General features: G+C 51.1%; 2 protein-coding genes across 2 annotated transcripts; one reads left to right on the top strand and one right to left on the bottom strand.

Moving 5' to 3' along the window:
- The first annotated feature begins 31,753 nt into the window (after nucleotides 1-31,753).
- Nucleotides 31,754-84,509, top strand: VPS54 (VPS54 subunit of GARP complex). The gene is made up of 23 exons (XM_054383876.1): nucleotides 31,754-31,792; nucleotides 43,237-43,398; nucleotides 44,882-45,123; nucleotides 47,041-47,119; nucleotides 50,599-50,633; nucleotides 51,877-52,008; nucleotides 54,509-54,894; nucleotides 57,990-58,116; nucleotides 59,832-59,939; nucleotides 61,848-61,903; nucleotides 63,401-63,497; nucleotides 63,943-64,274; nucleotides 66,382-66,511; nucleotides 66,883-67,064; nucleotides 68,239-68,351; nucleotides 69,602-69,665; nucleotides 70,981-71,086; nucleotides 75,070-75,157; nucleotides 76,570-76,691; nucleotides 76,802-76,882; nucleotides 80,049-80,156; nucleotides 80,960-81,054; nucleotides 83,983-84,509. The coding sequence occupies exons 2-23, from the start codon at nucleotides 43,263-43,265 to the stop codon at nucleotides 84,086-84,088; spliced, it is 2,925 nt and encodes a 974-aa protein (XP_054239851.1). The 5' UTR covers nucleotides 31,754-31,792; nucleotides 43,237-43,262; the 3' UTR covers nucleotides 84,089-84,509.
- Nucleotides 84,510-84,580: 71 nt separating this feature from the next.
- Nucleotides 84,581-104,717, bottom strand: UGP2 (UDP-glucose pyrophosphorylase 2). Its single transcript, XM_054383438.1, has 10 exons — nucleotides 104,604-104,717; nucleotides 98,451-98,578; nucleotides 97,823-97,930; nucleotides 91,349-91,534; nucleotides 89,833-89,966; nucleotides 88,936-89,233; nucleotides 87,526-87,723; nucleotides 87,094-87,336; nucleotides 86,543-86,647; nucleotides 84,581-86,142 (listed from the first exon to the last, which is right to left on the bottom strand). Exons 1-10 carry the CDS (start codon nucleotides 104,620-104,622, stop codon nucleotides 86,035-86,037), a joined length of 1,527 nt encoding a protein of 508 aa, XP_054239413.1. The 5' UTR covers nucleotides 104,623-104,717; the 3' UTR covers nucleotides 84,581-86,034.
- Between the last annotated feature and the right edge of the window lie 35,918 nt (nucleotides 104,718-140,635).

Here is a 140,635-nt window from a genome sequence, read left to right as displayed (position 1 = left end):
CCTTTGCAGCAGAGGGAGATGGAGTCATTTCCTCCCTGACAGTGATTGCTTGTGTGCAGTTCCCTCTGGCATCTCCCATTCCTCGTGGTATGCACCCAGAAATGCAGCTTCCTGCCTCCTGGGAGGCAAGATTCCCACAGCAGGAGCTGCCAGGGCTCTGACGAGCATTGCACCTCGAGCACAAACAGCTCAGTGGCACAAAGAGCTCAGTGGCTGTCCACCTCGTGCTTACAGTGTCTGGGCTCTTTCCTTCTTGGCTGCATAAGCCAGCACGATCCATGGAGTCATGGAATGGAGGGGGTTGGAGGGCACCTCCAGAAATCCAGCCCAGGGCAGGTCACACAGGAACACATCCAGGTGGGTTTGGAAAGTATCCAGAGAAGGAGACTCCACAGCCTGTCTGGGCAGCCTGCTCCAGGGCTCCAGCAACCTCACACCAAAGTTTTTACTCATGTTGAGGTGGAACTTCCCCACTGAAAAGAGCCTGGTCCCTTCTTCTTGACCCCAACCCCCCAGATATTGATAGACATTGATCAGATCCCCTCTCAGCCTTCTCTTCTCCAGGCTAACCAGCCCCAGGGCTTTCAGCCTTTCTTCCATCACACAAATGTGTCAGGCCCTTCAGCATCCTCACAGCCTCTGTTGGACACTTTCCAGTATATTCCTGCTCCTCTTGAACTGGGGAGCCAAAACTGGACACAGTATTCCAGGTGTGGTCTCAGCAGGGCAGATCAGAGGGACAGGAGTACCTCCCCAGCCCTGCTGGCCACACTCATCTTGATGCACCCCAGGATGCATTTGCCCTCTTGGCCACAAAGGCACATTGCTGTCCCGTGCAGAACTTGCTGTCTACCAGGGCTACAAGGTGCTGCTTTCCAGCAGGGCAGCCTCCAGCTGTACTAATCAAGTGAAGATGCAGCACATCTGTGACTTCCTTGGCCAGCTGCCTCTTCAAAGAGAGCCTGGACTTTGTTGGGCAGGGCTTGGTTTTGGAAGGCCTTAGCAGTTGCTTTAGGATCACAAGCCTTTAATTAATGCTGCATTTGGATGTTCTTCTAGGTACTGAGAGCAGTCCTCTGCTCCTGTGGGACCTCTCCTGTCCCCAGAGTTTATGCAGTTCACTGACAACCATTTGATTAGTTTCTTGAAGGCTCCAGAGTAAATTTTACTTAGCCTTGCTGGCTGATGATGTCTTATCTCTCTTCACTGTTGTTTAAGCTCTTCTCCTCCTCTGGCCTGCATTTCCTGTTGCTGGCTGTTAGCATGAGACCTGTTCATAAGCCTTTGGATGCCACTGATGTGTTTTGTGAGAAAAGAAGCAGGGTAAAAAGTAGAAACTGAAGGCAGAACCTGGCTAGAAGTCAGTCTGTATTCCTTGGTGTTTGCATCACCTCTCAGGAGAAGACATCTTGGAGCGTTCCTTGTGCTGGTGAAGCAGATCACTAGGAGTGGTGAACACCAGGCAGGAAGGTATGAGAGCACAGCATGGACAGGGGGTCTGCCGTGTAGCAAGAAGAAATGCTGCCACAGGATCCAGAGGGCACTCAGCTGAGTTTGGTGTGCTGTGGTGGGCTCCAAAAGCCCTATCCTAGTAAGCATTCCTGTCTGGCTCCAGCAGCAGGGAGTTAAAAGGCACAGGACAGCAGAGCCCTGATCACTTGTCTCTTTGCTTCTCTGAGCTGGGTGAATGCACAGAGCCTGTCTTGAGGCTCTTTGAAACAGTCACCAGCAGCTGAAGTCATCTGAGGCCTCACCCAGCCACAGTTTATTCAGCCAGCTGCTGCAGGTCCTTCAGGAGAGGTGCTCTTGGCAGGGCACAGGCATCTCCTGAGGCCAAGCACTGGAGAACGCTGCTTTGGTCTTGACATCGTGGTCCCAGAGCAAAGGGGGGCTTCTGCTGCCTGCTGTTGTCAGGGGGCAGGAGTGAATTAGCATGGACTGCTAATTATTTTAATCTTGAACTCTGTTATAAATGGGAGGGGAAATGTGAGCCTGGATGAGTAAGGAAGGGGTGCAGCAGCTGATCAGCCCCCTGGTGAGGTGCCAAGGCCTGCACATGCAAGGAGGTGATTTCAGTTCTCTTTCTGTTCCTAGCTTCTTTGGTCCAGTTGCTAGCAGCAAGCAGACAACAGCAGACGTGAACGGCAGGAACTGACTCCTCATGCCTGGAGGCTGGGGAGAGGCTGCCACCTGCAGTAACAGAGCAGTGTGGTGAGGAACCTGACCTACAGCAGAGCACAGCAGCCATGATGAAGCTGAGAAGAGCTTAGAGTAGAAGCAAGTGAAGGCAGGTGAAGGTGGACTCTTCACATCAAGGCTTTTGATTCTTTCCACACAAATCACTCTCAACAAGGCCAAGGGCTGTGTCCTGCTCTTGGGGCACAACCACCCCAGGAAGGCTCCAGGCTTGAGGCAGAGTGGCTGGAAAGTGCCCAGCACAGCAAGGCCTGGGGGTGTTGGTGGGCAGCTGGCTGGAGATGAGCCAGGGGGTGCCCAGGTGGGCAAGGAGGCCACCAGCAGCCTGGCCTGGCTCAGCAATGGTGTGGGCAGCAGGAGCAGGGCAGGGATTGTCCTCCTGCACTCAGCACTGGGGAGGCCACACCTGGAGTGCTGGGGGCAGCTTTGGGAGTCTGACTGCAAGAAGGACATTGAGGGGCTGGAGAGGGTCCAGAGAAGGGCAAGGAAGGTGGGGAAGGGTCTGGAGAAGAGGGCTGGGGAGGAGCAGCTGAGGGAGCTGGGGGTATTCAGTCTGGAGTAGAACAGGCTGAGCTCCCTGAAAGGGGGCTGGAGCCAGGACAAGAGCTCCTCACCCCCTTCTGGTTTTGTGAGAAGTTGCCTGCATGGCTGTCAGGTGGCAGCCCTGCAAATGCCCCTGCCCTGCCCTGCCCTCAGCCACGCTCAGATGGAAAGGCTGCACTTAGGATCCTGTTTTCAGCAAGTGTGGGTTGGTGCTGTCTGCCTGTTTGTGTCCATCCCTGTACACCAAAACCCAGTGAAGGCGAGATAGAAACAGATAGAAACAGCGCTACTGCGGAGGGTGGAAGAGGCCTCTGAGATCAACAAGTCCAACCATTTGCCCAGAGCTCACAACCTCACCACTGCTGCTCAGCCACTGCCACTGCACCACCTCCCTCAGCACCACGTCCATGGATCTTTTAAACCCCTCCAGGGATGGGGACTCCAACGCCTCCCTGGGCAGCCTGGGCCAGTGCCAGTTCCCTTGCTGGGAACAGATTGTTCCTAACATCCTGGCACAACCTGAGGCTGTTTCCTCTTGCCCTGTCACTTGTTGCATGTGAGAAGAGACCAATCCTTACCTGTTTCCAACTTTCTTCCAAGCAGTTGCAGAGGTTGATGAGGTCTCCCCTCAGCCTCTTCTTCTGAAGACCAAACAACCCCAGTGCCCCCAGCCCTTCCTCATAGAACCTGTGTTCAAGGCCCTTCACCAGCTTAGTTGTTCTTCTCTGGACATGCTGCAGCAACTTCAATGTCCTCTGTGTCTGGGATACCAGGATGGATGCGAACAGTGAGGTCTGGGAAAGAAAACTGATTTTTAGCTGTGTTATGTTGCAATGCTCAGGAGGTCTAACAACAAATGTCTCTGAAGCAATGGTCAGCTCAAGATGGTATCTACTGAAGGTTGAATGGTAGAAGCAGACAGAGAGAGGTCAATATGAGAAGCAGATATTTGTCACCAGTACAAAGGTGTAAGTCATAATGGATAAAACATCCAGGATGTGACAGGCAGAAAAAAAGAAGTGAGAGAGAGAGGAACTTCTTCAGCAGTATCTCAAAGAGCAGCAGGATTAGAATCACTGAACCCTAGAATGGCTCAGGTTGGAAGGGACCTCAGAGCTCATCTACTCTACCCCCTGCCATGCCCAGGGACACCTCTCAGCTAGACTCAGCTGCTCAAGGCCTCATCCAGCCTGGCCTTGAACACCCCCAGGGAGGAGGCAGCCACAGCCTCCCTGGGCAGCCTGTGCCAGAGTCTCACCACCCTTCCAATGAAGAACTTCTCCCTCAGCTCCACTCTAACCCTGCTCTGCCTCAGCTTCAAACCATTCCCCCTTGGCCTGTCTCTGGACACCCTCAGGAAAAGTTCCTCTGCAGCCTTCCTATAGGATCCCTTCAGCTATTGCAAGGCAGCTCTGAGGTCCCCCTGGAGCCTTCTCCTCTCCAGGCTGCACACTCCCAGCTCCCTCAGCCTGGCCTCACAGCAGAGCTGCTCCAGCCCTTGGAGCATCTCTGTGGCCTCCTCTGGCCTCACTCCAGCAGCTCTGTGTCCTTCTGCTGGGGACACCAGAACTGGAGGCAAGATTGGAGGTGAGGTCTGAGCAGAGTAAGTTGTAGTACAAGCTGAGCAAAGGTTTTCTCTGGAGGGTTCTTCAAGCTGGCACCACCAGGACCCTGCAGACAATGTTCTGGCATTCAACAAGTCCAAGTGCCGGGTGCTGCACTTTGGCCACAACAACCCCATGCAGAGCTACAGGCTGGGGTCAGAGTGGCTGGAGAGCAGCCAGGTGGAAAGGGACCTGGGGGTACTGGTTGACAGCCGCCTGAACATGAGCCAGCAGTGTGCCCAGGTGGCCAAGAGAGCCAATGGCATCCTGGCCTGCATCAGGCATAGTGTGGCCAGCAGGAGCAGGGAGGTCATTGTACCCCTGTACACAGCACTGGTTAGGCCACACCTTGAGTGCTGTGTCCAGTTCTGGGCCCCTCAGTTTAGGAAAGGTGTTGAATTGCTGGAGCATGTGCAGAGAAGGGCAACGAGGCTGGTGAGAGGCCTTGAGCACAAACCCTATGAGGAGAGGCTGAGGGAGCTGGGGGTGTTTAGCCTGGAGAAGAGGAGGCTCAGGGGTGACCTCATTGCTGTCTACAACTACCTGAAGGGAGGTTGTAGCCAGGAGGGGGTTGGTCTCTTCTCCCAGGCAACCAGCACCAGAACAAGAGGACACAGTCTCAAGCTGCGCCAGGGGAGGTTTGGGCTGGAGGTGAGGAGAAAGTTCTTCACAGAGAGAGTGGTTGGCCATTGGAATGTGCTGCCCAGGGAGGTGGTGGAGTCACCATCCCTGGAGGTGTTCAAGAGGGGATTGGACGTGGCACTTGGTGCCATGAAACGTTTAGATAGTCATGAGGTTTAGGGTGACAGGTTGGACTCGATGATCTTTGAGGTCTCTTCCAGCCTTCTTGATTCTATTCTAAGCCATTCTATCACCCCCAAGAGAGGAAAGCAGATTTGACTGGAGTTAACCCAGCTTTGACACCAGCTGGCTGCTGGTTCGCCCCTGAGCCCCTATTTCCTTGCTTTTTATTGTCCTTTACACTCCTATCTGGGCAAACATCAAGCAGCTGTTTGTTTCCTACATCACAAACCTCACTGCTTTCTGTTACTTTTCCAGGAAGGCTCCACAGAAGCCTCCTGAAGCACAGTGAGTGCAGGGAAAAACCTGTCCTGTTTCTGTTCTTTTTCAAGAATGCAAATTGAACTCCAGGAATGCTAGAAAGCAGCAGGAGAAAAGGTTTCCTGGCTGAAACACCAGGGGGGTGTTTACCTCAGAGACTCCTTGCAGGAGTCTGTCCCACAGGGACAGGAATGAGGTGGTTTGTGGGTTTGGATGCCAGGGGCAGTGTGGCACAGGCTGGCAGCGTGGACTCATGCTGGCCTGCCAAGACAAAGTGGCCCTGGGCGAGGGGGTGGAAGGAGAAGCTACAGCCAGAAGAGTTCCTGTGAAAGCCTACCACCAGGTGGGCAGGAGGTGTATTCAGAGCAGGAGAGATAACACAGCAAGGCAACTGCAGGTGGCTGAGTCACCATTGCCTCAGCTGACCCTGCTGATAAAGCTGTGGCTGTTCTGATCTGCAGCACTGCTCAGGCTGCCCATAGGCACTGCTGCATGCCCTGGGAAAGCTTGTCCTGGTCTGAACCAGCCTTTCTGCTCACAGGCACTAGAAATCGCCCCCCAGGATCCTACAATGCCTGGTAGGAGGAGATCTCTGGGGCTGAGTGGTGGTGTTCCTGCTGCCCTGAGGTTTAGCCAGATGATGACAATCAGAAAAGCAGGCAGCAGGAGGTAACTGCATGTCAGAGTGGCTTGGGTAGGAAGGGACCTTCAAGATCATCCAGTTCCCAGCCCCTGCCATGGGCAGGGACACCTGCCACCAGCCCAGGTTCCTCCAACCTGGCTGTGAACACCCCCAGGGAAGGGGCATCCACAGCCTCCCTGGGCAACCTGTTCCAGTGTCTCCCCACCCTCACTGGAAAGAATTTCTTCTTCATCTCCAGTCTAAATCTGTCCTCTTCCAGCTCAAAGTCACTGCCCCTCTCCTGTCACTACAGGCTCTAGTAGTGTGTGATGGTTTGAAACTGTCTTTTTAATTTTTCCTTGCAAAGTTCAGAACAGAGAAAGTGAAAGAATGTAAATAAGTCACTATTGGGTGTAAGAAAGCAAAATAACGATTGTTCTAAACACTTCCATTGGATAGATAGAAATGTTTAAGAACTATTACCCAAAACAAAGTAGGCACTCTGCACATTCTGCGTTCGGCAGTGGGGGCAGTTGCTGGGCTGTATGTCTGCTGTTTTCTTCTTCTCTTCTGGCTGAAGATAACACGTACTGACCTTGGCAGCTAAGTTAACAACTTTCTGCTTAACTAACTCTGCTTCTCTGTCCAGGGGGGTCTGGGGGGGAAGCTCCTGGGAGAGGGAGGTCCCTTTGGGAGGGTCCCCTGGGGGGAAGCAAAGGGAGATCGGTTGTGCTTTTCTGTTGATTGTATATATTTGTGAATGTTGTGAATTGTGTATATTTGTACATATTCATTGCATTTCATTGTAGATTTTAGACTCTGCTTGTAAATACAGCTTTTCATTTGCTTCCAGACTGGGCTAGCCTGGTTATTGTTGGTGGGGAGGGAATTTCAGCTCACACCAACACACTTTTTATTTTTGGCGCTCCAACTCGGGGCTCGATTGCTTGTGATTTATTTCTGCTCAGATTAGGAAGCAAAATGAAGCTGTTTTGGGTTCTGAGTCATTCTATTTTGTCTATTATCAGTGTGATTGTCTACAGATGCGCTGTTTCCTGCATGATAGACAAGATTGTGAGATATGTGGCATATAAGTCGTTTCTTTGGGTTAAGAACAAGTTACTGAATGCTGTTGAATTCTGTTGTGGTCTTATTGGGCTTACAAGATATGGTAACTCAACTATGAATCTGCTAGCAGACACATTTGAGTTTGTTACTCCTCTTGCAACTACAGAGGGTCTTTGGAACCAGTGGTACCCTAGATATCATGTGCTAGCCTTAATTTTGTTGTTTCTTGGAATAATCATATGGCTGCTGATAGCACTGTGTCAAGAAAGACATAAGGCTACTTGCTCTTCCGACCTGCGTAGATGTAAGAGGAAACATAGAAAAGCTCAGAGAGGTTCGGAATTGGTTTCTGATTCTGATTACGGTGACCAGGAAATCACAGTTCAGGTTTGTGAGAAAGCTGCTGATAGTTTTGACTCAGAGCCAGCAGCAGTAGCTGCGGGACCTTTGCCAGAATCTGAGATAACAGACTCGGGTACACAGGCAGACATAGTGACACAGACAGACTCGGCGACACAGACAGACTCGATTACACAGGCAGAGAGAGGTACACGGGTAGACAGGGGTACACAAACAGACACAGTTGCACAGAGAGAAATGGTTGTGCAGACAGACATAGTTACACAGAGAGAAATGGCTGCGCAGACAGACATAGCTGTGCAGGCAGACGCCATTAACGAGGCACAGTCTCCTCCTCCTCCCTCTGCTGCCCAGAGAGACGCAGCAGTGGCTGCAGGATCTCAAAGCATACCTCCTGCCAACCCTGCACAGACTCCCTCTGCTCCTGCTAACCCTGCAAAAAATTCCTCTACTCCCTCCAACTCTGCTGTGAATCTGAAAGCCAATCCAGTAAATTTGGTGGCCACTGTAAGCAGAAAGCGTAAAGGAGCTACAGGAGGAGATGCAGATGCTGCAGGAGATGGTGCAGATGGAGATGAGGGTCCTTCTACTCAGGGTCCCTCTGTTAAGAAAGATCCTTCTGGTGAGGAAGAGAAGGTTAGCCTTAAAACTCTGGCAGACCTTTTGAGACCCCACATGGATGATGGAGATATAGACCCTGCTAAATTAGCAACTGCTGGCAGTGCCTCTGAACTCAAGGAAATTCAACGGAGGATTAAAATAGGATTATGGGGACAGCGACCTCAGGATGATGATGATGATGATGATGAGGATGACATACAGTCAGCTAATGCACACAGACAGGAAATTAGACATGTGAGGAAAGATTACATCAGAGGAGATAATGAGCCAGTCCTGTCTTGGCTAGCCAGGTGTTTTGATATGGGAGCCCCAGCATTGGTGGTAGGCGACAAGTCGGCCTCTCAGTTGGGGATGCTCTCAAAGGATACAGGCATAGACAGGCATCTAGGCAAGTGCATTGGTAAAGTTTCTCTGTGGGCACGCCTCTTATTGGCAGTCTCGCTGAGGTACCCCAGCAGAGATGATTTACCATGGAACCCTAAGCCTTGGACCACAATAGCTGAGGGAATCAAGCGTCTGAGAGAATTTGCTGTGAGAGAAATAATATACGGAGATCATAAGACTCTGAATCCTGATGAAATTCCTGTTGGAACAGGCCTTGCCAAAAAGCTCATTAAGCTTGCTCCTCCTAATTATGCTACTATTCTGGCAAGCAGGATTGTGGCAAGAAATTATGGTGGAGTGCCTCCCACTGTTGGCCATTTCACTGACCAAATGAGGCAATTGGAGGATAGTCTTGCACGTACTTCTTTGGTTTCAGCCATTGAAACTTTGTCTGGAGAAATAAAGAATTGCATGAAAGAGCTGAAGGAGGAACTTAAAACCTCCATATCCAACTTGATGAAGGGGGATGATTCTGATTCCTCTTCCTCCAGATGGATACAAGTTTCAGCTGTTAGGAACAGACGTGCTCCAAGGAGGCCATTCCAGAATAGGTCAAACCAAAACAGACAGCAGAAGCAATCACGTGGCAGTATCTGGATAACTCTGCGTGATCAGTTTGGTGAGAACATGAACAGATGGGATGGTCAACCAACTTCTGATCTTTTCAAGAGGTTACGGGAGCTGCAGAGGGGCAGATCCCGAGGTAGCAATACCAGGAGGGTAGCTGTCGCTTCCTCAGTTTCCCAGAACAACTCTGATAGCTCCAACAGTGATCCTAATTCTGGTGCTGGACGTTGTGCCAGCTGTACATGTGGAGGTAATCCCCACCATTAGGGGTGCCCTGCCTTCCGCCAGGGGGAGGTAAGGGATAATGGAGATAACAGAATCTATTGGGATGTGTACATCCAGTGGCCTGGCACTTCAAAATTTCAGAAGTACAGGGCCTTGGTTGACACAGGAGCTCAGTGCACCATAATACCATCAAATTATCAAGGGGGAGAATCTATAACTATTCAGGGAGTCACTGGTGGATCTCAAGAGTTGTTTAAGATAGAGGTTGACATAAGTTTAACTGGGAAGCAGTGGAAGAAACATACTATTGTAACAGGACCTAATGCACCTTGTATTTTGGGAATTGATTTTCTGAGAGAAGGGCGTTTTAAAGACCCTAAGGGTTACAAATGGGCTTTTGGAATAGCAACTGTAGAAATTGATGGAGGAAAATTGAAGTTGTCCATTAGACCTGAGCTTTCAGATGAATCTGCAGTTGTGGGACAACATGAGATAGAGGATGTAAAGCTGCCGGTTGCTTCTCAAACTGTGCATCACAGACAATACAGAACCAACCGTGACTCTTTGGTGCCCATTCAAAACTTGATTCGTCAGTGGGAGAGTCAGAAGGTCATCAGCAAAACTCATTCACCTTTCAACAGTCCAGTCTGGCCTGTGAGAAAGCAGAATGGAGAGTGGCGTCTGACAGTTGATTTCCGTGCCTTGAATGAAGTAACTCCACCCATGAGTGCAGCTGTACCAGACATGATGGAACTCCAATATGAGCTGGAATCCAAGCAGGCCAAATGGTATGCTACCATAGACATTGCTAATGCTTTCTTCTCTATTCCCATAGCAGAGGAATGCAGGCCTCAGTTTGCTTTCACCTGGAGAGGCATTCAGTACACATTCAATCGTTTGCCCCAGGGGTGGATTCACAGTTCAACCATCTGCCATGCAGTGATCCATGATGCTTTGGAGAAAGGTGGAGCTCCAGAACACATTCAGTTCATCGATGACATCATCGTCTGGGGTGAGACTGCTGAAGAAGTCTTCGAGAAAGGTAACAAAATCATTGACATTCTCTTGCAAGCTGGTTTTGCTATCAAGCGAGACAAGGTGAAAGGACCTGCCAGAGAAATCCAGTTTCTGGGAGTGTGGTGGCAAGATGGTCGTCGTCACATCCCAGTGGATGTGATAAACAGAGTCTCCACCATGGCAAATCCCACGAACAAGAAAGAAACTCTGCGTTTCTTAGGCATAGTGGGATTTTGGAGACTGCACATTCCTGGATACAGTCAGATTGTGAAACCTCTATATGATGTGACTCGAAAGAGAAACAGTTTCCAATGGGGTCCTGAGCAACAAGCAGCCTTTGACCAGATCAAGCGAGAGGTAGTCCAAGCGATGGGTCTGGGACCTGTCCGAACTGGTCCAGACATTAAGAACATTCTGTACACGGCCGCGAGTGACAATGGTCCAACCTGGTGCTTATGGCAAAGAGCTCCAGGGGAGACATGAGGACGTCCTCTTGGTTTCTGGGGTCGTGGCTACAGAGGCTCAGAGGCAAACTACACTCCAACAGAGAAAGAGATTTTAGCTGCTTATGAAGGAGTGAAAGCTGCTTCTGAAGTGATCGGAACTGAGTCACAACTTCTTCTAGCTCCTAGATTGCCAGTTCTGAATTGGATGTTCAAAGGCAAAGGTTCTTCACCACATCATGCAACAGATGCTACCTGGTCTAAGTGGATGGCTCTGATAACACAGAGAGCTCGAATGGGAAATCTCGAAAGGCCTGGTTTGGTGGAGGTGATCACAAACTGGCCAGAAGGCACAAGCTGTGCAAAACCTCCAGAGGAGAGAGTAACTCGTGCTGGGAAGCTCCTCCTTACAGTGATCTGTCTGATGATGAAAAGAGATATGCTTTGTTCACAGATGGTTCCTGTCGTCTTGTTGGGAACAAGCGGAGATGGAAATCTGCAGTGTGGAGTCCAACGCGCAGAGTTGCAGAAGCGAGAGATGGAGAAGGAGAATCCAGTCAATTTGCAGAGGTAAAAGCTGTCCAGCTAGCTCTTAACATAGCTGAACGTGAGAGATGGCCAAAGCTTTATCTCTACACCGACTCATGGATGGTAGCCAATGCCTTGTGGGGTTGGCTGAAAGACTGGAAGAAGAATGGCTGGCAGAGGAAAGGAAAGCCAATCTGGGCTGCAGATCTGTGGCAAGACATTGCTGCTCGCATTGAGAGAATCCCAGTGAAAGTGAGACACATCGATGCTCACATTCCTAAGAGCAAAGCTACTGAGGAACAACAACACAACCATCAGGCAGATCTAGCTGCAAGAGTTTCCCAGGTGGACACAAACTCTGATCCTGATCCTGATCTTGACTGGAAACACCGAGGTGAGCTGTTCTTAGCTCGGTGGGCCCATGACTCGTCAGGACATCAAGGCAGAGATGCAACCTACCGATGGGCTCGTGACAGATCCATTGACATTTCCATGGATGCTATCACACAAGTCATCCATGACTGTGACATTTGTGCTGCTATTAAGCAGGCAAAGCGGATCAAGCCCTTGTGGTACGGTGACCGATGGTCCAAGTACAAGTATGGTGAAGCCTGGCAGATTGACTACATCACTCTACCTCGTTCTCCATCTGGTAAGCAGTATGTGCTGACTATGGTAGAGGCAAGCACTGGATGGCTGGAAACTTATCCAGTTCCTCATGCAACTGCACGTAACACCATTCTTGGTCTGGAAAGACAAATCCTGTGGAGACAAGGAACTCCAGAGAGGATTGAGTCGGACAATGGAACTCACTTCAAGAACAATCTTGTGAAAAACTGGGCCAAAGAGCACGGCATCGAGTGGATATTCCACATTCCCTACTATGCACCAGCTGCAGGGAAGATCGAACGCTACAATGGTTTGCTGAAAACCACTCTCAAAGCCATGGGGGTGGATCTTTGAAAAACTGGGAGAAACATTTAGCACAAGCAACCTGGTTGGTGAATAGTAGAGGTTCAGTGAATCGAGCTGGACCTGCCCAATCAGATTTGTTGCGAAAGGAAGAAGGTGATAGAGTTCCTGTTATCAGAGAAAAGAATCTGTTAGGCAAAACTGTTTGGGTATTTTCTCCTTCAGGAGAGGCCAAACCTGTCCGAGGGGTGGTTTCTGCTGAAGGTCCTGGTCACACCTATTGAGTGATGCAAGAAAATGGTGAAATTCAGTGTATTCCACAAAGAAATCTAACTTTGGCTGAGAGAGGTTAAATTCAGAGTGTTGCGCAGATACAGCATCGCGCCCAAGAGGAGAGTCCATGAGATCTACGGTGCACGAACCCTGAGAGCCCTGAGTCACCTGAGAGTCCCTGTTCCTTCCTTCGCTCCATCTGCGAGGAAACAAGCTGTTTGCTGTTTTTCCTGTGATTTGACTCTTTTGAATCATCTACATCTGAGATAGCCGGAATGGACTATGGTCTTTATTCACCTATTGTTGTAGATATTATTTTAGATTAGATAAATGATAGTAGCAGCCAATGGAATTGTTTAGAAGGGGTGGACTGTGATGGTTTGAAACTGTCTTTTTAATTTTTCCTTGCAAAGTTCAGAACAGAGAAAGTGAAAGAATGTAAATAAGTCACTATTGGGTGTAAGAAAGCAAAATAACTGATTGTTCTAAACACTTCCATTGGATAGATAGAAATGTTTAAGAACTATTACCCAAAACAAAGTAGGCATTCTGCACATTCTGCGTTCGGCAGTGGGGGCAGTTGCTGGGCTGTCTGGCTGCTGTTTTCTTCTTCTCTTCTGGCTGAAGATAACACGTACTGACCTTGGCAGCTAAGTTAACAACTTTCTGCTTAACTAACTCTGCTTCTCTGTCCAGGGGGGTCTGGGGGGGAAGCTCCTGGGAGAGGGAGGTCCCTTTGGGAGGGTCCCCTTGGGGGAAGCAAAGGGAGATCGGTTGTGCTTTTCTGTTGATTGTATATATTTGTAAATGTTGTGAATTTTGTATATTTGTACATATTCATTGCATTTCATTGTAGATTTTAGACTCTGCTTGTAAATACAGCTTTTCATTTGCTTCCAGACTGGGCTAGCCTGGTTATTGTTGGTGGGGAGGGAATTTCAGCTCACACCGACACATAGTGTCACCTTTTCTTCTGGTCCACAAATATTCCACAAGGTTGGTTTGTTCTTGCCAAGGGGACCAGAGGGCTTTTGTTGGTCGTGCAGAATGCAGCACTAAGAGAGAACCTCAGGGAAGTGCAAAGTGGATGACCAAGTAACTGAGGTAGACAATCAAAAAGGTGTTCCCTTTCCCCATGGGAGCAGAGAACAAGACTCTCTTCATGGCACCTGAAAACTATTCAAGGTCATGGCTAAAAGGTCGCTTTGAAGGAATGGCTTCCCCCTGTGTCTCTGGCACAATTAATGGCCCTGATCTGAATGTGCCTCCCTGGGGAAAGAGAAACCTGTGGGTTTCAGCCAGATCTGCTCCTCCTGGGCAAATGCCAACCAAGGGCTCATTTCATAGTAAGCAAGCAATGGAAAATTTCTTTTTAAAGCTGTTCAGAGCAATTGGCTGACATTAACCTGGCAGGTGGACTCCCAGACCCAGGTGAAGATGCTTCAAGACTGGAGATCTGCACCTCAGCAGCTAGGCACTCCCTCAGCCTGTCCTTGTGTCCCACCTGTCTGTGTTGGGGGGATTGCTTGCAGGCTGTTTTACACCAGGATAATGCCAGGGTTTGCTTGCAGACTGTTGTGGTGGTTTGGCTCTGGCCTGGAGGCCAGCTGCCCACCAAAGCCGCTCTATCACTCCCCCTCTTAAATGGACAGGGGGAGAGGGGAGGAAGAAGAAAAAGAAATTGACCAAAGCTAATAATAAGATAGAAGCGAATTTAATAACAATAATAGGCAAAAGCAATAGACCGCGCGGAAGCAAGAGAGAGGTGTTGGTCTCTACTTCCCATCAGCAGGACGATGGTCGGTCTCGGGAAGCAGGGCTCTCTAAGCTTGGTAGTTGCTTGGGAGGATAGATGCCATGGACCAATCCCCCCACTTCCTTCTTTTTACTTCATTCTTATATCTGAGCTGACGTCATATGGCTTGGAATACCTCTTTGGCCAGTCCAGGTAAGCCAGCTCAGCCATGTCCCCTCCCAAGATCCTGCCCATCCCTCAATGTACTCTTGGGGCAGGGAAGCATTAAGACATAGCCTGGGTACTTATTCAACAGTAGCCAAAACACTGCTATGTTATCAACTGCTGCTGCAAAACACAGCACTGGAGAATTAACTCCAGCTTGGCCAAACCCAATACAATCTCCACCCCTTATTCCATACCATTTGCGTCACGCTCAGGTTCTACACAATTCAGTACCTTTCATCATCTCATTTGATTCTCATGCTTAAATCCTTTCTTACTCGCACTCGTGATTCAATCTACATACTTAAACCATCTCAATATTCCACACAAAGAGACCCATATAAATATATTAAAAAAAAGTTCCTCCAGATGTTACTTAGGAGTGTTCAGAATAGGAGAAGCAGGATATTCAACTCTTGGACACCAGCACCAGCTTGCTCTCAGCCATTGGGTCGCTCATGTTCTTCGCAGGCCTTCATCAGTTTGAATCCTTCCTACTTTGTGACTTTCTGCAACGTACAACTCGCATCTCAAATTACCTTTGCCCCAATGTCATATCTCCTTGAGGCACACACTGGGTTTCCCCATCCTTTCTCATTACCCACCAAGTACATCCAGGCCCCTGAGCAAAAACAATCCCACGAATGGGTTTGCCTTTTCCCATAGGAGGAGCAACCCACACTGCCTTTCCCAGCCACTTTCCCATGTGCACTACAGGGACTTTATCTCCCCCCACAGTGTGCAAGGGTTCTGTTTGGGCAGAGCCAGGACGGTTAGCAGATCCTCGGGAATTAACCAGCCAAGTAGCTTCTGCTAAATTTGCCTCCCAGTGCCTCCATTCCCCATTACCCAATGCCTTCAACATAGTCTTTAACAGTCCGGTATATCTTTCAATCTTCCCAGAGGCTTGTGGGTGGTAGGGAATGTGATACACCCATTCAATGCCATGTTTTTTGGCCCAGGAACTGATGGCTTTGTTCCTGAAATGAGTCCCATTGTCAGATTCGATTCGCTCAGGTGTACCATGTCGCCACAGGATTTGCCTTTCAAGGCCTAAGATGGTGTTCCGGGCAGTGGCATGGTTTACAGGATATGTTTCCAGCCAGCCTGTAGTTGCTTCTACCATGGTGAGGATGTAACGCTTGCCCTGGCATGTTCGTGGCAGTGGTCCGATACAGTCAATCTGCCAGGCCTCACCATAGCGAAAACCCAGCCACCGCCCTCTGTTCCAGGGAGACTTAGCTCTGGTGGCTCTCTTGATGGCAGCACAGGTTTCACAGTCATGTGTAACCTGCGTGATGGCTTCCATGGTCAAGTCCACCCCTCAGTGAGAGCCCATCTGTATGTAGTATCTCTTCCTGGATGTCCCGATATTTCATGGGCCCATCGAGCTACAAACAGTTCACCTTTATGTTCCCAGTCCAGATCTACTTGGGCTACATCAATTCTGGCAGCCTTGTCTACATGCTCATTGTTTTGATGCTCTTCATTAGCACGGCTCCTAGGTACATGAGCATCAACATGGCGTACCTTCAGAGTCATATTCTCTATTCAAGTAGCAATATCCTGCCACAATGAAGCAGCCCAAATAGGCTTGCCCCTGCGTTGCCAGTTGGTCTTCTTCCACTGTTGTTACCATGCCTACAAGGCATTAGCCACCATCCAAGAATCTGTGTAAAGATAAAGTACTGGCCATTTCTCTCGGCAATCTCTAGAGCCAGTTGGATGGCTTTCACTTCTGCATACTGACTCGATTCACCTTCTCCTTCAGCAGCTTCAATAACTTGTCGTGTAGGACTCCATACAGCAGCCTTCCACTTTCGATGGTCTCCTACCACACGACAGGATCCATCAGTAAACAGAGCGTAAGGCCTTTCATCTTCGGGTAACTCGTTGTATGGTGGTGCCTCCTGGGCACGAGCCACCTCCTCAGGTGATGCTCCGAAGTCTCTGCCTTCTGGCCAGTCCATAATCTCTTCCAGAATTCCTGGGTGGTTGGGTTTCCCTAGTCGAGCTCGCTGCGTGGTCAATGCTACCCACTTACTCCATGTAGCACTAGTCACATGATGCGTAGAAGGGATGTTCCCTCTGAACATCCAGTGCAGCACAGGTAACCTGGGTGCTAAGAGGAGAGGTGCTTCTGCACCCACTACTTCTGAAGCAGCTCGAACTCCTTCATAGGCTGCTAGAATCTCCTTCTCAGTTGGTGTATAGTGGGCTTCTGATCCTCAATATCCTCTACTCCAAAATCCCAATGGCCAACCTCAGGTTTCACCTGTTGTCTTCTGCCAGAGGCTCCAAGTAAGACCATGTTCCCCAGCTGCGGTGTAAAGGATATTTTGCACCGATGATCCTGTGCGGATGGGCCCAAGTGCCACTGCACAAGCTATCTCTTGCTTGATCTGTTCAAAGGCTTGTTGTTGCTCACTGCCCCATTCAAATTGATTTTTCTTCCGAGTTACTCGATAGAGAGGGCTCACAAGCTGACTATATCCTGGGACATGCATTTTCCAGAACCCCACCAGGCCTAGGAAAGACTGTGTCTCTTTCTTGTTGGATGGTGGAGACATGGTTGCTATCTTGTTGACCACGTCCATAGGTACATGACGGCGTCCATCCTGCCATTTTATTCCCAGGAACTGAATTTCTTGTGCAGGTCCTTTGACCTTGCTTTTCTTTATAGCAAATCCATCCTTCAGAAGTATCTGAATATTTTTTTCTCCCTTTTCAAACACTTCTTTTGCCTTGTCACCCCATACAATGATGTCATCAATATATTGTAGATGTTCAGGGGCATCACCCTTTTCCAGTTCAGTGTGGATCAGTCCGTGACAAATGGTGGAGCTATGTTTCCACCCCTGGGGCAATCGATTCCAGGTGTATTGTACACCCCTCCAGGTGAAGGCAAATTGGGGCCTGCACTCTGCTGCCAATGGAATTGAGAAGAACGCATTGGCGATATCGATTGTAGCATACCATTTGGCTGCCTTTGACTCCAGCTCATACTGGAGCTCTAGCATGTCTGGTACAGCAGCACTCAGTGGTGGCGTCACTTCATTCAGGCCACGATAGTCAACCGTTAATCTCCACCCTCCATCAGACTTCCGCATTGGCCAAATGGGACTGTTGAAAGGTGGATGTGTTTTACTGATCACTCCCTGGATCTCCAGCTGGTGGATCAGTTCATGAATGGGAGCCAGGGAATCTCGGTTTGTGCGATACTGCCTCCGGTGCACCGTTCTGGTAGCAATTGGCACCTGTTGTTCTTCAATCCGCAGCAATCCCACAACAAAAGGATTTTCTGAAATGCCAGGCAGGGTACAGAGCTGTCTGATTTTCTCTGTGTTCACTGTGGCCACACCAAAAGCCCATCGATAGCCCTTTGGGTCCTTGAAGTACCCTCTCTTGAGGTAATCTATACCAAGAATACAAGGGGCCTCTAGGCCAGTCACAATGGGATGTTTCTCCCACTTGCTCCCTGTTAGACTCACATCAGCTTCTAATACAGACAGCTCCTGGCAGCCTCCTGTCACTCCAGAAATCCAAATGGATTCAGCACCTTTGTGCCTAGATGGCATCAGCGTGCATTGTGCCCCCGTGTCTACCAATGCCTTATATTTCTGTGGCTTTGATGTGCCAGGCCATCAAATCCACACAGTCCAATATACTCTGTCATCCCTTTCCTTCTCCTGGCCAAAGGCAGGGACCCTCTACTCTTGGTCTTCATCAGAATATTCAACGTCTGATCCAGGTGGTACGTGGCCAGAGGTCCCCTCATCAGGATCAAGGGGTGTAACCTCAGTTCTTTTCCTCCTGGAAGATCGTTGATTGCTCTCCTGGCTTTCTACAGCAGATACCTTTGCTGCCTTCTTAGATGATCCTTTTTTAACCGCCGTCTTCCCTCTTAGCTCACGAACACGAGTTTCCAATTTATAAGTGGGTTCACCATCCCACTTCCTCATGTCCTCTCCCTGGTCACGCAGGAAGAACCAGGGTACTCCACGTGGCGTGCGCCTGGGTCTCCCCTTCCCTCCAACTGGGGTAGAAGGGGACTGGTTTCTTGGGGTACACCTAGTAGGTGAGGCACTGGTTCGTGGGAATGAGTTGGTGCAGAGGTTATCTTCAAAATTCTGGAGCCAGGCTGACACTACCTCCACAGGCCGTGTGTCCTCATCTAGATAGTACATCAACGCTAGGCTGCTTGAGTACAGTGCTGGAGCACCTTGGATCACTTTCCTCCACATGGCCCACGTGCATGGGACATCCTCTGAGTCTGTGGAGACACTTTGATCATCTAAGTCACCATAGATAACTTCCAGCACCGCTAATTCTCTTAGGTACTGGATGCCTTCATCTGCAGTGTTCCATTTCCCTGGAGAGCTCATAAGGTCCTCCTTGCATGGGTACCTTGCCCTCACACTTAACAAGGGTCGTCTCCAGAGGCTGCATATACCTGTCTCCTTTGCAATTCCTTTTTCAATACCTCTGTTTCTGGCAATGGGACCCAGTTGTTGGGCCTCTTTCCCTTCTAGCAGTTGACTATCAGCCCCATTGTCCCAGCACCGGAGCAGCCAAGCAGCAATCCGCTCTCCTGGCTGGCGGCTGTAATCCTTGCGCACGTCTCTCAGCTCTACCGAGGTTAAGGACCGAGTAATTTCTGCTTCTTGTTTGATCTCGCTCACTGCCTCTGATCTCCCAGTTGATGGACCAGCCTCTTGATCGTAATCTTCCTCATCCCTTATCAATCGATGAGAGGGACCTGTTGACCTCCTTGTCCACTGTTTCTTTTTCACTACTGGGGCAACCTCTTTGGCTGTCATTTGGGTCCCCATCTCAACCATGATATCCTCAGGTAATGTTTGAGTACCTGCCTCAGCCACAGTTTTCTTAGAGCACTGAACTGTGGCTTGATAAGCACAGGCCAGGCCCCAGTAGAGTGCAAGAAGTTGTTGGTTCTCATTGGGATAGGCAAGGCACCCTTGTATCAGATGGCGAGTCAGCTTAGTGGGATTGCTCAGCTCTTCTGGGGTAAAGTCCCAGGCTATGGGAGGTGATAACTGTCCTAGGAATCTGCCCAAATCCTTCCACACTCCCTGCCACCCAGGGACTGACCACCTCAGGGCACGTTTCAATATATCCCCACCCAAGGGCTGTTTCCTGTCATACCATGATGGAACCAAACTCCACAAAACCCGTAACATGCCAGTGACATTGATTAGCAGTACTAGAGAGCTCATGTAAGGATGGATCAAAATCTTGGGGGCCTGCATAATAAAATTCTCTATATTCATTTCAGGTGGGGAGAAAGAAATGATAACCTCTCCAGCATAGCTCCCACAGAACAGTAGCCCTACAGGGAGAAACAAACACATAGCCATTATCTGCCTCAGCATGTTCCCAAACAACCAAAATGTTTCCAAAACAAAGCAAATATTATCAACAAGCCACATGACCAGCACAGAAGCTTGTATCTGCAGCAGGCTTATAGAAAAACTGCAGAGTTTACAGCTATATTATATATATATATGTATTTTCTTTTTCCTTCTTCCCGGGTTTCGGCACCAAAACAGACTGTGGTGGTTTGGCTCTGGCCTGGAGGCCAGATGCCCACCAAAGCCACTCTATCACTCCCCCTCTTAAATGGACAGGGGGAGAGGGGAGGAAGAAGAAAAAGAAATTGACCAAAGCTAATAATAAGATAGAAGCAAATTTAATAACAATAATAGACAAAAGCAATAGACCGCGCGGAAGCAAGAGAGAGGTGTTGGTCTCTACTTCCCATCAGCAGGACGATGGTCGGTCTCGGGAAGCAGGGCTCTCTAAGCTTGGTAGTTGCTTGGGAGGATAGATGCCATGGACCAATCCCCCCACTTCCTTCTTTTTACTTCATTCTTATATCTGAGCTGACGTCATATGGCTTGGAATACCTCTTTGGCCAGTCCAGGTAAGCCAGCTCAGCCATGTCCCCTCCCAAGATCCTGCCCATCCCTCAATGTACTCTTGGGGCAGGGAAGCATTAAGACATAGCCTGGGTACTTATTCAACAGTAGCCAAAACACTGCTATGTTATCAACTGCTGCTGCAAAACACAGCACTGGAGAATTAACTCCAGCTTGGCCAAACCCAATACAATCTCCACCCCTTATTCCATACCAGGATAATGCCAGGGCTTGCTTGCAGACTGTTTTACACCAGGATCATCCCAGGGCTTGCTTGCAGACTGTTTTACACCAGGGTAATGCCAGGGCTTGCTTGCAGACTGTTTTACACCAGGATCATCCCAGGGCTTGCTTGCAGACTCTTTTACACCAGGATCATCCCAGGGCTTGCTTGCAGACTGTTTTACATCAGGATCATCCCAGGGCTTGCTTGCAGATGAAGATGATTTGGATAATCCTAAACTTTTTGTCTCACTTGCAAGCGCTTTCAAGATTGGTGGGACACCCCCAGGCAGCTGGCAGCCATGCCAGGGCAGAGAGGCAGAAATGCCATCCTCCCCCATGGGGCTGAGGACGTTCATCTGAGGCAACAATAAGAACAGAAAGCAGAACCACACAGGGACCAAGGCAGCCTCTGTTCTACCACAGCCTCTCCACCTTCACTGAACAAAGTCTGCAGACTCAGCCTCTCTGCCATCTGGGTCTATGAGCAGCAATCAGCTTCACATTCTGCTCATGATGTCTCACTTTATTGTGTTGTAGGCATTAGAAGACAGAGAGACTCCAACTAATGTGATCCTCAAGGGGGAAACCAAAGAGCAGCCCAGCTGTTCCCATGAGGAGCATGTTGAGTATGTCTGCAGGCTGAGCATCTGAGCACAGCTGAGCCTGCTGGGCACAGATTGCTGCCAGGTAGTGGAAAACATTGTGAGTGGCATTTAGATGTTGCCAGAAGGAAATTCCCCTCAGAGTCCTAACAAGTATTTAACATTTTGTGTTTTATTTCTACTGCTCTTGCTGTGTCAGCTTCCAGCCAAGCCAGTTTTGCTGTGCTGATATTGACTCCAGCACCTCAGAAAGCCAAGGGTGGTGTTCTGAAGCATGTGAAGATGCCTCTTCATCTTCTAAAGCATGTCAAAGGCAGAACTGGTGACCATGACTGTGGACATGAAGCCAGCAGCTGTGAAGCAATAGCAATACCAAACCAGTTCTGCCTGTGGCCGCTGCCACGCTTCCTGCTGCTTAACTCATCCTGTAAACCTCTTGTAACAGCAACACCAGCACCCAGACCCCCAGCTGGGCCTGAGGCCATCACTTCCCAACAAGGCTGGAATCTTTGGCTCCTTGGAAAAGAGCCACACTCCTATTGTAAATAAAGGGGAGTGGAAGATGCTCACTGTGCCCTCAATCCATTGCACAAGGGCTGCAAGATGTGTGAGCTGAGCCTGGGATTGTCTCGAGGAAGGCTCCCACAGGGACCTCCACCATGGTCATACACTTCCACAGGGACTGTGGATGAGTTTGGCTTTGTAGCATCAGGCCAGCCGGGGCCTTGCAGATAGGGAAGTGAGAAGGAATTAATTTCAATATAGGCTTTTATGCTCAGATCCTGGTTTGTGCTTCATCGCATTTCACAGCGTGGAACCCGGGCACCTACAGAACCATGGAACTGGTTGGATTGGAAAAGCCCTCCAAGAATATCCAGCCCAAACATCAACCCAGCACTACCATGGCCACTAAACCATGGCCCCAAGTGCCACATCTATACATTTCTTGAGCACTTCCAGGGATAGTGACTCTGCCACTGGCCCGGGCAGCCTGTGCCAATGGGTGCACGTAGATGCATGGTGGCCTAAGAAAGTGAAAGTAAACAGTGACAACAGGGAAAATGCAGCCACAGCTTTCATTTGGCCTCTCAGGGTAAACACCAACTCCTGTCTGCTTCCCTGGGGTGTTCCTTTTCTGCAGTGACCTGAGGCCTGCTGAGCTAATGTCTGTCTTGATGTGTGTGCTGGGTGGAACAGCACTTCCCACACAGAATTGTGACCTAGCAGGTTCCACATCTGGGTCCAACAGCCATGACTCAGCCAGGTGACCAAGTCTGTGCTAATGTCAGGTGGGAGAGTAGTCTCCCTGGAGATGGCAGCCCAGGTGTGTGATACCAGCAGCAACACTGCTGCCTGTGACTACCTGTGTCAGTCTTGCTGCTGGAGGCAAAGCAGCAGCCAAATCCAGCCCTGAAGTGACACAGAGGCAGGAGATCTGTCCTGTGAGCTCAGCACCCCAGCACTGAAACCACAGCCTCTGGTGTGGGACGTACAAGGGCTTGCTGATGGCTCTGTGCTTTACAAGTACTGGATCTGTTTATCCCTGGGGATCAGCCATGTAATCAATGCTGGTGCTATCTTCAGCCAGAGGCAGCCTTTGGCCATGCTGCAAATGAAGTCTGGCAGAAGGAATGAAATGAGATCCTGCAGCCACAGTGTGCAGCCTCCCCAGAACAGTGAGTGGAACAAGGCACATCAGTGAGGCTGCAGGTGACACCAAGCTGTGTGGTGTGGCTGACATGATGGAGGGAAGGGATACATCCAGATGGAGCTGGAGAGGCTGCAGAGCTGGGCCCAAACCAACCTCATGAGGTTGCACAAGGCCAAGTGCAGGGTCCTGCACCTGAGTCAGGGCAATCCCAGGCACAAATCCAGGCTGGGTGAGGAGTGGCTGGAGAGAAGTCTGCAGGAGAAGGCCTTGGGTGTGTCAGTTGGTGACAGAGTCCCCAGGAGCCAGCAATGGTCCCTGGCAGCCCAGCAGGCAGCTGTGTGCTGAGCTGCATCCAGAGCAGGGAGAGCAGCAGCACAGGGAGGGGATTCTGCCCTTCCGCTCTGCTCAGAGCCCACCTGCAGCACTGCCTCCAGGTCTGGTATCCCCAGCACAAGAAGGACCTGGAGCTGCTGGAGAGGGTCCAGAGGATGCCACAGAGATGACCATAATGCCATAATGCTTTGGGTTGGAAAGGACCTTAAAGTTCCAACCCCTGCCACAGGCAGGGACACCTTACACAAGCCCAGGCTGCTCATGGCCTCAAGCTGCAGCAGGGGAGGTTTGGGCTTAGACTTTAGGAAAAATGCTTCACTACAAAAGTGGCCAGGCATTGGCACGAGCTGCCCAGGCAGGTGGTGGCAATGGTCCCTGGCAGCCCAGCAGGCAGGTGTGTGCTGGGTTGCATCCAAAGCAGGGAGAGCAGCAGCACAGGGATTGGATTCTGTCCCTCTGCTCTGCTCTGCTGAGACTCCAGGTAGAAGAGAGGAGATTGAGACTGGAGATTAGGGAGAAATTCTTGACAGTGAGGGTGGGGAGACACTAGAACAGGTTGCCCAGGGGGGTTTTGGATGCTCCCTCCCTGGAGATGTTCAAGGCCAGGTTAGATGAGGCGTGAGCACCCTGGGCTGGTGGGAGGGTTTGGAACTAGGTGATGTTTAAGGTCCTTTCCAAACCAAACCATTCTCTGATTCTATGTTCTTGGTGCAGGGCTGTGTGGGGAACAGACGTGTGTGTACTGCTCTCTTCTGCAGCTCTTGCAGAAGCCCAGACTCCTGCATTAGTGGCTGCCATGGGGTCACATCTGGTGCCAGCAGCTTTCTGTTGCCATCAGTACATCAGTGATAAGAGAAAAGCTGAAGATAGAAGCCTGCTACCTGACAAAGGAGTGTCCCAAACCAAAGGGTGAACACAGATCATGTCAGACTCAAGGAAGCCATTGAGTCAACCCTGTGACTCCCAGGCACCTGCTCCTGGTGATGACTGCCTGGGACTTATGGTCCAAAGTCTGCCAAACAAATTGTACTTAACAAGCATTGTCAACATAAACAGAGTCACAGAAAACATCTGGCAGGAAGAGACCTCCAAACTCATCCAGTCCAAGCCTCCAGCCAGCACTGCAGGGTCACCACCAAACCATGTCCGTAAGCAGAGCTCCACAGGCTGCTGGAACACCCCCAGGGATGGGGACTGCAGCACTGCCCTGCTGTTGTGGTTTCAGCTTTCCAGGAGTCCAAAAGCCCAAAAGGAACAGATTTAGATTTGCCTCCCCTCTCCCTTTTTCCCAGCAGAGTAGAAGCAAATGAGGCAGGAGAAAAGAGAGGTAAAATCATGAAAGAAACAGTCTGGAATCAGTTTGGAAGTAAAAGGTAAGTTTAACAAAATATATATGGCATTTGGGTAAAAGGGAAAGTTACAAAGGTATAAGGAAAAAAGGGTAAATAGAAATATATACAAACCCAGGCCTGGCTGGCATAGAATTCTCTGGATGTAAATGTGGATTCTCCTTAGAGGCAGTCCTTAGGAGTGTGGAGGCAGCATGAGGCAGGCCACCTGGTAACTTCAGGAGCAGGGGCAGCAGAGAGGTCTGTGGGGCAGGCCAGGTGCAGGAACAAGAGGAAGAGGCAGGAAGATGGCTCCCCTTAAACAGGCTTGCTGGACAGGAAGGGGGAGTGGAATAGACCTTGACCTGGGAGGGGGAACCAAGTCTCTCTGCCCACCTGGGTCAGGTTTCTTTGTCCACCTGGGGGCTAGGTTCTTTTCAGACCCTCCAGGGATGTGTGTAACCTGACACACCTGGGCAGACCATGCCAGTGTTTGAGACCCCTTCCAGTGCAGAAATACTTCCTGAGATCCAGGCTGAACCTCCCCTGGTGCAGCTCGGAACCATTTCCTCTGCTCCTGTCACAACCAAGGAGCAGAGGCTGCCCCCTCCTCGCTCCCACCTCCCTTCAAGGAGCTGTACAGAACTATGAGGAGCAAAACGACATTTGGTGCCTAACTGGTGCAGGGGCAGGCACAGAAATGAATTGGGTTGCTGCAAGCCAGGTTGTGAGTCATTGGATTTCCAGCTCTGTGCTTTGGTGTGGCCCACGGCCACGTGCTCACCTGCCTCTGCTGGTGAACACAGATGGAATTACTGCTACTAATTACCCAGAGCCTCTCTGGGCTTTCCTATCTTTTGTTGACTGCCACATGACTAAAGCTTAGAGTTTGTGTTTAAGACACTGTCAGGCAGGAGGCTGTGATTCCTAATCAGGCCCATATGTGGTCAAGAACTGGCTGGAGGGCTGGGCCCAGAGAGTGGTGGTGAATGGTGCCACTGCCAGCTGGCAGCCACTCACTACTGGTGTCCCCCGGGGATCAGTGTTGGGTCCAGTCCTGTTCAATATCTTTATTGATGACCTGGACGAGGGGATTGAGTCCATCATCAGTAAGTTTGCAGATGACACCAAGCTAGGAGCAGGTGTGGATCTGTTAGAGGGTAGGAGGCTCTGCAGAGGGACCTTGCCAGGCTGGACAGATGGGCAGAGGCCAAGGGCATGAGATTGAACACATCTGAGTGCCAGGTTCTACACACTGGCCACAACAACCCCATGCAGTGCTACAGGCTGGGGACAGAGTGGCAGGAGAGCAGCCAGGCAGAGGGGGACCTGGGGGTACTGGTTGATAGCAGCTGAACAGCTGAGCCATCAGTGTGCCCAGGCAGCCAGGAGAGCCAATGGCATCCTGGCCTGGATCAGGAACAGTGTGGCCAGCAGGAGCAGGGAAGTCATTTTGCCCTGTGCTCAGTTCTGGTTAGGTCACACCTTGAGTGCTGTGTCCAGTTCTGGGCTGGGCTCCTCAATTCAAGAGAGATGTTGAGATGCTGGAAGGTGTCCAGAGAAGGGCAGCAAGGCTGGGGAGGAGTCTGGAGCACAGCCCTGTGAGGAGAGGCAGAGGGAGCTGGGGGTGTTTAGCCTGGGAAGAGGAGGCTCAGGGGAGACCTCATTGCTCTCTACAACTACCTGAAGGGAGGTTGTAGCCAGGTGGGGGTTGGGTTCTTCTTCCAGGCAACCAGCACCAGAACAAGAGGACACAGTCTCAAGCTGTGCAGGGGGAAGTTTAGGCTGATCTTAGAAAGAAGTCCTTCACAAATAGAGAGAGTGCCCCTTGGGATGGGCTGCCCAGGGAGGGGGTGAGATCAGCATCCCTAGAGGTGTTTAAGAAGAGACTGAATGAGGCACTTAGCGCCATGGTCTGGTTGAATAGTTAGGGTTGGGTGATTGGTTTGACTTGGTGATCTTGGAGGTCTCTTCCAACCTGGTTGATTCTGTGTGATTCTGTGTCCCTGTATTTCAGCATTTTGTGCATTTTGTGTGGCTTGGTGAATTACAACCCAAAATGTAGTTCTGAAGAACAAGACAGGGATGTTCTGGGTACAGAGACTGATTAAAGTGCCCTGGTGGGCAAAGAGGCCAAGGGCAGCCTGGGGTGCACTAAGAAGAGTGTGGTCAGCAGGTTGAAGGAATCATAGAATCACAGAATCAGCCAGGTTGGAAGAGACCTCCAAGATCCTCCAGTCCAACCTATCACCCAGCCCTAAGCAATCAACCAGACCATGGCACTTAGTACCTCATCCAGTCTCCTCTTGAACGTCTCCAGTGATGGTGACTCCACCACCTCCCTGGGCAGCACATTCCAATGGGCAATCACCCTTTCTGTGAAGAATTTCCTCCTAACATCCTAGACCTCCCCTGGCACAGCTTGAGACTGTGTCCTCTTGTTCTGGTGCTGGTTGCCTGGGAGAAGAGCCCAACCCCCACCTGGCTACAACCTCCCTTCAGGGAGTTGTAGACAGCAATGAGGTCACCCCTGAGCCTCCTCTTCACCAGGCTAAGTACCCCCAGCTCCCTCAGCCTCTCCTCATAGGGTTTGTGTTCCAGAACCCTCACCAGCTTCATTGCCCTTCTCTGGACACCTTCCAGTACTTCAACATCTCTCTTAAATTAAGGAGCCCAGAACTGGACACAATACTCAAGGTGTGGCCTGACCAGGGCCGAGTACAGGGGAAGAATAACCTCCCTTGACCTGCTGGCTACACTATTCCTGATCCAGGCCAGGATGCCATTGGCCTTCCTGGCCACCTGGGCACACTGCTGGCTCCTGTTCAGCTACTATCAACCAGCACCCCCAGGTCCCTTTCTGCCTGGCTGCTCTCCAGCTGCTCTGTCCCCAGCCTGTAGCGCTGCTTGGGGTTGTTGTGGCCAAAGTGTAGAACCCTGCACTTAGTCTTGTTAAATTTCATCCTATTGGCCTCTGCCCACCCATCCAGCCTGTCCCGGACCCTCTGCAGGGCCCGTCTACCCTCCAACAGATCCACACCTGCTCCTAACTTGGTGTCATCTGCAAACTTACTGATGATGGACTTCATCTACGTCATCAATAAAGATATTGAACAGGATGGGGCCCAGCACTGATCCCTGGGGGACACCACTAGTGACTGGCTGCCAACTGGCAGTGACACCATTCACCACCACTCTCTGGGCCTGGCCCTCCAGACAGTTCCTGACCCATTTCAGAGTGAATCTGTCCAAACCACGAGCTGCCAGCTTTGCCAGGAGCTTCTTGTGGCAGACAGTGTCAAAGGCTTTGCTGAAGTCCAGGCAGACTACATCCACAGCCTGCCCCACATTCACCAGGCAGTCACCTGAGCATAAAAGCAGATCAGGTTGGTCAGGCAGGACCTGCCCCTCCTGAATCCATGCTGGCTGGGCCTGATTCCTTGACCATCTTGCAGGTTCTGTGTGATTGTACTCAGGATGACCTGTTCCATAACCTTGCCTGGCACTGAGGTCAGGCTGACAGGTCTGGAATTTCCTGGTTCCTCCTTCAGGCACTTTTTGTGGATGGGCGTCACATTGGCCAGCCTCCAGTCATCAGGGACCTCACCTGTGAGCCAGGACTGCTGATAAATGATGGAGAGTGGCTTGGCCAGCTCATCTGCCAGCACTCTCAGCACCCTAGGATGGATCCTATCAGGTCCCATGGACTTGTGAGGATCCAAGTGGCTCAGCAGGTCCCTGACTGCTTCCTCCTGGATTACAGGGGGACTATACTGGTCCCCGACTCCATCTGCCAGTTCAGGAGGCCGGTTGTCCTGCAGACAGCCTGTCCCACTATTGAAGACTGAGGCAAAGAAGGTGTTGAGTACCTCTGCCTTTTCCTCATCTTTTGTTACTATATTCCCCTCCACATCCAATAAGGAGTGGAGGTTGTCCTTGCCTCTTCTTTTGCCATTAATATATTTATAGAAATATTTTTTATTCTCTTTTACGGCCATGGCGAGTCTAAGTTCTGAATGGGCTTTTGCCTCTCTAATTTTTTTCCTACAAGACTTAGCAATATCCTAAACTCATCCTGGGATACCTTCCCTTTTTTCCAAAGGTGATACACCCTCTTTTTTTCCCTTAATTGCTTCAGAAGCTCCTTGCCCATCCAGGCTGTCTCCCTCATTGGCTCCTCTTCCGGCACTTGGGCACAGCCTGTTCCTGTGCCTTCAGGAGTTATTTCTTGAAGTCAGTCCAGCCCTCCTGGACCCATTTGTTTTTAAGGGCTGTTTCCCAAGGAACTTTCCGAATTAGTTCCTTGAATAAGCCAAAGTCTGCCCTTTGGAAGTCCATGGTGGAGGTTTTGGTGCTGCCCCTCCTGGTTTCACCATATATTGAAAACTCAATTATTTCGTGGTCACTGGACCCCAGGCAGCCTCCCACCACCACATCTCCCACCAGCCCTTCTCTAGTTGTAGACAGCAAGTTGAGCAGGGCTGAACCCCTGTCAGGCTCATGTAACAGCTGGGATAAGAAGCTATCCTCCATACACTCCAGGAACCTTCTAGACTGCCTCTTCTCTGCAGTGTTTTAATTCCCAGCAGATGTCTGGCAGGTTAAAGTCACCCACAAGAACAAGGGGAAGAGATCTTGAGGCAGCCTCCAGCTGCTTGAAGAAAAATTAAATCAACCTCTTCTTCCTGATTAGGTGGTCTATAACAGACTCCAACCAGGATGTCAAGCTTTTTGGCCTTCCCCCTAAATGGAAGTTCACCTCCCCCTCTACTCTGCCCTGCTGAGGCCTCATCTGGAGCACTGTGTCCAGTTCTGGTTCCCCAGTTCAAGAGGGACAGGGAGCTACTAGGCAGAGTACACGAGAGGACCTAGAAGATGATTAGAGGGCTGCAGCATCACTTCTATGAGGAGAGGCTGAGAGGCCTGGAGAAGAGCAGCCTGAGGGGGGATCTGACCAATGCTGGGCAATAACTAAAGGGTGGAGGTCAAGAGGGTGGGGTTGGGCTCTTTTCAGTGGTGCCCAGAAATAGGATAAGTGGTGTATGAGTTTTGGGTTAAATTAACGAGGTGGGAATTATAAAATACAGTTATTTTTATTTTCCCAAAATCCCACCCCAAAACTCTGTACCAAACTGATACAATTATTTACAGGTTCTATTGGGTCCTGAATTCTTCCAGGATGCTTCATGGCAATTTCTATACAATTTAGAGTTCAGAGACTGGAAAAAGCTATGACACAAATAGCTTCACCCACTGATAAACCAAAGGCCAACCAATAACCCTTAGGAAAATATGATCAGGCCAAGATTTACTCAGGAGGATCAGAGTGGGAATTTGGAGATGGTCCCTGGCTCACTCTCGCTGCTGACAGGCTCCAGAAACTGTCAGTTTGTAATCCAGTTGGAGGCTCAGGCTTTATCCCAGGGCTCTGGAGCAGGCACTGGAAGCAAGGCAGGACACTGGAGACGACAAGGTTTGAAGTGAGGAGAGGCTTCAGCAGATGTGAGCAGGGCTTGAGCACGGCAGATTTGAGCGAGGAGGATCTGAGCAAGGGGATCTGAGCAGGAGCCGATCTGAGCAAGGGGATCTGAGGAAGGGGATCTGAGCAGGAGCCCCCAGGCTCCCTAGCCACTTGCATATATACAAAATGCCAGAGGTCACTTGGTCCAATGGGGCACTAAAGCTAACGTGCAGCCATCCCTGGCTGGTAGTGCTGTAGCTCTGGGGTCTCTCACATCCCTGGCTGGTGGTGCTGTGGCTCTGGGGTCTCTCACAGCCCTGGCTGGTGGTGCTGTGGCTCTGGGGTCCCTCACAGCCCGGGCTGGTGGTGCTGTGGCTCTGGGGTCCCTCACAGCCCGGGCTGGTGGTGCTGTGGCTCTGGGGTCTCTCACAGCCCTGGCTGGTGGTGTTGTGGCTCTGGGGTCTCTCACAGCCCTAGCTGGTGGTGCTGTGGCTCTGGGGTCCCTCACAGCCCTGGCTGGTGGTGCTGTGGCTCTGGGGTCTCTCACAGCCCTGGCTGGCGGTGCTGTAGCTCTGGGGTCTCTCACAGCCCTGGCTCTTGGTGCTGTAGCTCTGGGGTCCCTCACAGCCCTGGCTGGTGGTGCTGTGGCTCTGGGGTCTCTCACAGCCTCGGCTGGTGATGCTGTGGCTCTGGGGTCCCTCACAGCCCTGGCTGGTGGTGCTGTGGCTCTGGGGTCTCTCACAGCCTCGGCTGGTGATGCTGTGGCTCTGGGGTCCCTCACAGCCCTGGCTGGTGGTGCTGTAGCTCTGGGGTCTCTCACAGCCTCGGCTGGTGGTGCTGTAGCTCTGGGGTCTCTCACAGCCCTGGCTGGTGGTGCTGTAGCTCTGGGGTCTCTCACAGCCCTGGCTGGTGGTGCTGTGGCTCGGGGCGCTCAAAGGGCCTCTCAAATGGCAGTTCCTCGCCCGTGGCGCCCTGCGGAACTTCCTGCACTCCAGCCGTTCATCCTGCCCAGCTGGGCCGGAGGCTCCTTAACTGTGCAGTCTCCCCCAGGCCTGATGAGCCGGGGCCGGAACCGCAACTCAACGCGGCCAGACAGGATATCCCCTTCCGCCGGCCGCGGCTCCTCCTCCAGGCTCCTGGAAGAGGCGGTGCCGCCGCACCTCGGCCCCTCCCGCCGCCGGCGCTGCCGCCCGGGCCGCTCCTTACGCCGCGCCGCCCAGCCCTGCCTTGCGCGGGGTCGGGCAGCGACGTGTCGCGGTGGAGGCGCCGCGCTAGGCCGCGCCGCCCGCCCGCCGCCGCAGGTAGGCAGCGGGCAGCTCCCGGCCGCTTAGGCCGCCGGTGCAGCTGTCTCCCGGCCCGTGTCTGCGGCTCTCAAGGGGGGCTCTCAAGGAGAGCGGCCGAGAACGCTGAATTTTCTTGGGTGCCCTTTGAGTTTGCGGCCCGGGCCCTCCGCGGGGCCGGGTGGGTGAGGGCCTGCACTGTGTGGAAGAGAGGAGGGCGTGAGGGAGGGAAGGGGCAGCGGCTTCGAGGCTCAGCGGCTGCCGCCCCCCAGTTTTACCCGTTTTCCCACAAATTTACGGTTTGCATTTCCATGGTAACATCCCTCCCGCCCTCTCTCCGGGTGCCGTCTGAAATCCCTGTGCCTGAAAGCGGCGCCTACGCCTGGCTGGAGGCGTTGAGCTTCTCTGGAAGGGTCAGTGTTAAGCCAGGCTCGCACGGCCATCGCTGCCCTCTCATGTGAGTTTCTCTCCTGCAGGTCACCGTCACGCCGTCCCCAAGGCTCTCAATCCAGGCGGCTTTCCGTACGATGCGACAGGGAGAGATATGACGACGGTCTCCCGGAGATACCTTGGCGTGTTCTGGCTAAGGTAAGGCCGGCTCCTCGCCTGCTCTTCGGGCTCAGCTTTTATGTGCAGGGAAGTAACGTTTGGAAGAAGCGTTTGGGGTTTTTCTCTGTATTGCTGGCACACGATGCACATGTTAGATTGCGATGTGGAATTATTAAGGATTTGTTGGTAGGACTGTGATGGTTCCTGTGTTTGTGGACGATTCCAAAATTGTGTGCATAGACAAAGGTCATTTCTTACCTTTCCTTATCATAATTTTTCAAGCACAGAGTGTCCAGTTGAGAGAAATACCTGTATGTGTTTGTAAAATATCAACCCTCCAGCACCTTCAACAACAACAAGAAAAAACTTGCTTTCTCTCTCTGGCTGCACAGCTCTGACCATAGCATTTTATTGATTCTGTTTTTTCTTCTCAATTTGTCTTAGAGTCTCTAAAATACTCAGGGTTTCCGTTGCAGAACGTGGCCTGATCCCAAATATGTAAAGTAGCTGTTTGAAACCATGACTTTGCCTCTCTTTTTGTGGTTTGGGTGTTTTAAAGCAGAGACTTTACTCTCTTACCTGTGCCCTGAATGAGAAGTCCTATGGACTTTGTGCAGCTGTGGCCCTGTGCAACCACAGCTGCTTTGCAGCCCAGTGACAAAATGCTCCTGCTGACAAACCCATCTGCAGTACATTGGTTAGTGCAGTTGTTGCAGTAGTTGCTACTTGAGCCTGAGAGGCAGTGTGACTCTTGCCCAAACTGTAGGATAGACAAAAGCTGTAGTTCCTGTGAGGGTCTCAGGGCATGAGGTGGTACTTCTGTTGGACTCTTGTGAAGGAGAACAATGCCTGAGATGAATTAGCTGAAAGGAGACCTGCAGCTGTCTAAGCAAAAGCTGCTGTGCTTCCTGTGGGCAGCTTCATCACTGAGGTCCAAAGGCTGCCCACTGAGAAGCAGCTCAGCCTCTCCCATACCATTCACCAGTAACAGAATCTGCCCTGGGTTTCCCTCTGTCTTCAGTTCCTTCCCTCCTTCCTCTGTAAGCGGGAGCCTGGTGCATACCTTCCTGTCGCCAGCACAAAATTCCTGGGAGAGGGAGATGTCCCTTTCCAAGGGTAAGCAGAAATCCTGTTGCTCTGAGAAGTTTTAGGAGCCACCAGAGCGGGTGGAGGAAGTAGACCACAGACTAGGTCTGGCAGTTGGAGTGGGAAGAAGTTGGGAAATGGAATCCAGTGGGTATTGCTTCTGTTTCTGGGGCAGCAGCTCTGTGTAGAAGCTGCTTCTGCTTCCTGCTTCAGACTTCTGAGGAGATGAGGAGCTGCGAGTTTCTCAAGAAGAAGAGGGGAAGGGCCATGAACATCTCAGCACCCTTCCAGTTGTGAGGCTCAGTTTTCTTGTTTTCTGTTTCTTCTTTTTTTCTTTTTTCACTTTATTATGCCTCATCATACTTTATGAATGCAGCCTAAATAGAGAAAGGAGACCCATAAATGGGTGTTCTACATAAGTATTTCTAGTGCCACAGATGGTTAAGTCCAAAGAAATATTTACCAGTATGTCTAGGGTTTGTCTTCCCCATATTTATTGCCTCTTTGCATCCATTTCACCTGAGTGCTAGGTTTTAGGTAGAGATCTGAGTGTTCTTTTCACTAATGTCTTTCACTTTTGGTCAAAAATGGGGGATATGTTCCGTGGTCAGAGGTGGTGCTCACCTTTGGCTAGAGGAAGAGCTGAACTATTTAAACTGTTCATCTGGGGTTTGAAGCAGGAAAGGATCCATGCTGGATGTGGAGGTGTTTTAGAGTTGGGGTAGCATCTCTGGTGCTTCTCATCTGTTTTACCCAGTACTGGAAACAGCAGAGGAAGCCCTTCCTTGGAGTGCTGGCATTCTGAACGTAGCAGCACCACACGATTTTTTTTAGCACTTATGGAAGTATTTATTCTGCTTGTAAATGGAAGCTCTTTGAGGGATGAAAAGAAGGTGATGTCACTGGAGGTGGTCTGTTTGATTTAGGTGATGTCAGTAGAGCTGCTCTGTTTCATTTAATCCTCTGCTGGGCAAGTATTGACACCACAAGAACTATCAACAGACATGGGTGGCACTCTCTGCTGCTCACTGAGGGGCAGTTTGGATGGTCTTATTTGCTGAGTATTTGCCCTACAGAGTGAATTATGGAGTCACAGACCCTCAAAACTCCTAATTGTCCAACCCCCTGCACTCAGCAGGGACACCTCCAGCTAGAGCAGGCTGCACAGGGGCGCAGCAAGGCTGAACTTGAATGTCTTCAGGGACAGGGCCTCAACCACAGCCCTGGGTGGCCTGTGCCAGTGTCTCACCACTCTCCTTGTGCACAACTTCCTGCTGATGTCCAACCTAAATCTGCCCTACTCCAGTTTCAAACCACTGCCCCTCATCCTATCTCCACAGGCCCTTCTGAACAGTCCCTCCCTAGCCTGCCTGTAGCCACAGATACTGAAATGCAGCTCTGCAGTCTCCCTGCAGCCTTCTGCAGGCTGAACAGCCCCAACTCTCCCAGCCTGTCTTCATGGGAGAGGTGCTGCAGCCCCCAGTCATCTTGGTGGCCTCCTCTGGACTCCAGCAGGTCCATGTTCTTGCTGTGTTGAAGACTCCAGAGCTGGACCCAGCACTCACCTTACTGCTTCCTCTGTCAGACCACTCAATAACACTTGCTGTGCTATAGCACTTGCTGTGCTGAGTGCTGTGCCTGCTTTTGGCTAATCCCCAGGCTCAGATTTTGCAAAATGTAAAAACTGTCAAATATTTTCGTTTGGTTCTTTCCTTGCAGTTCTTCAGGGCTTTGGTAAGGCTTTGGAAAGACATGATTCTCCTGAAAAAAAGATCACAGTTTGTAGAAAACTAGTTTCAGAGTAACAAATTGAAGCTACCAAATGGAGAGCCTGCACAGAGAAACTCGCAGTTGGTGCAGACTGCCAGGAGCTTCTTTCACAGAATCACAGCATGGTAGGAGTTGGAAGGGACCTCTGGAGACCATCCAGTCCAACACCCCTGCTAGAGCAGGGGCACCCAGAGTCAGTCACACAGGAACATGTGGGCTTGTAGTGCCTCCAGAGATGGAGACTCCACAGCTTCTTTGGGCAGCCTGTCCCAGTGCTCTGCCACCCTCACAGGGAAGAAGTTTTTCCTTGATGTTCCAGTCTGTGTCCATTGCTCCTTGTCCTGTCCCCAGGCACCACTGAGAGGAACCTGTTTCCATCCTCCTGCCACTCACCCTTTAGCTATTGATCAGCATTGCTGCCATGCCCTCTTGAACTCCTTTCCTAAAGTTAAGCACTTGATGTTGCAGTTTTTGTTGTGGCTGGTGCAGTCCTCCTGCCTTTTCTCAACGTGTCACTGCTGTGTGGTCTCTGCTCCTGACATGCTGCTCACTGGAGTACCTGCTGGGGCTCCTTGATCTTTGTCCAGCTGCATGTCCCTCTGTGGGGCTTTAGGAGATGCTCATATGTCACCGTTTTCCAGGGGCATAGTGCACACTAATGCTGGGGCTTGACAATAAAGAGCACAAAGAGATTTTGCTCTCACCCTCTGTGGTGGTGTGGGCAGCCAACCACAAGGCCTGGTCTTTTATGACATGGGTTTTTACTTCACTGTTAATTGTCTCTGAAAGATCCTGCCAGCCCTGGCGTGGAAGAATTTGACTCATAATGGCCTAAAGGGGTGTAGGAAGGTCTTTTCCTGCAGCAGAGAAGCTGCCTTCTGGTTTCAGATGAGTGTTCAGCATTGGGAAGTTAGGTTTCTGGATGAGAGGAAGTGCAGTTGGTTCATGAGGTGTATCACAGGTGCTCAGCATCTGACTGGAAGTGAAATGCAGCTCTCCAGGGAGACAAGGAGCTCTCCAGTTTTTGCCAAACTGTTTACACTTGTGTTATCCTCAGTAAACTGGCTGTGTGCATGCATTCAGATCACAAGAGAGCTCAGTGGGGCAAAGGGAAATGGTACAGAATGCAATAACAGGAGATCAGATGCTGTGGAGCAGACTGCCCGGAGATGTTGTGGAGTCTCCTTCTCTGGAGACTTTCAAGATGTGTCTGATGCTTTTCTGTGCTTTCTGGTGACCCTGCTCTGACACGGGGGTGGGACTGGATGATCTCTGAGGTCTCTTCCAACTGCCACAATTCTGTATTTCTGTGACTTGGGGCATGGCAATTTCAGCCTGAGGAATTAGCTGGCTGAGAGAACTGCAAAGCTTATGTTAGTCCAGGCTCGTTCCTGCTGTCGGACAGAGGTGCTGCCGAGCCCTTATTCCAGGGTTAAATCCTGCTGATTCAGCAAAAGCAGCTGTATAATAGAGCAGGAAACCTTAACTTTTGAAGACAGAGTAAATACGTGAGACCAATGACAGGCACCTTGTTGGCCAGGTTGAGGTCCTGTAAGGAATCCCTTGTGTGCTCTTCTAGTTAAGTTTCAGATGTATCTTTATAAGTATCTTCAGTATCTTTATTCAAGGTGACACTCAAAAGGGCTCTGGTTGCTTACTGCAGAGGGAGTTGGACTAGATGACCTTTGGAGGTCCCTTCCAACCCAGACTGTTCTGTGATTCAGTATTTATCACTTCTTCTGGAAGTGGCGACATTGAGCATGACTTGTGGGTGGTTTCAGATGGTTTTCTCTTCCAAAGGATGTTGGCCAACCAGAACAATACTTAAAAATGTTTTGGTTTCACTCTGTTGTTGCCAGACAAAGCCATGAAGAGCAGCAGGGACTTTAGCATGCTGTTTCTGTTCGGAGAGAAAGTTGTCCTTGTCTCACCTCTTGAAAAGTACCTTGTGGTGTCCCCCTGTGTCTCATTGTGGATCATGTGGGTTACCGAAAGGAGAACTTGCTCAGTGTTTATGTATAGGCAGTGGAAGGCCTTGGGCTCTGTCCCCTAGGTACTTCTCAGCTGCTGCTGTTTTAGAAGTCAAAATGGAGTTTGGAGAAAAGCTTGTTTGAATTAGCTGGAGCCTGGAGCTGGTGGGCTGTGTCCCCCTTGGTGAGCCTTGTAGTAGCAATGCCATCTGAAGGTAATTGCTGGTAGGTTGTAGATTTGTTTTCATTTGGGAGGGAGAGTGCAGAGAAAAGAGAAATTGGGGCTTTTTGAGTGCATAAATTGAGACTTAGCTCAGGCACCTTGCAGGGGCTGTGCTGACTTCATAAAGTCCAGTTTGTGTTATTGATGAAAGTCTGGGGACCTGGAACTTCCCTGTACACATTATTAACTGATGGAAAGCTGTTACCTGAAGTAGGAAATAGGTCATGACAGTAAGAGAAAACTGCCCCAAACGGAGGAAACAGGTTGGTTCTCACCTTCTGTGACAGCATGTTTGTAGAGAGGCGACACTGGGTGTTTGGGTGGCAAAGACTGGCCATCAGGAAGGCAGAGAGGGAGTAACTCTCAAAGTGTGGCAAAGTCACTCCTGCAGAGCTTTGTGGAAAGCTTTGTAGTTACAAAACCCAGCACGTGCTCAGGGGTGTCCTGTGCCACTGCATCTGAGTCATGCCCTGGGTTGTGGTGTTGCTCTTGGAACTGCTGAACCCTCAAGGCTGAAACTCGAGTCAGAGAGCAGTCACCTCAGAAGTCACTTCTTGAGGTTCATGTGATTGGTACTGTTCACATCTTCTGTCCTGCTGATTGCAGGGTGTCCAAGCACGTGGGTATTGCATTTGTCATCATGGCTGTGTCATTCCCTGCCCTGCCTTCTACAGATGTGCCAGAGCTGCTGAGTCTGCAACTTAACAAAAGTGGGCTTGGCTTGTTTTAAAGAGGCAGTTGATTGTTCCTAGAAGCACAGAACTGTTTGGGCAGGAAAAGCCCTTTAAGACCATTCAGTCCAATTCATTCTCTAGCTCTACCAAGGCTAATGCCTCACAGCAGCACCACATCGAGATGAATATGAAAACTGTTGAATATGAAATATTAACCTCCATGTGTTTTGGGCTGTAAGAACACAGCATGTGCAAATCATCAAACCATCAAACTCCAATCACCAAAGCTGTCTTCATGGCTATCGTAGTTGATTTTTAAAAAAGAAAAACTTTGTGTTTAGCTCCAGTGATAGAATCACAGAGTGGTAGGGGTTGGAAGGAACGTCCAGAAATCATCCAGCCCAGCCTCCCTGCCAGAGCAGGATCAGCCAGGGCAGGTCACACAGGAACACCTCCAGACTGCTCTTGAAGTCTCCAGACAAGGAGACTCCGCAACCTCTCTGGGCAGCCTGCTCCAGGGCTCAAGCAGCCTCACACTAAGGAACTTTCTCCTCATGTTGAGGTGGAACCTCCTGGGTTCCAGTTTGTGTCCACTGCCTCTTGTCCTATCACTGGGCACCTTCTTCTTGCCCCCTGCCCCTCAGATATTGGTAGACATTGATCAGATCCCCTCTCAGCCTTCTCCTCTCTAGACCAAACAGCTGCAGGGCTCTCAGCCTTTCCTCATCAGACAGATGTTCCAGTCCCTTCAGTATCCTTGTAGCCTCTGTTGAACACTCTCCTGTAACTAGGGAACCTAAACTGGCCACAATCTTCAGTCCTTACAGTGAGAGGGTAGTTTCCTGTTCTTTTTGCATACAGTGGGTCTGCAGCAGGTGTGACAGATTGAAGGCACACTGCAAAGCCAGCTGCAATCCTCTCAGTATCTCCATCCTCACTCTGGTACCTAAGCCCTAGAGGGTTTTTCATTATCTGAGTTGAATAGACACTGCTAGGCAAAATGAGAACAACTCATGGTGATTGGTGGAGAAAGCAGAGTCAATCTCCTCCAGTTAAAATTGTCTGTCATTTAAATAGCGATGCCATGAAGTTCCCCAGTTGCATGTTCTCATTGCTGCAGAGGTACTCTTCACAGTAGGGGGCTGAGGGGACTCCCCTTTTCCTCATTCATTCTGCAGAACTCCTGGAGTGTAACTTGAGTGCAAGTGAAATGCAGGTAATTGAAGTTAAAGTTGAGTGACTTAAAGTAACCTGAACTAGTTTGCTTCTGTGTTAATCCCCAGTTTCACTTTTCTGGTGTGTTGAAATCAGCAAGTGTATCTCAGAGTCACAGAAAATTAGGGGTTGGAAGAGATCATCCAGTCCAACCCCCCTGCCAGAGCAGAGTCACCCAGGGCAGGTCACACAGGAACACATCTAGGTGGGTTTGGACAGTCTTCAGAGAAGAAGACTCCACAACCTCTCTGGGCAGCCTGCTCCAGGCCTCCAAAACCCACACTGACAAAGTTTTCCCTCCTGTGGCACCTCCTCTGCTCCAGCTTGCCCCCAGTGCCCCTTGTGCTGTCCTTGGCCATCCCTGAGCAGAGCCTGGCTCCAGCCCTGCACAGCTTTCTCCCCAGCAATGAGGGCAGCCCTCAGGCTCCTCTGCTCCCAGCTCCAAGCCCCAGAGCTCCCTCAGCCTGGCCTCACAGGGAGATGTTCCACTGCCTGCAGCAGCTCTGGGGCTCTGTGCTGGACTCTCTCCAGCAGTTCCCTGAGGTCCTTCTTGAACTGAAGGGCCCAGAACTGGACACAATATTCCAGATGTGGCCTCAGCAGGGCAGAGTAGAGGGGCAGGAGAACCTCTCTTGTCCTACTCGCCACAGCCCTTCTGATCCACCCCAGGGTTCCCTTGGCCTTTTTGGCCACAAGGGCCCCTTGCTGGCTCATGGGCATCCTATCCACCAGGACCCCCAGGCCCTTTTTCCCAGAGCTGCTCTCCAACAGATCAGCCCTGATGTTGCCTATTGCAAAGTGCTGATTGGGAAGGCTGGTTCTAGTTTGGTTTGTGACATGCTTGGCAGGGTGGCACAAGGTGGGGCTGAGCTGGTGGTGAATGAAGCTAACTTTCAGTTCTTTGCAAGGTGTTAGCATACTGCAAGAGTGGTCATTGGAACAGGCTTCTCAGGGAGGTGGTGAAGTCACCACCCCTGGAGGTATTCAAGAAGCATGTGAGAAGCATGTGTCCGTGGCACTTGGGGACGTGGTTTAGTGGCCATGGTGGTGTTGGGTTTGATGCTCAATGATCTTAGAGGGCTTTCCAACCCAACCCATTCTGTGGTTTTGCAATCTGCAGAAGGGCTCAGGTGGAGGGCAAGATTTTTGTCTTCATACAGACTTGTCAGGTGTTCCTTTGTCATGCAACTCTAACTCTGGTGATTGTGTCCCATTTCCTTTGCCTGTTGCTCTGCTTGGTTGATGGAAGGAGAGCAGTGTGAGATACAGGTTGGTTCATTCCTGTGCAAGTGTGGCTGCTTGTTGAGGTTAATTCTTCATCAGGTCCTGATTTGGGGGACTCCAAGAATAACAGATAAGGATGAATAATTGAGCACAGCATCACATTGCCTGCCACTTAAGGAGGGTTCTGCCCTCTGAGTCTTCCTGTCTTGTTGAAACCCACTCCATAGTGTGAGGGCTGCAGCTTGCACTGGTATGTGATTGTACTCTTTTTGTTCTCTTTCAAGCTTTCTTGGTGTACAGAGGCAAGGGGGATATTTGATAGGGATAAGGAATAAAAGCCCCTGTGCCAGAGTAGCTGGAGCTTGTTTATGGAAAGCTGAGGTACTGAGCTGGGCTTTGGTGCTCAACTACCTTTTAAATGAGCTTTATATGCAGCACTGGGGGTGGTGTAGTGTGGGTATCCACAACTTTGGGGTAGTAGTTCCATTATGGGGAAAGAGAGGCCTCATACAGACTTGCTAGGCACAGTTCAAGTTTTCAGTGCTTTTTACAAACTTCCCTAGGTGCTGGTACACCAGGCTGCAGCAGAGTGGGCTCGTATTACAGGGACTGTTTTCAGGAGGAAAACTGCAGATACAGAACTTGGAAGCAGGTCCAAGTGCAGATAAATTCCCCCTACGCCTTAAGGCATAGCACTTAGCACTCGATGTTGCAATGCTGGTGTTTTGTCATTGTCACCAACTACATTTTTCCCCTAAACACCTCAAAACACTATAAAGAGTTTCTTGAGGAAGGCAGGTGTTTGGAACTGCCAAGGGAAGAGCATAAGGATGGGAGCATTCAGCAAAGGGAGAGGAAAAATAAGGTTTTCGGAGGAGAGACTGATGCGTTCTGAGATTTAAGGAAGGGCTGCCAGATGTCTGGGGAGGTTTTATTTCCCTTTCCACTACTTCCAGCTTTTCTGTTGGAGCTCCCATTTTCTCACACAGTAAGTTTTATCTGCCGTAAGAAAGAAGAGAATCCCCTCCCAAGAAAACCTGGGAGAGATATTTTTCAGCCCTTGGGCAGTGGTTTTAAAGTAGTTCTGCTGGTCTGGTTTTGCCCTTTTCAAAACTCACTTTTAAAACTTCATCCTCCTTGTCATCTTGGTTGGAAGAGCCCTTCAAGAGCATCCAATCCAACCATTCTTTTAACTCTACCATTCAGCCACCTCCCTGGGCAGCCTTTGAGAACCTTTCAGTCAACAAGTTTCTTCTAATGTCCAACCTAAACCTGCTCTGGTGAAACTTGAGGCCATTTCCTCTCTTTCTGTCACTTGTCACTAGGGAGAAGAGACCAATCCCCACCTGGCTCCAGCTTCCCTTCAGGGAGCTGTAGAGAGCTATGAGGTCTCCCCTCAGCCTCCTCTTCTCCACACTAAACACCCCCAGCTCCCTCAGCTGCTCCTCCCCAGCCCTCTTCTCCAGACCCTTCCCCAGCTTCCTTGCCCTTCTCTGCACCCTCTCCAGCCCCTCAATGTCCTTCTTGGAGTGAGGGCTCCAAGAAAAGGAGAGAGGCAAGTGAACATCAGGAGTGGTGCCCCTGGACAGATTTTTGGCTAGAATATGTTTGTTACTCCTTGTGGGTCCTGCCCATAGGTTGGATGCTCTTCACAAATGCCCACGTCTGAACTCAGCTCTGGAGCTCTTCTGTAGGGCACTTGCAGCCTCCTTCGGAAAGTTCTTGGCTTTTGCTGTAATCGATGTGCTGCTGTTAGAAGCTGACATGGTGACTGACAGTCATCCCTCAGTGCCTGCTCCAGCCACTGAAGATCAAATGGATCTCTTCTCTCTTTGTGCTCCTTCACGGGGTGGTCATTTAGGTGTTTCTTAGGGGCTCGTAGTTAAATGCTAGGGTCTTGCTAGGGTGTGTTTGTCTCCTTGAAGGCCAGGATGCAGTTCAGTCCCTTTGAAGGGGCATTCTCTGAGCTGCCACCTTATGGACATGTGTTAATGAACTCAAACCTCTCACCACTCTGGAGGTTACTGACCCAACCAGGGCTTTGATGGAGATGCAGCTTTGTATAGAGCTGGATGTTGTACAGCTCTGCTTCACATTATCCAGGCTGTTCATTTGTAAAGATTGCTGAAGATTAGGAGGACGTTCCTCAGTCTGGAGCTTTTTGAACTGTTTTAATTGTTTTCTCTGCAAATAAACTCTGGTTTTCTGGGCAGCCATGGAAAGTTGGGTTGTGGATCTTCCTGACACAAGGGATGAAAGATGAATGTGCTCTGTGCATAGTGTGTGCTCGTCCTGGTCTTCCAGATCCTGATCTGTCTGCAGTCCCCTGGTTTCAATTCCTGTAACCCATGTGTAGCTACTGCTGGGCTGGGCTGCATGGTGGAGGTAGGCTGCAGGCCTCCTTCGGCAAGAAGAGTGCTCCTCACAGCACAGTTGGGTCCTGGTATTTAGGCAGTGCAACAAAGTGAGGACACAGAATGCCCCACCTGACATGTAATGGACTGGGGTCAAGCCTTCCTGGGCATGATCTTACAGGATCTTCTGCCCACCTCTTCAGTAGAGCAGTTGCAGGAAGCTTCTTGGAGGTGGCCATGGGCAGCTTTTTGTGAGCTCCCTCAGCTGTGGTTATGCAACAGTTTCCAGGCTTTCAATCCTGGCCTGAAGCCGTCATGCAGATGGGGTGGGTCTTCTGATGCTTGTCTTACTGCCACTAGCTTGCTGGTCTGCAAAGCAGCTCTTTGAAGACTGAGTTCATGGCTGGACTTGATGATCTCAGAGGTCCTTTCTGGCCTGGGTAATTCTGTCATGCTATGATCATTTGTCTCTGTCTTTGCCCTGCCTGGGTTGTCATAGTTGTTGTGGAGTGCAGCCCCCAGGACAGTAGAAGCTGCAAAAGGGAGTCTGTTTCCAGCCATCATAGAGGATAGTAGGTAGGAGGGCAGAGGGGTGGAAGGCTCCACATCTGTCCACCCCACATTCCTGAGTCTGAGGAAGTTCTGCAGTGAAGGTATGCCCTGTGGCTACAAGAGACATGGCAACAGAAGGGAAGTGGTGCCTGGAAGGCTTTTTAAACATCCAACTGTAGTGGTGCTGTGTGCAAGAAGCTATCCCCTGCACCTGGAGCTGTGGGGGAAAGTGGGCTGTGAGGTTGTGCTCAGCCTCTGCTCTAGGGGTCTTATATGAACTGTGCCCTGCTGAGCTGTGCCAGTGAAGGGGTTGCAGTCGCAAACCTCGCTGCGTGGCTGATGGAATGGCACTGCTGGGGTGGGATCTGTTAGCAGACCCTGATTAAAGCCTTGCTGCTTGTTGTCTCTCATGCAGCTTTTGCCCAGAGGTGTCTTTATGCAATGGCCTCACGCCACGGTTCCTCACCAGTGCCTCAGCCCAGCGCCGGAGATGCTTTCTTCAAGAAGGAGCTGGAGGCCACCAAGTGCTTCCGCCCCACGCAGTCACTGCCCGACGTGTGCCCCAAGGAGCCCACAGGTGAGCCTGCTGTGCAGGGAGCGGGGCAGGGCAGCTGGCTCTAAGCTAGGCACAAGTGCTGGGTCGGGGGCTCTCCGGTGCTGGGGGCACACTGAGCCCCTGCTGTCACTGCTTTATAGCAGGCAGTGTCCCCTGGAAGCAGAGCAAGAACTGCCAATTTGCAGCCTGGTTTTAGATGCCCACGATATAGGTGGGATCTTTCTTGTGTGATTCCACAATGTAGTTGTGAGCCAAACTAGATGCAAGAAGAGGCCATGGTGTGTTCTATCAGAGCCTGTAACAGGCCTGTCCAGCAGGCTTGGACTGCTGTGATACACCTCTTAGAGTAGGTTGCAAGAGACCAAGACCTCTCTCTAGCGCTGTCATGAGTCTCTAGGGCTATCGTAGTGAGTGGAGTTAACTCCAGTTGGTGGCCACTCACCAGTGGTGTTTCCAGGGCTCAGTGCTGGGCCCAATTCTCTCTAATACCTTTACCCATGATCTGTTTGAGGGGCTTCAGGCACCCTCAGTCATTTTGCAGATGGCACTGAGCTGGGAGGGAGTGTGGAGCTGCTGGAGGGCAGGAAGGCTCTGCAGAGGGACCTGCACAGGCTGCGTCCATGGGCTGAGGCCAATGGGAGGAGATCCAACAAGGCCAAGGGCTGGGTCCTGCATTTGGGCCACAACAACGCCATGAGGGCTCCAGGCTTGGGGCAGAGTGGCTGGAAAGTGCCCAGCAGAGCAAGGCCTGGGGGTGTTGGTGGGCAGCTGGCTGGAGATGAGCCAGGGGGTGCCCAGGTGGGCAAGGAGACCACCAGCATCCTAGCCTGGATCAGCAATAGGGTGGCCAGCAGGACGCAGCACTGAGGTGGCCACATCTTGAGTGCTGGGTTCAGTTTTGGGGCCCTCACTCCAAGAAGTATGTTTAGGGGCTGGACCAGGTCCAGAAAAGGGCAAGGAAGCTGGGGAAGGCCCTAGAGAGCAGGGCTGGTGAGGAGCAACTGGGAGTACTGGGGTTGTTCAGCATGGGGTAGAGGAGGCTGAGGGGAGACCTTCTCTGCAGGGTTTGGTCACAGCTGTAGCTGCTGTGGCACACAAAAGCTTAGTTTCTACAAAGGAGTAGGTGGGGTGGGACCTTAAGAATTGTGAAAGCCAGTGCTGATGAATTTCAGCTGCCTTTGTGTTCAGGTTCAGATCAGTACAAATCTGTGGGTGGTTGGGATTTTTCTCTCTGAAGCAGAAGCTAAATGCTGCTGAGCTAAATATCCTCAATGCATGTGAGTCCCCTGCTGTGGTCAACACTGGCCTTGCTTAGTCTGAGAGAAGCAGATATTGCAGAAGGGGAATGTCTTTTCTGCAGAGGCAACCGATCTAATGTCCTGTGTCTTCTGCAGAGGTAACTCTGATCTGCTGTGGAATTGTGAGATCATGGCTTGCTTAAGAGTCATATTTCAGCAAGAATACAACTCTCAGTTTCTCACCTGTTTTGTCTTTTGTGCTGCAGGTGATCCCAGTAACCTATGTGACAGCCCATCTCTAGTTGTGGACCAGCACAGATGGACTATCTATCATTCCAAAGTCAATCTCCCAGCAGCACTAAATGACCCTAGGTTAGCAAAAAGGGAATCTGATTTCTTTACAAAAACATGGGGAGTGGACTTTGTGGACACTGAAGTCACGCCTTCATTCTACCTCCCACAGATCACCAAGGAACATTTTGCATTATACCAACAGGAGATCACTCCGGTAAGAGCCCAGGCTTGGAGCCACACGCTGCTGGAGGCCAGGCAGACATCTGAGCTCCTTCTCACTGCAGACTGGCCCTGCTACAAGCCCATGATAGTTAATTTGCTCTTCAGTGCTTGTTGGCTCTTCACAGGGCTTTCCTGGTTTGTCACCTCGGTGTTTGCAGTGTGCAAAGTGCCAACTAAATCCTCTCCAGGCCATTCTGGTTTGGGGTTTTTTTGTTTGTTTGTTTGTTTTGTTTGTTTGTTTTTGGGTTTTTTTGTGTGGTTTTTTTTTGTTTGTTTTGTTTTTTGGTTTTTTTTAGTTGGTATTTCTGAATATGGAGCTCTGCACCAGTACTTACAGTTCCTGTTGGTTCTGATGATGAAGAGTCCCTTTTCTGTAAGGACTGTGTGATGGTTGGGCTTTACAGTGCAGTGTGGCATGTTCAGACCTTCAGATCCAGCACAGAGCAGGATTACGTGCAGCAAGGACTGGAGATACTTTTGAAGACTCTGTAATTAAAATATTTGTCCATGAAGTTCCTAAACTCCAAACAGGCCTAGTATCTTAATGGATTCTTTTGTAACAGGAGAGTTTAAGCTGCATCTAAGGACACCAGGGCCAGAAGGAGACTCTTAAAATGCAGGTGTCAGGAAGTATCTGGTGTGCTGGGGGGATTCCGATTGAAAGAACACAGAGAAGTCTGCCCCTGTTTTCTGCTTCCTTGCTTTGTCACTTTCTCATTTGTTGTTGCTTGCACAAAAGGGGCTCCAGGAAGTGTTCCTTGTGTACAACACAGAGTGTGTGTAGGGGATTGGTCTGTAACTGAACTGATGCCACCAGTTTAAGTGTTGAGTATTTCAAATGTTTAAGAGCCAATCTGTGAAAATTAGAGTGTAAGCAATGACTGGAAGGGGCTGGTTTGCTGGGGTAGGAACTGGCTGATGGCTGGGCCCAGAGAGTACTGAGGTGGCCAGTTGGTGGCCACTCATGAGTGGTGTTCCCCAGGACTGAGTGCTGGGCCCAGTTCTCTCTAATGTCTTTATCCATGATCTGTTTGAGGGGATCCAGGCACCCTCAGTCAGTTTGCAGATGGCACTGAGCTGGGAGGCAGTGTTGAGCTGCTAGAGGGTAGGAAGGCTCTGCAGAGGGACTGCACAGGCTGCATCCATGGCTGAGGCCAATGGGAGGAGACACAAAAAGGCCAAGCCTGGGTCCTGCACTTGGGCCACAATAACCCCAGGAAGAGTCCAGGCTTGGGGCAGCTGGCTGGAGATTTGTGTTGGATGTTAGGAAAAAGTTCTTCACCATGACAGTGGCTGAGCACTGGAACAGGTTGCCCAGGGAGGTGGTTGAGGCCCCATCCCTGGAGATAGTCAAGGTGAGGCTGGGCAGGGCTCTGGGCAACCTGACTGCAGATGGGATTGGACTAGATGACCTTTGGAGGTCCCTTCCAACCCAGACCATTCTGTGATTCTATGAAACATAATCCATGGTCATGGTTTCAGCAAGGTCCTCACTGGCAGGGTGTGAAAGGGATTCCTGCTGTGATCTGATTGAATTTATCAATGAAAAACTGTTCACTCTGTGCTGATGTGATTCCTGGGTCTGCAGAAAGTAGGGGTTTGCGTTTGTAATTGCAGCTGCTCTGTGGCCATAGCTCAGTGTGCAGAGAAGTTATTACACCTCTGCAATAGATTTGGTTTTCTTTTTCTCTTGGGCTGTAAAGAAAAAGGGGAAAAAAAACCCAGCACAGTGACTGCAGGGTGAACTTTCTATCACCTTTTACCTGGACAAACAACATGTGAGCTTTTAAGTGGAAACAAAAACCTATCATAAACTTACCAGAAAACACTCTGGATATTCTGCTTCAAAAGGAAAAAAAAATCCTTTTTCTTTTAATCCTTTTTCTTTCCTATGTTTTGTCTTTTCTAGAGAGAGAAGGTTTACGAGAAAGGCAAGGATGTTTGTGCTGCTAAAGACCCCTTCGACAGAACTCTGTTGCACACCCACGGTACAGTCATGAAGCAGGGACTTCTTTCTGTGTCAGAGCACTCCACAGTGAGTGCTGACACACACTGATTGCTTCCTTCCCTTGCTGGGGGGCTTCCTGGGCAGCAGGAGCTGCTGCTGATGTCTCTGTAACAACAGCTGAATCCCCAGACCTGGTTGACCAGAAGCATTTGTGACCATGGCAGGTCAGAATGCTTGTGCTGCCTGCTCTTTCCTTGGCAGGTCTGTGTTTGTGGCAGCTCAGTTTGTCCTTGGCATTGTTTTCTTCAGCTTCCTCTCAGCTAAGGAACTGTCACATCAAATGTCTGGCAGCTGTGGACTTTGCAGTGAAGAATGGCAGCACTGAGCCATTCCTGTGTCTGTGCTGTGAAGGTGAAGGAACTCTTGAGGTGGGAGGTGTCACCTTAGGATGGTCTAGTTCCCATTACCTATGCAGGCAGGCTCATCTGTGACAGGACAGTGTTCTATTGAATTGAGAATTTACCCAGGATGGAGATGGCACAACCTCTCTGAGCCAGTTGTGTCAGTGTTTGACCACCCTCACAGTCAGTGTACTTCCTTGTGTGTAGATGGAATTTCTCGTGGATCAGTTTCTGCCCGTTCTCTCGTGTCCTGCCACTGGGCACTGCTGAGAAGAGCCTGCTCTACCTTCTTTACACATCAGAATTAAAAACCACTGTTAAGCTCCCTCCTGAGCTTTTCCAGGCTAAGCAGTTTCAGGTCTCTCAGCCTCTCCTCCTATGAAAGATGCCCTGGTCTTTTAATCATCTTGTGGCCCTACACTGGATATGCTCCAGTGTGTCCGGGTCTGTCTTGTACTGAGCAAGGATTAATTTCAAGTTCTTGTGTAAGCAGTTCAGCTAATGTGAAACTGGACAAAGCAAGGCAAGAGGCAAAATAAAGACAAGGACAAGAAACACCCTTTTAATATTTAACTTCATTTATTTTCTCCAAAATGTTAGCATAAAATATTTCCCAGTGGCTGGTTTCCATGAAGACACATCAGTGTCTGCAGGTAATGAAGCAGTGAGCATTCAATGCTTTGCTCCTCTTGATCAAGTTCTTCCTCCTTTTCCATGCAAGAGGAAGTCCTTCTGCAGGGCTGCTCTGGGATTGGTTTCGTTCTGCAGCAGCTCTTCCTGAGGGAATCTGTGGCACATGCCCAAAATCAAAGCTTTTTCAGCTTTTCAACTGCTTTGAAAGGGTCTTTTAAAGCAAAGAGAAAATGACTGTGTCACCCAAGGAACTGGGAGCTTCTGTGTTAGCTGGACACTTACTAATGTAAGCAGCCTCTGGGAAGCAGGAGCTCTTTAGCTTCTGTCCTCTCTTTTGTTTGTGTCACCTGTCTTGCTCTGACTCTGGCCCTCAAGGCTTGGCCTTTTGTTCTGTAGAAGTCCGAAGGCTGAGGCCAGCAGGGTCAATCCTAGGCTGCTTTTTTTTATTCCACTAAAAATCAATTGAGAAACAAATCAAGTGAGTGACTGGCTCTGGATGACCCTGATCTAGCAGCAGAACTGGACTGATCTTCAGAGGCCCCTTCCAAGCCCTGCTATTCTGGAGTTCTGTGAAGAACCATACTGGTGAGAGAAGCATGGGAGCTAATGCTGCTGGAGCACTTCTACGCTTGCCAGGGATGAGCAGAACATCCCCTGATCTCTGGCTTTGTTGCTTTTCAGTTCCTTCCCTCTTCTGGCCTCCAACCTACCCCCACTCTCTGTAATGTATACTAAGGTAATGAGCAGAGGAGGACAAGGGCTTTGTCTGAACCTCTGAAATCTGAATTTGCCTTTTCTTCAAGTTCTGCTGGAGAACAACCATGTACCTCCTCTCCCAGCTCAGCTCCCTCACCATCTGTGATGGTCAGGTCAGCTTACTTCAGAGGAAAGGCTGCTTTGTCCTGCATGCTCAGTGTGCTTGAGACTCTGAGCATCCGTCCTTTGAGTGCCCTGCACAAGTGATGATCTGGGCAGCTTCAGTCTGCACTAAAGCTGGGGCGATACTAGAGGGATGCTGTACTGACCCTTGTCAGTTGATGGCACAGCACATTGGGGACAGAAGTGCTGAGAGGGTTGCTGGGTATGACATCTGCTCTGGCAAACACCCAAGTGCAAGCATCTTGGAATACTCTTGGGCATGCAACCAAAGGTCTCTTGGAGGCCTATGACTGGTGGTGTTCCCTAGGGATCAGTACTGGGTCCAGTCTGAGTGACACATTCATCAATGACCTGGATGAAGGAACAGTGTCCCTCAGCCACTTTCCTGGTGACACCAAACTGGGAGGGGTGGCTGACACCCCCTCAGACTGTGCTGTCATCCGGTGAGATCTGGACAGGCTAGAGAGCTGGGTAGACTGCAAGAGAGGGCACTTACGAAGTGCAACAAGGCCAAGTGGAGGGTCCTGCACCTGGGGAGGAACAACCCCCTGCACCAGTACAGATGAGGGGCTGACCTCTGAGGAAAAGGATCTGGAAGTGCTGGTGGACAGCAGGCCGTGAGCTAGCAACGTGCCCTCATGGCCTAGAAGGCCAATGGCATCCTGGGGTGCATTCAGAAGTGTGGCCAGCAGCTCGTTTGGGTCTCCCTCTCTACTCTGTCCTGGTGAGGGCTCATCTGGAATACTGCATCCACTTCTGGGCTCCCCAGTTCAAGGAGGACAAGGAACTACTGGAGAGAGTCCAGCAGAGAACCACTGAGGGCACTGAACATCACCTGGTGAGGAGAGGCTGAGAGCTCTGGGGCTGCTTAGCCTGGGGAAGAGCAGCCTGAGGGGGAGCTCAGCAATGCTCAGCAAGAGCTGAAGGGTGAGTGGCAGGAGGCTGGAGCCAGACTCTGCCCAGTGGTGCCCAGGGACAGGACAAGGGGCAATGGTCACAGACTGGAATCCAGGAGGTGCCACATGAGCAGGAGGAACAAATTCTTGCCTGTGAGGATGGCAGAGCACTGGGACAGGCTGCCCAGAGAGGCTGTGGAGTCTTCATCTCTGGAGGCATTCCAGACCCACCTGGATATGTTCCTGTGTGACTGCCCCTGCTGTAGCAGAGGGGTTGGACTGGATGATCTCCAGAAGTCCCTTCCAAGCCCTGCCACTCTGTCATTCTGATGCTAAAGTCCAAAGGATAGCACAGTGTGTCAGAGAATCACATCTCGAGTGAGAAGGGACTTCAGAAAGTCTTTACTGCAACTGCCACCTCAAAACCGATTCAGCTGTAAGGTCAGGCCAAGATGTTCAGGGCTTTGTCCTCTTGGGCCTTGAAAACCTCCAAGAATGGAGGGTACTTCCTAGCCCTTCTGGGCAGCCTCCATCAGTGCTTTGATTGTCTTTGTGAGAGAGGTTTTCCTTGTGTCCAGTGAGAATGGATCCATTGATAGCACTGTTCCCTGCCCACCCCCTATGAGGAACCTGGGGTTTGACAGTGTTCAAAGTGATTGCTACCCCTTGTTTGCTCATCTGTGATTGCTTGTGTTCTGTTTTTGTTGTAGATAAATCCAGGACAGATCTGGAACAAGTACCTAAGGTATGGCTCCTGGACACTGTGAGCTTCTATAAGGGTTTGTCATGTACAGGCTTAAATATTTCAGGCTGCTGTGTCCAATGTGCTGAGGATCTGCAATGCTCACAGCCTAAAAAGACAAATCACAATGTTTTTTATGTTCCATTTGTCAGTTTGTTTTGCTTTGTTATTGTTTGCCATGGTGTTGATTTTTTTTTTTTTTTTTATCTTAAAGTAGAGCACAAATGGCATCATTTTCTTCATCTTGGACAGTTAAAACCTCAGAGGTGCCCACAGTAGCCACTCTGATCTAGGAGGAAGGGAAACGTGAGGAGGTTGATAGAAGCCTGTGTTGCATGCTGTACATTTTAGCACCAGGCTTAACTCCTTGGATCCCTGAGCAAATCCCTCCTCCATGTAGGTTTGCAGCAGCTTTGACGTGGGGTTGTGTTGTGCAGGCTGCAAAATACACCTTTAGATTCCCTCTCAGCCTGAAGAGCTTTTTTTCTGGGTCTATGAGGAAGTCAGAGTGTGAATATGGGTCAGCATGTCTGTGCCAGTCATGCAGCTGTCACTGCAGTGTTTAAAAGTCCAGGAAACAGGAATGTTTGGGTGTGGTCCTGCCATACATATTGAACCTGTTAAAACTGCACTTCATAAGCACATGGCAAGGGCATTGCTGCCTGCCTGGCCTTGGAGCTGAGGGCTGGCACTGGTTTTGCCAAGTGCAAATAAAACCAGGGAGAGCTTTAGGTCCATGGCTCTTGGAGAGGGTGTAGTCACTGATAGGTGTCACTGACTCCCTGTGACCATCACCTTTGTTGCTTTCTGCTAAAGGAGATTAGCTCTGCTCCCTGCCAGACAGCTCTTGCTTGCATCTGGCTGTATCCTCAGTCTGGTCAAAGCTCTGGTCCCAGAGGTGAGCAGGTCAGCAGCTGGACACCCCTGCTGTTGCTCTGGTCCTTTGGAGGCCCCCCCCTGCAGGTCACTGCTCAGGCTGGCTTAGCTCACTGGAGTGCTTGCTAACTTGGCTGTTTGTGCAGCTGTGCCTTCCCCTTTTAGGAAGATCACACAAGCCTTTCAGGTGTGAAGGGAGATGGATGTAAGCTCTGCAATGAATTTGCTTGCCTGGCTAAAGGAGAGCTTGGATTTGCAAATGAGCAAAGGAGGCCCCTGTTGGCTTCACAGGATGGGAGGGGTGCTTAGGTGGGGAGGAAACTGCAGGGCTGAGCGAGGCACACTTATTCCTTTTGTTTTTCTGTTTCAGATTTTTATGAAACCAGATTTTGCCTTGGAAGATTCCTTAACATTTAGTGCCGTTTTACCATGGTCTCATTTTAGTACTGCTGGTGGCAAAGGAAATCGTGATGCAGCTTCCTCCAGGTTACTCCAAGAAAAGGTAGAGCCTCGGTCCCAGCTGCCATTAGCCACTGCAGCTGGCAGCTGCTGCAAACAAACTCCTGCTGCTCTTCCCTGCTTGCTGTTGGCTTTGGTGTCTCTCATGGAACATGAGGCTGAAGATTGGTATTGAGCAGTGCAGGAAGCATCTTACTGCCAGAGAGCTTTTTCTGTTGCCCTGCTAAATGAATTCATGCATCCAATCGGGACAAAAGAGTCTGTGAATGGCATAATGTCAAATGGCTTTTCATGACTGCCAAAGCTTAGTGAAGCAGGGGAGGACTGCAGGGATGTGGAACTGCTTGTTAGGGAAGAAGAGCAATTCATGAGAAGGGAAAGGCAGAGCTTCTGCACTGTTTGTTCAAGACTGTTGCTTTCTGACACCTCAGGGAAACTCCAGATGCAAGGCAACCTGGTTTCTGTGCTAAAAACAATACTAAATCCTAGGGTTCTTGCATGTAAGGAGCTTCTTCTTCCTTTGATTGTCTTCTCATCTGCAGTGATCCCTGTTTGATTATCACAGAGGGTTGGACTGCATTGGAGAGCCAAAAGCAGAGCAAATAGAAGTCTAGGTTTTTGTGTTGCTCATGTAGAAAACCCCATGCTGGAAGATTTGGATGGCCTCACTTCCCACTAAACACTTCTAGAAGATCTGCAGGATTCTGGAGGCTGTTTTCTAACTGTAACTTTCCCTCCTGTTTAACCTACTGAAGCTTCTGGGGGCAGGGGGAGAGTAGTGAGGTATCTAAGGGAAATACTTGACGTGACATTCTCTGGGTAGTGCTTCCAGATTTCCAGGAGTCAGTCCTGCTGCTCTCCCACCAGCTCAGGAGTGAGAGACAGCCTCTGCTGGGAGCTAAGTTGATCTTTCATTGGGTTGTCTTACACACTTGGAGTTTTTTGTGGCTGTCACTCTCTGACAATGAACAAGTGATGTCTGGCAGCTGCTTTAGACTCAACAAGTGTGTCTAGCAGCAGCAGGATGGACACTCAGTATGAACTGGGAGTGAATGAGACCTAGAGCCCTCCCTGATGCAGTGGAGGGAAAGGAAGGCTTTGGCCACAAGCCAAGACTTCTTTGGAGAGGTGGCACAAACACCCAAATGGCACAGAGCAGTTCAGGTCTCTCCGGAGCCACAGGCCTGGTAAATCACCACACTGCTTCTTACTGCTGATTTACTCTTTAAAGGCTCTGAACCAGATGAGGTTTAAACTTAGCACATGTAAATAGTGTGCTTTGGCCACAACTGTCCGAAGCTCCAGACAGCAGTTTCCAACAGGGTTTTGAAGCCCTGTCTTAAGCACACATCCTTAGGCTGTTAGTGCTTTTGGACTGCTGCTGATCAGCTTGAACAATGTCCCCCTGACATTTTTCTCTTCCTTACTTCCTTCCATGTCTTGCCCTGCACTGGGACTGTAAGCTCTTTGAGGCAGGTACTATCATTTTGTTCTCTTTGTTCTACCTCACTTAGTGTAGTGAAGGGACCTGGGGGGGCACCTGGTTGGTGCAGTCACATAAATAAATGATACTCATAACCCTTTCTCTGCTCCCTGTGTCTTTCTCAGCTTTTCCTGTGGGCTGGGTGTGTTTCAGCTGGTTGGTGGAGGATGGTTTTGATGCAAGGTATTAGAGTAAAAGAGGTTTGCACATGGTGTAAATGCCTGGTGTTAAACACACACAGGATGAATGTGACTGCAAGAAGGAAACATTGTCCAGCTGTGTTTCTTTCCATCTCTGGATGGGACTTCTGACATTCTGCATAAGGTTTGAGTGCTTGGCACCTCTTAGAAACCAAGTCATCTGCATTCCAGTGAGCATCCTGATGCCTCAGTCCCTTGAGTTCAGATGTTCAGCAGAAGGCAGAACACAGCTTTTAGAGCTCAAATCATCAGGCCCACCCTGTGATAGAAGGAATCTGGAATTCAGGTTCTGAACACGTGGGCATACTCTGGGAATCCCACAGTGCCAGCACACATGAAGTACACTTAACAGGAACTCCAGCTGGTTGGCAAAACCCAGCAATAGCAGGCACAGCTATCCTGAGGACTTTTCCACAAGGAAGATGCTGCAGCCTTGTTGGTGAATAGAGCCATTGCAAAGCCACCTCGCCTGCATCTTGAGCAGCTTCCCTGGCCTGGAGCACATGCGTGTACTGTGTACTGGTCTTACTTGCAAGCCAACACCCAGAGCTGTCTCCTGGCTGCTGGCTGCATTCTCACAGTGCCAGTGTGCCCTCATGTGATGCAGAAGCTTGGCTCTTATAAAATACCTTGCTTTGCTACCTTGTAATCAGGAGCACCATCAAGGCAGTCTTCCCAAAGTGATTTTGAGCTCCTTTAAACAATGGTCAGAGCACAGTGGGTAGTTGTTTGCTTGCTAAGCTGACAAAGGGGGTTCACTTTTATTGGCCAAATGCCCTTGTGGGACCATAGGCAAATACCCTGCATGGTGATGAACTTAGCAGCACAGCTGACTTTTGCCTCCTCCCTCCTCTCTCTAGCTGAGCCATTACCTGGACATTGTGGAAGTCAACATTGCCCATCAGATCTCCCTGCGCTCTGAAGCGTTCTTCCATGCAATGACCTCTCAGCATGAGCTGCAGGACTACCTCAGGAAAACCTCCCAGGCTGTAAAGTTACTTAGAGAGAAGATCTCCAAAATTGATCAAGTGATGTGCGAGGGTTCCCTGCGAGTATTGAGACTCTCTCTCACCAGGAATAACTGTATCAAAGCCTACAACAAGCTGAAGCTGATGGCTACTGTGCACCAAACACAGCCCATGGTACAGCTGCTGCTCTCAACTTCTGAGTTTGTTGGAGCTTTGGACTTGATAGCAACAACGCAGGAGGTACTCCAGCAGGAGCTGCAAGGCATTCACAGCTTCCGGTAGGTAACCATGGAGGAGGTGAAGGAAGTGCAGGCAGAGCTGCAGTGTGCTGAGCACATGGGGTGGCATAAGGGCTTGGGTTTGCCTTTGGGCATTCATAGGGCATAGCACAAGAGGTACAAAATGCAAGTGTGGCAGAAGCAGTGTGGCTGATGCATGTGCCAGAGAGAGCTGATGTTTGATTAGGGCAGGAAGAACTTTGAACAGATGCTTGGTGCTCCCTTCTTACTCACAGGTGTTTTAGGGGTGCAGAGATGAGAGCCAAGCAGTGGCTTGTAGTCCACAGCTCGGAGATCACAGAATTGTTTGGGCTGGAAAAGACCTCCAAGGTCATCCAGTCCAACCATTAACCCAACACCACCATGGTCTCTAAACCATGTCCCCAAGTGCCATGGCCACAGGTTTCTTGAACGCCTCCAGGGATGGGGACTCCACCACCTCCCTGGGCAGCCTGTTCTGATCCCTGACCACAGAATCAATAAGTTTGGAAAAGACCTCAAGGATCATCAAAGTCCACTCTTGCAGCAAAGAAACCTTCCCTCATATCCAACCTAAACCTCTCCTGGGGCACTTGATGCCATTTCCTCTCCTCCTCTCACTTGATCCTGGGGAGAACAGACCAACCCCCACGTGGCACCAGCCTCCTCTCAGGGAGTTGAAGAGAGCAATGAGGGCTCTCCTCAGCCTTCTCCAGACTAAGTTTTTTGGCTAAGGTCCTTGAGCAATAATTTTAGAAACAAGCAGGTAATCCCTGGTCACCTTGAATTATTTTTAAAAGACAGAGTGATCTCCTTGACTTGGATCCAGCCAGATTTCATTCACTTTAGCTCATTGCTGCCCAGGTGGCCTTCTGCAGGGGGTGGCTACCCTGACCCTGTGCTTCCTCACACCGTGGTGCTGAATTTGCCCTACATGGGCTGTGAGACCAGCTCCTGTGGACTTTGCACTGCATTTCCGAGAGGTCCAAAGACATTTTGACCCCTCTGCACAAGCCAGCAGTCCACCTAGACCAACACTGAACTCAAGGCAGTGAGCTGTGCAGGCTCATCCCCCCCATTGTGGGGAGGGACCTCTCCAGGCTGGAGAAATGGGCCAGTGCCAACTACATCAGGTTCAACAAGTCCAAGTGCCAGGTCCTACACCTGGGTCGGGCCAGCCCAGGCACAAATAATAAACTGAGTACAGAGTGGGCTGAGAGTAGCCCTGAAGAGAAGGACTTGGGGGTGTTGATAGATGAGCAGCTCCCCAGGAGCCAGCAGTGCCCTCCTGCAGCCCTGAAGGCAGCTGTGTGCTGGGCTGCAGCCAGAGGAGTGTGGGCAGCAGGGCAGGAGAGGGGATTCTGCCCCTTGGTTCTGCTTTGCTCAGACCTCACCTCCAATCCTGCCTCCAGGTCTGGTGTCCCCAGCAGAAGAAGGACACAGAGCTGCTGGAGTGAGGCCAGAGGAGGCCACAAAGATGCTCCAAGGGCTGGAGCAGCTCTGCTGTGAGGCTAGGCTGAGGGAGCTGGGGGTGTTCAGCCTGGAGAGGAGAAGGCTTCAGGGGGACCTTAGAGATGCTTTCCTGTCATGGTTTGAGCTGCAAACAGCTCTGGCCTGAGGACCGAATGAATTTTCCCCAGAGGAGTAAATAAATTGGAGGTTACCTCACACAAATTGGAGGTTAAATAGAAATACTCTTTACAGTAGTATTTCTCACTGCCCCCTGGCACTAGCTGGCACACCAGGCCCAGCTGGGCAGCATCAAACAGCTTGGCTGCAAGGCTGCACTGCCCCCCAGACCAGGAGCAGAGAGGAGGGAAAAAGAGACAGAACGGGCTCTGAGGCCTGCTGATATAGGGATGCAGGATTATAGGATGGAATAACAGATTACAATTTCCTGTGTCCACCCTCTGGGATGGACTTTCCAGCCTCTTGGTCTCTTTATCTTCTGGAGGACTTTTATCTCTATGCAGGACTTTTGACAAGAGTGACTACCGATAGGACAAGGGAAAATGGGTTTAAATTGAAGGAGAATGGATTTAGATTGCATCTGAGAAAGAAATTCTTCACTATGAGGTTGGCAAGACTCTCGAATGGATTGTCCAGAGAGGCTGTGGATGCCTCCTTCCTGGAGATATTCAAGGCCAGGTTGGATGAGGCCTTGAGCAGCTGAGTCAAGTTGAGAGGTGTCCCTGCCCATGGCAGGGAGGTTGGATTAGGTTGGATCCCTGAGATCTCTTCCAGCCTGAACCACTCTATGAATCTATGATTGTGTGTCTGACAACTCCTGTCAGCCCCCACTGGCACAGTGTCTGTTTCTGAACAACCAAGCCTGATTTTTACAGATATTTGCTGCTCCCAGCTGCCAGTGGAAGTTGGAAAGCCTGGAGTGTTTGACATCTCTGAAATTCCCACTTTTCATTTTCTTCTGCTGAAAGTTTCTCTAGCTGCACAACTTTTCAGGACTGGTTGACATTTGTGATGTGAGAAATTCCCTGGTTGCTTGTGTGTGGTGAGAGCCTGCAAAATACCCTTCAAAATCTGCAATCCATGGGGAATAAATCTTCTTAGTTTAGGGTGGTGTAAGATTGGAGGATTTGAAACCTCCTCTGTGTTCTCTGAAAGTCGTCCTGCTATGAGAAGCTGTTAACTTGTGTCTCAGTCATGTGAATTAAATCTGTGACCACATTAAAAGCTTCAGTGTTTGAAGCGGAAGGTGGTGGACTGCTGAGCTGAGGAACTGGACGAGTAACAGCAGCGTTCTTCCAGCATTCCTCCTTTCAACACCTTTCTCCCAACCAGCACTGAGTGTTCTCGGGCACCTCATTGGAAGAGACCTGCTCAGTGCCTTACAAAAACAAAAGACACAAAGCCCCCATTGCGGTTCCTACCCCACATCAATATTCAGGTCTGTTTGTTTGGTTGCTAGGTGGTGGTGCCTCTGAAAAATGCACAGTTTGAGCTGCTGTCAGAAGGGTAAGATTGCAGCCCCACCTTAAGGCAGCCTTGACTGCATGGCAATTACCTGCTGGGAGGGTTATTTTCCTCAGCTGTAAACTATGATTGGTGTTCAGGTTGATTACTGAGCTCCTCTCTCCCTGGCTGTCTTCTCCTAGGCATCTTGGCTCCCAGCTTTGTGAACTGGAGAAGCTGATAGATAAAATGATGATTGCAGAGTTTGCCACTTACACTCGCAACGATTTAAATAGACCCCTAGAAGATGATTGCCAGATTCTAGAAGAGGTATGTCTGTTACTGAAACAAACTGCCTGCTGAATGTGTTTGCATCTTTAACATACTTAATTAGCTCCCACTAATTCACTCAGCTTCCTAGCAGCAACATTATAATTTTATGCTGTTTCTCTTCTTGTCTGCTCTTTTTTTTTGTGCAGAATAAAATTAAATAATTGCATTGAAACTCATGGAACTGCAATCCAGTCCTACTTTTCTAAACCAAGGAGTTTTCCTTTCTCTGATTAAATGTATTCCAAGTTCACTTCATGACCCTCACCATGTCAGTGCTAAAGAGCATGGGCTCTCAGATCTGCTTGGCTGTAAAGCTTCAGTTGTGCAGTGGAAGCTGAGAGCTGCATGTTCTCACTGGCTCCCTGTGTGTTCTGGGTGCCTCTATCAAGCATTTAGCTGCCCTGAAAACATGCTTCATTTGCTCTGTGTATAGAGGTCTCTAGATGTGTGTTCCTCTGAAGGTCACAAACATCTGAAGGTAAAACTATTGTGATAGCTTTCTAGCCAGGTGAAGACTTCTCTGGATTGTGCCTGTACTGTTCTTGTTCTCTTAACTGTCTAGTCTTGTTTCATCCATGGCTTCGTGGAATATGAGTGGCAAATACACAGGCACAAATCCAATCTGGGTGAAGAGGGGGGTGACAGTAGCTCTGAAGAAAGAGACTTGAGGGTGTTGGTTGCTGAGCAGTTCCCCAGGAGCTGGCAGTGCGCTCATGCAGCCCAGAAGGCAGTTGTGTGCTGGGCTGCAGTCAGAGGAGTGGATCCTGCAGGGCAAGAGGGGATTCTGCCCCTTGGCTCTGCTCTGCTGAGACCTCACCTCCAATCCTGCCTCCAGTTCTGATGTCCCCAGCAGAAGAAGGACACAGAGCTGTTGGAGTGAGGCCAGAAGAGGCCACAAAGATGCTCCAAGGGCTGGAGCAGCTCTGCTGTGAGGCCAGGCTGAGGGAGCTGGGAGTGTGCAGCCTGGAGAGGAGAAGGCTCCAGGGGGACCTTAGAGCTGCCTTGCAATAGCTGAAGGGATCCTGCAGGAAGGCTGCAGAGGGACTTTTGCTGAGGGTGTCCAGAGACAGGCCAAGGGGGAATGGTTTGAAGCTGAGGCAGAGCAGGGTTAGAGTGGAGCTGAGGGAGAAGCTCTTCAATATGAGGGTGGTGAGACTCTGGCACAGGCTGCCCAGGGAGGCTGTGGCTGCCTCCTCCCTGGAGGTGTTGAAGGCCAGGTTGGATGAGGCCTTGAGCAGCTGAGTCTAGTTGAGAGGTGTTTCTGCCCTTGTCAGGAGGTTGGAGTAGATGAGCTCTGAGGTCCCTTCCAACCTGAGCCATTCTCTGGTTCTGTAATGACTCTGAGCAGCACCTCAATAGCCCCATTTCTGCCCTGGAGTTTCTCCCACCTTTGTGTTCCAGTGTTGTAGCCCCTCCTTGTGGCAGTGTAGTGTCATCCTGGCTCAGGGTAAGGAGCCTCACTCGCCTCCAGAAGTGTCCCTGTTTTGAAGCAAAAGTGAAGAACAAGCATGAAGGGAGCTGGGAAGAAGGGACTCAGCCAGTGCTGCCACAGGTGACTTTGTGTAGCTAAGGCATGGGCTGAAGGCACTGGGCTGCTGGAAATGCTGATACATGAACTGTCTACTTGCCATGCAATTCTTCAGCTGCTTCTTGTCCTCACTTTGCTATTTGTCCTGTGGATTTTTATTCTATTCCTTTTCCCCTCTTGCCAGGAGAGATTGGTTTCACTGGTGTTTGGCCTTTTAAAACAAAGAAAGCTAAATTTTTATGAAATCTATGGAGATGAAATGATTATTACTGCAAAGAACATCATTAAACAGGTAAGCCAGATGCTTCTAACTTATCTGAAGGGCTTGTCTCAACCTCCTTACAAATTACTTTTTTAATAGCTAAGAACAGCTCTTTATGAAGGCTTTTTTGGGTGCCTGATAGCAGTTGAGCTTGCAGACACTGAGGACTTCCTGAAGGTCTGTTTGCAGAAAAGACCTTCTGGAAAGAGTAGGTAGCATCAGTCCAGCAGATCCCAGCTTCCTCTGTTTAATTGCTATTGTTCTGCTCCTCTGATTTTAGCTTTTAGGGGTTTTTTTTCTTTCTCTTAACACATGGCTTTCCCCAACAGTGTTATGGCTCAAACTATACTATGTTGAAAAAAAACAAGAAGCAAACCACCACAAACCCAAAACCACACCAAAAAGCAAGTGCCAAGCCTCCTCCTCGCCCAGACTCATGTGGTGGTTTGCCATGTAGGGTACTGGGTCTGCCTTTTCAGACCAAACCATTTTTAGGTAGAGTCAGCTACAGGCAACAAACAAACCAGCACAGTTCAGCTGATGCCTTTAGGTCTCTCCTGGACCGTGCCATGGTGCCTTTGTTTGCAAACACAGGCTGAGCTTTGAGCATGTGCTTGGTGTGTTTAGTTTTACCTGGCTTGTTTGCATGCTTGCATGTGTGAGGATATTGTGTTTTTATGCCCCAAAGAGATGGGATTATTGCCAGAGTCACCTGGATAGGTTGGTGGTGCCATCAGATGGAGGCAGTCTCTCACAGATTCACAGAAAACATCTTGTAGGAAGAGCCCTCCAAGCTCATCTAGTCCAGCCCTTGACCCAGCACTGCAGGGTTACCGCTCAACCATGTCCCTAAGCACAGCTCCACAGGCTGCTGGAACACCCCCAGGGATGGGGACTGCAGAGAGCAATGAGGTCTCCCTCAGCCTCCTCTTCTCCAGCCTGCACACCCCCAGCTCCCTCAGCCCCTCCTCCATCCCAGGGGCTCCAGGCCCTTCTCCAGCCTCCCTGCCCTGCTCTGGACAGGCTCCAGCCCCTCAATGTCCTTCCTGCAGTGAGGGCCCAGAGCTGAGCACAGCACTCGAGGTGTGGCCTCCCCAGTGCTGAGCACAGGGGAATGGTCACCTCCTGGCCCTGCTGCCCACCCTGCTTCTGACCCAAGCCAGGAGGCCTTTGGCTTTCTTGGCCCCCTAGGCACTGCTGGCTCACATTTAATTGACTGTCAACCAACACCCCCAGGGCCCTCTCCCAGCTGCAGTTTTCCAACCGCACATCCTCTGAAGTCTGTAGCTCACCATGGGGTTGTTGTGACCCAGGTGCAGGACCTGGCACTTGGCCTTACTGAACTTCATCCAATGAACCTTGGCCCATGGGTCTGACTTGTCCAGGTCCTGCTGCAAAGCCTCCCTAACCTCTAGCAGCCACCCAGCTTGGGGTCATCTGCAAACTTCTGAGGGTGCCTCAATGCCCTCATCCAGATCATTGATAAAGACATTAAAAGGTCCCAGCACTGAACCCTGTATCTGATCTGAGAAGGACATCAGCCAACACTTCCCAAATACAATCATTTTTCAAAGGGGACACCTGAGTTCTTTTCTGAAGTACCTGACCTGGGAGGCGGTTTTGGAGCATTGCTTCATGTTCACCCTTAGAAAAGCGAGGCTGAGATGAAGCCAGTGAGCCCTTCAGAGCCTAGCACAAGGCTGGGGATGCTTTCATCAGCTGTGTTTTACAGAGAGATCTTCAGGAGGGTGAGTTGGAGGGGGTTTGCTGGTTTAGTTTTAGAGAAACAAGTTGTTACATGATGCAAAGATGCCTCTTGCCTTTATTATTTTCCTTATTACCTTGGAGGCTGTGGTGTATGTTATGGAACTCAGCAGTGGTTAGAGAGAAGCTAAAATCCTGTGTTGTGTTGTTTTTCTTCCCCTCTGAACCTGACAGTGTGTGGTTGACACAGTGTCCCAGATAGAAGACATCGACCCAGAGGTGGTTGTGAAGTAAGTACACAGCCAGGCTGACTGTTGGCTGCTTCTTTTTGATGGGGGGTGGGCAGAGAATATGGATGGGGTTTAGCACAGTTAAGGTCACTATGCAAATTTGTGCTCCAGTTTCCCTATGATTGAGAATTACCCTTCCACTTCACCTGAAGGCTCTGCTTCTGTCTGCCATGGGATACGTTCCCCTTCTCCTTCAGAGTCTCCCCTTGCCCTAAATGAAACTCACCTGTAAATAAAGACTCAAGTGGTGTGACTCTCACTGAAGGAAGCACAGCCTAGTAGCTCTGAACTACTTGGAAGCATTCCCTGTTGTTGTCATCTGGGATTTTGTGTCAGACATGTCCATGCTTTCAGTGCCTCCCCATGAATGAGAACAGGAGACCAGGCAGCTTCAGCCCTAGAAACAGTCCTGCATCACCCTCACAAAGCCTGGCAAAGGCAAATGCCAAGTTCCTGTGTATTGAAAGGAGCAGCTCCTTACAAGAGGAGAGCCAAAGAAGCTGGCTGGCTTCAGAGCAGCTTTGCAGATCAGGGTTCTGGGTGTATCTGGTGGAGAACTGGTTGGTGGTGGCCCAGCAGTGTGACTTTATGCCTGCAGCCCAGGCCACTTACCATAGCCCACAGGTCAAGTTACAAGCACAACTTTGAAATCCAGTAGAGGCCACTGGGTGGGTTGGGGGCTTAAGTGTGGCATGTAGGAGGAACAGCTAAAGCTGCTGGGAGAAGGGAAAGCTCAGGGAAGAGCTGCCCAGAGCTACCCCATGGGAGGGTTACACTTAAGCTATAGAGAGCCAGGCTTGTCCCAGAGGTATGTGGGGCAAGGACAAGAGGCAACAGGTAAAAGATGGAAGGTGAGAAGTGCTAGTTGGATCTTAGGGAAATGTGTTCCCTATGAGCATGGCCAAACACTAGAATAAAGGCCCAGAGAAGCTGTGGGATCTCTTTCTGGGAAGAAAGTCAATCCTTGACTGGGCAGGGCCCAGAGCAACCCAGTCTAGGTGGACCTGCATTGAGCAGAGGTTGGGCAAGGCACCTCCAGAGGTCTTTGCTTCAGAGGCCTCTGTCATCTGCTGGTTTTCTGTAGCTCTATGATCGTTTGGCTCACCCCAAGATGATAGACCCAGTGAGGGGCAGGATCTGCATGGGGTTCACAGCCAGCTGGGAAGAAGCCTGGGCACAGGGTCATGTCTGAACGTGGGCATTCGGTCAGCACTCTCCAGTGCTGGCTCTTCTGCTCTTTAGGCCTGCCTCTGTCACAGGGCTTTACTCTTGTCCCAGCAGTTACCTTTCTGCCCTTTGCCACAACCAGCTGACTTGCACTTGCACAGCAGAAGTGGACTCACTGAAGTGCCACAAAATGGGCTCAATAACACAGATTTTGTAACACTTGCAGAAGATTTTCCTTTAGTTTGTTTGTTTGTCCACATGATCTGTGCAAATGTTACTGACCCCTCTCTCCTGCTAGAACAAAACACCTGAGCGCTGCTCTTTTTTCAGGCTTGCAGACCAGATGAGGATGATGAATTTCCCTCAGTGGTTTGACTTGCTGAAGAACATTTTTTCCAAGTTTACCATCTTCCTCAAGAGGATAAAGGTAAGGCAGTCACCCACCCAGAGCTGCACACGCTGCAGGCGTGAGAGGGAAGGCAGGGACTTGCCATCTGAGGATGCTGGGGTTTGCTTACAGAGTTCCAACTTTGGATCAAAAGGAGGGTATGGTGAATATGCAGGGCAGAAGTGATTAGTGCCAACAAAGAGAGCAGTGGGAAGAAGGTAACCACACCTCTCTTTGCCTGCTTTCATCCTTGCTGAGCTGCTGGGGATTAGGACAGAACTTTTGTGTGTGATAGATCGTTCCAGATGAGGTTTCTTTCACCATTCTCTGATACTCAGGAGACAGATGGACCCATCTGATTGCACCACAGAAAATAAAGGCAGGATCTAGTTCAATTTGGTGTGCATAAGGAAGTCTGTGTGGCACAGCTTGTGGGGCAGGGCCGTGGTCGGTCTGTGGCAGTAACAGCCATATTTGATTCCAGGCAACCCTGAATGCTATCCGTAGCGTGGTTTTCTTGGTTCTAGACAAGAACCAAAAAACCAGAGAGCTGGAGGACACCTTGCACAAGAGCTCTGCCAAGGACAGCACAGTGGACACGGAGGTGGCCTACCTGACCCACGAGGGGCTGTTCATCAGCGATGCCTTCGCTGGCACAGCCCCGGTGCCCAGCGATGCTGCCCCGCCGCGAAACAGCTCCCCCAGCAGTGAGCCCTGCAGCAGCGACTCGGCCTCCGAGCCGGAGGGCACCACCGATTCCTCCTCCAGCAAGGAGCAGACATCCTCTTCTGGCACCCCGGCGGGGGTGGAGATGATGTAAGTGCATGGCCAAGCCGCCCCGGGCTGCAACGTGCCAGGCACAGGCTGTGGGGTGCAGGACAGATTGCTGGGGAGGAGGTGAAGCGAGAGGCTCTCCACTGTCACCCATGGCGATGCCATCAGACTGCACAGTCCTGAGCTCACTGCATTTGTTTGCCTTGTTTTCACCTCTGTGTGTAGTGGTGGGGACAGAGTGTGGCACTTCTTACAGAAAAGGGCCTCTTCTCCATCTGTGCTGCTGGGCAGCCAATTCTGTAGAGAGCAGGAGAGATGCAAGCCTGGCCTACAGGAAAGACAGATTGCTTGTCATGCCTTTAGCAGGCAGAAGCATTTCTGCTCCCTGTCCATGTTCCCTGTGGCTGTTTTTTGCTAGTTTTTAGGCTGGCTTCATGGAATACACCTTGATAAATTCTAGAGCAAAATCTGCTGTTTGTGCTCAGCTGTTTGACTTGCCTGTTGAAGAAATCCATCTCAGTGCTTTGCTGTCATAGGTAGTGATGCCCCCATGGTGCTCCAGGCTTGTTGCATTTTTGGCAACCTTTAACGCATCCCTCAGCTACAGCTAGAAATCAGAGCTACCTTTTGAAAGGACCCAGGCATAGCACGTATGGGACTTGGGCATGAGCCCCTTCATGGCTGGATACAGAATTCTAGGAGGCAAAACTGAAACACCCCTTGTTACCCTGCTGCAAGATAGAAGACAGCAAATGAAGCAGGCTGCCCAGAGAAGTGGTTGAGTCTCCATCTCTGGAGGCATTCCATAACCACCTGGCCTGTTCCTGTGTGACTGACTCTGGGTGACCTTGCTCTAGCAGGGGGGTTGGACAGGATGATCTCCAAGAGGTCCCTTCTGGCCCTCACCAGTGTGTGATTCTGTGGCCTGCTTGCTCTAGCTGCTTGGCACTCAAGGGTGTGGCCTGGAGCACCTGGGCTATGAGGAGGGGCTGAAGGAGCTGGAGGTGTTCAGGCTGGAGAGGAGGTGGCTGAGGGAGACCTCATTGCTCTCCCTGAAGGGAGGTTGGAGTGAGGAGGGGACAGCCTCTGCTCCTTGGTGGCAAGAGACAGGAGCAGAGAACTGGTTCCAAGCTGCACCAGGGGAGGTTCAGTCTGGAGCTCAGACCTTGGAATGGACTGCCCAGGGCAGTGCTGCAGTCCCCATCCCTGGTGGTGTTCCAGCAGCCTGTGGAGCTGTGCTTAGGGACATGCTTTGGTGGTAACCCTGCAGTGCTGGCTGGAGGCTTGGACTGAATGAGCTTGAAGGGCTTTTCCAACCAGATGCTTTCTGTGATTCTGTGAGTCCATGTTAGAGCAAGGAACAGGGCAGGAGAACGGGGTTGGATCCATGCTGGTCTGCAGCACCTTGGCAGATGTTCAGAAGTGCAGCAGCCAGATGCAGCTCTCGAGCAGTGGCCTTGCTTCCAAGGCTGGCTGCATCCCTTTGCTCTAAACCCAACTTGCTTCCTCTCTCTTTTGGTGTTCTTTGCACCTCTGCCCCATGTCTGGAGCAGGCTGGTCAGATGGTGTCATCACACCATGTGAGACCAGGTGCTGCTCCAGGTGTCCTGAGTTTTCTCTCTCAGTCCCTGCAGCAGCCACAGTGGAGCAGAAAGTTGTTAACTTCAGTAATAACATGAATGGCAGAGCACTGGCTTTGCAGCCTGAAGCCTAAAGAGCTGATGGAATGGCAGCCTGCAGATTTAAGGTGGTGGGGAGTGCAGGGTATCTGCTTTGGGCCTTACACTTGCACTGGAAGAAAGATGGTGTGATTTTTTTTTTACGTGTTTTGCACTCGTGACGCTCAGGTGGAGCAGGAGCTTAGTAGAAGTTTATAATCTTTGTTGTGTTAGTGATGGCTGTGTGGTGTTTTCTTTAGACCATTAATAGCTACTAGAACATGGATAAAGATGTGCAGTTGTGCATGTCCTTGTTACAGGCACTGAATGACAGGAGCTTAAATGATCCCATCTGTACCAAGTGACTTTGGTGATGAACTCTCTGCATTTAGCAGCTGCTGTGAGGTTCTTTCCTCCTTCAGCCCATGAGCCGAAATACTGTGGGGTTTTTAATAAACTGATGCTCAACCAACTGCTTCTGTCATTTGTAGGATCAGTGATGACATGAAGCTGACTGACCTGGAACTGGTCAGGCTGGCAAACAATATTCAAGAACTACTTTATAATGCTTCCGATATCTGCCACGATCGTTCAGTCAAGTTCCTCATGGCAAGAGCAAAGGTAAGGAGCTTGGGTCAGACTGCTGCTGGTGTCTTCTCCTTAAGGAGACTTTATCTCCAAGGCTGAAATTAAGTAAGTCCCTGTGCCTGCTGCCACAGATGCCAGAGGGGCACACAAGTGCTCATGCCATGGCAGTGTGGGCTTCTGCTGTTTTGGGGATTTTTCCTTTCAGTACTCTGACTTGCTGTCCCTGAAGCTCCCTGTGGAGGATGCATGTCTGTGACAGTGTGGCTGCACACACTGTGCTCTGCCTTCTCTGCTCCATCTAGAATTAAACAGTGTGCCCTTTAACATACTGCTAGCCCCCAGCCCTGCCTACTGGTTCCTGCTTTACACCTCTGAATGTTTGTGGTGGTTCTCTTTGCATGCAGGATGGCTTCCTGGAGAAGCTGAATTCCAACGAGTTTGTAGCTCTGTCACGCTTGATGGAAGGCTTCATCTTGGACACTGAGCAGGTCTGTGGCAGGAGAAGCATGTCCTTGAGAGGAGCACTGCAGAGCCAAGCCAACAGATTCGTGAACAGGTTCCATGACGAGAGAAAGACAAAGCTAAGGTATCTCTGAGCACAGGATTGCTGTTTTCTCACAGGAGTCATTCTGCCAGTCTCCTCTCAGGCAAACACTACCTTCTGCTGCCAAACACACCAGTAAGCCACTTGTGCTGAGGAGCAGAGGATGAACCAACTGCACTGAAGCACAATTAATTTTCAGTGGGTTTAGGCTTTTACAATTTTCATCATTTCTTCACACTGAATTGTTCCACAAGGACTGTGATAGCAACAGAAAATGCTCAAGACTGAAAGGCAACAATTAAAACCCAAAACAATTAGAACAATGATTAAAAAACTTTAACCACTGGGTAACAGCCTCCACAGGGACAGACATCAGCTCTTTGGGCTCTCATCCATCCACAGCTCTTCAAATCATGGAACTGTTTCAGTTGAGAAAGACCTCCAAGATCCTCCAGCCCAACCGTTCTCTAACTCTGCCAAGGCTCGGGCTGAGCCTTGGCCCTCAGCAGCACAGCTCTGCCTCTTGCAAACACCTCCAGGGATGGGCATTCAACCACCTCCCTGAGCAGCCTCTGCCAGGCTGTGAGAACCCTTTCAGTCAAGAATTTTCTTCTAGTTACCAACCTGAACCTCCCCTGGGGCAACTTGAGGCCATTTCCTCTCCTGTCACTTGTTCCACGGGAGCAGAGCCCAACCCCCACCTGGCTTCAGCCTCCTCTCAGGGAGCTGTAGAGAGCAATGAGGTCTCCCCTCAGCCTCCTCTTCTTCACGCTAAACACCCGCAGCTCCCTCAGCTGCTCCTCTCCAGCCCCTCAATGTCCTTCTTACAGTGAGGGCCCCAGCACTCAAGGTGTAATCTCCCCAGTGGTGGGTCCAGGGGACAATCACTTCTCTGGTTCTGTTGGCCACACTGTTGCTGGTTCAGACCAGCATTTAGGTCTTACTTCAGTGGCAGTGATCTCATCAGGACCTGCGTTGCCTCCACAGCCTTTTGTTGTCTGAGAGATTGAATGAACAAACTGGGAGGTCTCTAGGCCTAAGCTGCTTTTCTGTTTTGTGGCTGCCTCTTCCTCATGAAAGTGAACACAACAAGATTTTGGGGCACTGGTGTTTATTACATGATTGTAGTTTTGATTGCAAAGCATGACAGGCAGGAGCAGAGTCAGGAGAAGGCAGTTCATGTTCTCAGTCCCCTCCCTTTCATGTTTATCTCTAGCCTGCTTCTGGACAACGAGCGCTGGAAGCAAGCTGAAGTTCCTGCTGAGTTCCAGGATCTTGTGGATTCGGTGTCAGATGGCAGAATTTCTCTCCCTGACAAAAAAACAGCAGGTGTGTGTCTTGTAACTCTACCATTAACTCCATTTCTTACCAGCCCATGCTACTGCTGAGTGTTGCTGGATGTCACTCCGGATCACTGTTTGCTTACTTTCTGGGAGTATCAGGAAAAAGTTGAGGCCTCATTTCTGTTTTCCTTCCTTTTTTTTTTTTCCCCTGTTACAGCATCAGAACTTCTTGTGCTCACCTTTCAAGGTCATTTATTTCCTTTTAAAAAATCCATTTCAGTGTTAGCAGAGGCAGGGAGCTCCTTCTTTGTCTCAGCATTCCTAATATAGAGTCTTTACAGTCTTTGCACCAATGCAGTCCTTGCCCACAACACACCACTGAAGGGTGCACCTGTGCATGCTCAGCCCCACTTAGCTTGCTCCTTCCTACTGCTTTGTCTGCCAGATGCTCAAAGGAAAGGCAGCCTGCTCTGTGACACTTCAAGCATGTTCAGCTGTTAACCTTGCCACAGGTACCTCACCTCACCCTAAACAAGCTCCTCATGCCCTGTTCCCCCCTGTTCATGCTGGGCATGTGTAGCGTGTTCTTGTCCTGTGGAACTGCAGTGGTAAGTGTGTGTGACCAGCTAGAGGAGGAGGAAGACATGCACAAAGAGGAAGGAAAATGACACCAGATGAGAAGGAAAAATGTGCAGTAGTTCCTTCATGGAGAACCCCAAACCCCCTCCCCCACCAAGAAGATGCAGAGACCACATTAGGCAATGCCCATGCCAGTTAGGGAGCATGACACCGAAACAGGCAAATTGAGACTCCCCAGATAACCTCTTGCAGCTTCCAGCAAGAAGATAGCAAACTGGTGGCATCAAATGTAGCATGACAAGCTGCATTAGGAAGAGCTTCTGCTGTGAAGCCTGAGGAAGAAGTGGTTTGAAGATGAAATATTATGTATGCAGCAAGTCACTTGAGAAGGTGTAGTGGAAAATCCAGTGACTTCTTGTGCTTTTCTTTTGTTCATAACTCGCTGTCTTTGAAGTTTCTGAGTCTGTAATGACTGTGGGACATGGGAGGATTTGTGAGCTAAGATGCTAGCAGATAATAAGGTAACTGTAGGGGCCATAATAATTACAACAGGTGACCAACTATGTAATCAATATTGTAAAAGAGAGCAGTGCTCCAAAGATAGACTGGGGGGTTTCAAGCCTTGGAATGTGAACACTAAGTATTTAGAAATAAGCATTTTTCGGTTCTTGTTTTTAGTTCAACTGTTGCCTTCTCCTTTCTTACTAAAATGTCTAGCTGCTGAAGAAAGAAAACCAGCTGAATTCCTCATTGTTGAAGGACAGAAATACGCCACTGTTGGGTAAGATGCTCTCTCTGCTTTTAGCAGGGGCTTGCTTGGCAAGAACATTTGGGCAGAACTCAGGTGAATACTAACAGCTTTAGCAATCCTGTTGGAATGAGAAACCTCTTACCCTGCCACAGACCAGTTTCTCTGTAGTTCTCAGAGCTGTGCCGCACTGCAAGCCCTTTAGTTCTCAGGGCTGTGCAGCATTGTCAGCCCTTCAGTAGCTGGATTTGCTGTTTCCTTTCCTGAATGGCTGGGCTGAAATTTGTGGTTTCATTTGAGTCATTATTTCATGAAAACACAGGGTTGTCTGCTGCAGAAGGCTTGTTATTTCTTACCATATAGGAGAAAGTCACAGAGTGGTTTGGGTTGGAATTGACTTCTGAAGGTCATTTAGTCCAATCCTCCTGCAGTTAGCAGGAACAGCTGCAACTGGATCAGACAGCTCTGTGCCCTATCCATATGGACCTTGAATGCTTCCAGGGATGAGCTTCCACCACCTCTCAGGTCAACCTGGGCTAGTGCTTCAGCACCCTCTCTGCAACACTAAGGTTGTTTCTCAGATTTAGTCTGAATCTCTCTTCCTTCAGCTTGAAGCCATCACTCCTTGTCCTGTCACAACAGGCCATACTAAAAATTCAGTCCCCAGCTTTCTTACAGGCCCTCTTTAAGTATTGAGAGGTTGCAATAAGGTCTCCTTAGATTATTTGGTCTTGCCTTAGTTTGCCTGAACTGAAACCATTGTATCTGCTCTTTGTGGAGCCTTCTCCATTCCATCCAGCAGCTCCCAAATCCTCCAGTGCCTGCTGAATTCCAGAGCCACTGCAGGTGTTAGGAGTCTTTAACTATTTGGTGCTGTTTCTGCACAGCTCCTTCTCTGGTTGTGACTCCATTTGTTCCATCCTTTTCACTGGTGGTTCTCATGTTCCTTCTGGGGATTTCAGCACCTGCTGAAAGCCAACCATAATTACACACTAGTATAAAAAACTCCAAAGCTCCATTTTCCCCCTACTAACATCTCCCTGGAGACTTCCAGGTCCACAGCAGCTTTTTTGGAGATTCAAAAGTTTAACCAGTGAAGCTTAGGAGATTTTCTCTCATAAAGCCTTTTTCTAAGAGCCACACTGTGTGATGGCTGTTCTTCATAACCACCTCTATGTGCTGCTCCTTGGGTTTGACTTCAGATCACCTTCTGGCTTTATTTAGTGCTGGTATCTCTAGCATGAGGTAGCTTCCTCCCACCATGACCAGGCTGGGTTTGATTTATGGTGGTTTTTTCAACATCTTGTGTGCACTGAGGTGACATCCTTGGCTGTTTGCTCTCTTGTAGGACAGTCCTGCTGTTGATAAGAATCATCCTGGAGTACTGCCAGTGCGTGGACAACATTCCTTCCATCACCACTGACATGCTCACCCGCCTGTCCGACCTGCTGAAGGTAGGGCTCCAAAGGGGTCAGCTCATCAGGGCTTTGGAGCCTGGAGGACCTGGCTTCCTCTCTGTAATGCTTCATATGCTTTTATAGGAGTTCTGGACCTTGGCTAGAAAAGGCTGTGTTTGTTACTGTGCCATTAGGTAGCCTTTTAAGCGTTACAGATGCAATCTGTAGTGTGAATGAGCTTGGGGAAGGCGTCTGTCCTTCCTTTTGTTCACCTGCAGTGCTGGAAATCCCATCTAGTAGTGTTTGCCAGAGCTGCCTGTCCTTCAGGCTGGAGGTACGATTAATGCCAGTGAAGAACAAGTCCCTTGATTCCAGATGCCCCGGGGATGTAACTGTTCAGGAGGGGAATGAGTAAAGCCCTTGGATTTGACCAGTCAGTAGAAGCATGAAAAGTTGCATGGGATGGAGCTGCTGCTGTGGAATGGCAAGGTGATAGAAGAGCAGGGCCCTTTTCTCATTTGTTTCTCAGCAGAGAGGGGAAGGCTGACAAGATACAGGTGTACAACAAGGTGATGGAAGGAAACAGAAACACAAGGAGCACATGAATATGCCTTCCAGCTGTCATGTACCTGATAGGCCAGATGTATAGATAGAGGCTTCAGAGTCTTGGCCCACAGGTGTCAGGTGTTCTAAACACAAGCATCATCAGTAAAGGTGAATGGGTTGACCACAGACCCCCTACAGAGGTGTGGGCCAGGGGAGGGGAAGCACACCCTGAGAGGCTGACCTTTAAATAATCTTCCCACTGGTGCCTGTTATCTGAGTAACCAGGTGCAGGGGCACTGCTCCCTGTAGGCATCCTTCAGATTCATCCACAAGCTGTGTCCAGGGCAGAGCAGTCAGGCTGAGCCTGGGAATGTGCCTCTTCACCTCTCATTCTCCAGCTGCTGCTTCACTCTAGTCTTGCAGTGGATGCCTCCAGCTTCGCCAGCCTGGAGTCTCTGTCCTCTCTCTGTCTCTCCCTGCTCTGCCTTGTTCTTGCTGTGTCATGCTCAAACACCATGTGCAGGATCCTGACTGCATTTCCCATCTGGCAGCAAGAAGCCATGGGCAGGAGAAGTGACAGAACAGCCAGCAAAACCAAAAGCTCTTCTGTTACACTTGTAGCAAAACAAGCAGCACTCAGAGTGTCCTTCAGGTCACTCTGTGTTTTCTTTGACAGCTGTCAGAGCTAGCAAGCTTCGAAGGCAGCAAGAGCTGATCTTTCTTGGCACAGAAACAGCAAGGTTTGCCCAGGTAATGACAGTCCAGGCTGCTTGGAACTGTCCCTGCAGCCAGGCTGAAAGGAAACCTCTGTGTGCACAAAACCAGGATCAACAGTCTGATGAAGATGAGCCTGGGTGTGCCCAGATGGCCAAGATCCTGGCCTGGATCAGCAATGGCGTGGGCAGCAGGAGCAGGGCAGGGATTGTCCTCCTGCACTCAGCACTGGGGAGGCCGCACCTGGAGTGCTGGGGGCAGCTTTGGGACCCTGACTGCAAGAAGGACATCGAGGAGCTGGAGAGGGTGCAGAGAAGGGCAAGGGAGGTGGGGAAGGGTCTGGAGAAGAGGGCTGGGGATGAGCAGCTGAGGGAGCTGGGGGTGTTTGGTGTGGAGAAGAGGAGGCTGAGGGGAGACCTCATTGCTCTCTACAGCTCCCTGAGAGGAGGCTGGAGCCAGGTGGGGTTGGGCTCTGCTCCCTAGGAACAAGTGATAGGAGGGGAGGAAATGGCCTCAGGTTGCCCCAGGGGAGGTTCAGGTTGGACAATTAGAAGAAACTTCATGACTGAAAAGGTTCTGAAAGCCTGGCAGAGGCTGCCCAGGGAGCTGGTTGAATGCCCATCCCTGGAGGTGTTTGAAAGAGGCAGAGCTGTGGTGCTGAGGGCCATGGCTCAGCCCCAGCCTTGGCAGAGTTAGAGAATGGTTGGGCTGGAGGATCTGGAAGGGCTTTTCCTGCCCAAACCATTCCATGTTCCAGCAATGGTTCCTGGAGTGTTTAGCTGGTGCAGAGAAGGCTGCAGCTGGGCTGCTGACCACAGCAGTGCTGTCCTCCCAGCAGTCACAAGGAGGGGTTGTTGCTCTCTGGAGGTTTCAGGCATGCTGCTTTCTGGCTGCTTTGCTTGCAACAGTCTGGCTGGTACCTGAGTGAAGCACAGGAGGAGCAAGGAAAGGGTACCGGAGAGCATGTTTGTGCTGGTCTGGCGTGCAGGCAGTGAGTTGGTGCTAACCTGAGCTTAAACACCTCCAGAGCAGCTTAGGCTGTGGAGGAAATAACTGTCTTTGGCTCAGTGGATAAGAAAAGGACTTGATTTTCAGGGAAAGGAGAAGGTGAAGTGAATATGGGACAGTTTCAGCCCTTGGCTTCTGTTTGAGAGCAGAGCAGATGATGCCTGTCTCAGGTTCAGCACAGGTTCAGTTGTGGCACTGAGTCTTGGTTGCTTTTCTGGCCCTGCAAACACCAACTTAGAGTGTGTGAGGTTCATGATGTATCCTCTGTGCTCCCCAGTCTGTGACTGACTCCAAACAATATCCAGGATTGTTGTTTTGTGTGCTGCTGAGGAAGGGATGACATGTGGAAGTTGTTCTTGTACTGGGGTGAAACAGGATGACATGTGGAGGTTGTTCTTGTACTGGGGTGAAGCAAGAGATGTGAAGCTGAATCGTGGCCCCTACAAAAAGGAGTCTGATGTGAAGGAAATCCTCTGTGCTGCAGAGATAATCTGCCAGGCCAGCCTTTGTCACAGCTTCTTGAGAGTCTTTCTTGAGGTGTATGAGAGAGTGGCAGCTCTCCTCTAGGTTTTGCCCCCCATTTTACACCCCAGTGCCAGCAGAACAGTCCTGGTTAAACACGGGGACTCCTTCTGCCTGTTGAGAGCGGGAATTGAGAGCACCACCAGTGGCTCCTTCATTCTGACTGCATCACCCAAGCCAGTCTAGAATATCTGGGGCCTCAAGCTGAGTGGTAGAGTAGAATTCCAGACACACAGTGCTAACAGGAGCTGGCTTACTGGCCAAAGACTGTTTTGGTTGGCCGTGCACATTCAGTGGTAACTTCTTGTCTCCTGGAACTAAGTTAGGAAGATCGAGTCTCGAGTTCTGCACAGTACCTGGAGGTCTCCCAGAGCTGAGTTCTGATGTAGCTTAGCATCTCCTGTGCAGCAGTTTTGCACCTCAGTAGTTTCTGCTGTTACAAACAGATTCGGCCACCTCAGCAGGAGGGAGTTTTAGTGCTTTCAAGTTTCCTTCAGCATCAGCAGTGGGGAAAGTCCTAGAGCCAGAGCAGAAGCTTATTCTTTTGGTGTGTCCCATTGGCTGCTTAGCAGAACTGCTGGGATCCTTACCCTGCATCCAAGCTCCTGCTTGGAGAGGAATGATTTATAGCTTTCTAATGCAAAGCTGCCTTGTGCACAGCTCTCAGAGTAAGGCTAGATACAGTCTGACTTGCTGCTTTTTTTTTCACATTGAGAGGAGCCTCACCCAAAGGTCTCACAGAGCAACAGGAATCAGAGCCTGAACTGCAGTCACTGAGTAGCTGTTCTTAAGAGCTTCTGCTTCCCTTTGCTGAAACACTGCCTTGAGTCTCAAAATCACAGAAGTGCAGAAAGATAGGGGCTGGAAGGGACCTCCAGAGGTCATCCAGTCCCACCCCCCTGCCAGAGCAGGGTCACCCAGGGCAGGGCACACAGGAACACATCCAGACTGGTCTTGAAAGCCTCCAGAGAAGGAGGTTCCACAACCTCTCTGGGCAGCCTGCTCCAGGGCTTCAGCACCCTCACACCAGAGAAGTTTCTCCTCATGTTGAGGTGGATGGATTTTGGGAGTGGTGGAAAAGGTCCTTCTGTCTTACTGGTGAACTGTCTGTAGTAAAAAGTACATGAGACTCTGGAACTGGCCTTCATCATCATCTGTCCAAGCCTGCCAAGCTCTCTTGCTGGTGCTTGTCAGCTGTAGTTAGGTGTGGTTGTTGGGCTGCCTCTTCACCATCTTTTCCTCTCTCACAGTATTTCAACTCTAGGAGCTGCCAACTGGTGCTCGGAGCTGGTGCATTACAAGTTGTTGGTTTGAAAACAATCACTACAAAGAACCTAGGTATGGATTTCTCTCTGTAAAATGTCAGAGCTCCTTCTGCTGCCTCTCCAAATCCGACCCAAACACACCCAGAGCTCTGCGTGTTTGCCGTCAGCTCTCTGCTGTTGGGTGCCATTGTGTGCTGTGGGTGAGCAGACCTTGCTGGCTGGGGGTGAGAGCTATACAGATACAGATGCTGGTGAATTCTCTGGGCTAGAGGAGCACTGGAATCCATCCCATTCCTGTGTTGGCTGCTGGGTCACTGTAATGGGAAGCTTCACTGTGTTAGGTGAAGGAACCATGACATCAAACACAAGGGCCAGCAGGTTCGCCATGAAGGGTGAACTTTGAGGGCAGAAAAGGACAGGGACTTTTTCAGTGGTGATTTTGACATGCTTGGAACTGCTCAGTGCAAAGCTCTTGCCACTGCAGGTAGGTGGCTGCTGAGCTGAGCTGTCCCACCTGTGCTGGGGTCCTGTGAGGTCCCACAGGCAGCTGCTGCTGGTCCGGACCACGTGTGGGTAGTGCATGGAGCCCCTCAGTGGGTGGCTCTGGATGGAGCTCAGTCTCCTGTGGCTATGTGTCCCGGGGCCGTCAGGGGACATTGGGCTCTGTCTGTGTGCTGAACGCAAACATTGGGTTGTGCTGCAGAGCTCCTCATTTGTCACATGCAGTTCCTCTGCTGCATTGCCAGCCCCAGGGTAACCTGCCTGGGGACAGCAAGGTGCCCAAGCTATACAGCAGTCCTACCTCCCCCATCCCAAACTGTCTCCTGAAATAAAGAGCCTTTGGCTGGGGAGTTGCTGCAGGTGTTGCAGCGTGCATTTCCCATGTTTCAGGCTGGCCTGAGTACCTGTCTGCATTTCCCTTTGGAGGGAGGAGGGATTCCAGATGCTGCCCCCTAAAGGACTGTGCTGGAACAGGCACAGATGAGCAGAGAAAAGCTGGCTCAGGTCTTTCCTGCAGAAGGTTTTGCCAGGCTGGTGACCACACTGGTACCACTGTGTGCTCTGCTGCTGGCTTAGGTCCTATTGGACATAGGAGAAGCTCAATCTTCAGGATCTTGCTGGCAGCACAGGCAGGAGTGGGCTCTGGGCACCAGCAGGGCAGGGTGTTTACATACACTTCTGCAGAAGAAATTTTGATGCCTTGAGAATGTGGCTGCTGAGCTTAGGTAGCTGCTCAGTCAGGTCTTCTGAGAGCTCTCTGATGTCTGTGTGTGCTCTGCCTCTTGCAGAATCAGCCTCTTATCCCCATGCCCCAGCAGCTGGCTGGGAGCCATGCCCCAGCCTGGCATCCCGGCTGGCTGGGTGTCCTGGGGCGTAGAGGCTGCCCTCCCTCCTGGGGGTGTGTCTGTCCGCAGAGGTGTGTGGGTGCCAGGTTCTCCTGCCGTCTGGTAACCAAGTGATTTCTCTCTCCCCCTGGCGGTGCAGCCCTCTCCTCCCGCTGCCTGCAGCTGATCGTGCACTACCTCCCTGTCATCAGGGCTCACTTTGAGGCACGGCTGCAGCCCAAGCACTGCAGCATGCTCAGGCATTTCGACCACATCACAAAGGTAATTCCTGGGCATCCCCTGAAGAGGTGCAGAGCTCCGCTTTGCAGCTGTGCTCTGAGGAGCAGGAGTGCCATCAGCCAGTGAGTGAAACCTGCTTTCTTCCCTTGCAGGATTATCACGACCACATAGCTGAGATCTCAGCAAAGCTGGTTGCCATCATGGACAGCTTGTTTGACAAACTATTGTCCAAGGTAATGGGTTATGGCAGGAAGGCTGCACTCTGGAGGGCTCCTTCTCTACAGGCTAGGGGTTTCATGTGGAGGCTGAAACTTGCCTAGTCAGGACTTGTTTGAACTTCCCTGAACTGCATGAACACACAGCTCTGTGCCTGTGCATGTGTTTTGTCTCAATATTTGCCTTCAACCCTCAAGAGAAACATCTTCACTCTTTCAGCAGTAAGAGAAATGCTTTGGGTGGTGCAGCTGCTCTGGTGCTCTCCTACCCTCGGCAGTTTTATCCACTCACACAGCTCTTGACTGCAGTCAGGCTGAGCCAGGTCCTGTTCTCCTGCTCTTCCTAATATGCCTCTTTCCAAGTGGGGTGCCTGCAGTTACCTGCAGCTGAGGAAACAGCAAAAGATCTGCTGAGGAGGAAGAGTTTGTGGAGGAGAAGGAGTAGGCTACAGGCCTGGGGTCCAGAGGTCTGTGCTTAGCAGCTGCTGTTAGCATGCTGCCTGCTCCATGAAGTGCTCTTAGTGGATTTAGGTTTTGGAACATTCATCAGTGCAGCAGGTTGGTTTTGGGCTGGCTCCACTTGCTCATGACTCACCTCATGGTGGGATACACTGACAGAGAGTGCCCCAAGATGGGACCTGCTGGGCCCACAGACCCAACAGGTAAGTTACATGAGCATTTAAATCTTGGTGCTTCTTTAGTGAGAGACTTGATTGATTGGCCTGGGACAATCTCTGCCTTCTGGGAGCTGATGAGAAGCACAGCATGACCCTGCTGGAGCACAGGCTGGGGCAAGGCTGCTAGGGGCTGCAGGGAGGCAGCTATTGGAGGCAGCATTTCTCTCATCCTTGCTGTTTCTGTTATTTTAGGATTTGGCTTGGTGTTGTGGGGTTTGTTTGGTAATGGTTGGACTTGGTGCTCTTAAAGACCTCTTCCAAACAAAATGGTTTTGTGAGTCATAGAATCATGGAATTGCTTGGCTTGGAAAAGCCCTCTAAGATCATTCAGTCCAACCTTCAACCCAACACCGCCATGGCCACTCAACCATGTCCTCAAATGCCATGGCCACACATTTCTTGAACACCTCCAGGATTCCACCACCTCCCTGGGCAGCCTCTTCCAATCCCTGACCACTCTTGCTGCAAAGAAATTTTCCCTAATGTCCAACCTAAACCTTCCTAGGTGCAACTTGAGGCCATTTCCTGTTTGCCTATCACCTGAGACTAGGGAGCAGAGCCCAACCCCCACCTGGCTCCAGCCTCCTCTCAGGGAGCTGTAGAGAGCAATGAGGTCTCCCCTCAGCCTCCTCCTCTCCACACTAAACACCCCCAGGTCCCTCAGCTGCTCCTCCCCAGCCCTCTTCTCCAGACCCTTCTCCAGCTTCCTTGCCCTTCTCTGGACCCTCTCCAGCCCCTCAGTGTCCTTCTTGCAGTCAGGGTCCCAAAGCTGCCCCCAGCACTCCAGGTGTGGCCTCCCCAGTGCTGAGTGCAGGAGGACAATCCCTGCCCTGCTCCTGCTGCCCACACCATTGCTGAGCCAGGCCAAGTGTAAGACCCAACCCTTGGCCCTGTTGAATCTCTCAGGCCAACACCACACAGTCTAGAAACCTGCTGGGGAGGGGAGAAGCAGCTTGGCAGCTTGCCCTGGCCCATGGATAAGGTGGGCAAGGCTTGCATTTGCAGGCTGTGCTTGCAGAGGGAGCTGGTGCAGCAGGAGCTGCCTTCACAGGTGCCACTGTGGCACAACAGCGCAGACAGCTCCCAGCTGCCTGCTGCCACGGGCAGGGAGCTCCACCAGGATCCAGGGGTGTTCCAGGGCTACAGTCAACCAGGGGAAACGGCCTGGGGGTTTCAGAAGGGATAGTTGTTCAGGGAAGAGAAACCCAGTAGTTGTTCTTCTCTAGGAGCTTGCTGTCTTGTGACTGTTTGGATCAAAGAGAGATGTTTGTCTGATGCCTCATTGGTATCCTGTGCTGGTGACCTCAGCAGCAGATGGAAATGGCCAGTTCCTTGCATGGCTACAGCTCATACCTCTTTCTGATGCTGTTGCTTTTTTATCAACATCGTGAAGACTTTGCTTTGAATCCCTGCAAGAGCCACTGCAGCAGTCTGCCAGCTCCCTTTGGCTTTGCAGCAATGCATACAGTCAGTTGGAAATCATTTCTTGTCTGTTAGACAACTCTCATGTCTAGAGGCACAAGGAGTGCTGGCAAGGGCTGGAAGGTACCACTGGCGATCATCCAGTCCAAGCCCCCTGCCAGAGCAGGGCACCCAGAGTCACTCACACAGGAACACATCCAGGTGGGTCTGGAATGCCTTCAGAGGTGGAGACTCCACAGCCTCTCTGGGCAGCCTGTCCCAGTGCTCTGCCACCCTCACAGGGAAGAGCTGGCTCTGCTGCTCCTGGGCAGGGGCAGCTGCTTTGGTTTCAAAGTCCTGAATTCACATTCAGGTCTTCTCAATGCAGGGTAGGGAGGTGAGAATTTGATTCCCTGTGTAGTAAATCTCTTGCCATTGGTTGGCTTCCAGGGTCTGTCTTCTCTCAGTCAATAGGAAGGGACATTTTCTACTTTGTTTTCCAAGGGATGCCTGTGGGGACTGGGGGATGATACGAATCATGGAATCACAGCATAGTAGGCATGGGAAGGGACCTCTGGAGATCTTCCAGTCCCACCCCCCTGCCAGAGCAGGGTCACTCAGAATGGCATCCAGGTGGGTTTGGAATGTCTCCAGAGATGGAGGCTCCACCACCTCTCTGTGCAGCCTGCTCCATGGCTCTGCCACCCTCAAAGTAAAGAAGTTCTTCCTCATGTTTAGATGGAACTTCCTGTGCTCAAGGTTGTGTCCATTACCTCTTGTCCTGTCACTGGGCACCACTGAACAAAGCCTGACCCCATCCTCCTGACACCCACCCTTGGAGTGCTTACAAGCAGATATAAGATCCTGCTTGTAGATCACTGTCTCCTCTCCAGGCTAAACAGCCCCAAGTCCCTCAGCCTTTCTTCCTAAGAGTCCACATCCGCCTGAGACCATGCCCAGCACCCCTGTGAGTTGGCAGCCATGCTGAGTGACCCTTGGTTGATGATGTCATTAGCAAGGGAGGCCTGCAGCTGGCTCCTGGAAACTCCCACACAGACTGGCTTAAAGGGGTAGAGCAAAGTAACTGGTTGTGGTTTTCTCTGCAGTATGAAGTGAAAGCTCCTGTTCCTTCAGCGTGCTTCAGGAATATCTGCAAGCAGATGGCAAAGATGCATGAAGCCATCTATGATCTCCTGCCTGAAGAGCAAACCCAGGTGAATGTTGGGTTTGAGATCCAAGCGACACCTTCCTTGCAAGTGCCCAGGGAACTGGGAACAAGAGAGACTTCTGCTTGACCTGGGTGGGGGAAAGAGCTTTCTTGAGCCTCTGTGGAACTCAACCAGGGAAGGGGTTGGTAGCAGGCACAGAGCTCAGCCTCAGCTGTAGTGAGTGTTGGGATGTGCAGGGGGAACACAGAAAGAGCTGAGTGATTCCAGCAGCTGTGTTCTGATGTCTGAAGAGGGGCATTAGGCACCTTCAACACAACTAGCAGCACCTGGGGGCTTGAGTGCAGTTGTTGGAGGGAATGCTGCTGTAATGCTGCCCAAACTTGGCTTCTAGAGGTCCCTCAATGCACTATGCAGGCAGGTTGTGCCAGGTGTGGTGTTCTGCTACAGTGACTGCTCCTGCAGAGGTAAGGACCCAGGCACTGAGCATCCTGATGCTGTGGTTTCTCCTTTGCACTACATTAAATGAGCACTTCAGGCTGCTCCTCAGGTTTTCTCTTGGGAGAATGGTGCTGAGTGGTGCCAGTACAGGGAGAAGATTTGTTATTTTCTAACCTCCATACCAGTTGCTAGATGCTTCAGACAACAGGGAGTCAAAACTCGTGCTCCAAAGAACATGTCCTCCAGAGGCAAGGCAAAACAGATAGCTGAGGCCTCCTGTCCTGGGGGCTAGAAACTCTGCATGGCCAGAGAGATAAAGAGGCAGAAGGCCTGGCAGGAGGCAGAGTCCCATCAGTTGCCCCAAAGCCCAGTCTGAGAGTTCCTTACTCTGGTCCTGTGCTTCCTTCTAGATGTTGTTTTTACGAATCAACACAAGCTACAAACTTCACCTGAAGAGGCAACTGGCCCACCTAAATGTGGTCAATGATGGAGGACCTCTGAATGGGTATGTTTGGGCACTTCGGGGTTTTACTGCTTCATTTTGCAGCATCATTGTTGGAGTGAGTCCAGAGGAGGCCACAGAGATGCTCCAAGGGCTGGAGCAGCTCTGCTGTGAGGCCAGGCTGAGGGAGCTGGGGGTGTTCAGCCTGGAGAAGAGAAGGCTCCAGGGGGACCTCAGAGCTGCCTTGCAATAGCTGAAGGGATCCTGCAGGAAGGCTGCAGAGGGACTTTTGCTGAGGGTGTCTACAGACAGGCCAAGGGGGAATGGTTTGAAGCTGAGGCAGAGCAGGGTTAGAGTGGAGCTGAGGGAGAAGCTCTTCAGTGTGAGGGTGGTGAGACTCTGGAACAGGTTACTCAGGGCGGTTATGGCTGCCTCCTGCCTGGGGGTGTTCAAGGCCAGGTTGGATGAGGCCTTGAGCAGCTGAGTCTAGCTGAGAGGTGTCCCTGGGCATGGCAGGGGTTGGAGTAGATGAGCTCTGAGGTCCCTTCCAGCTGAGCCATTCTAGGATTCCATGGTTTCAGTAAGCAGGCTTTGCCTTCTGTGTTGCAGAGTGCAGCCCCCCTCTGTGTGTTTTCCTGTTCCAGTTGAAGCTTTCTTGCAGTCAAGGATGTGCCCAGGAGAGTGGCTTGCAGCCTGCTGCAGGTTCCCCACCTTGGGGACCGACTGTGTCCTTCGGTGTGGCAGCAGCAGCCACAGTTCAATTCCCAAGAATTGTGTGATCCATGGAGCAGTTTTGAAGCGTGGCTGGTGATTCATGGTGCTAGCAGAGCAAGAGGAGAGCAAAGTGTGCTTTCATCAGTGCACTGGGCAGCTGCTCTGTGGGGATTGTTTGTACAGCAGAGCTAGATTTGCAGCAGAGATTGTGCTCATGGAGCTTTTCCTCTTTCCTGTCTGGGCCCAACCCTCCAGCACCCAAACCCAGGCCAGGGGCAGCTTTCCTGAGAAGCTGGAGCTGGTTGTGCCTGCAGTCCCACACCTCCCAGGAACTTCTGCAGGCTCAATCCTGCTGTAAATCATATTGTCACCTGAAGGAGTGAGTTTGGTAATCATTCCTAATGACCTGGGGGGGTTTGCAGTGGTGTGAGGGTGGCATTCCTCTGGCCTGCCCCTGTGCAAGAAAACAGAAGAAGATGGGGCAGGAAGGTTGTAAATGTTCCAAATGTCCTTGGAGTGAAGGAGAGTTTGGGTCCTGCCCAGGCTCTTCCTGAGTGTTGGGCCTTGTGCAAGACTTCATCTGAAGTGGTGTTTCTGTGCCTGTGGTGAGCTCACAAGGTAACATCCAGCTGGCTGTGGTGCTCACCAGGGTCCTCAGTTTTAAGTCAGCAAACTTGGAGGGAAGGAGTAGGGCTGCCACAGCCCCAGGTGCACCAGGAGCACCCCCACCTGTGTGTGGTCCCAGACACTCTGCTCTGCTCTCTTCCTCCTGCTCTTTTGGGGCTTCTTAGTGCCTGTGGCTTTGGTTTTCCCAGCTGAGAGACAGGGAACAACTGGAGAGAGCCTGTAGAGAGGCTGCAGAGATGCTGGGAGAACCTTGTGAGGAGAGGCTGAGAGACCTGGAGCTGCTCAGTCTGGAGATCTGAGGGGAGTCTCATCACTGTTGATCAATAGCTAAAGGATGAGTGGCAGGAGAATGGAGCCAGACTCTTCTCAGTGGTGCCCAGGAACAGGAGAAGGGGCAGTGGACACAGACTGGAATGCAGGAGTTTCATGTAAATATAAGGCAAAAATTCTTCCCTTTTGGGGTGGCAGAGCACTGGGGCAAGATGCCCAGGGTGGCTGTGGAATCTCCATCTCTGGAGACATTCCAGACCCACCTGGATGTCTTCTATGTGACTGCCTCTGGCTGACATTGCGTCTAGTAAGGGGGTTGGACTGGGCTCTCCAGGGGTCCTTTCCAACCCCCACGACACTGGCATTCTGTGAGTGGCCTAAAAGGATCCCTTTCTGATAGGAGGATGGGGGAAGGTGTTCCTGGTGCCATCCTGGTGATGTGTCCCAGCACCGTCACCCTCACTGCCAGAAGCAGCTCCGGGCTGCTGCTGGGAATGGCAGTGCCCTGAGTCCGACCCTTCCAGTGACTCGAGGCCACAGCACTCTGGGAGAAGGGAAGCATCCAATGCTGCCTTGGACTTGCCCTGCTGCAGCAGCCTCCACTGACCTAGTTTGTATCGTGCTCTCCAGAGCTTCAGTTCACCACACTTGTTTCTGTACTAACAGTGAAGCCCCAGGTCTGTGAAACCTGCTAAGTGTTTTACTATGAAAGCAGAACTTCCCTGCTTTGCATCTTGCTGCTGGCCATGCTTCTGATGTGTCCCACAGTGTAGGAGGGATTTGAACTACAAACTGTTACAATGCTGCTGCTGTGCTGTGGAGCTGCTGTCACAGTCCCGAAATGCAGAAGTTCATGTTCAGTAATTCATATTCTAAGCTGCAGCAGAATCAGAGCCCTGGGTAAGCCTGAGGGTCCAGCAAGAGAGAGAAGTTCCAGTTGCCCCATTCCTGCTGGTTCTTCTGAGCTGCTTGTTCCAGCTCCCTGGCCTGTACCTCAGGTTACCCCACTCAGTGACTGGTGTGTGTGGGCACTGCTGCAACAAGTTCTGTACCAGGAGGTTGCTGGAACACTGCAACAGGTGGCCCAAGGAGGTGGTTGGGGCCCCATCCCTGGAGATATTCAAGGGGAGGCTGGACAGGACTCTGGGCAACCTGATCTAAGGGAGGATGTCCATGCTGAGTGCATAAGGGGTTGGACTGGATGACCTTTGGAAGCTCCTTCCAACCCAGACCATTCTGTGAATTGCAGCCCTTAGAACAGGGCTGAGTTCTGAACTCAGCCTCCCAATACCAACCCCAGGCCTGGGGCTGGGTTCTGCAGCCTGTCACTGTGTAGCCACTCCAGGTGGGAGCTGCTCATCCTGTGCTGTTTCACTGCAGGCTGGTGACCTCAGATGTTGCTTTTTACATTGGAAACCTTCAAGCTCTGAAAGGCCTTAACAACTTAGACCTAAACATGGCTGAAATCTGGGAGCAGAAGAGGTGATGATCCGCTGGGAGCAGGGACTTGGCTCCGACAACAGACACGCTTTCTTCTAAGCGGCACTGACGACTGTGAGGTGAATTCTGAAGTCCCAGACAGGCCACTATTGATGGTTGGGGAAAGGAGGCTCAGAGGAAGCTGCAGGGAGGGCTCCTCCTGCTGTCCTTGGGCAAGAAACAAGCGCTCAGCTGTCCGTGCAATGTTTGCTCCTTCTCTCTGGAAACAGACTCAGGTTTCTTTGGACCAAATCCAAAAGAACACATAGCTGTAACACAGCTGTAGTTGTCTAGGATGCTCTGTATATCTTTATATTAAAAAGATGCTTTGCATTTCTTCTAGTGCAATGCCCTTCACCTGGTCTCCCACCTTATTTAATGATGGTGCAAGAACGAGAGCTTGCGGATGGAACTCTGTAGAAAATGTTTTTCTCTCTGAACCAATTCTGTTCTCAAATTTTATTTTTTTACAGAACTTTATATAAATAAATGTCTTTTGATTGCTTGCATGTTAGGATTCAGATTTGTTAGGGAACAGGCCTGTTCCAGAGGCTTTCTCACAGCTCGGCTCTGAACTGCCACCTGAAGGTAGGATTTTCTAACTGCCTCTTGGCTTGCCACAACTCCTTCCCAGACCATCAACAGCAGGGCTCCTGCTGGAAGGGGAAGGCAGTAAAAAGGCTGGCGAGGGCTCCTGCAGCTCCTCAACCCAGGCTCGGCTTGGCCAAGGAGAGAGGGGTAAGGACAGGGAGTGGTGCAGGACTTCACTGAAGACAGAGAGGAGGACACAGAAAACAGGGCAGGAAGAATTGTAAAGTTTTCAGGCTGCTTATTCAAAGATTGCAGCCAAGAAAGGTCTGAAATTAATTTATTGAAGAGGTTTTAATGCTGCCTTGCAAGACTGGCCCTTGGCAGTCCACAGCACAAGTGCCTGTGTGGGTCACCTTCACACACACCCCCGAATCCCCCTTGGTTCTGCCTGTGGTGTTAGTGTCAGTGCCAATTAAGGTCCCCAAGCACAGCTGTTCTTAAAGATCAACTTCTTTAATGATACAGACCAGTGGTATGGACTAAGCTTATAAAATAAAGTTGTCTGCATGTAAATACAATAGAACATTCAGAACCCAAAAGTGAGGGGGAGGGGGTTCAGGTCCTGTACAAGTTTAGAAATGACTCAGGAGGAGATAAATTAACATACATGGCTGTGACAGCAGGGACATGGTGCTGGGCAACCTGGGCCAAAGAAAGGGGCAGCTGAAGGCTGAGGATCTGAAGAGGAGCTGTAGTCGGAAATGGGGTGTTAAACACCACAAGTGAATATCCAGGCGTTGGCCTCAAGTGCTCGACTATTTGGGTGAGGCTGGAACACCAACACTTCCCCCTTGCACGACAGCGATGCAGGGATGGGGTCCTGGCCCCAGGGCCCACCCTGAGCAGCAGGGCTAGCGGTGGGGATGTCTGTGAGCAGACGGAGCACAGGGTGGGGAGAGCCTGCTTAGTGGTGATGACACTTGTGGTTGTTAGCTGTGCCTGCACTCCCAGGCTGTGAGAAGGGCCTGTGGGTCGCTAACTTGTCCCATGCACATCGCTTTACAGCTGCCTTCTGCAGTTACCAGCAACTCAAACACTACCTAGGCAGAGGCAAGCCTCTAAACTGTTCTTCACAGAAGCTCTGTCCAGGACCCACAGTATTGCACTTCAAGGGGACAGTAACTGAGTGACAGCATCTCTTCAGGGACTGAAGCTTTACTTACGCATATCCACTGTGCCCTGTGTCTGCTTAAAGAGCTCAGCAAGGAAATCAACTGGGAATTAATACTGCAGGGTACTGTGAAGGTGACAAAGCAGAGGCCCTTTCTGTATTCATATCTCTAATGCTTAAAAGGTTCTGCTCTTGGGGGGCGCTGGTTTGGCACAGCAGCCAACAGATCCGGATGTGCCCATTGCCCCAACTCAGTGGTCCAGGATCCGAAGGTTGCCAGACACGATTTTGTTCTCCAGGACAGCTCCAGCCGGGATGTCGATCCTGTCACCGTGATTGGCAATGATGATCACTGTTCCCTGGGGCACAAAAGACACGGGGCACGTTGGAAACGTCATGCTCGCTGCTGGCTTGGCATGAGCTAGAGCAGCTTCAGCCTTGGCCAGCACCACCTACTGCAGCCCCACCTTGCACCCAGATGTGGCAGCAGCCAAACCACCCTGTTACAGAGCTGAGGTAAGGTCCTGCTGGGCCTGGCCTGTTACGGGGCCGAGGTGAAGTCCTGCCTCAGATCTCCTTAGGACACTACAGAGAAGCAGCTCTAGTGGTAACATTCTGCACTCCTTCAGGAGTGGCTCTGCAATCCCTAGGCCCCTCAGTTGCTAGGATTGCTTGCAGGGCTGGGTGGTGGCCTCAGGCAGTGCTGGGACAGGCTGTTATCCCGGGGCAGGGAGCAGCCAGGACATCCCCTGCACTCACCTTTAGTGAGACATTCTTCCCAAATGTGACGTCACCTGACACCGTGAGGTGATCCAGCTCCAGCATGTCTGGGATGCTTTCAAACCTCCACAGGTAATCCTGAACCTTTTGGAGCAAGAGCAGAGACACTCTGAAATCCACCTGTGGACTACAAGCATGGGAGCTGCCTGAGAACTCCTTCTGGGGCCCTTTCTAGAACCCACACCTGGCAAACACTGGAGATGCTCTTTTGGAAGCAGGGCAGCATTGGCACTTGTGACAGCTACAGAGGAGCAGTAAGGGCAGCATCCCACTGCAGCTGGGTGAGCTCTGGAGAGCACACACAGCCCCGACTTCAGCCTCTGCTTCCTCAACTGACAGGGCAGAGAGCAGCCAGCAGCAGCAGGAGGCTGTGCACACGTGAGGGGGGTTATAGTTCTTCATAGAGAGCCAAAGGGCAATGCCCAGCTGGGCAGAGGCAGCTAAAGGGAACCCTCATTGCTTGAATTGGTGCCTTGCTCTGCCCTGTGTGCAGTCAAGAGACAATCCCAGGGTGTAAGTGGGGCCTTTACCTTGGTGAAGGAGCTTCCCAGCTTGACAAGAGGCACTGTAGGGAACTCGCGCTTCTCGCTCATGGTTAGGGACCCTGCGTTGAGGCTGTACAGGTTGGACATCACCAACAGGAGATCTGACGTGGTCTTGACGGGCAGGAAACGACTGCGGGGTACATTTATCCCCAGGGAGTTCTCAAAGCTCTTGATAGCAGCACCCACTGCAGTCTCCAGCTGGATAACATTCAGGCCTCCATCTAGAGTCTGCAAGAGGAACCTCAAAGTGAACACAAGCAGCAGGGAATGGGAGCAAGCTGCTCAGAACTAGAAACAAGCATCAGCCAGAGCTCTGCAGGTACCCACACAGGAGCTCCTTTCTGAAGGCAGCAGGCACACTTTGGTCACAGGGAAACAGCCAGCAGGAGCCCATTTCCTCCCCTGCCAGGTGGTTACCTTTGGGTTCACAATGATCTCCATGTCAATGGCGTTCTTCTCCTGCAGCCTTTTAATTGCAGACAGAGCAATCCACAGGTTGTTGGTGTTGAATATCTTGAACTTTGACACAGACTTGAATTCATCCACGTGTGCTTTTGGGACCTGAGCAATCTCCACCAGCCTCAGCTTGTTCTCATACTGTGTCAGCGTCCCACCCTGCACGGGGCAAAGGAGAAGGTTCAAGTGCCCTGCAGAAGCTGCCAGAGGAAGTCTTCCCTCACCCCAGGCACAGTGTTGTGCTGGCATTCAACACTGAACCTCAGTGACAACACCTTGTCTGTGTCAGCTGCCAGGTTACTAATTACAGAGCATGGCCAAGTGCAGTCAGAACTGCCACACCGTCATGGCTCAGCATTCCAGGACACTTAATGCTCTCAGGGAAAGCTGCTGAGAACCTTTTGCAAGTGCTGCGGTTGTCAGATCACCTTCAGCAGTGCTTCTGTGCTGCTAGATGACAGAGCAAGCCTCAGCCAAAGCCACCTGATCTTTACTTGTGCTGCTTCATGGAGAAACAGGTAGCACTTGAGCAGCCTGGACTGCATCCTGACAGTGCATGGCTGTGGCCTGAGTGTGGCCAGCAGGACAAGGACAGGGATTGTCCTGCACTCAGCACTGAGGAGGCCACACCCTGGAGTGCTGGGTTCAGTTCTGGGGCCCTGACTGCAAGAAGGACATTGAGGGGCTGGAGAGGGTGCAGAGAAGGGCAAGGAAGCTGGGGAAGGGTCTGGAGAAGAGGGCTGGGGAGGAGCAGCTGAGGGAGCTGGGGGTGTTTAGTGTGGAGAAGATGAGGCTGTGGGGAGACCTCATTGCTCTCTACAGCTCCCTGATTGGAGGCTGGAGCCAGGTGGGGGTTGGGCTCTGCTCCCTGGGAACAAGTGATCTGAGGAGAGGAAATGGCCTCAAGGGGCAGACTGAGAGCCACACCAAGCTGATTGGTACAGTGCACATCTGGCCAGCTGGGTAAGTAGTACAGGCAGTTTTCAGTCTGCATAGGTACAACTGCTGTATCCCACCCCTCACAGCTCTACTTTAAAGGTCCCCAAACTTCTCCCCACCACAACTGACAGTTTGCAGAAGGTGTGGGGGTTGTGACCTGCACCCTGCAGCAATCCCTGGTGTTTGCAGTGATCACTGCAGTCCAGGCTGTCCTTGCCTGCTGTTGCCCAGAACCTAGATCAGATTTGTTCCATGAATTAGAACTTCATAAACTTGCTGATTTTGTGCATCTCAAATTAGGTCCCAGCTGATGTTTTAAAGGGTGCCTAAAATAGCTACAGGAAGATGTCTGAATCCATGCACAGAGACGAGACAAGATCCTGAGATCGGTCCAGCAGTGTGCTAGACACTCAGACAAGGCTCTGCCTTTACCTTCACATCTGCCCTGGTCTTGTTTGTGACTTCCATGACGAATTCACAGCGTTTTCCGTTGGGTGGGTTCATCAGGTGGTTAAGGATGTAAAGGTCCACAGTGGCACCCAAGTTATCTATGTTGGATACAAAAATATATTCCTTCCCCTCTGCAATGAGGTTGTCCAGCAGACCAGAGTTGTAGAAGCTGGCATAGATATCTCCATGGCCTGGGGGATACCAGCACTCTGTATTCTCTCCTGAGTAAGAAACATCCTTGGCTATGGGCAGCAGAGTTTCCTTGTTAATTCGAGGGTACCTGGGAAGACAATAGGCTTTGCTGAGTCCTCACCAACCTCAGACTAGCACAAAATGCAGTAGTCAAGCTGCAGCCATGCAGACTTTTTCCTTCAGCTCCTGAAGGAGCACTTTCCAGGAAGGTGAAAGTGACCTGGAAGGTCCAGCCATGCCCTGAGCTGCCGCTAAAGCTGCAGAATGCAGCCTCTCACCCAAGGTGAAGCCAGGGTGCCCAGCCCCAGCTGTGAACCAGTTCTCCTCTCAGACAGGCTCAGAGCATGCCTCTGACACCAGCAACCACTCAGAGTTTACTCCTGACAAGGAAGTCAGCTTCTGTCCCTCTCCAGAGCTCATGTGTCCTAAAAATATATTGAGGAATGAGAGTGGCCAGCAGCCAGCAGATCATGGTTCCTGCATTCCTAAGGATCCCACACACACCCCTCCCTCATCTTCGTGCATTGCCCTCGACTCTGCTGAACACCCTGACACTCCAGCCCTCCAAGGAGGCCTGAGGGACTGAACATGGCTAGAGAGACACTCAGCATCTCAAGCTCAAACCCCACACCATCTGGAGCATGCAAGCTGTTCACTCCTCCCCCCAGAGGCAAGTTTTGCTGCTACCTGCTCTGATTAAAAGTGTAGATCTTGACACGACTGTGACTGTACTTCTGCAGGATCTTCTTTGTGTCATCGTCAGTGTTGAAGGAATTCATCAGAACCAAAGGAACATCAGTGTTGTAGGACTTGTTTAAATGCTGAGGTGGGAAAGAAAGGTTAAATTCAGCAGGTGTGCTTAGCTTCAACTCCTGACACTGAGGTCTGGGGTGAAAAGTGAGATAGACTGGAAATAAAAAAAGACATGGCAGAGAGAGAGAGAGAGAGAGAGAGAGAAGGAGGTGCTTTATGCTGACAGAAAGGGTAAGAAATCAGGTAGAGGAAAACAAATCCTTGGAAGTAGTAAAGATAAGGCCCACGTTAATTAATGCAGCATTCACCTCCTCTTTTAAATCTGCACTGAGATGTACAATTTGGAGAACACAAGAATGATCCTTTCAAATATCAGGCCACAACAGACATGTTTGCCCTCAAATGATTCATGTCTGGCAGGGTGAACTTTCAAAACCTCTGCACACTAAGCACTTTTGTGGCATGCTACGAGGTGGACAACAGCACCAAGAGTCCATCCTGAAATGTTCTTTGGAAATCTGTAATCAAGAGCAGCATATCCATGTGGACAGCACAGGAAAGGCAAAAATAATCATCATCAAAAAACACACTACCATGCCACCAAAGAGAGGGTTCAGGAAGCAAAAAGCTCTTCAGTGGGCTCACAGCCTTGTGTCTCAGATTGCCCTGGTCTGCCGGGGAATGCTTAGGATCATTAACCTCTGGTGGCATCAGAGCCTGCCACAATCACCTTGCTGAGAAGGCACCAAGGAGTAGGACTGCATTTGTTGGATATAAATTTAACTCTGCTACAGAAGGGTCCATGGCATGGGAGAGACTCTCCAAACAAACACCACCCCGACGCAAAAAAAAAAAAAAAAAACGTGTGGAGCTCCAGAGAACACAGAACAGGCAGATACAATTTCCTGCTTTAATGACCATCCTAATGATCTGCTGCAAGCGAAAGGTTCTGCATGAAAACCATCAGCTGAGATGTCCTCTCTCGAGGCTAACAGCTGCTGTTTTCTTTCACTTTCCTCAGAGGGAAGTGCCAGCAATCACTTCCAGCAGGAGAGGTTTCATTTGGTGAGGAACTCAGAGCTGCTCTGAAGAGCTTTGTCCTAAGGCACATAAAGAAAAGGCTTTTAACAGCTCAACTTGGACTTGGCACCTGGTGGAGTCAGAAACAGACCCAGGCCAGTTCTACGGTCAGCTTGTTTGCATTTCTGGGCACAGCCAGCACTGCCTGGGCTGTTGGTGCACACAGGCTCACACTCCTGCTGAGGTGTGGGGTGAGCAGCATTCACTCCCTGGCTGCTCTGCCCCTTTTGTGCCTGTTCCTTTCAAAGCAAATCCCACTTCACTGCTAGCACCATGACCAGACCTTCTCTCCCTTTCCTCTTCCTACTGGCAAGGCTGCCCTGTGATCACTCCTGACAGGGTTACCCAGGAGAGACCCATCAGGAGTTACCTCGATCTGCTGAACTGTCAGGTCCAAGAAGGTGTTCTCATTCCGCACCCCGATGAGGCTCTTGGGGCCCTTGCAGCCCATGCTTGTGCCCAAGCCACCATTGAGTTTGACAACCACCAGCTTGTTCAGGTCAGAAGCAATGTTATCAGGCAGTCCTCTGGCCTTTATCTTCTCATAGGGCTGGATCTGGGAAAACAAACAAGAAGCCCAGCAGTCACACCCCTGAACTACGCTCTGCTCACAAGTGGCCCTTTGCCAGTGGTGCCCACATGGGACTGATGGCACAAGAGAGCCTTCACCACTCTGACATCTTAGATAGGAACAGCCCCACTACTTGCTGCAGCCACCCCTTTGCTTGGGAGCTTTCACAGCCTCTGTGGCACCAGGCACAACCAGCTTCACACAGCTGAAAAGATCCCTGGCTGCTCTACCAGCTCAGGGAACCTGCCCTGATGAAGAGGGTTAAGGAAGAAGTCAAGCCAGGCATGCCACTTACCACCCCTTGTCCTGCAGGAGAAGAGGTCTCCTTGTGAGCCAACTCACCGCCCCAGCGCCCCAGTAAGGTGGGGAAGTGTCCAGGCAGCTCACAGTTTAAGGACCCAGGCACTCTCGTGCAGGACAGAAAATTTTCCTTCCCTGAGCAGCTTAAACTTGTAGCAGATTGTTGTTCCTACTTTGCTTTGAGGTTGTCGGGGCAACTTTCTTGGCAAAAGGTTGGCTCTCTGCCTCAGTCTAAGAACACTCCTACTCTAGCTCCTAGTCCAATGCAATCACTCAGCTCTCCCCAAAGCCTGCTACAGAGTGGAAGGCAGTTCCTCATTCTTATCCTGCTGTTCTCAGGCTATGCCCATCCAGCTGAGATGCAGCCTTGCAAAGCCACCTTCTACCTTGCTGGCAGCTCAGTCCTGAGGTGCACAGCCAGAGCTCAGGCTGCCTTTGGGCTGGTGCTGGAAAGCAAACTCAGGCTTCTGGTGACAGCCTGCCTGGCACCAGGCACTGCCTGTTCCCTGCCCCAAAGCACCCAAGTCAGAGAGAGAAAGGTAACAGGGCAATGAGAAGCATGATGCCAAGGCTGGGGGGCAAAATCAATCCCATCAAACCCTGCAGCTTGCCCTCCTGCAGCCCTCATGTTCCAGTGCATGGACTGTGGTGCTGCTAAGGGCTGAGTAGGACCCAGAGCTGATAGCCAATAACAAATGCACACAGGGCAGCTCCCAGAGCTCTGTTTGCTCTGGGCCAGGCAGGCTGGGGTTGAAAAGGAACAAGAGCCATGGTTCCTGCTTGGCTCTGCGAGGACACAGAGCAGCCCTGACACAACCCCAGCATTCCAGGACACCACAGGCAGCTTGGAGCAGAAATCCTGTCCTGCACAGGATCTGGACAGCTCATGGTCCGTGTTTAGAGATCACTCCCTGTGGGGTGCTCATGCCTCAGGCAGCAAGCAGGAACAGGCATTGCCACTTCACAGAGCATGCAGAGCCACAGAACCCTTGAGGGTGAAAAAGCCCTGGAAAAGCATCCAGCCCAACCAGTCTCTAACTCTGCCAAGGCTGGGGCTAAGCCATGGCCCTCAGCACCACATCTCTGCCTCTTTGCAGCACCTCCAGGGATGGGCATTCAACCACCTCCCTGGGCAGCCTCTGCCAGGCTGTGAGAGCCCTTTCAGGGAAGAAGTTTCTTCTCATATCAAATCTCACCTACACATGTGGAAAGTTCTTTCCAGAGTTCCCAAAGCTGTTTGGGAACGGAAGTGCACAAAACCAAGAATCTTATTGTGTTTTGTCAACAAACCAGCGGGGACCAACAGGACAAGGCACGTGATTCTGCTCCTCACCTGTGCTCTGCTGAGACCCCACCTGCAGCACTGCCTCCAGTTCTGGGGCCCCCAGCAAAAGGAGGACCTGGAGCTGCTGAAGAGGGTCCAGAGGAGGCCACCAAGATGATCAGAGGGCTGGAGAACCTCCCCTATGGGGACAGGCTGAGCGTTGGGGCTGTTCAGCCTGGAGAAGACTCCAGGAAGACCTTAAGAGCAGCCTTCCAATACCTGAAGGGGCTCCAGGAGAGCTGGGGTAGGACTTCTGACAAAGGCTGGGAGTACCAGGGCAAGGGACAAGGGCTTTGAGCTGGGAGAAGGGAGACTGAGACTGGAGATGAGGAAGAAATTCTTGGCAGTGAGGGTGGGGAGACACTGGCACAGGTTGCCCAGGGAGGCTGTGGATACCTCCTGCCTGGAGGTGTTCAAGGCCAGGCTGGATGAGGCCTTGAGCAAGCTGGGCTGGGGGGAGGTGTCCCTGCCCATGGCAGGGGGTTGGAACTGGATGTTCCCTTCCAACCCACGCTGTGGTTCTGTGCCGGGGCTGGGCAGGCAGCTTGGCCAACAACCGCCCTGCCGTGAGCAAGGGCTCAAGGGACACAGTCCTCATGTACGGAAGGGGCTTCGGAATGCTCAACCAGTGACCACTACCAGCAGCACACATAGAGACTCACCAATTCCCACCCTCTTTGAGGCCAGTGCCACCTCCTGTGAGCCTGCAGATGGATTTGAAACATTGAGGTCTGAGCTTTGCATGGGTGGGATGCAAGTCACACCCATGAGTGTTCCGACACCGTCTGAACAGCCAAAGGAAGGATTCCAAGCCTCACCACACTCCTACGTCACTCACAACACAGCTCTCCAAAAGGAGGAAAGTCTGCCACCCAGTTCTGAGCCAGACTGCCTCCAGAAGCCAGAGCTGAAGTGCCAACTACCCTTCCACACCTTCATCTTCATGCCTGAAACCAGCTTATGCTGAAAGCTGAGAGCAGGATCCCAACGGAGCAAAGGGTTCCACTCGAGCCCTCCTTTGGGGACTCAGCTCAGCTGCAGCACTGCCACACACAGCTCCACAGCCCCAAGAAATGGTTCAGTGGCTTCGGAAACTGTCCAGTGGCCTGGACCTGCTGGGGAGCTGGCAAGGAGAGACCTACTGAAATTCAACAAGGGCAGAACAACCCCATAGGTCCCTAAGGCTCGGGGTCACACCTGCTGGAGAGCAGCTCTGTGGAAAAGGAACTGGGAGTGCTGGTAGACAACAGGATGACCTTGAGCCAGCCATGTGTCCTCATGGCCAAGAAGGCCAAAGGCAGCCTGGGGTGCAATGGTGTTCATATGAAGAGTCTGGTCAGCCGGTTGAGGGAGGTTCTCCTCCCCCTCTACATTCATTGCCCTCCTGAGGTCTCACCTGGAGCACTGTGTCCAGTTCTGGGCTCCCCAGTTCAAGGACAGGGTACTACTGGAGAGAGTCCAGCAGAGAGCCCCTGAGCTGCTGAGGGCACTGAACATCACCTGGTGAGGAGAGGCTGAGAGCCCTGGGGCTGCTTAGCCTGGGGAAGAGCAGCCTGAGGGGGAGCTCAGCAATGCTCAGCAAGAGCTGAAGGGTGAGTGGCAGGAGGCTGGAGCCAGACTCTGCCCAGTGGTGCCCAGGGACAGGACAAGGGGCAATGGACACAGACAGGAGCAGAGAAGGATCCATGTGAATGGAAGGGAAAAATTCTTCCCTGTGAAGGTGGCAGAGCACAGGGACAGGCTGTCCAGAGAGGCTGTGGAGTCTCCATCTCTGGACCCACCTGGATGTGTTCCTATGTGACTGACTCTGGGTGCCCCTGCTCAATCTCCAGAGGTCCCTTCCATATCACTGCCATTTTGGCAGCAGCACTGGAAATGCCAACCTGGCAGCAAAGCCCTGGCTCTGGAAGGGTCTTTCCTCAGAGGATGATGCATGGCAAGAACTCAAATGCAGCAGGGGCCCTGCTGGATGCCCATGCTAGCAGCTGCAGCCTGGTGTGGGCACTGCCATGCAGAAGCACCTCATCACCTGTGAGGTTACCAAATGCTCCACAGGAATCAGCATCAATCATGCTCCAGGGCTTGGGAATGCAGACCTTGTCACAAGGACAGGCTGAGGGGAAAATGCTTCAGGAGCAGAGCTGGGTAGGACTAGCACAGCCTGCAGGTTACTCATGTGAGACACAGCTCAGAACTGCTTTGGGATTCTTCTAGGGTGACAGGTCCATCTGCTCTGGGGTCTGCAGGCAGCGTCACAGGAGTTGGGCACAGGCTGTGGAGCAGTCTGGCCAGCAGATCTCAGAAGGGTGCTCTTGCAGCAAGGGTCCTGGCAAAAGTTTGTCAGAACTGAGCAGCAGGGCTGCCAGAGTGGGCAGCCTGGAGCAGAGCACGCCCCGTTAGCCAGCATGTCCTTGGAGAACAACAAGGAAATATTTACTCAGCACCAAGAGACAGCTGCAGAAACAGGACCCAGTGAACCCTTTAAACTTGTGCCCAAAGCTAGGATCAAGAAGGCAGTTTGCTTTCTGAGCAGGACCAGGATGTTCTCTTTTGCTCCATTGAGACAACACCGGAGCTGCAGGCAGCAATCCCACTGCTGGGGGAAGGGACAGGCTCCTGCCACCTTGGGCTGGCTTTGGCTGCTCCTCACATCCTGCACCAGGCTTGGCATTGCTCTTCTGAGCTGAACTTGAGCACTGCAGCTCTCAGAGGCAGGACCCTGCTTTGGTTTCCTATTCAAAGGAGCAGATAACTGTAATCTACACTGCAGCACTGACACCTGACACTGGATGCCCACCTTCTTCACCTCCTCTCCTTGCTGCCCAGCACTCTCAGCCTGCTTTCTCCTCTGAAGCTGGACCAGTGAGGACTCCAACTGCACCACCTAGCATGGTAAGCCTTGGACATGTGGAAGCAAAGCTTCTGGAAGGGAACAACAAATCAAAGATTTACCAGTGGAGGGCAAAATGGGGTCAGTCCTCTGCTCTGCTTGGAGCTCAGAAGGTGTTGGCCCATGGGTATCAGTTGCTGCAGTGGAAGCAGGGGGCTCAGGGATGACATCTCCCATGGCACAGGAAGACAGGGCAGCATGACAGGACAATCATTGCTGCCTCAGCTTCCTGACAGCAGCCTTGACTTGTCAGTAGATGCTTCAGGAATGAAAGGAGAACTACATTCAAAGAACATGTACAGGAGATGTTAGATGAACCATGGCCATCTGATGACAAATTCTGCTCCTCCATATTACGGTGCCACAGTCACAGAATCCTTTCAGCTGGGAAATCCACTCCAACCCTCTCTAACTCTACCAAGGCTGGGGCTGAGCCATGGCCCTCAGCACCACAGCTCAACCTCTTTCAAACATCTCCAGGGATGGGCATTCAACCACCTCCCTGGGCAGCCTCTTCCAGGCTTTGAGAACCCTTTCAGTCAAGAAGTTTCTTCTAATCTCCAACCTAAACCTCCCCTGGGGCAACTTGAGGCCATTTCCTTTTGTCCTGCCACTTGTTCCTAAGGAGAAGAGACCAACTCCACCTGGCTCCAACCTCCTTTCAGAAAGCAATGAGGTCTCCCCTCACCTTCTCTTCTCCAGAACAAACAACCCTAGGTCCCTCAGCTGCTCCCCCACAGCCCTCTTCTCCAGACCCTTCCCCAGCTTCCTTGCTCTTCACTGGACCCTCTCCAGCTCCTCAATGTCCTTCTTGCAGTGAGTGCCCCAAAACTGCCCCCAGCACTCCAGGTGTGGCCTCCCCAGTGCTGAGTGCAGGAGGACAATCCCTGCCCTGCTCCTGCTTCCCACACCATTGTTGATCCAGGCCAGGCTGCTGGTGGCCTCCTTAGCACAAATTCATCATTAGTCATACAACAGTCCAAAGCCAGCCCAGGGCCCCAGCTGAATCAGCCAGGTTAGGTTTCACAGGAAGTATTTTCTTTGCAACCAGAAGTGCTGAAAAGCCCAGGTGGGGCTTTGCCAGCAGCACCTGAAGCAGCAGGGCCCAAGTTAAAACATGGATGGCATCAGGAAAAACCCCCAGAGCCAGCCACTTGTGTCACATTCCTGCCTTTGCAGACTCAGCTGCTCAAGAGCTCATCCAGCCTTCAACACCCCCAGGGAGGAGGCATCCAGGGCAGCCTATTCCAGTCTCACCACCCTCCTACTGAAGAACTTCTCCCTCAGCTCCAGTCTAACCCTGCTCTGCCTCAGCTTCAAACCATCCCACTTCGGCCTGTCTCTAGACACCCTCAGGAAAAGTTCCTCTGCAGCCTTCCTGCAGGATCCCTTCAACTATTGGCTGAAGGGACAGCTCTAAGGTCCCCCTGGAGTCTTCTCCTCTCCAGGCTGCACACCCCCAGCTCCTTCAGCCTGTCCTCACAGCAGAGCTGCTCCAGCCCTTAGATCATCTTTGTGGCCTCCTCTGGACTCACTCCAGCAGCTCTGTGTCCTTCTCATTTTGGGGACACCAGAACTGAAGGCAGGATTGGAGGTGGGGTCTCAGCAGAAGAATCCCCTCTCTGCCCTGTTCCGTTCAGTGAGAACCTGAAGTGTTGTCCTGCATGGTTCCACAGAACATACCCTTCCTCCGGGCAGCTACAAGCAGCAGTGATCACTTTCATGTTCCTTACAAGATTGTCACTTCATTGCAACTTACAGAATCTTCTGGAGGTCTCTGGATCTTCCCCCAGTCCACAGATGGTCCCTTTTCTTGTAGGAATCTATGAAACAGCTTCTTAAATCCTTCCAGGTCCTTTTTAGTGTGCTGCAAAGAGGAAGAAATGCACTGGTAGTTAGTGCAAACCCTGTCCATCATGGAACCACTCCTACAAACTTGATGCACAGGCTACTTACAGAGGCAATTTTATCAGGCTAAAATGAAGGAAAACTCTACAAGTTACCCAAAGCTCATTTCCACTAAAACTCAAGGTACAGAACCCATTAGATACCTAAAAGACAAGCCCCCAGTCAAAACTACAAGCATGAGAATCTGGCCCAGTCTGCAGGGTAACTGCTTCATCTTGCCTTTCTGACAGCTGTTCAAGGTTACACAGACCTTTGAATAACTGCAGATGATGAAACACTTAACAGGAACTCTGTCACCCACTTCACATGGCACCGAAAGTCTCCTGACATCGTGTCTAGGCTGCTCCTCCACACAGGATCACAGCACACCCTACAAACTCAGGATGGTTGCTCTTCTGGGATTTGTCCCCCTGTATTTGCCTCAGTTTCCTGCACCCCACCTCTCGTGCCCTGCACTGCACCCAGATGCTGCTCCTTACCTCTAGGTCATTTGAGGAGGCAGTGGCGAGGATCTTATCGAGTTCTACTTTCATGGAATACTCCAGCTCCTGCCGAATGACTTCCTGGAACTGTGAGCTGCCAGCTTGAGACATTGCTTTGCTGAAATCTTCAATAAAAAGAAAAACATTGGTTACAGGCAGAAGTAGAAAACCTGCTGATTTAGAGTACAAAGAGCCTTTGGTTTGCTGTTAAAAGTTAATCAGCTCTTAATCTAGTCTCATTTTAGCCCTGTGCTGGTACTCCAGGAATGTAAAGCTTTTGTTCTTAGTAACTTGGAGAACAGACCCTAAATTGGGGCTGCAGAACAACAGCCTCTCTCTCAAAACTCATTGTCCCAAAAGACCAACAAGCCACCTCAAGAAGCATCCAAAAATCCAAAGCAGTACAGCTTCATTGCTGAAGAGCCAAAGGATCCACATCCACTGTAAGAGGGACATAGATCTGTTGGAACAAGTCCACGGAAGGCCACAAAGATGATCCAAGGGCTGGAGCAGCTCTGCTGTGAGGCCAGGCTGAGGGAGCTCGGGGTGTTCAGCCTGCAGAAGAGAAGGCTGCAGGAGGACCTTACAGCTGCCTTCCAGTACCTGAAGGCATCCTACAAGAAGGCTGCAGAGGGACTTTTTACAAGAGTGTCCAGTGACAGGACAAGGGCAAATGGATTGAAATTGAAGGAGAATAGGTTTAGACTGGATCTGAGGAAGAAGTTGTTCACTATGAGGCTGGAAAGACTCAGGAATGAATTGTCCAGAGAGGTTGTGGCTGCCTCTTCCTTGGAGATGTTCAAGGCCAGGCTGGATGAGGCCTTGAGCAGTTGAGTGTAGTTGAGAGGTGTCCCTGCCATGAGAGATGAGCTCCGAGGTCTCTTCCAGCCGAAGCCATTCTGTGATCAGGCATCAAGAAAGTTAAGAAGTGTGTCAAAAGTGTCAAAACCCTTTTGACTGATAGATGCTATCTATCAGGAGTAGGAGTTGTGCAGAAGGGTGTCCCTCTGCTCACACCAGCACACACCAACACATGCTTTTATTATTTACACAGCACCATCCCGGGCTCCTCCCAGCAAACCCTCTCTAACTTTGTGTGAGCATTTTCAGCCTCCATCATGCTCTTCAGTTGCTAAGGAACCTGTAAAATTAGCCTATCACCTCGGCATTTGTTTTGCTTCTGAAAGTGATAACCTCCCTAACCCTGCAAGAGTAAACACCCAAATGCTCTATGCGCTGAAGTCCACTCCGCAACAAGGCACAGGAGGCAGCAGAGAGCGCTTGCAGCCAGCCTGTTCTCAGCAGACATCCTGAGTACCCTCTCTGAAGACCTCAGCCGATTTAATTCCTGCCAGATCCCCTGGGTCATCACTGCTGTCACACGCAGAGGGAGGCATCACCAAATACAGCTGGGTTTGAGAAACACCCCAAATGCTGGGGCAAAAAAAGGGACGGGAGGAAACTTTGCAAGTGCAGAGTGGTGCTACCAGGGAAGGCTGTGAGACAGGGACCTGTCTTTAAAGTTTACTTTCTCTAGAGCATGCACCAAAAGGCCATTCCATGAGGACATCCAGGACAGGCAGAAGCAGCTCATTTTACCACAATATTGTGTCTCTCCTGTTTTTTTGAGGCAGAGTGCTCCCCAGCCTCAGCAGCAGTATCTAATCCTTGCTTTGAAGCCCACAGAAGCCATTTTCCTGACTCCACTGTTTTGCAGGTAGGGGAAGAGAAAGGGAAAAGAAAAAAAGGCCAGACAAGTGCTGCAGTGCTCAGTGTGTGATGCTGAGACACGGGGCAACACCAGCTCAAGGTGAGCACCTCAGTGAACAACACCCCTTTTTATTCCTTCAATTGATCCAGTAGCAAAACCAGGTGAGAGCTGCAAGCCTGTCAGGCACAACTTCCCAGGTCAAAGATGTAAACCCACAGGCAGCTCTTAGCTAGGAAGCACCTCGTCCTACAGAGAAAACAAGGAGGTCTTTACCAGCTCCAACCACTGTGAGCTCTCTGTCTGTTCACATGTTTGGGGTTTCTGCCTGCTGGAACAGGGTTTCGACTTCCAGAGAAACAACTGCCAGGAGATACTGTCACACTGGGAACCCTCCCTGCAAGATGTTGTAATGCATAGCTTCTGTTGCAGCAACAACAGCGGCCATGGCTCACAGTTCATCAGCCTGGAAAACATCTGAACCTCCCCAAATGAGGCAACACATCTGGGGAATATCTGCAACATCAAGAGTTCAACATAGACCATCTCCAGTGCTCTCACACTGAGGCTAAGGCAGGCAGAGCCTTCCCAGGCTGCCCTGTGAGCCAGGACCATGTTGTTTGTTCATATTGGCCACAAGATTGCTATCTACCATGTAAAAGCATTTAAGGGTTGAGTAACATCACCAGCAGATGAAATGAAAAAGGCATCACACAAGTAAAGTGCCTGATAATGTCCTCCTTGTTTTTAGTGATCCTACAAATCCTCCAGAACTTCATAAGCCGATGCTGAACACACTCTGTGATCAACATGGTCATAAAGCAAAGCAAACCTGCTGCTTCAAACAGCCACTGCATCTGCTCCACACCAAGCTAATAGATAGGAGGTCTTGGGACAGTTCTTATCAAAACCCCAGCCACCAGCACATCAGCTGCACCCTTCACTGGCCATGGAGAAGACCTGGATTTTCTGCTGACCACTGAACAATGCCTGCAACCACTGAAGCCATTGTGCCAGGGCATAGCAGCTTGGTGAGAGTGCTGTTATTATTAGTGCTATTAGCACTATTATTACTAGTGGTACTTTGGGGAAAGGGAGGCAGGCCATGGCTGGAGCCCATACAGACACAGATTTGCCTAGCACAGGGGAAGTATCTGTGCTGCATAGGGAGGAATTTGAATACTGTAACTAAGCAGCCAAAGAAATAACAGCTCCAAGCTTTTCCACTTTTAAAGTGCCATTGCCAGGCAGAGGCTTTTAAGGATTTATCTTAAGAGATGTCCAGAAGGATCTGGACTGGATGGGGACCCAGGGCACATTCCAAAAGCTCACCAAAGCAAGAGCACAGTGGCTGCCCCCACTCCACACAAACACAGCACTCCCTGTTCCTCTGCTGCTGTCCCGCTCTCGTGGGGAAGAAGCTGGTATTCAGCCACCTCAGCCCAGCAGCAGCAGAAAGACAACTGTAGTTAACTGGCTACAGTGAATTTCAGCAGCCCAGGGTGAAGACTGATTCCCCTTCTTGCCCCCAGCAGCAATGAGGAAGCAGAAAGGCCAGTGGAGCTGTGTATCTGAACGTAGCCGTTTCCCACAGGCAAGCAATACTGCCTAAGGCTACCACAAAAAGCAGTTGTGGTGCCCCAAAGATCAGCTGGGAGGCAGGAGTGAAACTGGATGACTGCAGGAAGAGATTTCCAAGGGTACATCATCAGGCCATAAGCTCACAAATCATTGTTAAAAGGGCATGCCTCTCCCAAGCTGTTTCACAACCAGTGCCTCAGACTCCAGCCTATGCCCACGTCGATGGGACCAGCCTTCTCCAACAGTCAGCTGAAGGAAGAAAAGAGTGGGACAAGGGAGCAGAAGACTTTTGGGGGCCTGGCCCAGGCACCAAATGAGCACAGCACACTAAAGCTTCCCAAACTGCCAGGCATCCCACAGAGGATCACCCAGGATATCTTATTTTAGTGCCTTCAGCAGCAAGAGCTTCCCCAGGAGCAGGGAAAGGACACTCCTGAAGCCAGCTCCCAGTGGTGCCTGGCACACAGAGCTTCACTCAAACCCTCCTTCCCCCACTGTTATTTGTAGCAGGCTTCTGTGCTCTGCTCTGGCTGCTAACTTGCCCCCTGCCCTCACAGCACAAACTACAGCATGTGGCAGGGTGCTGGCAGGTCTGCTATGCCTAACTTGATAGCCAACAGACGAAGATGACAGATCAGATCGAGCTCACAAAAGGGAAGTCTTTGTAGACCATCAAAAATCAGGGATAGCTGTCCTCTGGAAAACTGAGCAGGAGCAGAGCAGTGATAAGCCCTTACTTAGGAGCTTACACGTATTCCCTGTCTGCCCTCCCTCCTCTTATTCCACGTTAAACTCCATTAAGATTGATTTAGTTATTCATTCACTCAGAAGAGCAATTCACTGCCTTGGTACTTGGGTATTCAAGGACCCAGCAGTGGAGGGAGTGGTGGGACAAGTCAAGCAACAAGTTGTGAAAAACCTGCGAATCTTTGCTGCTGAGGGTTATGAAGTCTATTAAGGTTTGCAACCCAAGGAAGCATAGCGACAGCCCACAGCAATTTATTTAGTCTCCTTGGAGCTAGACCACTGGGATTAAAAACAAACCATGCCGAAGGGTGGCCAGCCAAGTCAAAAGAAGCAGCTGAACTTTAAATTTAACACGCTCTCTCCTTGAACTCCCAGCTGAGGATACAGAGGGAATGCCTCAACTTCCACCAACTCTGCTGAAAGTTCAAGGCAATATTTATCCCTAGCCAGGATAAAAATCTCTTTAAATACCCCAGCTATTAACATGCAACTCCAATCAATATTACTGCCTTGGATTTTTAAGATGAACACAGCCCCTCAGCCCTTGGGAATGTTTATCTTTCCCTGTTACTAGAGGCAAAATTTGTCAACGGTGCGTTGGACTGAAGCGCAGGTGAAGCAAAAGCTCTGCAGGCTGCCTCTCCTCTCAGGGATGACCACGTTAGCCTGAGCTGCCTCACAAGTTTGCAGCCTAGGAAACCTTTCTTGCCAGCTGCCTGCACCAAGAGGAGAGGTGCTAGGGTGAGACACAGCTGGATTTCTCAGTCTAGCAGCTGATCCTCGTGCTAAAAATACCACTTGCCATTGGCAGCATTTTAGCCCTACTGGCACGATACAGAGTTCACAGAAGCACAGAATTAACCAGGTGGGAAAAGACCTTTGAGATCATCAAGTCCAACTATCACCCAACACCATCTAATCAACTAAACCATGGCACTAAGTTCCCCATCTAGTCTTATTTTAAACACTTCCAGTGACGGTGGTTCTTCAGCAGTGGAGAGTCTGAGGAGTGCCAAATCTTTGGTATCATTTAAGCACCTGGTTGTGATTTTTACATAGGCTTCTCCACTTTCAGCTTCATCAATAATACCACTTGCCTGCAAGATGGCCACCTTCAGCAGCAGGCTGAGGGAAGCCAATGCCATTTAAAAAAAATTCAGATTGCATTTCTGTATTTCAGAGCAAGAAGGGGCTTGTTGTGACAACTCCAGAGCAAGGTGGCTGTCACCTTTAACCACTCCAGCTCTCCACATTTGGCCCAGGTGCCCCAGGACATCTGCAGCCAGTTGGTGCCTTCACACAGCAAGTGTTGCACAGTTCTGGGCACTGGTGAACGACAGTCACTTGTCACAGCCCTCCAAGCCCCTCAGCTGCCTGCAACACCCAAGTTCACACAGGGAGAGACCTCCTCCTGCTCTTCCTCCAGGCAGCCTCACGTTTGTTGATAGGCCTGCAGGGATTTATGCTGAGGAAATCTCCAGGTGTGGATTTAATTACCAAAAAAAAAAAAAAAAAAGGGCACCGCGAGGACTATCAGAAAAGGAGGGAAAGAAAACTGCCACAGCAATGCACCAAAATAATTTTTCATCCCGAAACGACATCCCCTGAGCCATTTCCCCGTTTCGCAATACGGGAATATGGAACTCAGACCACGTACACACACACTCACAACATGCGTGAGTCAAGGAGAGCCTCGGAGCCTATTGGGATCCGCAAATCCCATCAAAACCGCCTCTGAAAAAAATTCAAAGTGAGCAGCTTCGGCCTCGGCGCTCTTCCTCCCCAACTTTCAGAGAAGCGCTTTAGTGGATCGCGGAGATTTCCCTTGCAAGATTCCCCTGCAGCCCCCAGCGCCAGCCGCACACCCCGCACCGACAGCCACGCAGCCTCCAGGGGCGCGAACCGAGCCGGGCACAGCCGGCGGAGGCCCCGCCGCCAGGTAATGACCAAGGCTGTGGGGAAGCCGCTTGTACAGCCCGGCTCCAGCTGCTACCGGCCGCTGCCTGCGCCCCGCCGGGAAGGAAACAGACGGGGGGAGGACTGAAAAAAACAGCCGAGATCTGCCTGCACAGCTGGAGAGTCCAAAGCCCACCATCACAAGCACGGCAGCTTACCTGCGGCAAAGGACGACATTTTCTCTCTTTAATAAAACAAACACTTTGCTCTGACAAACGTAAACGGAACCGTTCGGGGGTTCTTCCCCGTTCCCCGAGGCTGAGCAAGGCAGGACAGGCTGCCTCTCCCCGCGCCCCTGCGGAGCCCGGCCGGCGGCTGCGGGGAAGCGGGAGAGAAAGACGGCCCCGGCCGCGCCAGCAGCAGCCCGCCCGCCGCGCTGGCCCCTCAAGCCGAGCAATCCCTCCCGGTCCGGCGGGCGGGAGGCAAAACCCCGAGGAATTTAAATTTCATCAATGAAAGAGGCGGACCCGCCGCTCCCCGGCTTTCACCACCCTCAACCCTCCCCTCTCTCCCCACCCCGGGGCTCCCCACACGGCTCCTCCCCGCTCCCAGACGGGACAGGCCAAGGCCGGGCCGGGCCGGGCCAACGCGGCCGCCTCCCCTGTTCCGTGTGCCTCACTCGGCTGTTAGGCCCGAGGGCGGGCCCACCTCTCCCTCAGGCGGCGGGAGGGCAGCGAGGGGCCTCCCCGCCGCCCCGGGGAGGGGGTGGCGGAGGCGGGAGGGAAGGATGGGGGCGGCGGTCCCGCCGTACCCACCTCGTCGCTGCCGGCACCGCGGGGGGCGGGGAGGGGCGGGGCGGTGGCGCTGACACCCGCGTGCAGCGCGCGCCCCCTCCCCCTTCCCCTTCCCCCCACGGCCCCTCCGGCGGGGGGCGGGGCTCCCGCTGCCTTCCCAGCGGGCCCTGCGCGCCGGCGGCGGAAGCTCGGATTGGGTGCTTCCGGTTCGTCCGCGGCCGCGATGACGGTGCCGAGGGGCCCCGGGGAAGGGGCGGCAGGCGGGTGGCGCAGCGTGACGCGAGGCACCGGCGGGCACCTTTTTCTCCAGGGGCTGGGTCGCTCCCTCGTTCGCTCGGTCCTCCAGGAACCGGCAGCGGCAGTGCCCGGGCGGGAGCGTTCTGCTAAAGGTCTTCAGCCCCGTGGGCCTGGCCTGTAGGAAATAAATGGTGGTTGATGTGTCGCGACATAGAATAATGGAATGGAATGGAATGGAATGGGTTAGGAGGGGTCTTTAAAGCTCATCCAGGCCAGCCCCCCTACATGAGCAGGGACATCTGCAGCTAGAGCAGGATGCTCAGAGCCCCAAACATCCTGAGCTGGAATGGTTCATGGATAGGGCGTCTCTCACCTATCTGGCAACCTGGGCCAGTGTTTCACCATCCTCGCTGTCTCCCTCCTGAACAGTCTAAATCTCTTTCTTCAAAGTCATCACCCCTTGTCCTGTCACAACAGGCCCCTCACAAAAGTCTGTCCATACTTTTTTAACAGCCACTTTAATCACTGAAAGGCCGCAATAAGGTCTCCCTGGAGCGTTCTCTAGGCTGAAGATCCCCAGCTCTCTTAGCCCTTCTATGTGGAAAAATGGTTCCAGCCCTTGGATCATTTTTGTGTCCCTCTGCTGGACCCACTCCAGCGGGTCCGTATCTCCTGTGCTGAGGACTGAGCAGAGCAGCAGATTCTCCTTGACCTGTTGGCCACACTGCTTCTGAGGCAGCCCAGGATGCAACTGGCTCTCTGGGCTGCAAGCGCTCATTGCCAGCTCATGTCCATCTTCTCATCCCTCAAATCCCTTCTCAGGGCTGCTTTCAGTCCCTTCATCTCCCAGCCTGTACTGATACCAGAGGATTGTCCCAGCTCATGTGCAGGACCTCGTGCTTGGCCTGGGTGAACTTCATAAGGTTCTTAGGAGTCCACTTCTCAAGCTTGTCCTGGTCCCTCTGGATAGCTGCCACAGTTCAAGGGTGGTAGCTTTGAAAAGCAGGTCTTGAAAGCCAAAATTAAAGAAACTTACATATGAGGTGTCTGCAATATTTCTGATTTTTCAAGTCTATTGTCAGTGTAAGTGCTTCCATCTCTGCCTGGACGCCTCTCAGTGCTGGATGCTCTTCAACGTTTAATCCTGGGACATTAAATAAGGCCACATTTAATAGAGCCAGGCTGCTCCATGCACCCCACAGCAGCACCTGCAGATGCTGCCCCTCTGCACACCAACGTGTTGGCCCATGCCTGCCTTCAGCAGTGGTGTGGAACCGAGTGCTGTTGTGTTTTGGGGAGGCAGGGGTGCTGTTGTGTTTTGGGGAGGCAGGAGTGGTGCTGTGTTTTGGGGAGGCGGGGGTGCTGCTGTGTTTTGGGGAGGCAGGGGTGCTGTTGTGTTTTGGGGAGGCAGGGGTGCTGCTGTGTTTTGGGGAGGCAGGGGTGCTGCTGTGTTTTGGGGAGGCGGGGGTGCTGCTGTGTTTTGGGGAGGCGGGGGTGCTGTTGTGTTTTGGGGAGGCAGGGGTGCTGTTGTGTTTTGGGGAGGCGGGGGTGCTGCTGTGTTTTGGGGAGGCAGGGGTGCTGTTGTGTTTTGGTAATGCAAAAGTGGCTCTGCTCCATCTGCACAGTATGGCCAAACCCTGCTTCTGGCCACAGAGCCTCTGGCACCTTGCCTGGTTACAGGCACTGGCTTCTTCCTTGCAGGTGGCTCTCTCCTCTGCCAGCTCAGACCATGTGGAACACAGCAGGGTGCTGTCCTATGTAAGGATCCTCATGCCTAGGTCCTTCAGAGAGTTTGTCCCTGGGGCAGAGAGCTCCTAAGAGCCAACACAGCAAAGCAAGAGCTCCCTAAAGCTGCCTGCAAGGCTGCTGAGCACAGCAACATCTTTGCTGCTGCAGACCTTTTCTTACCTGCTCTATGTAGAGCACAGCAGCAGAGGATCTTGCAGTGGGAGTTTAAAGACCCAAGGGACCAGCAGCAGCCAGGGTGCTGCACTTTATCAGCTTCTTGGGTGCCTCCCAGCATCCCCAGCCTCAGGTAGTGGTCATCACCTTGTGAGACAGGAGGTTTCACACAGATGGCTTGGAGGTGTGGACACAAGACCACAGAGCTGGGAACAAGACAGATTGTCAGGAAATGAACTTTTTCTTCCCAGAGGCAGAAGTTTGCTGAGATCAGCTCATGATTCAGCTGGAGGCACAGAGTAACTTTTGCCTTTTTCAGAGGCCCAGGAGATTGGAAGCTGCCATAAATTCTATGATGCTTCTGTAAAACCATGAGCAGAAGCTGTTGAGAAGCAAATGACAGCCATTTATGGGGACTCCAGAAGCTCCAGCAGCTATTCACTCAACAAGAGCTGGCAAAGCAGCCCCCCACTCAAGTGCCTCTTGGTCAAGAACTTCCTTTCTCTTGCCAGGATTTCATTACATTTCATGTTTGCCTTCCCAGCCTGGAGCTGGCTGAAGCCAGACAGGGAGCCAGGAGTCCTGACTGGCACCAGGCACTACAGCTCCCTAGGGAAAACCATGATCCTGAGCAAAACCAGATCTCACCTGACATGTCCCAAAAGGTGACATTAACAGGCGGCCTCCAGAAAGTCTGAATCTTTTCAGGTTGATTTAGAGAGACTCTTGAGCTGGCCTGAAGGGAGGTGGACATGGCTTCTGAACAGAGCAGATGGCTGTTGAATGCCATTAATGAGACCCAGGGAGAGGGTAGGCTCCTGAGCTGCTTGGCTCTCCTCTGCACAAAGGAATACAAGACAGACAAGATACATCTCTCTCAGCCCTTCCCAGACAAGAGAGCAACCACAGCCTGTCACCCTTCACCTTCAGGCTTTGTCTGCAGGGCTGAGTCATTACCACAGCTAATTAGAGCTGATTAGGAAGATCATAATAAGTGGACTTATAAAATCCCTGGGCCTGATACTCCTTATCATAAAAGCCATTTTGCACTGACCCGGCCTTAAAACGCCCAGGGATATGTAAAGTGCTCTTAGAGCCATGGGAGCAGTCCAGCAGCCTTTGGAAGAACCAGTGCTCTTTACAGACCACCAGCATCCCAGGCTGATGGGACCTCCAAAGGCCCCTTCTGGCCCCAGGTGAGATGAAAGCATCTTTGGGGTCACAGAGGGGCAGGTCTCTCAAGAGCAGCAATAACAATCTATGTGTCTATATATTCAGGCAGCTACCTGAACATACTGATATTGATCCAATAAAAGCACAACAAGATCTCACCAAGTCCATTTGCAGGTGCCTCTGGGGCTACCTTAAGACCTTACCAAATCAGGAAAACTCCCTTCCAGGTTGATTCTGCCAGCACTTCTGTGGCTGGCCACCCCCTGCACTTTAAGTATATTTGAATCTTGATACAAACCTGGAAAGAAGAGCTCGACTTGGGGGTTGGACTGGATGACCCTTGGAGGTCCTTTCTGACCCAGACCGGTCTGTGATTCTGTGACTTCCACAGCAGTGATGCAGAGAAAGCAAAAGAAGCTTCCTCTGCTGGTCTCAGATCCACAGATGTGCCCACACAACAGCTTTTGAACCAAAAGCAGCAGGGATGCATGATGGTCTCACAGCATGGAAGTGGCTATTGGGGGACAAGGTTTGCCCTAAACAGGGAAGGACCACCCTGCTCTGAACAGCCCCAAGAACCTTTGATCACTTCAGGGATCTGCTAGCCAAAGTACCTGGGACAAAGCCCTAGAGGGAGGAGGGGCCCAGGACAGCTGGTCAGTGTTCAAGGATTACCTTCTCCATGCCCAGGAGCAAGGTATCCCCACAAAGAGCAAAGCAGGAAAGAATGCTAGGAGACCTGCCTGAATGGACAAGGAGCTCCTGGACACTCTGTCACACAAAAAGAAACTCTCCAAGGAGTGGAAGAAAGGACAGCTGGAATAGGGTCAGGTAAGGAAGCTGCCTGAGCAGCAAGAGACCTGCTTAGGAAGGCTAAAGCTCAGTTAGAATTCAATCCAGCCAAGGAGATCCAGGGGAAGAGCAAACATTTCTATAGGTATATTGAGGGTCAGAAGAAGCCTGGGGAAGGTGTGGGCTCCTCAGAAAGGAACCAGGGGAGCTGGTGACAAGTGCCATGGAGAAGGCTGAGATTCTCAATGACTTCTTTACCTCATTCTTCACTGGCAAGGGCTCCAACCACACTCCTGGGATCATGGAAGACAATGGCAGGGACTGGAAGAAGAAGGAACTGCCCATGGTGAGTGACGAGCAGGGTCATGACCATCTGAAGAACCTGAAAGTGTTCAAGTCCATGGGACCCAATGAGATATATCCACAGGTGCTGAGGGAACTGAGGATGAGGTTGCTAAACCCCTCTCTATTATATTCCAAAAGTCCTGGCAGTCTGGGGAAGTCCCCACTGACTGGAAAAGGGGAAACATTACTCCCATTTTCAAAAAGGGTAAGAAGGAAGAACCAGAGAACTACAGGCCAGGCAGTCTCACCTCTGTGCCTGGTAAGATCATGGAGCACATTCTCCTGGAGGCACTACTGAGACAGAAGAATAGTGAAGAGGTGATTGGGTACAGTCAGCATGGGTTTACTATGGGCAAATCCTGCCTGACAAACCTGGTGGCCTTCTATGACCAGGTCACAACCTTAATAGATGAGAGGAGAGCAACTGATGTCATTGACCTGGACCTGAGCAAAGCCTTCCACACTGTCCCACACCACATCCTGCTCTCCAAACTGGTGACACAGGGGTTTGATGGGTGGACCACGAGATGGCTACAGAACTGGCTTGATGGCTGCACCCAAAGAGTGGCTGGCAATGGCTCCATGTCCCAGTGGAGGCCAGGCACAAGTGGAATCCCTCAGGGATCAGTGCTGGGACCAGGCTTGTTCAACATCTTTGTTGGTGCCATGGACAGAGGCATTGAATGCACCCTTAGCAAGTTTGCTGATGACACCAAGCTGTGTGGTGCAGCAGACAGGCTGGAGGGAAGGGATCCATCCAGAGGGACCTGGGCAGGCTGGAGAGAAGGGATCCATCCAGAGGGACCTGGACTTCATGAGGTTCAACAAGGCCAAGGGCAAGGCCCTGCAGCTGGGTCAGGGAATCCCAAGCACAAATCCAGGCTGGGCAGGGACTGGCTGGAGAGCAGCCCTGAAGAAAAGGCCTTGGGGGTGCTGGGGGAGGAGAAGCTCAGCAGGAGCCAGCAGTGAGCACCTGCAGCCCAGAGAGCCAAGCAGAGCCTGGGCTGCAGCAAGAGAAGTGTGGCCAGCAGGGCCAGGGAGGGAATTCTCCCCCTCTGTTCCACTCTGGTGAGACCCCTCCTGGAGCTCTATGTCCATTTCTGGAGCCTCTGTTCCAGGAAGGATCTGGAGGGGCTGGAAGGTGTCCAGAGAAGGGCCAGGAGGATGAGCAGAGGGCTGGAGCTGCTCTGCTCTGGAGACAGCCTGAGAGAGTTGGGGTTGTGCAGGCTGGAGAGGAGAAGGCTCCCAGGAGACCTTCTTGTGGCCTTCCAGGATCTGAAGGGGGCTACAAGATAGCTGGGGATCGACTTCCAACCCTGACAATTCTGTGATTCTATGAACTGCTCTGACCCCACTGCAGGCTCACAAAGCCACTGAATCATTTGGGTTGGAAAAGCTCTTTCAGCTCATCCAGTTCAACCATTCTCTAACTCTACCAAGGCTGGGGCTGAACCATGGCCCTCAGCACCACATCTCTGTGGCTTTGAAACACCTCCAGGGTTGTCCCAGATGCTGCTGGTGATGCATCCCAGGGCAGAAGGCCAGGCAGACATGGCCATACTCTTGGCAGAGAAAGGAGGCTGCAAAAGGAAACCTTCTCTGCTGCAAAGGGAAGCCTTGGTGTGGGCTGAGTGTCTAAAAATATGACAACAGTCATCAGACCCATGGCCTGGGTCACCTGGTGTGAAATTACTGCCATGGTGACATTTGGATCAGGGCTCTGAGTCAGCAAAGCTGATACTTGCACTCAGTGATCTTAAAGGTCTCTTCCAAGCAAAACAATTCTATGATTCCAACCAGATGCAGCTAAGGGCTTAGGTTTCCCTGTGAGTAAAATAATATAGGAGAAGGGTTTTGCTGGCTGGTGTGTTCCATCCAACCCCAGCAGCTCCTTTTTGCTGGCTGGTGTGTTCCATCCAACCCCAGCAGCTCTTTCATCCTGTGGGGAGGCAGCTCATGAGCTTGCGCTCATGGGAGCAATGCCTCCACTCACCTTGGGCACCACCAGGTCCCGAGTGCCAGCAGCGGGGTGCAAGTGGGAGTTGATGCAGAGAAGCCAAAGTCCTACCCTCCCCCTCACTTCCCAGGGCTGATCAGCTCTCTCCTGTGCAGAGGCTGGTCCAGGGTAGCCTGTGATTTGTAGAGGAACATGAAAATCCAGCCAAACCAGTATTCCCAGCTGTGATGTTGGGGAGAACAGCTCAACCCTGGCTGGTGGAAACTTGGACTCCATCTCCTTCAGCCCAGGCACCCTGCCCTTCCTCAGCACAAGTGCTGTGGGCAATGGGGGAAACCTTTGTGGTCATTTTGCTTAGAGATCTTCAGAAGGCTTTTTCTCCTGCAAGAGGAGGTTTTGCTAAGGAACAGGGCTGAGTAATGGGGACCTCAGTGGGCTAGTGCAGGGGTCTGGATCAGCATGGATCTGGATTGCTGCCCTGGCTTTTTCAGGAGAAATGGTGGGTTAAGGCATCCAGGTTGGAGCCCTTAACACAGGAAGGACATGGGCCTGATGGAGAAGGTCCAGAGGAGGACCAGGAACATAATCAGGGGTTGGAGCAGCTCTGCTGTGGAGACAGGCTGAGGGAGCTGGGAGTGTTCAGCCTGGAGAAGAGAAGGCTCCAGGAAGACCTAAGAGTAGCCTGCCAGGACCTGAAGGGGGCTACAAGAAGGCTGCAGAGGAATTGTTTCATAGGCCTGCAGGGACAGGACCAGGGGCAATGGCTTCAAACTAGAGAAGGTCAAATTTAGATTGGATGTGAGGAACAAGTTCTGCAGCAGGAGGCTGCTGGAACACTGCAACAGGTTGCCCAGGGAGGTGGTTTGGGAGTCATTTCTGAAGATATTCAAGGTGAGGCAGGACAGGGCTCTGAGCAACCTGATCTACTGCAGGATGTCCCTGCTGAGTGCAGGGGGTTGGACTGGATGAGCTTTGGAGGTCCCTTCCAACCCAAACTATTCTGTGATTCTGTGAAGTAGGAGGAATAACTGAGAAGCAACCTGTGTCTGTCTGGGGAAGAGATGCTTGTGGGTAAATGAGGGTCGGTCTGTGTGCACACAAACATTTCTGCTTTAGGGAGAAATGGATGTGTACAAGGCTCTGCAACTTCATGTCCAAACAAATGAAAAGATGTTGAGATCCCTTCATATCCTGAAGCCTGGCTGTTGCCCTCACCTGCCTGTCTGATCCACAAGAGATGCTGTGCTAGGACACAAAGGGCAGAGTGTGGCAGAGGAATGGCCCAGCTGGGGCTCAAAACACTTTGGGATCACATCCTGATTGCAGAGGATATGAACAGGGCACATCTGCAGACCTTCCTGCAGTCATTTTCGTGCTGTGCCATTTCCTACTCTCTCTCATTCTTCTCTCATTTGTCCCTCTAGGACCTCTCTGCAGACATTTCCCACTTTTAACCTGCATTTTCCCCAGCCACTGTCTTCTGCCTTGATGTTTTCCCCCCAGGCAACTCCACCGTTCTCAGCTGTAGCAGCTCTTCCCTCTGTTTCCTCTGGACCAGATTGCAGAGTCCTAAACCCATCCCTTGTCAACAGATGCAAGAGGAGCATTTTGGAGCACAAAGAGCTCCTGGAGCACTTCCAGAGGTGCTATGAAGTCTGTCCCTGGCAAGCTGTACCTCAGCTCAGGAGATCTGCTTTTCTGCTTTGTGAACAGCAGTGTGTTTGGCTCAGTGTGTGACCCGTGGTCACCATGTTTGCTACAGCCCTCTGGGAAGCACAATGGTTTGGGGAAGAGCAGAAAAGCCTTCCTCTTTCTCCTTGCATTGGCTGGATTACACTAGCCAGAGGGCAGAAGCTACACCAGCCTCTGTGGCATAGAATCACAGAGTTGTCAGGGCTGGAAGGGACCTCAAGGCTCAGCCAGTTCCAACCTCCCTGCCATGGGCAGGGACACCTCACACTACAGCAGGTTGCTCACAGCCACATCCAGCCTGGCTGCAAAAACCTCCAGGGATGAGGCTTCCACCACCTCCCTGGGCAACCTCTGCCAGGCTCTCACCACCCTCATGGGGAACAACTTCTTCCTAACATCCAATCTCAATCTCCCCACTTCTAGTTTTGCTCCATTTTCCCCAGTCCTCTCACTCCCTGACACCCTCAAAAGTCCCTCCCCAGCTTTCTTGGAGCCCCCTTCAGATCCTTGAAGGCTACCAGCAGGTTGAGGGAGGTGATTCTCCCCCTCTACTCTGCTCTGGTGAGACCCCACCTAGAGCACTGTGTCCAGTTCTGGAGCCTCTATTACAGGAAGGATCTGGAGGTGCTGGAAGGTGTCGAGAAGAGCCACAAGGATGAGCAGAGGGTTGGAGCTGCTCTGCTATGAGGACAGACTGAGAGATTTGGGGTTTTTCAGTCTGGAGAGGAGAAAGGCTCCCAGGAGACCTTCTTGTGGCATGGCAGCTGCAAGGGCAGAAAAACACCAGAGCTGCAAAGCTGCCATCTAAATTCAAATTCCCACATAGGTGCTGCTGAGAGCCTGATTTGGGATTTCTTCCCAAATAAAGACCCAGCTGCTTAGTCCTGATTCACCTGCCCAGAAGCTCAGGAGGGTTTAGATGGTTTGGGTCTGTGCCCTGAACCCAAACTGGAGACATCTAGGCATGTGTGTGTGAGCAAGCAGAAAACGTGGAAACCACTTCAAACATCAGGGCTGTGCCTGCCAGTGTGGCAAATCCTGCATGCCTGCTGTGCTGCTGCCAGCTGTGCAGGGCACGGGGCACCTAGGACTTCATCCCAGCCTTTCAGAGCAGCCCAGTCACCGTTTGGCAGGTGACCTTCCTCCAAGGCAATTTGGACACAGCTGGGGGGTGAGAGAGTTTAAGAGTGTGGCTACAAGCTATGGCCATTTGCCATCTGGCTCCCAGTGCCAGCAAAATATCTCAAATGCATGTTCCCAGCTTGGACAGGATGATCGTGGAGCTGTGTCTGACAAAAGCCTAGAGAAAAAGGGCTACAGAAATATTGCAGCAGCTTCAAGTTTCCTAAGGGGAGGAGATGTGGGTTGCCAGGTCCCTTGCCAAGATTATGTGTTTGCAGGAGGAACTTCTTCAACAGCCCAGTCTGGACCCAAAATCCCAGGGGGCAAACATCCAAGACCTTTATCCTGCATTCAGTGCCTGGTTTTACACCAGCAAATACCAACACACACCTCAGAGGTGGCCAAGGGTATTCCCAGGTGTGGGGTCTTGATCACCTCTGTGAGTAAATCATTAGCACAGCCTCAGCAGTTTTGGACAAGCCAGCCAGTCCTGCCCCAAACCGTTCCCCAGCTCCTCTTCTGCCTTTGTGATGAGCAAAGCGGCGGTGGAACCAGGTGGGCATCTCACAAGCAGAAAAGATCTGTGGTGCCTTTGGTGGAGGCATAAAGTGCAGAGAGACCAGACCAGGCCTGCCACCTAGAGAAGACTGTGCTTCAAAAGCACTCACCTGCCAGTGCCGAGGTGGAGAAGCAGCAGAGTGAGAAAAAAGGCCTTGCTTTGTCTCTGGCTCACCTGGACGTTTGCGTCTGCTCCTGCAGCTACAGCAGCACCAGGAGAGCAGCTGCAGAGGAGCCAGGGGGAGCAAACCCTGCTCTAATAAACCCTGCCACTGGCAAGGCAAGGGAAGGAGAGTAAAGCTGCACGTGAAAAATGTCCCTGGTTGCTAGGCAGAGGAAGGCTCCAGCAGAAACAGCACAGAGGAGGCAGCTTGGGGGGCACACGGAGCGCAGCCTCTGCAGGGCCGTGGGGGACGGGAGAGCTAAACCTGGTCAAGGCACAGGGGGAGCACGGGGCTGGGGAGGAGCCGCTGAGGGAACTGAAGGTGTTCAGTTTTCAGAAGAGGACCCTGAGGGCAGAACTCGTTGCTATCTACAGCTCTGAAAGGAGGCTGGAGCCCGGTGAGGATTGGTCTCTTCTCACATGCAACAAGTGACAGGGCAAGAGAAAACAGCCTCAGGTTGTGCCAGGGGAGGTTTAGGTTGGACATTAGGAACAGTTTCTTCCCAGCAAGGGTTCTCAGGCACTGGCCCAGGCTGCCCAGGGAGGTGTTGGAATCCCCATCCCTGGGAGGGGTTAAAAGATCTATGGATGTGGTGCTGAGGGAGGTGGTGCAGTGGCAGTGGCTGAGCAGCAGTGGTGAGGTTGTGAGCTCTGGGTGGGAGCTTGGCCTTGGTGATCTCAAAGGTCTCTTCCATCCTCAGCGATCCTGTGGGTCTGTGATTCCAAAGAACATTAATGCCCTGTTGTCAGCAAAGCAGGCTGGTGAGGAGGGTGCTGGCTTGGGAGGAGTTTGGCAGCACTTTGAAGGTTTCCCATCTGGCTCTGGCTCACGGAAGTTCTCTGCCTGTTTTCAAGCCTGTAGGAAGGGGATGACTGGGGAGTCCTCCTGCACAGCTGTCCACGTCCTCCAGCTGCATCCAGTGCTTCCCTTTCGCTGTCCTGGAGCGGATCTTGGCTGTGTCCCCTGTGGCGTTTTGAGGCCAGGCTAGTGCCAGGGTGATGGTTGAAAGGCACCGCAAAGAGCAGGGGCTGGTGAAAGGCCAGCTCTGTGCTGGGCAGGCTGCAGCCAGACTGCGGCAGGGAGGGGAAGCCGCAGCACAATCCCTGCATTGAGGGCGCCGCGCCTGGGGCTCTGCTGCTGGCTCTGCGGTGGATAGACAGGCAGGGCAGGGGGATGGAGCCCTCCTCCCCCTGCTCACAACGGCTCCAGCGGGTCTGCTCTGCTCTACTTCTCCTCTTTCAGGTGAGGAGGAGAAGTAAATCCCTTTTTTGCCCTTAGAATTACATCCTCAAGAGGTTCAGCAATATGCTGGGACTCGAGTGGAGAATTTTCAGTGTCTGCAAAGTCATCCTGTGGTTAAATAATAAATGCAGCCAGCAAACACTGGTGTGTTTTCCAGGCACAGCAGGCTGGGTTCCTATTGCCATCAGTGCTGTTCTGGTATGTGGTCCCTGTCCTCCTTTATTAGCCAGTTGTCTGTTCCCCAAAAGCCTCACTGGGAGCAGACACTAAATATGTGTCATTAATTCTGACCACATCTTGGTCTTGTGATATCCATCAGTTGTTGGCAAGTGTTTGTGAAGTCTTGCTACAGAGAAATGAAAATTGTCTGGCCAATGCTATTCAGCTGAAGAAATTTCACTTCCAAAGCCCCCAAAGAAGGGTGTAAGCAAAGCACTTTATTCATGACTGAATCCTCGTCCCTGGAGGTGTTTCCAAGAGGCAGAGATGTGATGCTGAGGGACGTGGTTTAACCCCAGCCTTGCTAGAATTAGGCAATGGTAGCACTCGATGATCTTAAAGGCCTTTGCCAACCAAATCGATTCTGGGATTCTGCTCTTGTATATTAGTTAGAGAATGGTTGGACTCAAAGGTCTCTTCCAACCGAAATGATTGTATGATTCTACTCGTCCTGAATCAGATAATGCATTGGGTTGGAAGGGACCCTTGAAGGTTGTCTTGTCCAACCCCCCTGCAGTGAGCAGGGAATCTTAGCATCACAGAATTGTTTGGGCTGGAGAAGCCCTCTGAGATCATCTAGTCCAACCATCAGCCCAACACCACCATGGCCACTAAACCATGGACCCAAGTGCCATGGCCACAGGTTTCTGGAACACTTCCAGGGATGGGGACTCCACCACCTCCCAGCCTGTTCCAATCCCTGACCACTCTTGCACTGTTGGGGCTTTCGCGACATTGTAGGATGTAGATGGGGAAGCATGTGTAAACAGTGTGGCTATGTTAACCAATCGGCTTCCTAGAAGGGGCGCGTGTAGTACGCGTGGACAAGACGGCGTAGCCAATAGAAGGACGCATGCTCGCGGCATGAAGGCGGAGCGGAAAGGTTTGGTCTATATAAGCAACTACGGATGGTTCAATAAAGTTGGATTTGAACTTGCATCACATTGATGTGTCGTTCTTCCCACTCGCCTGTATGGCCCGCGGCATTTGGTGACCCCGACATGATACTGACTGGGGACGGACACATCAGAGCTGCGGAGCGGCGAGGATCCTGCTGCCAGCGGAGAGGAAGCTGGGCGCCCGAAGAAAAGCGGATTCGTGCACGGCTGACCGGTGAGTCAGGGAGAAAACAGGGCAGGATGGGGTTGATTGTATCAGCCATAGAAGAAGCCGTAGTAAATAGCCTGTTAAGGCTGGCTGAAAAAAGGGGAAACTAATTTGCCTAAGCCCGCATTAATGGAACTGCTTGCTTGGGCACAAAGAAGGGGTTATTTGAATTCTACGCGAGATGCTTATAGTTTGGCAGAAGATAGGACAGGAGCTCTGGGAGAGCATGCAGACAGAATCTAAGGAGGCAAAAAAATTTGCTAAAACATATCAAACAGTGCGTTTGTTGCTTGATCAAGTTCATGGGGAGGCAACTGCTGTGGCCGCTTGGAAACAGATGATCCAAGACATCACCGCAAAGGAAACAAAATCAGAATTGCCTGACAATTGGCCGCCTATCGATAGTTCTATAGACTGTCAAGACTCTCCCATTGCTTGCCCTGTAACAACATCAAATATGACCAGGGCAGAGAAGATTGCCTGGGGTCTGGACGGGGATGATTTGCCCCCCTATAACCCCGATTGTGACCCAAATAAATCTTTGCCACCTTGTGCAACTGGTCAGAATCAAAGTGATTCTGTTGTGACTAACATGACGGCACAGGGCGCTGCAAATACTGAGGCGACTGCCCCCTTTTCCGGAGAAAGTGGAAGCATGGAAATAGATTCCACTGCTTTTTGGGATCAATTGCAGACTGTTTTTGACTCTTCGGCGACCTCAGGGAGGGATCACGGTAGTGCCACAGCTGCAAACAATCCATATCAAGAACTAAGAAAAGAACTGCGACAGCAGAGAGAGGCTATGACAGAACTTTTGGAGCAAATGAGGAGACTTGATCATGATTCGAAAAAACGGGACATCAAAGATGCTTGTAAGGCAGCACATAGTTCTATAGTTACTGGGTTGAGAAATGTAGAAAAGCAATTAGAAGAAATAGATAGGCCAGAGATTTTGAGAAAGCAAATATGCACGGTGGGGGAAATGTTGATACTGATATACCAATGGTTTCATTGCCTAGAGATCCTTCATTTAATGCGGATAAAAGGTATAGGGGTCTTGCTCAGAATTGTATCTTGCAAGGAGATTTTAGTTTCGAACCCATTGCTGCGCCCGTAGTACGGCGTGGTGGGGGACCAACTTGGGAGCCCTTGGATTGGAAGCTTGTTCAATCTATACAAAAGACAATAATGCAATTTGGGTATCAAAACAAGCTGGTTAAAAATCAAATCACGGCTCTCATAAAATATCAAAGATTTAGTTCCTGCTGATCTCAGGGCAGTGATGGAGCTTGTTTTAACCCTCACAGCTTTCATGTTATGGGTAACCAAATGGCAAGACTTGTTAGAGATAAAACAGGTAGAGAATTTGAATCTCCCCGGTACTGATCCTTTGTGTATGGCTACTCTGGACCAGTTAATGGGCAGCGGTCCGTTTAAGGACCCCTCAGTGCAAGCGGCAGTGCATCCGCGTATATTGAGCCAGTCAAAGAATGCTGGTGTGCAAGCCTTTTTGTCTCTATCTCAAATTGGTACTCCTTCTTTACCGTACACAAAAATCACTCAAGGACCTAATGAATCATTCTTTGGGTATGTAGATCGTATAAGGGAAGCCTTAGAAAATGCCCCCAATGTCGAACCTGAACTAAAGGGACTTCTCACCAAAGAAATTGCGGTGCAAAATGCGAACGCAGCATGCAAGCAATTAATAGCAACTCTGCCACCAACAGCTTCTATTACTCAAATAATAGAAGTGTGTGCCAGAGCTCCTTTGATTGATGAACAAGAAAAGGCAAAAATACATGCTCATGCATTGGCGGCCACACTTAAAATGCAACAAAATTTAGGCAAAGGAGACAGGGGACCTTCACGCTGTTATCAATGTGGTCAATGTGGTCATTTTAAGAAGCAGTGTCCCAATCAAAATGGTAGCAGAAATAGTCTAAATGGCAATTGCGCTAGATGTGGTAAATATGGTCACTGGGCAGCAGATTGCCGATCCAAATTCAATAAGAATGGGATGCCATTAACATGGAATCAAAATCAGGGAAACGGGGTCAGCCGCAGGGGGCGGGACGCGGCCAACAAGTATCCCTCCCCTCAGAAAATGGCGATGGCTGTCTCAGCCGAATGCGAGCAGCCACAACAGGAAGTGCTGGGGTCGACTTGGCAGTGGCCGAACCAGCAGACATATTCGATACCCAAATACATGTAGTATCTTCAACTGAGTCAGGACCATTAGGGTTTGGGTTGTCAGCATTATTAATAGGGAGATCATCGGCAACAAAAAAAGGGATATTTGTGCTTCCAGGAGTTGTTGATGCTGACTATCAGGGTGTAATTTGTATTATGGTTCGATGTTTTGCGCCCCCTGTCAATATTCCAAAAGGAAGCACGATAGCACAGTTGGTACCATTTAAATCACAAGTTCCCAATACAGAAAACAAGGAAAGGGGTACAGGAGGTTTTGGATCTACTGGCGAACCGCAGGTATTGTTCTGTAAAACGCTTGGTTTAGAAAGACCTTTGATGTCTGTAACAATTTCGGGTCCTGGTGGTATTATTTTAGAGGGCTTGCAGATGATGTTGGACACAGGGGTGGATGTATCTGTTTTACCTCTTGATCTCTGGCCTGTAGCGTGGCCTTTGGAGGATCCTGGATCCGATTTAGTGGGAATCGGAGGGAGCAGTTCAACCAAAATTAGTAAGGAATTTGTTTTATTCACCAATGAGGAGGGACAGCAAGCTTGGGCAAAGCCCTATGTCCTACAGACAAATCTTCTCCTCTTGGGCAGAGATATACTGAGTCAATGGGGAGTTAAGATCCAGACAAATTTTTAGTTGCGGCCACTGATAGCAGCTCCCGCCCTACTCTAAAGTTGCAATGGAAGAATGAAGATCTGCTATGGGTGGATCAGTGGCCGTTAACTCAAGAGAGGCTGCAAATTGTTGAAAGTTTAGTTCAGGAACAACTTGAATTGGGACATATAAAACCATCCGTCAGTCCTTGGAACACGCCAATTTTTACTATAGAGAAAAAGTCAGGGAAGTGGAGACTGTTGCATGATTTAAGAGCAGTCAATAATAGAATGGTAGAAATGGGGGCATTACAACCAGGATTACCATCTCTGGTTATGTTGCCCCAACATTGGAATCTACTTATTTTGGATCTGAAAGATTGCTTTTTCACAATACCACTGCATGAGGAAGACAGCGATAAATTTGCTTTCACAGTTCCGTCTGTTAATAGATCTGCACCCTCTAAATGGTTTCAATGGGTGGTCCTGCCCCAAGGTATGAAAAATTCGCCAACAATTTGTCAGTGGTTTGTAGATCAGGCATTAGCTCCGTGGAGAAAAAATAACCCTGACTTGATTACTTACCATTACATGGATGATTTGTTAATTGCCTCCCCAACTCCACTTCCATTACAAAAAGAGCAAGAAGTGACTCAAGCATTAGCAAAATATGGTTTAGTAATTGCACAAGAGAAAATTCAGCGTCGTGCACCATGGGTGTATTTAGGCATGCAGATTCTAGAAACACGTTTGAGACCTCAAAAGTTGAATCTTAATACAAAGATTGAAAATTTGAATGATGTGCAAAGACTGGTCGGTGATTTACAATGGTTAAGAATATATTGTGGGATCACCAATTCTGATTTAAAGCCATTAATTGATCTTTTAAAAGGTGGGAAATCCCCTTCTGACCCTCGAGCATTGACTCCCACAGCATACCAGGCTTTACAAGTAATAGGAGAAAAAATACAGAATAATATGGCAGATCGAATTGTACCTGGTGTTCCTTTCACTATTATTTGTTATAATCAAGACAAGGAAGTGGCTGCTTTGATTACTCAGATTTCTAAAGATAATTCAGTGTTAATTCTGGAATGGGTATTCCATAGCAGTACGTTGAAGGCCACTATAACTACAAGGCCAGACGCAGTCGGAAATTTACTGTTAAAAGCAAGAAATAGATTAAGGACAATTGCGGCGACGGACCCAGCTCAAATTATTTTGCCATTGAAAAATATCAATCTTGAGATTCATGGATGGAACAATCATCTGATGCTTTTGCGATGACTGTCCATGGAATTAGACTGGATAATCATTACCCAAAACACCCTTTGTTTAAAACAAATTTGATAATAGAACAGGAATCCTTGCAAGTAGAATCTCCCCTTTCAGAGGGGATCACTATTTTTACGGATGCCAGTAGTATGACAGAGAAATATGGATATGCTCATCAAATCAACGGGCTATGGAATACCCAGGTAGAAAAGACAAAAGGGTCAGTTCAGATTTTGGAATTAAAAGCAGTTCTTATGGTACTTCAGGATTTCCAGAGGACACCCTTGAATATTATAATTGACTCAAAATATGTGGCTGAGGTGGTAAAGCATTTAAATAATGCAGTCTTAGGCGGTATAACTAATCCAGTCCTTGAGATGTGTATCTTGGAGCTACAGTCTGAAATTATTGCACGTCAACATCCATGGTGGGTCATGCATATCAGAAGCCATTCTAATTTGCCAGGGTTACTAGCTGAAGGGAATTCATTCATAGACAGCAAAGTAGTGAGCAAAGTATCCACAGAAGATGCTTTGGCACAAGCGCTTCAGTCACATAAATTTTTTCATCAATCGGCACGGTCATTGATGAAGTCCTTTGGGATTTCTAAAACAGATGCTCGTTCAATAATTGCCAGTTGCCCTGATTGTGCCCGATTAACTCCCATTTTGGCTGAAGGGACTAATCCGCGGGGCCTAGAACCTCACCAGGTCTGGCAAACGGATGTCACCGAATTTCCTCCGTTCGGTGCCCTTAAATACATCCATGTCACGATAGATACATGTTCTAAAGCAATTTGGGCAACTTCACATAAGTCAACCAACAGTTTGGCTTGTATTCAGCATTGGACAACAGCCATTGCAGTGTTAGGACGACCAGACACTATTAAGACCGACAATGCTCCAGCTTACTTGAGTAACAAAGTTCATGAGTTTTTTCAGAATTGGAAAATTACACACTTGACAGGTATACCCTATAATTCAGGAGGGCAAGCCATTGTTGAACGAGCGCACCAGGATCTAAAACGGCTTTTGACAATATATAAAAAAGAGGGGGAAAGGAGTCCGTACCTCACTATAGCAAAGGCATGCTATGTGTTAAATTGGTTAAATCCATGGACAGAACAAAATTTAGTTCCTATGTTCTCTCACCTGCTTAACAAAAATGACTTTTCTCAGCATGAGGTATTAGTACAAATCTTTGAACCTTTGGCCCAGCGAAGGAATGGACCAGTCCGCTTACTGACTTGGGGAAGGGGTTATGCTTGTGTGTCTATAGGAGAGTCAACAAGGTGGATTCCAGCCAAGTGGGTTCGACCGTGGATATGGCCCGCATCTGATCCAGGTCAAACAGACTCGGACGACAATACGAAAGATTGAAAATGAAGTCTCTGCTTTTGGCCCAAGGACATGGTTGTCAAGAAATCGAGGGAATGTGTTGTTTTAATCTTTCAGCCCACAGCGTATCTATTCAAAAAAGATATTTGGATGCTCAAGGAAAATACAAAAAAGGTTAAGCAACAAAGTGGTTCGTTAGACAATTGGTTTAATAGTTTGTTTTCAAATTGGGGTCTACCAGGCTGGGTTGCTGGTGTCCTTGAAATGCTGATACCTACAATTTTTGCTTTGCTAATTATATGCTTACTGTTGCCATGTTCAATCCAATGCATGCTAAGTAGTGTAACGAAGAGTGTGAATTTGTTATTTAAGAAAAAGGGGGGAGGTGTTGGGGCATTCACGACATTGTACGATGTAGATGGGGAAGCATGTGTAAACAGTGTGGCTATGTTAACCAATCGGCTTCCTGGAAGGGGCGCGTGCAGTACGCGTGGACAAGACGGCGTAGCCAATAGAAGGACGCATGCTCGCGGCATGAAGGCGGAGCAGAAAAGTTTGGTCTATATAAGCAACTACTGATGGTTCAATAAAGTTGGATTTGAACTTGCATCACATTGATGTGTCGTTCTTCCCACTCGCCTGTATGGCCCACGGCATTGCACCAAAGACATTTTTCCTACTCTCCAATCTGACCCTCCCCTGGCACAATTTCAGGCCATTTCCTCTCATCTATCACCTGATACTAGGGAGAAGAAATCAACCCCCTCCTGGCTCAAACCTCCTTTCAAACAGCTGTAAAGAGATCATCTTCAACCAGATCAGGTTGCTCAGGGTCCCATCAAGCATGACCTTGAATGTCTCCACCACATCTGTGGGCAATCAGTTCAAGTATTTTACTCCCCTTATTGCGAAGGACTTCTTGCCACTGTCCAGTGAAGCTGTGTACTTCTGCAGAAGTGAACCCTTTATGGTCAATGCTGTTGTAGGCATTTGCCATCTGAGCATTGGATCACAGAACCACAGGATGGTCTGAGTTGGAAGGGACCTCCAAAGCTCATCCAGTCCAACTCCCTGCACTCAGCAGGGACATCCTCCACTAGGTCAGGTTGCCCAGAGCCCTGTCCTGCCTCCCCTTGAATATCTCCAGGTATCCCCAACCACCTCCCTGGGCAACCTGTTGCAGTGTTCCAGCAGCCTCCTGCTGCAGAACTTCTTCCTCACATCCAATCTGAACCTGCTCTTCTCTAGTTTGAAGCCATTGCCCCTGGTCCTACATGGCAGAAGGCATGGGGGAAAGCTGGGCACCAAGCAGAGCTGAAGTTTCCAGCCATTGTAGTTTCCAGCCTGTGAATTGCACACCCGACCAAGGGTGCTGCCAGGAAGTTTCCCTGTTCCAAATAACATTGTTTCCAAGGCTGGCTTGCAAATCCAGGCTATAATGAGACCCACTGAGAGATCCACCATTTCCATGGGGAATCAGAGTCAGAGTAAGTCCAGCTTTGGTACTAGCCACAGCAGACTGCAAAGGACATGGATCAGACTCTGTTCTACTAGGGAGCACCCCCAGCACTGTGCTGTGCTGCTGAGGAGCAGCAGCTCCTGCAGAGGCAGAGGAATCCCTCCTGCTGTCCTGGGGCCTGGTTCAGTGACAGCATTTGTGTTTGGCTGGGCAGAGACAGGACTTGGCCTTTCACTGCCATCACATGAGAAACACTTTTAACATGATGAATGTGGTGACAGAAAGCCCAGCTGGAGCATGACTGGGCTTTAATTTTCCTGGTGCAACTCAGCAAACCTCTCACCACGAGGCTCCACGGGACCTTGCCATTAATCTGTACAGAATGTACGAAGCCCCCAAGGTGACATTTCAAACCCCCAGCAGAGGAGGGACAGTTGTCAGGGCTGTGATTAAAATAGATGCTTGTGTGTTGGTGTGGCTTTTGCTCAGCTTCCAGGAGATGCAGTGCCGAGCCCTGCCACCTCTCCCAAGATAAGATATACCCCAGATGGCTGCACACAGAAGCACAGAATCATTTGTGTTGGGAAAACCCTTTCAGATCATCCAGTCCAACCACTCTCCAACTCTGCCAAGGCTGGGGCTAAACCACAGCCCTTAGTACATCCTGCTGGGTGCTGTCAGCTCCCAACCTGTCTTGGCCATTGCATGGCCATCACTTTACAGAGTCCAGCAGCCCTGGCAGTGAACCCAGCCCCAGCTATAAATAGGCAGGAGCCAGCAGGGCTGAGCCCACGTAAGCAGCTCTGCTGCAACACCTGCTAATCACTGCCTCCAGGTGAGATGGACACAAAGACTGCCCTGCCAGGGTGGGCTTCCAGCACTACAGCTGGAAGAGGAAACATTTGCTGACAGAGCAAAAGGGGTAAAGGGGAGCAGCTGTGGAGTACACCTTTGAAGGTGTTCACCTGCTGGCAGAGGCAAGGCAGAAAAAGAAGCAGCTTTGTGGGGCAAAATGAGACAGTAAAATCATTTGGTGACTTTCACCATCTTCTTGAAAAAGCCCTACAGGAAACTGCAGCACCTCAGTGGGAACTGGCAACACGACCTAAATCCCCTAAAAGCAGCCACTTGTGCCACACACCATGGAATGGACTGGCCCTGGACACTGAACCTGATTGCCAGTTTTCTCTGGCCATGCCTTTACACTGAGCCTGGCTTTGATAGCCTCCTGACAGGGCTGTGATACCTACCATGACCCAGACCTCATGAACCTGTCATTGTCCACAGGTCTCAATTTTTTTTTTGTTTTGTTTTGTTTTTAGCATCATAACTCCCAGCTGATTCAAGACCTTCCTTGGAAAAGCAGCAAGCTGTAAAACTACCCTCCCCCTTCTAACTAAATGTCTTCCACCTGTCCTCCCCTCCTTCTCAAAAGCCTCCAAAGTCAGGCTTAGTGTTTCTGGGTGGGCTGCTGGCAGAGGTGGCTCGGGGGCACTTCTCCTCTTGCAGGTGAGAGCTGATGAGAGCTGGGTGGATGCCAGTGCTGGAAAGTGAAGCCAGCTCAGCCCCTCTTGATCCAGACTTCCCAGATGGCCAGGGATGACTACATCTCCCTGGCAGCCCTGCAGAGTGAAAGGCCAGGTGAAATAGATACAAAGCAGCTTAAATCCTGCTTTAGGAATACAGGGAGTGGGAAGGAGGAGTAGGGTTTCTGCTCTTTGTAACCTGAAAAATCCCTGGTTTTGCTCCGAGTCCAGCTCAGTATCAAGTTGGGGGTTTGCTGGAAAAGCAAAACCTGCTTTTAAAATGCTCTCATTGCTGACTACAGCTCCTGGTGGAACTCAGGTCACTTGCTCAAATGGGCTTTGATAAGTTTAAGGTTTTGCCCTGGGTGTGTGCAAGCTACAAGGAGAGGACCTGCTCTGGAGCTCCAGCTCCTGACACCGCATGTGCCTGAGGCCTGGCAAACTCCAGGAGATTAAATATTAACATTTATTGCAGTTCATCCACTTTGCTCCAGATCCAGGGCCAGCTCCTTCTCCCAGGAATGCAGTGGTGATGGGAAGCTGAGCAACGTGGGAGCTCAGCCATTCTGCTCGGGACTGGTGGTGAATAAGGCTTTTGGTTCAGTTGATGCTGTTCTGGGCAGGGTGAATAGCTCCATAAATCACACAGCAACACCCAAGTCATCCCTCCAGCCCTGATTTATCTCTTTGAGATTGATTTGGATGCTGGTTTTAATGACAACTCTTCATCTCTGTCTGCTTGAGGACTGCTTGGGAAAAGCTGTTACATGCCTTTGAGTGAAACTCTCCAGGGAGACAGAGCCCAACTATTCATCTCCCCTTCCCTGGCAGTGTTTATTATCTGCTTCACCAAAGCAGCACTCACAGCTTTGTGCTCAGCAACAAACATCTGTGAGCACCTGTGAAAGTCTCTTCTTAAGTGAAACAAATTTGGGGTCAGGTTATGCTAGTTTTAGGCTATGCCTTTAAAATTTTTTCACAGATCTTGAACAGAAAGTAGTAAAAAAATGTAAATAAACCCCTATTGGGTGTAAAAAGGAAAATAAAGATAGTTCTGACCAAACCCATTGAAGAGGTATCTACCATAAGGTTTGGTTCCCAAAACAATCTTTCTCTCCTTGCTTCCTCTGGCTGGGAGATCCTAACTTGGTGCTTCTGCTGGCTTCTGCCTGACCTTGGCTGCATGGTTGTGACTGCTATCAACTTCTCTGCTTTTGTCTCTTGTCCCTTGTGTGCAGGGGGGTAGGGGAGGAGGCAGGGAAGGGAGAACCTATTAGTTTCCCCTGGTCTTTGGCCAGGGGGGTCCCTGTGCTGTTTGTTAATCCCTGTAACTCTTGTCTCTTTGTACACATCCATTGCATTCCATTGGAAATTGCAGCTTGGCTTGGACATACAGCTTCCATTTTCTTCCAGCTGAGCTGGGCTGGCAAATTCAATGCTGGGAGGGAATTTTCAACCCACCACACAAGTCTTGCAAAACAGAGGAATCACAGAATCACAGACTGGTGGGAGTTAGAAGGAAGAGCCTTTCCAGAGATCATCTAGTCCAATCCCCCACCCCCACTAAAGCCAGGTCACCTAGACCAGTTTGCACAGGAACACATTCATGCAGGTTTAGGAAGCATCCAGAAAAAGGAGACTCCACAACCTCTCTGGGTAGTCTGCTCCAGGGCTCTCCACCCTCCAAGTGAAGAATTTTCTCCTTAAGTTGCCATTGAACCTCCTGTGTTCCAGTTTGTGTCCATTGCCCTTGGTCCTGTCACTGGACACCACTGAAAAGAGCCCAGCCCCATCCTCATGACCTCCACCCGCTAGCTATTGATCAGCATTGGGAAGGTCCCCCCTCAAGCTGGTCTTCTACAGGCTAAACAGCCTCACCCTACCAGAGAGAGGTTCCAGTCCCCTCAGCATACTCGTGGCCCTCTGTTGTACTTGGAGAAAGAGCCAGGGAGGGAGAGCTGCGCTGGCACTGTGTGGCACTGCTGGCACTGCCTGTGGTCAGAGCTAAGCACTTGGCATTTCTCTGCTCTGCTGAACATTGGTGATTGCTCCAAGAGCTCCAGTGCAGTGGGGACCATACAGCCACACAGGGAGGGTCATAAACCAGGTATTGAGAGACGACAAACAGCACAGAATTGTGCATATTCACCTACCTGCCCCATGGTATCTCGGGTGGCACCAAGAGGCAGTGTCATCTTCACTAATGATTAATGAGAGTGACCTTATGAAGTTCAACGAGGGCAAGGGTAGGGTCCTGCACCTAGAGAGGAATAACCCCTTGCACCAGTACAGGTTGCAGATGACCAGCTGGAAAGCAGCTCTGTGGAAAAAGACCTGGGAGTGCTGGTGGACAGCAGGCTGACCATGATGCAGCAAGAGTGGCCAAGAAGGTCAAGGGCAGCCTGGGGTGTAGCAAGAGTGTGGCCACCAGGTTGCTGGAGGTTCTCCTCCCCCTCTGCTCTGCCCTGCTGAGGCCTCTGACAGCAACAGATGGTCCTGGGGCACTCGTGGTGGGGCTTTCCCACAGCACTCTGCGTGACTGTTGCCCAAAACACCTCTGAGGGAGAGGCACCAAACCCCAGCCAGGCACAGAGCAGGCTTCTGCTCCACTCCTCCTTCTCCTTGCTGGGGACAGCCTGTCCCAGGCAGATCTTCCTCACCTGGCTGCAGCAGCCTTCTGGCAGCTTCTACAAAGCATTGCAAGATGCCTCCCTGAAGCCACCCCAGCTCCAGCAGCTCCAGTCAGCGGTGAGTGTCCATCAGCAAGTCCTTAGGAAGGTGTATTGCAAGGGTACCTCTGTGCTGCTGAGGTCTTAGCTGCTCTACTGGGGCCTACTCTGGGCTCCCTGGTTCAAGGAGGGCAGGACACTGCTTGAGGGGGGACAGCAAAGGGCTATGAAGATGCGAAGATGCTGAGGGGACTGGAACATCTCTTATGGAGAAAGGCTGAGGGACTTGGGGCTGTTTACCCTGGAGAGGAGAGGAGTGAGGGTGGATCTCATCTCTGCTTGTAAGCATTCCAAGGGTGGGTGTCAGGAGGATGGGGCCCTGTGACAGGACAAGAATTAATGAGCACAAACATGAACATAGGAAGCTCCATCTCAACATGAGGAGGAACTTTTTTACTCTGAGGGTGGCAGAGCCCTGGAGCAGGCTGCACAGAGAGGTCTTGGGATTCTCCATCTCGGGAGTCATTCCAAACCCACTTGGATGCCATTCTGTGCAACCTGCTCTGGGTGACCCTGCTCTAGCAGGGGGCTGAACTGGATGATCTCCTGAGGTGCCTTCCATCCTGCACCTGGAACTGAGATGGGACCACAGAACCATGGAACTGTTGAAGTTGGAAGAAACCTTTGAGGTCATCAGGTCCAACAGCGCCTGGAGCTCACAGTCCCATGGCTACTGCTAAGCTACCACCACTAGACCACATCCCTCAGCACCACATCCAGGGACCTTTTAAATCCCTCTAGGGCTGGGGACTCCAACACCTCCCTGGGCAGCCTGGGCCAGTGCCTGAGAACCCTTGCTGGGAACAGATTGTTCCTGACATCCAACCCAAACCTCCCCTGGCACAACCTGAGGCTGTTTCCTCTTGCCCTGTCACTTGTTGCATGTGAGAAGAGACCAGTCCTCACCTGGCTCCAGCTTCCTTGGAAGGAGTTGTAGAGGGTGATAAGATTTCCCCTCAGCCTTCTCTTCTGAAGACTCACCCCAGTTCCCTCAGCTGCTCCTCATAAGTTACTACAGACCTTCCACAAAAGCTCATTTCCAGGAGAAATGGGGAGATGCCTCCACGCTGCTGAGGAAAGGCAGAGCCAGCTGGGATGGCTGCAGCCTTTCTCTTGCACAGATTCCCAGGTTGCATGAGGCTGGAAGGGACCCCTCAAAAGTCATCCTGTCTACCTGCCCTGCTCTTTGAAACTGTTCAAACGATGGTGGCCTGAAAAGTATCACAAACTTTAGAGTAGCCAAGTGCCCAGCAGGATGTGAACCAGAAAAGGTGAGGCATGTCCTGGTGGCTCCAAGTCACTCAGGTGTGGGAGGAGAGTGGCAGAAATCCCTGTGGGAGCAGCACAAACAGCCCAATGCTCTTTTCTCCAGCCTGCCTCTCCTTGCATTGTTTTTCCTGCAGGTGAGGTGTTGGGGTGAATTTCCAAGAAAGGCACAGCTCCAGGGCTTCAGTCCTCAGAGAAGGAGCCAGCTGGCTGCTGCTTGCCTTTAGTGCTGCTCTACACCTCAAGCACAGAACCATGGAACTGTGGAGGCTGGAAGAGACCTCTGAGATCACCAAGTCCAACCACTCACCCAGAGCTCACAGTCCCAGCACTGCTGCTGAGCCACTGCCACTGAACCACGTCCCTCAGCACCCCTCCAGGAACGGGGACTCCCCCCTGGGCAGCCTGGGCCAGTGCCTGAAAGTGTCCATTAGATGCAGCTGGCTGACTGTGCCCAGACATGGAAGAAATCCCTCTCCTCTGCCCCCCACATCCTCACCTGCAGCTGGCCCACACCCTCACCTGCAGCTGGCCTGACCCCTGCTAGCTCCAGAAAGGCATCCCACTGCAGGAAGGTCTGGGAGGGCAAGGGACAGGAGCATTCTCCATCACAGAGGGGTCCTGCAGACCACACATGCTCCCAGCTGGACCAAAAGAGTTGGCTCAAGTGGTGAACTGAAGGAAGGGCTGTCAGGAATTCCCTCCCAGCCCTGAGATCATGAAGGGCTGTCAGGAATTCCCTCCCAACACTGAGATCAGGAAGGGCTGTCAGGAATTCCCTCCCAACACTGAGAAGCAGGAAGGACTGGGACCTGTGCTGTTCAGTATCTGTGTCACTGCTACAGGCAGAAGGGTCAAGGCACCATCAGCAGTGTGCAGATGGCACCAAGCTGAGTGGTGCTGTCCATGTGCCAGAGGGGCAGTAGGGCATCCAGAGGGACCTGGGCAGGCTGCAGAGGTGGTGCCCAGGTGAAGCTCATGAGGTTCAACAAGAGCAAGTGCAAGGTGCAGCATCTGGGCTGGAACAATCCTCACTGTCAGTACAGGCTGGGGAGGAAGGGATAGAAAACAGCCCTGAGGAAAAGGCCTTGGGGGTGCTGGTGGGGGAGAAGCTGGAGAGGAGCAGTGTGAGCCTGCAGCACAGAAGGCCAAGGACAGCCTGGGCTGCATCCAAAGCAGTGTGGCCAGAGCTGGAGAGAGAGGATCCTGCCCCTCTGCTCTGCTCTGGGGAGACCTCACCTGCAGGGCTGTGTGCAGGTGTAGAGCCCTCAGCACAGGAAGGACCTGGACCTGATGGAGAGGGTCCAGAGGAGGACCAGGAAAATGCTCAGGGGGTTGGAGCAGGTCTGTTATGGGGACAGGCTGAGGGAGCTGGGGGTGTTCAGCCTGGAGAAGAGAAGGTTCCAGGGAGACCTTAAAGCAGCCTGCCAGGATCTGAAGGGGGCTACAGAGGGACTGTTCCCAAAGGCCTGCAGGGAGAGGACCAGGGGCAATGGCTTCAAACTAGAGCAGGGCAGATTGTGATTGGAAGTTTTGCACCAGGAGGCTGCTGGAACACTGCAACAGGTTTCCCAGGGAGGTGGTTGAGGCCCCATGCGGTGGTTGAGGCTGGACAGGGCTCTGAGCAACCTGATCTAGTGGAGGATGTCCCTGCTGAGTGCAGGGGGTTGGACTGGATGAGCTTTGGAGGTCCGTTCCAGCCCAGCCCATTCTGTGACTCTGTGATTAGGGGAAAGAAATCAGCATGAGGTTGAGTCAGTACCAGAGCAGGTTGCCCACTAAAGCTGTCCATTGTCCATCCTTCATTTCAAGACCTGACAGCACAGAGCCCTGAGCAACCTGCTCTGATCTTGCTGTCAGCCTTGCTCTGAGCAGGAGGTAGGCAAGAGACCTCCCGAGGTCCCTTCCAACATGGGCAGTGCCACAGCCACCCAGCAAATGTGCCTGGTGCTGGCTGCTAAGGCCATGGAGCCACTGCTGGTGAATGGCTGAGGCTTTAAAACACACAGCTGTGGGAAATGGCTCCTGAGGCCTGAGAGAATGGACACCAGAGCAGGACACAGGCTGTCTGCTGATGGGCACTTGACACTGAAGGTGATTACTCCAGCACCTGTCCACTGGGCACCTGCCTATAGCCCCAGGTGCTCCTGACTGAACTGACAGAGCTGGCTCCAGTGGTGCTGAGAGGAGCATCCTCTTTCATGGAACTTTTGGAAATCTTTGTAAGCTGTGCCCCAGCTCAGCCCCCAGGGTCATTCCCAAGCACAGGCTCTCCTGCTGCCACTGCCTTGCTCTTGAATTCTGCTCTCTGTGGTTTCCTGCTCAGCCTTTCCACAGTTCCAATCTTCCTGTTCTGCCCAGGCAGAGTTGCCTAAGCAACGTTTTCCCTCTGTCCCTGCTGGCAGGCTGTGGCTCCAGCAGGGCAGGATAAGCCACCCCCTGCCCACCCCAGCCCTGCTGGCTGCCATCTGTGCCCTGCCCTGCTCCCTTTGCCTTGCCAACGCCCCAGCAAACACGGCCCAGGTGCCACACAGAGTCACAGAATCATCAACCAGGTTGGAAAAGACCTCAGAGATCCTCAAGTCCGACCTATAACACACAGCACAGAGGCTTTTCCTGCCTCATGCTGGCAGCTTCCTCCTCACGGCTCTGCTGCAGGCTGCTCTCGTGTCAGCTGCCCTCAGAGGTGTGCTGGCTGTGCTGGTGCTCCTGCTCACCTCACACTGCCCCAGCACCAGGCCAGCTCATCACATGGGTGCCATCCAGCTTGCATCTTCCCAAGCTGACTTTGCTTCCACCTTACTCCCACCTCCCTCCGGCACCTTCTGTCTCACCTCCTTGACTGCTTGCTGCTTACCACAGAGCTCACCATGGAACCACAGCACTGTGGAGCTTGGAAGAGACCTTTGGGATCACCAAGTCCAGCTGCTCAGCCAGAGCTCACAACCTCACCCCTGCTGCTCAGCCACCACCACTGCACCACCTCCCTCAGCACCACATCCACACAGCTTTGAAACCCCTCCAGGGATGGGGACTCCACCACCTCCCTGGGCCAGTGCCTAAGAGCCCTTGCTGGGAAGAAATTTCTCCCAGTATGCAACCTGAATCTCCCTTGGAAATCCATCCTTCCTTCTCCATTGCCCTAAATTCTCTCTGTTTCAGCTCCTTCTCCCAGACTTTTGTGATTGTCCCTCAGACCAGCCTGGCTCTCCTCACAATCCACTCATCCCTCTTACCAGCTTCTGCTAAGCTGAGGTGACATGCTTATCCTCCCGGCTGCCTTTCTGCCAGTGTCACACCTCTCCTTTTCGTGTCCTCTCCCTTTGGGGTTCAGTTACTGTTTTGTGAGCTTCAGGCTACTGCTTCATTTGAGTAATCTGCTCATTTTCTAATCCTAGCATCCTAGAATGGCTTAGACTGGATGGGACCTCAGAGATCATCTACTCCAACCCCCTGCCATGGGCGGGACACCTCCCCCCAGCCCAGCTTGCTCAAGGCCTCATCCAGCCTGGCCTTGAACACCTCCAGGCAGGAGGCAGCCACAGCCTCCCTGGGCAGCCTGTGCCACTGTCTCACCACCCTCACTGGCAAGAATATCTTTCTAATCTCCAGTCTAATTCTTCCCTCTTCCAGCTTCAATCCATCCCCTCTTACCGTGACACTCCAGCCCTTGTGAACAGTCCCGCCCCTGCTTTCCTGTAGCCCCCTTCATGCACTGGGAGGCTGCTCTAAGGTCTCCCTGGAGTCTTCTCTTCTCCAGGCTGAACAGCCCCAACTCTCCCAGCCTGTCCCTACAGCCCTCTGATTATCTCCATGGCCTCCTCTGGACCCTCTCCAACAGTTCTATGTCCCTCTGGAGGCAGTGCTGCAGGTGGGGTCTGAGCAGAGGAGAGCAGAGCAGACTGCTCTTGAGCCACTCCTCACCCACCTGGCTTTGTGTTTGATCTTCGAGGGCTTTCCCAGTGGTGCTGTGACAAGCTTTCACACCTGGGGGACAGAAGAAGTTTGTTAGATCAGGACCCCCACTCAAAGCCCCTGGCACTGGAAAAGATCCAAGGCTGTGCAGGTCAGGGAGAACTCTTCCTTTCCCTCTGACAAAGTCCTCACAAGGGAAATCCTCAAAGGCTGAACTTCACCAGGCCACAGCTTATGCTTTGAAATCAAACCTGAGACTTCCACAAACACCTGATTCATCAACCCCCTGCCCTACTCTCCATTTTTTCAAACTCAGTCCTCCTGTTTCATTAGCTGAGAGCAGGAGAAAAGTTTCTCCTCATGGTGATCTGTTGAGATCCACACTGGTGATCATGATTCCTGACCAGCTTTCTTCACTCTGCTTTCCAAAACTGGGTTAACCTGTGCTGGACTCCAAACCACACCTTCTGCAGAGAAAAAATACAGGAGAACCCTTTCTGTTGTCCAGCACACACACAAAGATTATCCTCAACCCATTCTAAGGTGGAAAAAGAAAGAGCAGACCTTTAATCTGCAGTAAAGAGAAGATGATGGCACAGGACCCAAAGAGAGAAGGATGCCAAGAGTGCAAATGAGGGATCTCATTACAGCTAAGTTGCCTGCACAGGACAGTGTCTGCCTACTGCAGAAGCAAAATGTATCTTAAGATGAAGCTCCTGAAACAAGCAGGGAAAGATGTCCTGATGAGAACCAGCAGCTGCTATCAATAGCTTGTAATGGACTGACAATGAGGGCCAGAAGCAGCATTGATTTTTGTGCCTGGCCCTGCTTTTAGCCAAGTTCATGACCAAAGTCCAGCCAAAATCAATAGCAAAAGTGGCTGGGAAACCACGGGCAGCTTTGATCAGGTTGCATCTCCACAGCTTTGATTTTCAGTTTGAGGTTACCCAAATTGTGTTTCTTGACCTTTTTCCAGTTCCACCTTCTGAACAATTAGTATGCAGGAGTGCCTTTGTGCTGTGCCACCCCAAGGTCTGTGTTCCCAGAGACACTGGAAGTGCTGCCAAGGTCAGCTCTGACTCATCCTTTCTAACCTGCCTTCCTGTGCTTCATGGTGGAGCTGTGTGCCCCAGGATGTGTGTGGATGGCTGGATCCTGGGCAGTCACTGCCCTCCTTTCTCCTTCCTGGTCCTGTGGCCCATGCAGCGGGTAGAGGAGCACCACCGGGAAGCACTGTGAGTCAGGGCCCCATTTGTTTGCTCAGGTATCACTCCCAGTTCCAAGACAAACTTCACCCTGGGCAGGTGTGGGCCTGGTCACCTCCTTTGTGGCTGCAGCAGGAACAGGTTGCTTGTGACGTGAAGAAAGGCTGTGGTGTCTGCAGGGAGGGTCTAGAAAGTGACAGCCCCTCCCTTCTTGATGAAGGTTGCTCCCACAAAGCAAGGCTGAAAGGCTTGGGGCTGCTTGGCCTGCAGAAGAGTGAGGGGGAATCTCCTCCAGGCTTTGGTGGGTGTCAGGAGGATGGCACCAGTCTTTTTCAGCAGTGCCCAGTGACAGGACAAGAGGTAACAAATACAAACTCCAAGTTCCATCTAGTTCCATCTAAGCATGAGGAGAAACTTCTTTACTTTGAGGGTGGCACAGCACTAGAACAGGCTGCCCAGGGAGGTGGTGGAGCCTGCTCCTCCTCCGGAGTCATTCCAAGCCCACCTGGATGATGTTCTGTGCACCCTGCTTGGGGTGACCCTGCCTTAGCAGTGCAGTAGGACTAGGTGATCTCCAGAGGTCCCTTCCAACCCCCAGCATGCTGTGTGGTCCTGTGATCTGGGGATTTGATGGTTGGTGGTTTGGATGAGGATACACAGCAAGGTCAGCTTTGCAAATAGGATTTCCTGACTTATTTTAACACACCACACCACACACCCCCACCATGAAGTCAAGTAGTTGGCTTCTTTGCCTCAGGAGGGGCAAATGTCAGTTCCCAGAGTTTTGGCAGTGTCATTGGTGGCTTGAAACAAGGCAGCCTGGGATTTGTAAGAGGAGCTGCATAACCTTTTGGCCATGGGGTACCTCTGTCCTCCCCCCAGCTGGCAGGGGAAGGCAGCTCTCCTGGATTCACCATCCAGCTCCCACGATTCCCACACCAAAAGCCAAACAAGAGGTCACTCCCCACTCGTTGCATGGCCAAGGTCATAACCCTGCTTAAAGCACCAAGGGCTTTCAGTGCAGGTCACTCAGAGCCACGTCTCAAGGCAGCTACCCTGAGGTTTGGAGAGACCCTACAGCAGATATTTACAGTCAGGTCCTTCCTTCTGCAGACATAGCTAGGCTGGGAGGGAAAACAAGCAGTGCTGAGGAGCATCAACATCAGCCAGAGCCTGTGCTACACTGTACAGCAGCAGCCCCCTTCAGTTGTTAGCAGGAAGGAGGAGAAGCCTGACAGTGAAGTGCTAGAGGTGTAAATGTAAGGGCTCAAAGCCACCTTGATGTCCCCCCAGTCACCAGAAGGAAATTATTTCACTGGATAGCAAATGTTTCTCTGTGAACCAAAATGATTTGGTTTGTTTCGATGCTCAGGTGAAAAGGAAAGGACAGGGCAGGTTCATTTCATGCCACAGTGGTGGTTTTGGTTGTGTCCAGAGAAGGGCAAGGAAGCTGCGGAAGGGTCTGGAGAAGAGGGCTGGGGAGGAGCAGCTGAGGTTGCTGGGGGTGTTTAGTGTGGAGAAGAGGAGGCTGAGGGGAGACCTCATTGCTCTCTACAGCTCCCTGAGAGGAGGCTGGAGCTAGGTGGGGGTTGGGCTCTGCTTCCTAATATCAAGTGATAGGAGGAGAGGAAATGGCCTCAAGTTGCACCAGGGGAGGGTTAGGTTGGAGATGAAGAAAAATGTCTTTGGTGCAGGAGTGGTCAGGGATTGGAACAGGCTGCTCAGGGAGGTGGTGGAATCCCCATCCCTGCAGGTGTTCCAGACACCTGTGGCCCTGGCACCTGCGCCCATGGTTTAGTGGCCATGGTGGGGTTGGGTCTGTGGTTGAATTCAATGAATCTTGGGACGTCTTTTCTAGCTGAAACAATTCTGTGATTCCATCAAGCAGCTCAGAGCTTCACAAAGAGCTGCTGCTTCTGTTGTCTTTTGTTCTCTGGATCAAGAGACCAGGAGCTAGGATGGAAAGCTCTGGTGCTCAGAGGAAGCTTTGTTGTGGGGTTGCTGTGTAGTCAAGCAGCATCATTTCTGTGATCCACCTCTGCCTCCAGCAGGCAGGCACTGTGAGACAGCTGGGAAATGGTACTTCTGCTTTCTCCTGCGCCTCCAAGGCACCTACTCTGTCAGGCACCCGAGGGAGACCAGGGAAGGCTGGGACTTCTCTCTGGGTCAAAGGGGAGCACTGTGTCTGCCCTGAGGCAAAAGGAGAACATTCACCGTTTGGGAAGAGAAGAAGAAGCAGAAAGAAGGGTGAGATATCCAGAGGCTGCTCTTGGTGTGCAGCACTGCAGCCTTGTGCCTTCTCCTGTGGTTTCCCAGGCCCCTGCAGCTGTCCTGTGGGGACACCTCGTGGTTCAGGCTTGGGTGCTGGTGGCTGGCACCACTCCAGCCTCTGCTTCATCTTGTACCTTCTGAGTGTGCCAGCTGGGAGGTGACCCATGCAGCCAGATCTGGGGATGGGAGCTACAGGGGACAAGCCTAACCCAGGGGTTCCATCCAATACCCACTCTCAATGAGGTTATTTAGCAGCTAGTGCCCATTTCAGACAAACTCCAAAACACTGCCTGAGAAATTTGGTCTCACTGAGTATTCACCACTTCCAGAGAAAAGCCAGAGCCAGCAGATGGAGGCTATGATGGTTTCTCTTCACTTGGCACTCCCTAGCCTGCATCTGAACTCTCCAGGCAGTTTTGTGACTCTCAGTACAGCAGCAATGTCCATACACTGGAGAGAGTTCAGAGGAGACCACCAAGGTGATCTGTGAGGAGAGGCTGAGGGACTGAGGCTTGTTCAGCATGGAGAAGAGGAGGCTTCAGGAAAACCAGGGCAACATAGCTGGTGAGAGATCTAGAGAGCAAGTCTGATGAGTAGCAGCTGAGGGAGCTGGGGGTTTTCAGTGTGGAAAAAAGGAGGCTCAGGCTCTCTACAGCTCCCTGAAAGGAGGCTTGAGCCAGGTGTGGGTTGGTCTCCTCCTAGTACCAGGTGATAGAAGGGACATGGCTCAATGGCCGGAGTGGTCTTAGGTAAATGGTTTGGCTTGAGGATCTTGAGGATCTTTTCCAACCAAGAACATTCTGCGATTCCATAAAGTAAATGTGGTCCTCCAACATATACAAGGAGGTAATTGAGAAGACAGAGCCTCCACCCTGGTTCACAGCAGATGAACCGAAAGAGTGGAGCTTCTCACTGGGTGTTAGGGGAAAGAAATCAGCATGAGGTTGAGTCAGTACCAGAGCAGGTTGCCCACTAAAGCTGTCCATTGTCCATCCTTCATTTCAAGACCTGACAGCACAAAGCCCTGAGCAACCTGCTCTGATCTTGCTGTCAGCCTTGCTCTGAGCAGGAGGTAGACAAGAGACCTCCCGAGGTCCCTTCCAACATGGGCAGTGCCACAGCCACCCAGCAAATGTGCCTGGTGCTGGCTGCTAAGGCCATGGAGCCACTGCTGGTGAATGGCTGAGGCTTTAAAACACACAGCTGTGGGAAATGGCTCCTGAGGCCTGAGAGAATGGACACCAGAGCAGGACACAGGCTGTCTGCTGATGGGCACTTGACACTGAAGGTGATTACTCCAGCCCTTGTCCACTGGGCACCGAGGGGGAAATGTTGGTTTTGCTTTCAGTTCCCCTGTATGTGTTCAAAACTCCTGTGAGGACTGCAGCTATTCCAGGGAGCATCTTATCCTTCTGGAAGAGCAACCCTCAATATTCTGCCTGCAGCCCCACTTTGATTTGCGGCCTGGAGAAGAGAAGGCTCCAGGGAGAACTTAGAGCAGCCTGCTAGTACCTGAAGGGGCTCCAGAAAAGCTGGGGAGGGACTTTTGACAAGGGCTGGGAGTGACAAGATGAGGGACAATGGCTTTGAGCTGGGAGAGGGGATATTGAGACTGGAGATGAGGAAGAAATTCTTGACAGTGAAGGTGGTGAGACACTGGCACAGGTTGCCCAGGGAGGCTGTGGCTGCCTCCTGCCTGGAGGTGTTCAAGGCCAGGCTGGATGAGGCCTTGAGCAAGCTGGGCTGGGGGGAGGTGTCCCTGCCCATGGCAGGGGGTTGGAGTCAGGCTGGCTGTTGTGCCATTTGAATGGCCATTGTGCCTGGGCTTGAACCCTTCCTGCCCTTTCTTAGGTGCCACTTTCTGATGTGGGGAGGTGACCTTAACTGGTCTGTTCTCTTTAGTGCTCTGTTCTCTTAAGTTTCCCTTCTTTCAGTAGGTGGCAGTGGATCAGAAGGAAGCCGTGTGCTCTGCTGAGCCCTTGGAGGTTTCCTACCTCACTGGCAATTTGTGGTAACTTCTGAGGTCTGCAAGTGGCGCTAAAGGACTGCAGGACCTTGGAGGTATAGGAGAAGGAGCATGGTGGTTTCCAGCTGTGTGTCTGCTTCATCCACCTCTCTGAACATGCATGGAAATGTCATGCAAACACCTTGGTGATTTATTTAAGGAATCTAGGAATGCTGGAAATGGGTTGGAGTGGAGAGGACATTATCAGGTTCAGAGTGATGGATAAAAACTTGAAATCAACAGGCTTTAGCTGCACCCTGATGCTGACCTCCAGGCCCCCACTGGACTCACTGTACCTCTACCACAGAAGAATCACACTGCTGCTGCTGCTGCTGCAGGCTGAAAAGCCAATTTGCTTGAAGAGTTTCTAGGATTAAACCAAGAAGAAAACAGGAGAGCAGCTGTGGGGTGAGAGTGGGCAACTGGTGTCTGGGGTGTGTGGGGAATGAGGAACCTGATGGTGCAGCCTTGGGAAGGCACCTGGCCTCGCTGTGGTGGTGACACTGCAGAGACACCCCCGGGGCCGTGTGGCCTCCTGGGCTTTGCACCACACCTGGGGCAGACCTGTCCTGCTGCCATGCCCATGGTGAAGGAACGTGAGGAAAGGAAGGGTGGCATGGGTAGGTGGTGAGGGTGTGGTGAAAGCACCCTATGCCCAGAATTATGCCCCCAAATACCAGCAAACTTGTCCCAATGTGTTTGGCAAGTGCCCCCTTTCCACCCTTCTTTCAGGAAGGGAGACAAAGGCCCAGGTGCCAACCAGTCTCCTTAAGGGGTAAACAACTCCATGCACCCATCGCATGGCATGCTCATGCTCTTTCCATCTAAGGGCATAATTCTAGCTTCACCCTTTCTATAGGCTAAAGCAGGTTGTTGACAAGTGTGCCCATTGGTCAGATCCAGCCTCGAGAGATCTATAAGTATTCCCCACTTGTTTACCAATTTGCTCTCTCCTTTTGCTTTCTCTTGCTTTGGTCAAGCTATGGAAGCTCGAAGCCCCTAAGTCTTCTCACTCCCACATGCAAGCATACTAGTGGCCTCTGCAACATGGAAAGAAGCCAGCTCCCCGAGCTGCTTGAGGAACCTGCATTGGAGGCTGATGCAGAAAGCCAGCGTTGTAAGCCCAGGACGCATCCAGGAGAGAGAGAGAGAGAGAGAGAGAG

Source organism: Indicator indicator, chromosome 9 (genome assembly GCF_027791375.1).
Source record: "Indicator indicator isolate 239-I01 chromosome 9, UM_Iind_1.1, whole genome shotgun sequence".
Lineage (NCBI taxonomy): Eukaryota > Metazoa > Chordata > Aves > Piciformes > Indicatoridae > Indicator > Indicator indicator.
The sequence above is the reverse complement of the archived record's forward strand: the minus strand, read 5'-3'. Positions and strand labels throughout refer to the sequence as shown.

Excerpts from the sequence above, each read along its gene's own strand:
- VPS54 (XM_054383876.1), top strand. The coding sequence starts at position 43,263 with ATGGCCTCACGCCACGGTTCCTCACCAGTGCCTCAGCCCAGCGCCGGA. Across the intron at positions 43,399-44,881 it reads GTGCCCCAAGGAGCCCACAG|GTGATCCCAGTAACCTATGT; the intron begins GTGAGCCTGCTG and ends TTTGTGCTGCAG. Across the intron at positions 45,124-47,040 it reads ACCAACAGGAGATCACTCCG|AGAGAGAAGGTTTACGAGAA; the intron begins GTAAGAGCCCAG and ends TGTCTTTTCTAG.
- UGP2 (XM_054383438.1), bottom strand. Across the intron at positions 89,234-89,832 it reads TACACTTTTAATCAGAGCAG|GTACCCTCGAATTAACAAGG; the intron begins GTAGCAGCAAAA and ends TTGTCTTCCCAG. Across the intron at positions 86,143-86,542 it reads GGAAGAATGTCTCACTAAAG|GGAACAGTGATCATCATTGC; the intron begins GTGAGTGCAGGG and ends TTTGTGCCCCAG.